Consider the following 144,179-nt stretch of genomic DNA (forward strand, 5'->3'; position numbering starts at 1 on the left):
TTTGACTTTGACATTGATTTATTTTAGTATCAACACATGACTACAGCCTGACGTGTGCCCTGATGCATGCAGCAGCAAACATTCCATGTGTCCACTCTGATGTAATATGCTAGTGTTTTAGCACCCTTTTACTAATTTAAGAGTTTCCAGCCATTTTGGTTGTGCTTGGATGTCTAGAGTATTTTCTACTGCCTTGCACTTTTATTCACTGTTCTCTCTATTGTGACCCATTGTGTCTCCAGTTGTTGCTTGTTTGCTGTCTGTCTTGTTCTGCCTAGCTACTGTACTGAAGCTGACCTAAAGCTACAGTATCACGAGTATGCCTCATCCCTAGTTTAGTCTCATCTAGTTTGCATGCAGTTGGGATGGTTTTAGTATGTTTCCAGTATAAACATGGTCTTAATAAAGGTCTTAGGGGAAGGTTAAAGGGCAACCCTTTTGAAATAAAAAAAATAACAAAATTGGTATAAAGTTGATACCTTTATTGGCTAACTAATAAGCAACTTTACCTGCAATTAGGTGGAGGTTGAAACGTTGACCTGTTATTTTTAACTGGGTTAAAGTACAATTTACCTTTTTTCAAAGGTTCCCAGTGTGCACCTATTTTTTTGTGTTTAGTGAAAGAAGTAGCCCCCGGGTTAAATGTTTCTTGGTATTGAGTGTTCTGAAACATTCTAGATATACTAAAGAATTAAGAATTTTTGAGCAATCACACAATTTAAGGCAATTCACAATATCCACTATGGCAAGGTATTTTCTGGCATTTTGTAGCCACAACAAACCCCACTATGTGTCATTCCCCTAAAACTGTAATTTTCCTTCAAACATTTTATTTTTTTCCTCTCTAAATCAGTTAATAATTTCACAAGGGAAATCGGGTTTGTTTCTTTAGCATGGCCTGGGATAAACTGCTGTTTATTTTCTTCTGTAAATCCACTGGCTAAACATTTATTAACTGAGAAGCATGGAACATACAAGTGCTATAATTGATGGGGTTATGCAGTTTGCCACACTTATTTATCTTGTATTTTCGGGTATGCAATTTAACATTGAATTTAAACAATGAATTTGCATTTCTAGTTCTAAGTGTAATAATCAACATAGCAACATAAATGCAATCTTTTGACCAAACAGTATAAAACATGAGAAAGGGTTTTTTATTAGGATAATTTGCAGGATTATTTGAATATGTTGCAATATATAGACAAAGAATCCCTATTTTGTTTAAAATTTAGTGGTAAGCACAACTTTTCCACTTTTACAAGAATTTGATAGCTTCAAAAATTTGGAAAAAAAATGTGGTCAGCACTGAAGATGTTAAAGGGCCAGTGTGAATGTCGTGGATAGTGTGAAGACATTCAACAAGAATGTAAATCTTACTATTTGTAAACTGTTTCCATTGCACTGTGTATTAATTTAAGTAAACATTCATAAGCACAAATGCTGCCCAAGCAGCCTAAGTGTTCCCAGCTGCATGCTGATTCCTCTTCTCCCACAGTAATTAGATTTGTTGGTAATCAGCTCTACATCTACAGAATGCAAGAACCATGAAAAAGTTTCCATACTCAGTCAATTGCCATTAACTTCACAATATGACGTAGCTATGTGGATAAGAAGCACCTTTTTAGCCTTGCACAAAGACAATGTTGCATTCAGTGACCTGAAATTTCCCCAAATACAGGTCAACGCTATTCAATACTTTAACTAGAAAACTGGAAATGTATTATAAAGTTTAAAAAGTTTAACTAAGCACCCAGAGGGCCTGGTGCAAAGTTTGTAACCAGGCCCCTGACCACAAACCACAACCAAGGAGATATCCCTTATAACACGCTGCCACTGCTGGGCCCTATGGGAGGGGGCGCCCTGTGCAGTCGTACCCCCTACCCTCCTAGTAGTTATGTCACCAAAAGAAACCAAAGTAATTTACAACTGCTGTTTAACCATATACTGCCCTATAATAACCCACTGAGAAAAACAAGCATACAAAATGCTGATATGGTGAAGAAATATTTAAAATGCAAGCATGGTCAGTAGAGTCCTGCCAACACCAGCTATGTTGGATTTGGATATTAAGGGACATGCCACTATCATAGGGGGTGTTGTGAATCATAAACTCCCCAGTCTCAAGTGGTTTTGCTGTGTAACTTTAGTAGTTACATTATGGATTATTGATGGAATGCTCAGGTTCTAAGAATTAATTGTTAGAGATTCCAGTATGTAGAGACATACAGTATCAAATTAATTCCTTTATTTAATGGCATTTTTATTGGTTTATATAAGGAAGGTTTACTATCACAGCATGAGATAAAGAAAAAAACACGGAAAAACTGGATAAAATCTAGTGAAAACTTGAATCACTTCAAGGCATTCTCCCCAAATACTCTGACAATTTGGCTTTTTCCCAAATCGCTCTCATTTTTTGTCCAAAACCCCCCAAAAAGCCCACTGACATTCGTCCCCTCCCCTTATTTGTGCAAATTTTCATCATCTGGACTGGAGCAATGGGGATTGTCGCACGGGAAATTTAAAAAATGATTGTATCTTCAGCGCATCCCCAGTGTTTTTGAACCAATGTGGGTGTGGTTGGGCAGCATGCCGCCCCCCTAAAATCCTGCCACCCTAGGCCCGGTCCTAGGTGGCCTTTCCACAAAACCGGGCCTGATCCTTTTGCCCAGCCAAACCAAATCCAAATTTGCATGTACAAATTAGGAGCGGGCGGGCAATCTCGTGACTTTTTGTCACAAAACAAGGAAGTAAAAAATTTTTCTCCTTCCCACTCCTAATTTACATATGCAAATTAAGATTCAGATACGGCTCGGTATTCGGCCGAATCTTTCGCAAAGGATTCGGGTTCGGCCCAATCCAAAATATTGGATTTGGTGCATCACTAGTTACAATACTATGAACAAAAGCCTTTTTCATTTTAAGCAATTTTCCTATAGCTATTACAAAGCTAGTGGGAAAATAGCAACTGAAAAAATAACCAGAATCCATTTCTACTACAGGTTTACTATTAAAATAATACATTTTGTTAAGGTGAAGTATCACTAAGTTTTGACTATCCAAAGCAATTCTCAAGGGCCCATTTACTTAGTTCGAGTGAAGGAATAGAATAAAAAATACTTTGAATTTCTAATGATTTTTTTTGGCTACTTCGACCATCGAATGGGCTACTCCGACCTTTGACTACGACTTCGAATCGACTAAAAATCATTCGAATATTCGACCATACGATAATCGAAGTACTGTATCTTTAAAAAAAAACTTCGACCCCCTAGTTCGCCACCTAAAACCTATCAAAGTCAACGTTAGCCTATGGGGAAGGTCCCCATAGGCTTTGCTATCTTTTTTTGGTCGAACAAAAATCGTTTGATTGATGGATTAAAATCCTTCGAATCGAACGATTCAAAGGATTTAATTGTTCGATCGGTTTTTCCAGAGCGGATTTGATCGGAGTTAGCAGCAGAAAATGTTGAGATAAAATTGGACTTTGATAAATAACCCCCTTAGTGATGTTGTCCCATCATATGATCTACATCCATAAGCATTGTTAGCATTCTGTTCCATGGAAAATATTACTTAAATATTGATTTATCAGAAAATGTATATTGCTATATTTAACAAACAAATATTTCTTATGTAACCTTAACATAATAAATATGTGAATGAAAAGCATGAAATAGGAGTGTGATATAGACAAGCTGTTTGTTGACAGTGTCTTGAGATCTACTGATCACCAGCTAAATGTCTACTGGTAGATCCCGATCTACCTTTTGGGCACCCCTGATTTAAGGGGTATTTGCAATAAAACAGCAGATGAGAAAGAAAATGTAAATACCCAGAACAACACAACTTTACAAACTCAACACAAAGAAGAAGGTTCAAGATATTTTTTCAGGACAGTTGTGCATTATCAATGCAGAATCAACATGAGAACAGAATAGTAACTATATAATATATATTATTAATATTATACATAATAATACAGTATAGAGTAATGTATCTTCTCAATAAAAAATCAATACTACAGTATATGGAACATATTACTTTTCTAAACAACCTTTAAAATATATTGTAGCAGGTGCAAAGTTATAATAACAACTATTCTTTAAAGCCGAAACAGGTAGTCTTTTTCCATTTTAACAGTTTTTATTATCACTCCCAAGAATGGATAAAGAAAGAGAAAAAGCTTTCAAACACATATTTAATGTGCAGTTTGCTATTTGCATGACCTTTAAAGCTGGAGGAACATAGCGTGTCTCTGGCTAGATTCTCGTGCAAGGTATTCATCCATATGTATAGAATTCCATCCAGTTTCAACTGTTACAGTAGCTGAAGCCAAAATAGGCTCAAAGGCCTTTCATGAAGAGATAGATGAAACAGACAGTCATACTTTCTGGCTGGCATGCTTACTTTGTCTCAGCTACTCGTACAAAAGGTTTCTTTAAAGGGTCACCGTATAATGAGACACAGTTCAGTTGTAAATACGTTTTCAATGTTTCCCTCCCATTGCAGAACAAAGAGAAGCATCCTAATTCAGGTCAACACTTTGCACCATCATTATTAGATGAACGAAACAATTTATGTCATCAGTTGTCTCTCAACCATGTCTATTCCATGGGAAGCAGACTTGCTGATACATTTGACACTGGTGGTGATGTCAAATGCCTTTCACTTTTTCCCTTTTATCTTAATTGCCAATCACTGCGCTGTTCATTTGTTGCGTCTAAAAGGAATAAATTAGTAGAAAGGAATACTGAACTCAATATTGCTTACTATCATGGAGGAAAAGGAACACAATGTTACTTCAATGTTTTAATTAAAAGAAAAGAGTTTTTAACAGTTTGGCATCTTGCATTGCAATGGCATTTTAAAGCTGTTTTAAATTTTTAATTAAAGGAGAAATATTATTAAGCTTAGTTATTAAAATCACAAACAAATTAACCTTTGTTGTGTTAGATTTAGTTAGAACCCATAACATCAGTGACCATGATGGGGTTGTTACCAGGGGGGAAAATCATCTTAAAAGTTAAAAAAAAATCTGCCACCATATATATATATACAGTATATATATATCCAGGTAATCCAGCGGCTGTGAGGGGTATTGGGTGTGGGTCATGGCGAAAGTTAGGTCACAAACATGTTCAGGACATCGTGATGTCACTTCCCCTACATTATTTTTTATGTATTACATAGTTACATAGTTAAATCGGGTTGAAAAAAGACAAAGTCCATCAAGTTCAACCGCTTCAAATGAAAACCCATCCATTCACACACCCCTCCCTATTCTCAGATAAATTATATATACTCATATCTATACTAACTATAGAGTTTAACTCATTATAAACTCACTATAAACTATAGAGTTTAGTATCACAATAGCCTTCAGTTGGTCTTTTTTTGAATTTCAACGTTTTTTCAATTCAAAATTCGACCCTTGATAAATCTGCCCCTTAGTGTATAACTTGCATTTATATTATTTTTGCCAAAGTGCATAACCTTGCATTTATCAACCTCATTTTCCAGTTTGCTGCCCAGTTTTCCAATTTAGACAAATCACTCTGCAAAGTGGCAACATCCTGCATGGAACCTACAGTTCTGCACAATTTAGTATCATCTGCAAAAATAGAAACAGTACTTTCAATGCCCACCTCCAGGTCATTAATAAACAAGTTGAAAAGCAAGGGACCTAGTACAGAGCCCTGCGGTACTCCACTAACCACACTGGTCCAATTAGAAAATGTTCCATTAAGGGTTCAAGCACATGGGCAGATCTCTTCTGCGGGCGAGAATCTTCCCAAACTGCCTTCCCCCTGCCTGCTATAATGAAAAAAGTCAGTGCCAATGCACTTGCGGCACTTCAATTTCCAAAGTCGCCTGACGTGGCCTCACAAGGAAACTTCGGGCGACTTTGGAAATCGAAGCGCCTCGAGTCTGCCGAATCTGCCCGTGTTCTTGAACCCTTACCACCACTCCTTGTAGTCTATCTTTTAGCCAGTTTTCTATCCAGGTACAAATACTATGTTCCAGGTCAACATTCCTTAATTTAACTAGTAACAAAGTCTAAGTAAATCACATCCACTGCCATCCCAGAATCGAGGTCCCTACTTACCTTCTCATGAAAAGAAATTAAGTTAGTCTGGCAAGATCTATTACGCATAAAATCATGCTGGCACAAACTCATAGTGTTACCTCAAAGAATCCTGAAAAATTAGGTAAAGAGGTTTGGCAATCACAGAGCTAAGCTCTCTAAGTAACCTGGGATGAATACCATCTGGCCCCGGACCTTTGTTAATCTTAACATGTTCTAGTCTCTTTTGAATTTCTTCATGTGTGAACCATGCATTATTAATTGTATTACTAGAATTGGGATTTTTTTTTTGTTTTCATCAACCAGCTGACCCCCCTCTGATATTAAAGGTCCTACCCCTTTCTGCTTCATTTTTTTACTACTAATATTTTTGGATTCTTTTTACTGCTTGCTGCAATATCCTTTTTCATATCAATTTTAGATTGCCTTATAGCTTCTTTGCATGATTTATTGGCCTCCTTGTACATTAGAAATGATTCGGCTGTCCCAGCTAACTTGAAAGCCTTAAAAGTATGTATTTTCTTAGCACTTCAACACCAACTATTGAACCAAAAAGGTTTTGCTTTGCAACGACGTTCCTTGCTTACAAGGGGAATATACTGACATGTCTATTTATCAAGCAGCATTTTAAAGACTTCCCATTTCTGTTGTGTTTAACCCTGTGAAAAGCATTTCCCACTTAATATGTTGCAGAAATGCCCTTATACTGGCAAAGTTTACACTTCTGAAATTTTGTGTTTTAGTTACTCCCTTAAAGAATTGCTTCTGCAACAGAATCTCAAAGGAGACCATGTTATGATCACTATTCCCTAAATGCTCACCCACACAAATGTTAGAGATGAGTTCAGCATTATTAGTTATTACAAGGTCCATAAGAGAATCATTCCTAGTAGGTTCTTGAACGAGCTGGAATAAAAAGTTGTCATTCAGCATATTTACAAACCTACTAGCTTTTTCTGTCTTGGCAACCCCATTACCCCAGTCAATGTTTGGATAATTGAAGTCACCCATAGCAACAACTTTATAGCATTCACCAATGATAATTCTCTTTGTAACCTATTGCCCAAGTAATGACTTGCCTATGGGTCTGTTATGAAATGGAGAAATTTCGGAAAAAGTATTGATGTCAATAGGTGTTTTTTCACAGAAAAATACACACAGTCAATGGGCATTCGGCAGGTCTGAGCTGCAGTATTTTCGGTTTCAGACTTTTTCCATCCTCAGGGTATAATAAATCCCGAAACATTCAAGTTTTTTTTTCACAAAAAATTCGGATTTTATAGAGTTTTTAGCATTCAGACTTTAATAAATAACCCCCTTAGAGTTTATTTGCTGCAAGCTTTTCTGCCCAAAATACATTGCAACCAATATGTGTGGTTTTCACAACGATTGGTGAAAATTCTAAAATTGATGACATCTCATTTTTCATATATTTTTAATAAAAAGATTCAATTGTTTCTATGTTATACTCAATGGGATCCATAATTAATTCATTGAGGATTTTTATAAAATACTAGCAAGCTTATTGGCTAAAGTGAGATCTATGAAACATGAGTCCTTTGAGTCATGATGTCAACAGACCTCTATACACTCTTTGTAATTATTAAACCATTTGGGATGATCTTAACTGAATGTTCTATTTACAGTTCGATGTAACTGTGAATGTTGCCATTGTTGAAGTTCTCTCCACCCAATCCCCAACACAGTGCATTGCTACAAATCTTGCGCTTCTATGTAATGTTTGGCCTTGCATTAATTAGTTTTGGCAAACAGATTTGGTGACTCATAAGAGATTCCCTGCAGTCTATTTACTAGCAGATGTGCCATTTCCTCAACTGAAAGCCATTACAATAATGTGACATTTTTTGAAATTCAAGGAATGTTATTATTTAATACTACTGTAAGAAAACTTCAGGCTCTTGCGGATGAAAAATAAATAAGAAATTCATGTATACATCTCTGCCAGCTTCTTGGTATCTGTATTGTGATAATTATTAAATGGCATATATTAATTTATATATATATATATATATATATATATATATATACACATATTCATTTTTCTGTTGAAAAAAATCATTTAAAAATGAATTTTTCCTGAAGACTTCTGTGTGGATTCATATTATCTTTACAACCAGCATTTGACTAGGAAACACACTCTCTATGCTCTATTGTATAAATAAAGACACCCACTAGGCCAAAAAATGCAAATGTTTCTATTTGCCCAGAGATAAAAAGCCAAGGCAGTCATTGAAGTTTATGGGAATTCAGGTGTTAATAGCCAATGTAAAGGTCAATACCCTGAAACACTGAGCTATACAGTTTCACTTGATAGTTATGTATGCATGGAGTAATAGTTACATAGTTAAATCAGGTTAAAAAATAAATACCAAAGTCCATCAAGTTCAACCCCTCCACACGAAACCCAGATCCATACATACACACACTGACACTACCCCCTCCATACCCTCACATAAATTATATATACCCATATCTATACTAACTATAGAGTTTAGTATCACAAAAGCCTTTGATATTATGTCTGTCCAAGAAATCATCCAAGCAACTCTTAAAGGCATGACAGTAGTAGTATTGACATTAGTGAGATTCAGTCAACATGTTATGGAGCACCATTATATTTTAGGTTACGTTTCCAGACATTTGGATATGTAGCCAACAAAAATTGGTCTTACAATGTAATTCATGTAACATCAAATTCATTTTTGACCAATTATGTTATCTATGCTACTGACTAGACAAAAGTAAGAAGGGCTCTTCTCTCCTAGTAACAATTTTCTACATATAACATTTTTAATAATTAACTTACATTTTATTGTATGTGGCTTTTATATAGGAAACAAACTGCGCTCCTGTTAAAGCAGAAATATGAAGCATTATGTGAGGCTTCCTTTCAAAACAATTTCCATATTGTCAAGCCTGCATTATTTATTGCTAATATTACAAGATTTTTAGATATCTAGGGGTAAATTCACTAAGCGCCTAAAATACGCTAGCAACGCCTTTGCCACACTTCGCCAGGGCGCCGCTAATTCACTAAAATCCAAAGTTGCGCTCAGGGATGCGAAAGGTAGCGAAGTTGCACTAGCATTAATTCGTTAAGCAAAGCAAAGTTACGCTAGCGATGCCTAATTTGCATACGGCGCCATGTTACACTACATTACACAAGCCTGGGAAACCTTCATAAACTAAAATAGAGTTGTTATTTTGCCCTATACATATGCCCACTGTATGATTTAGGTGCCATATGTTATGAAATGTAGGGGGGAAGGAAAGTACCCCCAAATTTGTTTTCGCGCTTTAGTGAATTTTGCCCCCTAGTGTTCTGTTCCTTATGAATGATTTGCTTACACACACACACACATATTTATATATATATATATACAGTATATATATATATATATATATATATATAATATACTTTATTTACTTATGCATATAAAAATGGGACACTCACAGGACTTATTAATGAGTGGAGTAATGTATTCAATTGAATATCCACTTGAAAAAATCGATGACTTATGAATCTGTGTTTTTTCACTCATTCATAAGTCATGGATTTTATCATATTGATATTCATTTCTCTTGGATGCACCTGGGCTACTATCCCCTAAATTGGGAGTGCATTACAAGACTTGCTTAAAAAAATCCTTTTTATTGTGCAACATCAATGTTTCGGTCACATATTCAGACCTTTATCCTTTTTTTCCAGCTTGAGTGGCTGCCCCCCATGGCTACACAGCAGCTTGTTTATATAAATTATAGTAGTCTTTTTGTTTTACCAGTACAGAGCAACAGTATATTATATTTTAATTACTAAGACACACTTTTATTTTTTGGTGTTACTGTTCCTTTAAGTTTCTTTTAAAATTCTTCTGTCTATGACCTTTATGAAGTCTTAGCTGAAGACCGAAACATCAGCCTGTTTTTATAATGTACTTAATAAAATGTAGATTTTTTAATTTTCCTAAGGTTCCTGGTGTGTGCCTACTTGTTTTGGAAATGTATGTAGTCTATGTAGTTAGCACCTGGGTCATTTGTTGTTGCCTAATGGTGTGTGGAAAACTATAAATAATTCCTCTTATTCTTCCAATTTTAAATGTTCACGCTGCTTCCCACTACCAACCTTCCAACTATTTGTTATATTTGGTGAAAGCATAGAATATATTTGAACAGTCTTGTTATTACAAAAAATAATATCATTCTGCTGAGTAATTCTAATTGTGCACAGACATAGACATTATAATTAAAAAAGGAAGAGACTGAAAACATCACAAAGCCACACACAAAGAAACTAAGGATCAGTATGAGTCACTGCTGATATATTCCTAAATGTTTCTGTTAAGCAGCCCTTCAGCAAAATACATATGCAATGGCTTGCACTTATCAACATAATACACAGCTGTCCACTGACTAGAAATGTGATGAGGTGGCAATGGACTATTCATTTTGTTTGTTGGAATGATACAAGGGAAGTTTTGAAACATTTAAGTGATTGTATACTGCAGATTAGTTCCTTCCACTCGTCTAATTTGTAGGTTCATTTAACTGTCAAATCCCATTCTGTATTTTAGCTAACAATATCTTTCATTGAATGATCATAACATAAACCTGAAACATGTTACCTTAATAAATTAATAAAGGTTAAATCATTCAAAACATATGCTGTAAATCCCAAAAATCAAGTCAAGATGTGTGAGGGCAAGAATTATTAGACGATTTATGAAACGTGCCCTCAACAAATTAATTCATCGGTTTAGCCAAAGGCCTGTCAATGAATTCAAGAGGCTTTAAAAAAGAAACATCTGTTCAGCATGTTATGGTTTTGTTTGTAAGTGAATATAAAGGAATAGTCTTCGTAAGAAAGGATATACAGGTTTACATTACTAGTATGTGGTAGAGCTATGTATTACTCATTTATTCAAGTCTATGATCACTGGATAATCCACGAGATTTGTCTGCATTATTGTTGCATTCATCTAGTTCAAAAAGAAAAGAAAAATATACATTTTATGGGCAGGGAATTGTACTCAAATGAGCATTATACACTTGTGTTTATTATAATAAATCTGGCTAACATTGGAAATGTAATATACCTAGCATTATGGGGCATATTTATCAAGGGTCGAATTTTGAAGTGAAAAAACTTCGAAATTCAAAAAGTCCAACTGAAATTGAGTTGAAGTTTTTTTTTGTTTGGATAGGTCCGTTTTCGATGAAATAGTTCGAATAGTTCGAATCGAAGTAATAGCGCATCTGATCGAATTCGATTCAACGTTTTTCCCAAAAAAAAACCTTTGATTTTTCAGAGTCCACCAATGGACTCCAAATAGGTCATAGGCTAAAACAGCAATTCGGAAGGTTTTAGATGGCTAATGGTCGAAGTCTAATTTTTAAAGAGACAGTACATCATTATTTATTATTGGGCGGATTTATCAAGGGTCCAATTTTGTGTTCATGGGAGTTTGTAAAAACTCCCATGAACTCGAAATTCGGAAAAAAAACAAACAACGTTAAAAAAAAATATCAAAGTTTTAAAATTTGGGTGAATGGGATCAACCCACAAACTCAAATACCAAACTGATTCCAGGACGTCCCCATAGGCTAAAACAGCAATTGGGCAGAATTAAGGTGGCCAGTACATGATAATTTTGAAATTCAAATGTTTTTTTCAGGGTCGGACTGGAGGGCCCGGGGCCCACCGGGACTACTGTCCAGGGCCCCTTCCGACCCGCCCCCCAACCCCTACTGCAACGCGCTGAGCGCGCGCACACAAAGGCGCCGCTTGGCGCGCTAGCGTGAAGGCGCCTGGCGCATGCGCAGAAGGCGCTGCGCTGATCGGCGCTGCGGGAGGGAAACTTTTTTAAAGCTATCTGGAGAGGTGTCTGGCCCGGCGGGGGCCCATTAAGGGTCGGGGCCCACCGGGTATTTTCCCGGTGTCCCGCCGGGCCAGTCCGACACTGGTTTTTTTACAAAACTATTAACTATTCCCTAGTCTAATTAAACTCGAAAATTCAAATTTATAAATTTGAATTTTCAATTCGACCCTTGATAAATCTGCCCCTAAGACTTGCACTGCCACTGTAAACTGAGGTAATGACAACTGTATAATCAGTTACTCATGTCAGATTCTTGATGGGGACATCATGGTCTGAACTTTTCACACAGTTACTCTTCAAAGTCTATTTGGAAGTAGGAGTAAAAGGAAACCTCTGTCTGTGTCAACATATCTGTTTACAACAAATAATAAAAATAATATTCAATTGCCTTTACTTTGCATTCATTTTTGGTTTCATGTGGCAAGTGGGTGGATATTACCTCTGATATCACCTCAACTGAGATGTCAGATGAAATGGAGAAGTGGTTAATTGGATTTCACTCCAACAAGAGTTAGGTTATATAATATTCTAATCGGCTGAATTATTGCTCTTGTAAAATAATTAATATACTTGTTACTTTTGCAGTAGGGAAATTTGAGTATATCTTTCCACAATCGAGAAAAGACTGGATGTACAGTTGCTTGGTTGTTATAAGGCAGACATGTAGATATCTGGCATATGTTTTAGTTGATATACAAGTGTGCAGACAAACCAAATCACTCTCTGTTAAAAAAAGGGGTTTCCTCATTGTACTCTACTCTAAAACACAAAAAGCAAACAAATACATTAAGGGGCAGATTCATTAAGGGTCGAATTTCGAAGTTAAAAATACTTCGAAATTCGACCCTCGAATTGAAATCCTTCGACTTCGAATATCGAAGTCGAAGGATTTAGCGCTAATCCTGCGATCGATCGATCAAAGGATTTTTCGTTCGATCGAACGATTAAATCCTTCGAATCGAACGATTCGATGGATTTTAATCCAACGATCGAAGGAAAATCCTTCGATCAAAAAATCACAGGCAAGCCTATGGGGACCTTCCCCATAGGCTAACATTGACTTCGGTAGGTTTTACCTGCCGAAGTAGAGGGTCGAAGTTTTTTTTAAAGGAGAAGTACTTCGACTATCGAATGGTCGAATAGTCGAACGATTTTTCGTTCGATTCGTTCGATTTCGTTCGAATTCGAACGAATTTAACCAATTCGATGGTCGAAGTACCAAAAAAATACTTCGAAATTCGAATTTTTTTCATTCGAATCCTTCACTCGAGCTTCATGAATCGGCCCCTAAGTGCTCCTAATAAATGAAAAGTAAGATTGTGGGGCTGGTATAAACAATTAACATTTTATCCAAATCCCTGTGGGACAACAATGACATTAAATTAATAGTCCAAAATCCTTTCTGGATAAAGGGATTTCCTTGAATATTGAGCCTATGCAAAAAGTGCATACGGTCAGTGGGGGCTCTAAAGCAGGGGTTATGGAAACCATGATTCCAGATAATGAGTCCAATACCTATAACACATAGTGGCTAAAAATGCTGATCGCTGCCTAGAATATTCTTTTTATGGTAATTACAAAGCTGTTGTGCTGATCCCTGCATAATGTCATGTATTTTCACAGTCCACACCTCTCTAGTGTTTATTTTTAATGTTGTATCAGAGAGGGGTGGGAATTTGGACTGTGTGGGACACCAGCCTTCATGACTCCTACTGAGCTCAGAGAGAATGTTCCGTGCCTAGAGCGTAGGCTAATGACCTCATTCCTGGCAGAGAAGGTGATCAGGAAATGTGTAAAGTAAATATCCCCAAATTTATCATTCTTTTTTTTCAAGCTTATATAAACCTTTACTTCACCCATAAAAGGTCAATAACACTAAACATTCAAGTTGCTTAATTAAGAACATTAAAATAACCACAGATGTTTCCATATCCTAAATTGAAAAGAACACATTTTATTTTTAAGGGGTAGATTTAGCAACGTGTGAATTTAGAACTCACCACAGAAAAAGTCACTCACTTTCACGTTCGGCGCCCTAAATCCAGAACCAGTGATAGGTCCCTGGTTTCGGCTCTTCCTTCTGCCTTTAACAACTGCCTTTCACTTTAGAAGGAGCCCTCCGCTAATTGGATGCCACCAGGTCTTAATAAGAAAGGAGCCAAACAAAGGGTTCTGGATGAGCAAAGGGGCACGATCGTTTTACCAAGGAGATAGGATGGAAGGCAACACAGTTCAGAAGACAGGCCAAACGATAAAGTATGGACAGGCAGACTGGCCCAGCACAAGCAGAGTGGAAGAATAGTCAGACCGGATCGGTGCGGGCAGAGTTCAAGGAATGGTCAGACAGGTTAGGATCAGGATTGGAGAGCGTAGAATAATCAGCAGGTATGCAAGGAACAGATTGGAGAGTTCAGAATAGTCAGCAGGCAGGCAAGGGACAGATTGGAGAGTTCAGAATAGTCAGCAAGCACGCAAGGGTCAATAACAGGAAGATCAAGCAGGATTCATGAAGAATAAACACCCAGAAAACTAACAAGTATAACCTAACTACGGGCAACCTCCAGAATTCAAAAATCACCTTTAAGTACCTTTGAATTCATCACGCCGGCGCGTAAAACCCGGAATTGCGTGCCTCGCACGCCATAGGAGAACCAGCACTCAAAGGGAAAGGAAGCATGTGGCCACTGGACCCTCCAGCTTACCAAGAGACCTTTTATGGCACTGACTCTTAAGGTGGTCAGCCCTGACATCAGAAACAGAACCCGAAGAATTCTCCATAGGACCATAGCCTTTACACTTACCTCACACAAGGCGAGAGTCAGGGGATCTCTGGGCTAAACATTGGGGCTGACCCATTACCAACCCTGGAGAAGGACAAGATTGCTGGTGGACCTGTATGGCAGGTTTCAACATAAAAACATGAAACAAGTTAGAGAACTTAAACATATCAGGTAGCTTGAGACATACGGAGTTAGGGTTAACAATTTTTATGATAGAATAAGGATCAATAAACCTGGGCCCCCACATAAGAGATGCTGTAGATAACCAAACCAAGTCCCAAACTTGATATTTGGATAACTCCCTGCGGCACTTAATGGCTGTACTTTTTTGAGTGGGTATAGTTGCCGAAAGGGAACCATGTACGCCAGAACGAGTCATAGAACAATGTATAACAGAAGGGAGTTTCTCTAAGGAAGCAACTGCCACCATTAGAGTGAAAACTAGACAAGAATCTTTACACTTGGAACCCCACTGAATAACCTCCCCAGTTACCCAATCAATGTGGGGGTTGTGCACCTGTAGCCAGGGTAACCCCAGATGTAAGGGGGACGGAGAACCATCAAGAATAAGAAAAGATAATTTTTCACACTGCATATTGTTTATACACAAGGATAATGTCTTGGATTTTTGGGTTACTAGACCTGACCCAAGTGGGCTCTTATCAATTGCCGAAATCCTCATAGGAGTTTTAAGGGGGATAAGGTGAATATTATACCTTTCTGCGAAGGTAGCATCTAAGAAATTCCCCCCCAGCCCCAGAATCCACCAAGGCCGAGATTTTAACTAAACCCCCAGACCGGGATAAAACGACAGGTACCATATTTTTAGAGGCAAATTGGAGAGAGGAAATCTCTCGACCCAAATGGAGCTCCCCTTCTCCATTTAGGCTTTGAAGTTTCCTGGTCTCTTAGGACAATTTTTAAGGACATGACCCTATCCCCACAATATATACACAGACCCAGGGATCGCCTTCGGGCCCTTTTCTCAGGGGACAAACGAGTAGTGCCCAATTGCATGGTTTCCCCCTGAGGACTAGGAAACGAGGGAGTTGGTGATTCATCAGTATTACATAAAGTAAGGAAATATGTACACCCTTCAGCCTGCCTTTCTCTTTGCCTCCTATCAATTTGGATGGCTGACTTCATAAGGTCATCCAAAGTGGATGAAGGAGGATAATTAACCAGACTGTCTTTGACAGAGCTAGAAAGCCACACCCAGAATTGGTTACGAAGAGCTGTATCATTCCACCTCGTCTCAACTGACCAGTGGCGGAATTCCGTACAGTACTCCTCAATTACTCTTCTAACACTCTAATCGGCAGAGCTAGCACGACCCAGGTCATCATATAACATGGCCCAGACCAGTGGGTCACCTTGTAGTAAGGTCATAATGAACCTTACTTCATCCTCACCAGTAGGGAAGTTGTGAGGGAAAAAACTGAGGCAATTCAAAAGTTAACCTAACAAAGACATTTTCAATATAATTCCAAAAATGTACTATTTTGGCTTGCTTTTAGTATTTTTATAGCAGTAATATGGGTCCTTTCTCATATATATATATATATATATATATATATATATATATATGTATGTATATATATATATATATATATATATATATATATATATATAGTAGAAGAGTAGAGTAGAGAACCGGCACTCACGATATTAAGGTCATCGGTGCCTGGGTGCAGTCTTCGATCAGGAAAATCAAATAGACATAGTAGAGATATAAGAAATTCATGAAATAATATAAGTGGAACGAACAAAAATGGTTTGAGTAACCATTTTTGAATTTCTTATATTATTTTTGTTCGTTCCACTTGATCTCTGTTCCCATTCATTATGTTTTTTCCTTTGTTTTTCACGTATGTTGTTTTTTCAGTTATGCTGTCATTCACACGTCACTTCCTCTGCCTTCGGTCTCTCTTTTTTGGATTTTTTGGATTTTGTTCCCGCCACACTGTGTATTTATTTCCGTTTGTTTCATAAAAGGCTGTTGTGTCAGCCGAAACGTCAGCGACTACCCACAATAAAAGTTATTTATTATACCTAAGACCTGTGAGTGCGATCTCTACTACGTCTATATATATATATCAAAAATCTTTATATATATATATATATATATATATATATATATATATATATATATATATATATATATATATATATATATGACTACAGTTATTAAATTTGCCGGTTGTAATAAAGATTTGGGGTTGCTTACCTTTAAATTAACTTTTACTAAGATGTAGAGAGTGATATTCTGAGACACTTTGTTTTGAGTTATTTAGCTATTTATTCAGCAGCTTTTCAGTTTTCAATTTCAGCAACCAAGCATTGATTTGAATATGAAACTGTAATATGAATAGGAGAGGGCCAGAATAGAAAGAGGAGCAATAAGTAGCAATAACAATACATTAGTAGCCTCACAGAGCATTTGTTTTTAGATGGGGTCAGTGACCCCCATTTCAAAGCTGCAAAGAGTCGGAAGGCTGGAAATAATTCAAAAATGATTAAAAAGAAAAGATGAAGACAAATTGAAAAGTTGCTTGGAACTAGTCAATCATAACATACTAAAAGTTAACTTTAAGAAACAGTAACATCAAAAAATGAAAGTGTTTTTAAAGTAATGAAAATATCATGTACCGTTGCCCTGCACTTGTAAAACTGTTCTGTTTGCTTCCCAAACACTACTATAGTCTATATAATCAAGCTGCTGTGTAGTAATTAAGGAAAATTAAAAAAGAGTCTATATGGCACAGGTTAAATAGTGGATAACAGATAACATCATTATGTTCTACAGAGCTTATCTGCTGTGTAACCTGGGCCTTTTCTCCTTTGAATGGCTGCCCCCATTGCTACACAGCAGCTTATTTATATAAACAATAGTAGTGTTTCTGATGCAAAGACAGCAGTTGTACCAATGCAGGGCAACACTGCATTATATTTTTATTACTTAAAACAACTTTTATTTTTTGTTACTGTTGCTTTAATGGTGAAAAAAAACCTTTACAAGTCAACATGTATTGAATAGAAATCATAGTCACTTTTCTCAGCTGAAATAAACTCTTTATCTAAAATGAGTCATGCATTTTGTCTGCTCCCAACAGCTTTACTTGTTTGCAACATCTTAGTGTCTCATTTTAGTTCTCATAGGACACAGATATGCTTTTTTGGCACATCTTCATTTGACTCCCTCTATAGAAGACTCAGTATATAGCTTATTTTATAAGTTAGGAGCACTTTCAATGATTCTTCTTATCTTTGCCTTTTCAAAGTCCTTCTTTTTTTCTCTTCCTTTACTTTCTTTGAGAGGTTTGTTTCTCTACTCCTGTATTTAATTACTTATGGCAACCTTATGGCAATATTATTACCAATAATTACACTTAAACATACTGCTCCAGTAACACCAATTGGTCCACCATTTACCAAGGCTTGCCAGAGTATATACAATGTTCTGCAGATCACTATCAGGCTTAATGTTAACATATCCAGGAAAATACCAGTTGCTGACCCTGGCACTCTTGTCTAAGCAAGTAGTCTATTAGTCCATATACAAACCTCTAAAAAACACCTTCCCAATCAATTACTGATCTGAACATTTTCATATAGAGGTCCAACTGTGTGAAAAATCCAAGTTTTGGGAGACCCTAAATTATTTTGCAGAGGGGATAGTAACATCCAGTTATGCCACTGGTGTTTCAGTACAGGTCTTTTTTTCTTAACAATTGACTTCCCAGATGTTGATGAACAACAACTCACACCACTCATCAACATGTACAGTATTTATTGCTTTGAACAGGTTATTTCATGGATGCAATTCTGGCAAATACAATCCTGTTCATGTTTTGTTAGTATTCGAACTACTGATAAAACCCAAGGTCAAGTTGGAACAACTGTTCTCTATAGTAGTTACCTTGGATCTGGCAAAAAATTATATACCTTAAGTTTTTGGCTTCTATACAAGGCCAATGCTACCACAGACCTTTACCAGTAAAAACCTTCTCCCCTTTAGATGCCCCCAGTCACTTTCTTTTTGGTGATTTTTGTATAATATTTGGGCTTCTGTTAATTACATGTGTAGGGACAAATTTATACTTTATAGTACTGTATATATACAATAAATATATAGCTGTTTAGTAATTAAGTCAGATTCAAAAACATGGCAGCACCCATTTTGCACCAGAAGAAATGATCAGCCCTGTGATATAACCTTCTACATATATGTCCTATGCAACCATACACGCTTCTGTTTCAATAATTTCCGATGACTCCTAAGGATATTATCTCAACAGCCTCCTCCCAAAAACTCTGATTATGTGAAGTAGTACTGACTCTCATAAGATGAACAGGATCCAAGCAGAAGAGCTGCTGTGGACGACTTTGAAAGGGTTTTCTTATTGGCCATTGTAAATCATCTAATAAAATCCCCATAACTAACAGAATGGGGTATCTGTGTACTTGCTATTTCAGCCTACCACTTTAGTTATTTTTTACTGAAGTGCCTTAAACGAAATGGGAGTTTAGCTGACTGAAACCTTTAGTCATTTAATTCCTACAAAATATAATATGAAACAAAAATCACAAAAGGAACTGAGAAACAGTTGAATAATTTTATAGATACCATGGGAGTAACATACAGGAAACAGACGCAGTTATTTGCATACTTTAAAAACCAAGCAGCAAGTTGTTTAAATTATTCTCAGCAACACTCCAGAAGCTCATTTTGCCCCCAAAAGACTGTAACAAAATATTTTAACATTTCAAATGAATACATTTGTTTTTCTGACAAAAAAAAAAGATTTTTTTCATTCATGACATATATACATCCAGACTACTGTTATTAGGGGATCATTTATCAAAAATCCTGCAGTCACACACAAAAAACCCCCGCATAATTGTAACTTATTGAGACTGTGACTTTTCCCCTGACTTTCCATGATTTTGCACATATTTTGCAGCTGGGTTCCTTAATAATCAATAAAGTCGATAGCAAAAAATCACATAAAATAGCAAAGTACACTGTTATGAGAAAAAAGTTTCAATTTTCTCTTGGTGTAAATTCTTTTGTGAACATTCACTACTTTATTTCCCCCATACAATTCAGAGATTTTGCCATAAAGAAATGTTTTATGTGAGGTATTATCATGGAGGAGGTGACATAGATAATGAGATGCTACAGTTGCTGCTCTATTCCTATAATGGCATTGCACCAGCCTGAACCTGGAGAATTTTTTTGGCCGAAAATTAATTCTTGTGCTCTTGGTAAATTGGCAAATATTCAGTTGAGTCGTTTCACCCTTTCTCACTGAAAGTTAAATTGCCAAAACTACTCTCCTTTTAGTGCATTTTTACATTTTTTGGTGAAAATACTCCAAATTGTAACTTTTTCCCTTTAATAAATGATGTCCTTGAAAGTATGTACCAAAAAAAGCAATGGCTTCCTAATTATTCTTCTTCACTTCCCGATTCTCTTGTGGATTAAATTGTTATTTTATAGCTTTTTGTTACCCTTTGTATTACATACTATAATTAATAGTTGCTAAAATCAATTACTTATTGATGCAAATTATCAACTATTTAAAAAACAAGGCAATTAGATTTTAAATGGGGATTTCAGCATTGTTTTACCCTCCTATTAGAAACATTTTCCACTCAGTGACATATATTAAGGACACACTGTGATGGGGGCCTGGGGCAGAAACTGCTATTTGTTCTTGGGAGATTCTTTGGCACTGAATATATACAGCAATATACAGTATTTTGGGGGCATTAAGCATTAAGTATACACTGCATATTTACTTCATGATGTACTGGGACTGTTGGCACTGCACATACAGTATACTGGATCAACTAGCAGTTAGGCAGGTTATATATATAGACTGAAAAGGTTGAACTTGATGGACATGTCATTTTTAAGCCTAACTTAATATGTTACTTTTTATATTCAATTTGTAAACATGGATCACAAACAACACCAATATGACTTATATTTGTGAGTTGTTCCAAGTTAGTGGAAATATACACAAGAAAACATAATTGGCTGGATGTTTGAGTTTTGTAGTTGTTAGAGTGGTCAAAAATTGTCAAAAATGGACGAAAAACATTTTCACCTCCATGTCTGTCCCTGGCTTTCCTTCTGAAAATTTGGTACATTTACTGAATGTGTTCATCTGAACTCATCTGAATCCATGCGGGTGCCTGTATGCATGCCGGATTCTGTGGGTGCCTGTGTGTTGATGGTGCTGTGTGTGTGCCTAAGTATGCTTGTATACCTGCCAAAGAATGTGTTTAACTTAGTATTGGTCAGTCTGTATTTGTGTGCCTGCCTATGTCTTTATTGTGTACGGGCTTGCTTTACGATCAGAATTTCTTTCTTATTCCAAAAGATTTATGTTAAAGAATGGCCAGTTCTTAGAAACTCTTTGTTGGTCTTTACTTTTTATAGTGTTTCAATTATTTGCTTTCCCCTTCTGACTCTTTCCAGATTTTAAATAGGGATGCACCGAATCCACTATTTTGGTTACAGCTGAACCACCGAATCCTTTACGAAAGATTTGGTCAAATACTGAACTGAATTGTAATTTGCATATGCAAAGTAGGGGTGGGAAGGGGGAAAACATTTTTTACTTCCTTGTTTTGTGACAAAAATTCATACAATGTCCCTCCCCGCCCCTAATTTGCATATGCAAATTAGGATTCGGTTTAACCGGGCAGAAGGATTCAGCCGAATCCTGCGAAAAAGGCAGAATCCTGGCCGAATCCCGAACCGAATCCTGGATTCGCTCCATTCTTACTTTAAAATGAAGGATACAGGACCCAGCAAACGATGTTAATTGTATTACTTATCTTTCTATTTAGGCCCTCCCCTATTCATATTCATCTCATTCAAACCACTGCCTGTCTGCTAGATTACATTGGATACTAGCAACCAGATTAGGGTTGCCACCTTTTCTGGAAAAAAATACTGGCCTTCCTATATATTTATCTTTTTTCCCTATTAAAAACATTGGGATCAACCATCATTTTTACCAGCCAGGTGGCAACCCTAAACCAGATAGATGAAGAAATTCCAAACTGGAGAGCTGCTAAATAAAAGGGTAAATAAGTAAAAACTGACGACCAAGTGCAAATTGTCTGAGTTAACAAACCCTTTAATATGATTTTGCTGTAAGACCCAATGTCTTGTAGCTACATCAATGTGCAAGAATTTTGCATTACACTGTATTTATTGTTCAGTGTGTTCAGGTGGCCTTATACATGGCCAACACTCTGCATTTGTATTTTAACTTTGGCACTACATTTATACAGCAGCATCAGGGTGACACTGCGTATTTCCACAAAACAGTCACGGTGAAGGCTTATTGGCTCGCCGGCGGGGAAGCAGTAACATGACAAAATTTCCAAATCGAGCGCCACAGTAAAGAAAGCATAGGCCGGTCTTCCACTGCCGGCGCGGGCGCGATGACGTCACTCGACCGGCGCGGCTGTGACGTCTCAGTAGCGTCCGGTTTAGGAGCTTTACAATCCAGATGTCGCACTTGCGTTTCAAGACCCGGAACTCCTGACCTATTCAGATGATAGATATTAGCAAAAGCAATGCAGACCCGTGTCACTACATTTTTCCATGTTGTTGTTTTCGTGGCTGCATATTGATTATGTTTAAAACTAGTTCCCTGTGTGTAAGTGTCCAGGCTGTTGACGAAATGCCCAAAAGAAATGTAAATTCTACTATTATTTGTGCTTCAGCTGGCTAATCGAAGGTAATTGTCCTTTGTAAAATATATAAATATCCCACTTCTCTCCCCAAGCAAAATTATTTTGTAAATGTCTTTATTAATGTCTGTCTTTGCTTTATAGGTTTGTAATATTATACAGCAACTTGTTTGAAATGGATTGTAGTAGAGGTGACCAAGGCAAGTATCAATCTGTATCTGTTTTGTGTTGATTGTCACGTCCCTTTATTTTTTCTGTTACAGACTTAGAGTTGTTGTAAATGTGCTATACTATTTCTATAAGTCGGTATGGTATGACATCTGTCAGGGGCGATCCTGCCCAATTTGCTGCCCAAGGCAATTGCGCTCTCTGCACTAGAAGAGCCAAATTTCCGTGTTGAAAACCGGAAATTCGGCTCTTAGTTACCAGGAGCGGCATTTTTGCCGCCCCTGGCAACCAGGGGGGCGCTGCCGTCTGAGGCGTGTGCCTCAACTTGCCTCATTGGCAGAGCACCCCTGACATCTGTACACATTTTCATTTACGGCAGTCCTTTGCAGCTAAAGTTGTGCCACACATTACCTTTGGCTTATGCCAAAACTGCCATTCCTTACAGCGTCTGCCCATGCTTAGGACCACTGACGGTGGACAGAACCAAATACAGAAATGTGAGTGGTGGAGAAATCAGGGAAAACTTTAATTGCATAGGATTGCTCTGCATGGAAAAGTGTACAGCATTCTTAAGGCAATTCCACTATTTTATACTGAGGTTTAGGCACTGTTTGTTTTTGAAGCGATAAGAATACTAGTGCAAATGTTTTTCATGTTAACATCATAGTCTAATATTAATATCGTTTTCCTTTCTAAATAGACTTGCAGAAACAAAGGTATATAAATGGCATAATGAAGTTATAGAATTTATATAATTGCTTACAAACATTTTCAAACCAGTGACACTTGTCTAAATGTATTTTGTACCTATTTAGTAGCTCATACCCTCATTCACTGTAGCAGTTAATGGAAACCATACAGGTAATTCCATTTGCATGGAGAGGAATAATTTCAGTCGATGTTTCATTATTGTTGTAAATTCACAGTTGTATTAACTTAAGGGTGTGGCTTTTTTTTTTTCTTACTTCAAACCGAGTATCAGTTTCAGGGGAGTAGCGAGGTGTCTCTGTTCTACACATATTAACATCTTTCCTTAATTTCATATAATAGATGTGTGGCATAACGAAGAAAAGTGCCTGGCTCCTTACTCTGAAAATAGTGAGCTCTGTGAAGCTGTGGTAAAGTCCATCAGTTGTGGAGCGAATGGCTTATCTTATGCTGTGATCTCATTTTTGGATTCTACGCAAAAGAAATTGCCACTTTCAGAGCTTTGTAAACCACCAGCCTATAATAGCTCGTGGAACACATCCATGTTTGATGATGAAGACTTGGAGAAACCTTTTTTCCCAGACAGGAGACCCCATGGACCTTCGGAAAATTTTCCATTGTCAGATACTGGAGTTTCTGTTCCTTATACGATTAATAGATACTTACGTGATTACCAGAGGGATGGGGTGCATTTCTTGTATAAACATTTCTCTCAGTCTGTGGGATGTATTCTTGGTGATGACATGGGACTTGGAAAGACAATACAGGTATAAACCTTCATTTAACTACATTATTGATCAAAAATATTATTAAAGTGGTGCCTGTGTAATGTCCTCATTAGTTCTTGATTTATCATATTTTATAGACTGGAATTAGATTGATTTCCCTGACCTTTTTTATTTAGCAGGCTTGAAAAAGACAGGGCTGTGGAGTTGGTACATAAATTCTTTGGCTTGACTCCGACTCTGTTTTTAAAGGAACAGGAACACCAAAAACTGAAAGTGTAACAAAGTCATCAAAATAAAATGTACTGTTGTTCTGCACTGGTAAAAGCTGTGTGTTTGTTTCAGAATGAATACTATAGTTTATATAAACAAGCTGCTGTGTAGCCATGGGGGCAGCCATTCAAGCTGTAAAAAAGGAGAAAAGTCACAGATTACATAGCAGGCAACAGATAAAACTCCATTGTATTGGACAGGGCTTATCTGTTATGTGCTATGTAACCTGTGCCTTTTTTTCCAGCTTGAATGGCTGCTCCCATGGATACACAGCAGCAGCAAACACACAGATTTTACCAGTGCATGCTAACAGTATATTATATGTTAATTAAATGCTTTAATTTTTTGGTGTTACTGATCCTTTGATATACTAATGTATTTTCCACGTTGATTGAAAGAATATCTTTTGGTAATTGTAAACCAAAATCAAAATTAAACTACAAAAACAATTGTAAAACCTAAAACGTATATATTAATTGAACCTGGCATATAGCTGTAGAATATAATCTAAATACAATCCAAAATTAACTAAAGTATTGTTGTTAGAAACAGAATTGCTTCTGCCATAGTCTTCTTCATAGAAGCTCTTAAATTTCATTATTTTCACTGTTTGTATTTAAAGTTATTAGGAGTTGGAGTTGGTACATTTTTGGTCACTCCGACTCCAGATACCCAAAAACTCCACAGTTCTGGAAAAAGACAATATCATTCCTTTCTAAATAATAAATTTTTCTTTGCTATTTGTTTGTAATAAAAAAGTAGTCTTTGTAGACTGTTACAACAGGGTTAACACATTTTTTGCAGGTATGATGGGGTACTTATACACTGGAGCTACTTTGGGCATGATATTTCTAAATTATTGATTGAGATATGAATATCTGTCTATAGAAGTGTAGGCTCTTTTTTTTGTTCATGATGCTTGGGACCTTGAATTTTTGGAAGAGTGGGCTTTCCTCCTCAAGAAACTACCCTGGTCCAGTGTGATTTATTTAAACTCACCAGTGGGTGTCGAACAAATTGGCACCCCCTAGGGACATCATTTTATTTTTGCAATCATTATGGATCTATGTAAGCTTAGTTAAAATCATGTCCATGGTACTTTGGCAGTTAATTGATATCTAATAACTTATCTTCAGTATTAAACATGATATAAACGTTGGGAATGGGTTACTCTGGCATTTATTCTTTTTATGGGTAAGACTTTGCTGGGTGCTTGTACTTGAAGGTTTGAAGGAAGCAGCTATTTGAAAAGTATCTGTTGTACTGTCGGTTTCAGATATGCACATATAAGGTAGACTAGACATTTCAAAGGGACACAGGTGTAAATGTTATGCAGCTTCTGTGCATGTAATTGATTACTGCAACATCCCTTCACTCAACTAAATTGAAAGTTGTTCAGACAGTCAGCAACATTTTAAATTAACCACGTGTAATTAGGCTTGACAGATTGCCAATGATATAAAATATATGCTAATTTAAATGTAAATGCCTTTCTATATGTGTGAACTAAAATGAATTGTGGTAGCTGTATGAAATGCATATTTACAAAATATGGATGGATGTGTCTATACCATGTTCAAAGGTAATAATACAAAGGGGATAGAACAAAAGGATTATGTAACTTTACTAATGACATTTAAAAAGTGATGTCCATATTGGTATAAAACAACGATTATAGAATATGAAGTGTGTAAGTAACTTTTTAATATAAAATGTTGGAAATGTTTCTCTAGCCAGTCGTAATTTGCTATCTGAAGCTAGGAATCAAACGTTTTGGTGTAAAGAAAATAAAGCAGTTTCAGGGTACAAGAAAATCCTGTAAGACCAGATACGCCTTTTGTTTTTGCTTGTGTTTTTCAGCAGACCGAGTTTCAGCCCCATAGGGTAATGGCACACCAAGAAATTAATCAACAGCGATAAATCTCTGCTTCTGTGGACGGCTAATCGCACTGGCAATAAGGTGAATGCTGGTGGTAAAACCCATGTCGCTTCAGCCTTCAAAAATCGCTCAAAGTTTCCACTTGAGGCAACATCAAGCATTTTTGTGAGACTGCAGCGACATGTGTCTTACCACCAACGATTCCTATTGTTGGTGGTAAACGTTTTTACAGGAGATTAGTTGACAAATCTCCTGAACATGTCACTCCATTGGAAATAATTGAAATTGCTGGCAGTAAAACAACGCATTGCTCCATTCCTCTGAAGGAGGAAACTTCAGTTGACTTTGCATAATTTTGGTTTTACCGCTATCGATTTCAGTTATTTCCAATGGAGACGCATTTTTGGGAGATCTCCACCTCCAAATTCCAAAGGTTTCTGTTGGCCTTTAGATAATGGCAACCCAGTACCAATGTATTAAATTGGTGAATATAAGAGTGTGGTACGGATTCAGTGTGTGATAGAAGAGGTGAATGAGTCTGCTCAGGGCTCTTGCAGTGTAGTAAATTTGTCCATTTGCACCATGTCATTTTTGCTTACACAGTACTTACTGGTATGAGATTTATTATTTGAAATATATGGGACTTGGAAAATGTGTTTTTACATAATTTGGATCACACAATGCCCATAAAGGGGACCCATCACCCAAAAAAATTATTCCAAATCCTATTTTATCATGTTAGTCAAGCAAAATGAACTTTTATTACACTGTATAAATTATTTAAATCTTGTTTCCATCAGTCTGGGAATTCATAATTATAGCAACCAGGAAGGAGGCATTTTGTGGACACTGTTATTAAGGCAAGCCTGGTATCATCTGAAAATCTTGTTTGTGCACCAAAATGGGGGACCTGATGTCCATCCCTCTGCACTGGTTACAAAATTAAATGGTTAAGAGAACTGGAGGAATGTAGCGAGAGCAGTGACATCTAGTAAGTGCTGAATGGAAAGTGAAAGTAATTGCTTGCCCCGCCTCTGTGCCTAAGGAGGAGGCAGCCAATATTTGATTGACAGCTGATATTTTTAAATGAGTTTACAACAGCTATGAATGCTTTAATAAAAAAAAAGAAATTGCATTTTATATCTAATTTGAAAAGGACTTTTATTGTACAGATTTTTATGTCTGGGTGACAGGTCCACTTTAAGGTGTAGTATACATAGTTTTGTCGCATGAGCTCTGGTATGTAGGGCATATGCTGCACATACATTTTGTTTATTCCTTTTATTAAGAAATATCAGTTTTTTGTATTTCTTGCTCTAAACAACCAGTTTTACTTTACTAGTTTCTGTACCTTCCTGCCTTGACGAGCTGATAAAATAAGCTCTTTTTCTTAAGGAGAAATATTACCAGTTCACAGTTTGCCTTTAAAAATACTTGTTACAAGTGGCCAAAATATCTAAGATCACATGCAACGTCAAGGCCCCTTACTCAACTTGATCCCTACACTGCCTATCAGTATTCTAAGTATGTAGTGCAATTAAAATCAAGTCCCCCAGCACACATTGTGACTGACCATGTTGCACTTACCCTTAACTGAGGAGCTCTAGTGAGCAAGCAGGTAGCAAAGCCCCTTAAAAAGCTGAAGCTTAGGGTAAGGAGGGTTTTGTTTTGTCAGAGCTCCTTGTATGTCTTTGAACAAATTACCCTGTTTATACAGAGACAGAGAGAAGCAGTATATTCAGTGGAGTTAAAATCTGTTCTGTGTTTTATCATGGTAAAAAATGGCAAATTATGTATTTTTTGTTAAATTGAAGACCAAATAAATTTTGAACAAACGTTCTATGTATTGTGCTCATTTTCAGAAAAGGTGTTTTAGATAAATACTACTCCTTTAAAACATTTAAACATCAAATAACCAATATAATTATTTTACCACCAATATGGATTTGTGTTATCGTAGTTACCCTGAAAATTGTTAAATAAGTGTTGGCTTAAAATGAACCCATATTGGAAATGATTCGGAGCTGCTGTTGGAATAGGAAGGGAAAAGTGAGGGATTGTTACCAGTTTACAATTTTTGGATATAAGAGAGAGAGCAGTTTAACAAAATACTGGCTCTATGCCCAAACCCCCATGACTTTGGAAGTTTCCCCTAAACCATTTTGTTGTAATGAAGCGAAAAGTTCCCCTTTTAAAAATAAATCCATTTTAGTGTTAGGAAGTAATTAATAGAACACCTCTTTATTTTTACAAATCATAAATATTAATGACACACCTATGGGTATATTTACAATCATTTGGTTTTTCTTTTTGTGTAACTCTGCCAAAGTTTCTGTTGAAGTGTCATGTGTATTTTCTCAGCTATTCACTTAACATCATAATTATGCCATTGCGAAAGTAATTTGCCAAAATTTTTACTATAGGTAAATACACCAGCATGTTTTCAAAGTGAAAATACACTGGCAAATTAACACAAAAAAGAAAAGGCTATGTGGCATAGATAATGAGATGCTAATGTAGCTGCTATATGTTTATAATGGTAAGTTGCTAGCCTGGACATGGGGAAAAAATATAGTAGTAAGCTTGATAAATCACAAATGTGGGTCAATGGGAACCTGCTATGCTAAAAATTGTGAATTTTTGGGGGGAAATGTTCTAAATACCCTATTTCAGCCCAGTGGAAAGAAATACTGGATACCCCACTGTGCTATTTGTCATTGACATGTTTGGTGTATATTTTGAGCTAATAAATCAAATTGTTTTCTCTCCTACAACTCCCTGTGCTGCTGAAATTACTTTTGATTGACATGAATGAACACTGGCTGTCATGTCTGCTTTCCAGCAAAAAATCTGCAAATGTCACAAGTTCTGACAGGTGTTATGTGAATGACAGGTGTCAAAGGGGAGGTATTGAGTGTTACATGTCATACGACTTTATTTTTATTCAGGATATAATTGTCCTGACCAAAAAAAGTGAATATTAAGTCTTTTAAAGATTATTTCAGATTGTAAGGATTATATAAATTGACTAGAGCACACTTGAAATTTTTGATTTTCGTGTTTACTATGTAAAGTTGTGATTGAGTGGGCAATTTGCTCTGTCAGAACTTGTAGATTTTATAGGACATTTATCACCCTACCAGTTTGACTATAGTAATATATATATATTTTTTTCTCCTTCAAATTATGGAGGAGACCTTTTTGATTTGAATGGTGAAATTATTTTGTTTAGCAATCCCCAGTGCAGTCTTTAACTGATTATTTGAGCTTCTTTCTTCTCAAAAATTAATTGGTCTGAAAAAGTTTGTTTATGCACATCATTAAGATAATTTTGCATAGTCATCCCTATTTGCTATGTGCTTGATTCATACCATCTAATAACACATTGTCTGCCACTGTTGTGTTAGTGCGTATGTGCAGTTCTCCTATACAGACCCTTATGACTGTTCTCTGCAGTTCCAACCTTCCAGTTCCATTGAACAATGATTTGTGGCCATTACCACGTCACTTAAAGGGGCTGTTTAAAATTTGGTGGAAAACCTCACCAGTGATGTTGCCCATAGCTAACAAACAGCAATTCAATTTCAACAGTTACCTACAAGTTAGTAAACAAAAGCAAAGATCTGATTGGTTGCTATGGGCAATATCAACAGTGAGGTTTTCTCCAATTTTTACAAAGTATTTTAAAGTAGGTCCCTAAATTGTATAACCCTTGTACTGCCTTGGTTTTCATTATTTATTTTGTAAGGTTTTCTTTAATTATAATTAATATAAAAATAAAATAATATAATCCCAATCTGCGTAACTGCAAGTGAAAATGCTATGTTATTGAGGGTTTCTGATTCCAGTAAACAAGTTGACTGTGAAGTTTAAATGTAATTGTTTTCGTGTTTTTATTTATTTTTTATTCATCTCCTCTTCTATAGCTCTTTAATTCTGACATCCATGCTGCTGCCTTGTTGCTAGGGTAATTAAAACCCGACAACAAGGCAGCATTTGAAATTCCAAGCCTGAGAGTTTTATTATTTTAAAAACAATGGAATAAAGCTGTCTTAGTTCATACTAAAAGTTACATTTAAAGTGTAATACCCTTTAAATGGACACTTGAAATAGTCTGAGCGTGCCTGAAACCTGTTTAGACTTATTGCTAATATTAAGAATTTGCACATGGGCAGTAAGCTACAACAACCCATCAGTGATTTAGCCTTATTCAACCATTTGCTAGTAGAATAATGAAAAAATCAGATTTATTTTTAATAGGCTTCTGCACTAGTAAAAACTTGCTGAATGTAAATGAGCTTTGTTGTATTACTTTGCACTGCAATAAATAATACTTAAGCTGTATGAATTGGTCTTGGCTTCCTCTTGTTTTTTTTTTTTGTTTTTTTTAGCAAAAACTGAATTTGATGAAATACAGTGTTTAAAACCTTTAAAAGTACATGCACCCTGAAATCTTAATTTCTGTACTAGGTTATATCATTTCTGGCTGCCGTTCTCAACAAGAAGGGAACACGGGAAGATATTGAAAACAATATGCCGGAATTTTTATTGCGAACTATAAAGAAAGCCAGCAGTACTTTGTCTCCTAAAAAGGTAGGAAAATAAATTTTAACAAATCATGCTCAGTGTGCTCTGTGCATTGTGTCTCCTCTATACCATCTCAATCTTAAATTTCATATTACGGGAGATATTGTAGAGATATTAACATTTCTCTAAAGAATTTAGGCACACCTCACTTTGTTTACATTGCTTAATTTTAAGGTTATTTTGCTGTTTGTGCCAATATTTAACAAACTTTTGAATATTTACTGCTTGCATCAACCTGTGGCAATACCAATCCAAAGAACATTCGCAGTGCTCTATCAAAATCTACCATATAGGCACATTCATATGATTTGAAATATTCTGTGCAAAACCAGTATTTGTAGGTTTGTAACATAAAAATAAACTTAACAGATTAAACCTAGTTCCAGAGTTGCTGGAAAGGATTTACAATATTATATTAAGATTGTACTTGACCCTGAACAACTAGCTAAAATCTACCTTGTCTGCATCCTTGTAGAACTGAAACTGTAGACCTAAGCTTTGAGATTTTGGGATGTGGTGCCAGAATGTTATTAAACCTAGATTTCAAGGACGCTACAGCACATTTCAGCGCTCATGGAGATTTTCACAATACATTTACATAAAACCTTTGCGCAAGCATCATTCAGCTAGTAAAAGAATAGTCCATTGTAATTGATAGGTTTGGTCCCAGCCACAAGATCAAAAGAAAGCTTAGCAGCTGCATTTGCTGGAAGAGACAAATAATAAATAATATAGGAATCGCCTATTAATTGGGAAAGTGTAACACATAGGGACATTAGTATCAGAGGGGAACTCCTTAGCACTCATTACACTTGGATAGGATTTGGAGGATTATATTTATTAAAGAGCGGGTGAAAGTATTTCTGTAAAAAATGAATGATTATTAAAGGAGAAGGAAAGGTGTTTTTGCTTGAGGAGTGCCAAAAGTTAGGCACCCCCAAGTGATTGTATCTACTTACACGACACCCGGCCAGTGATCCTATCAGGAGAAAACTGCACTGGCCCTGGGTTATTCCAGCAAGCACCATGGAGCGATCCCCTTCCTACTTCTTCTTTCTTCAAATTTCCTGGGGCAGACGCATGAGCAGTAGAATGAAATAGCTGGCTTTTTTGTTAAAGTTTGGCTTTTCGCTCTACTGCGCATGTGCACCCGCGAGAAGAAAGGAGAAGCCAGAAAATGATCATTCCGTGGTGCTCGCTGGAATAACCTGGGCCAGTGCAGTTTTCGGCTGATATGAGCACCGGCCCACAGAGTCAGGTTAGTAAAAAGAATCATTCGGGGTGCCTAACTTTTGGCATCCCCAAGTAGAAAATGCCTTTCCTTCTCCTTTAATCGAAATAGAGGACTGTGAAATGTACTTCTTATGAACAGTGCCAAGCTCTTTTCACTGTGATAAATATGCTCCTTGGTCTGCTATTATAATGTTAACTTACTGCCAGAGTTTTACTCCGCTTTTCTAAAGTCACTACCTCCCTTTAAAGGAACAGTAATGCCAAAAAAATCAAAGTGTTTTAAAATAATTACAATATAATGTACTGTTGCCCTGCACTGGTAAAATTGGTATGTTTGCTTCAGAAAAACTATAATAGTTTATATAAACAAGCTGTTGTGCAGCTATGGGGGCAGCCATTTAAGCACAGAATACACAATTTTTCGCACTTAAGTTCTGAAGTATCCCATTGTGTACTACAGAGTTTATCTATTATCTGTTGAGTTTCCTATGCCTTTTTTTATCTTTGAATGGCTGCCCCCATGGTTAAACCGCAGCTTGTTTATTTAAATTATTGTAGAGTTTTACAGCAAACAGACCAGTTTATGAGTGTAGCACAATCTGTACATTAGATTTCCATTAAGTTAAAGCACTTTTCGTGTTACTGTTCCTTTAATAAACTACTTGTGCATGTAATTATTTAGTGGTTCGTCGCCTTGACTAACTATACTGTATACCTCCCTTACACACCCTTTTCTGCTGTAGATACAAATACTATGAAATAAAATCTGACCATTAAAAAAATAAAAAAAAAGTTAACAAACGTAAGTGTCTATTATTCAACTTAGACAAATATACAAATTGCCAGGAAAATGATTACTTTGGATGAACCAATCGGTAGTACATATTTTTCACTGTTCTTTCTTTCTTATTTTCCACCTAATGATTGACACTTGTGGCTTTGTAACTCTTGACAATGGAAATCTCTTTGGTGAATATGATCTGTAGATATGCCTCAGAGTATTTTCTTTGCCAGTCACTCTGAACTGTTTTTTCTGGACAACTAATGTGTCTATGTGCTCTTTTTGATATGAAGCCAGTACTTTTTTCAGTTCACTGCACATTGAGTCATTGTTACAACGTTTAGTGCATGCCATAACTGTTGGCATATATCTTTGCAGCAGAGAATACAGTTAAACATGAATCAAATATTTGCCTAGAATATGTCATCTTATCATTCATAGATGTTTAAAGTTATGCAAGGGTGGTTGTCGGAGCACTCTAAGGCTAATTAAAGTAGTGGAAGTGCTACAGATATGGTAAATATTGCTACAAACAAAAGTAATATGATTGATTAAGCTGCATTGCCTGTCCCCATATTTTACTAGTTAGTCATTCCTTACAGCTTTATGTATTTTCAAAAGCACAAGGATTATAGTTCAAAGTTTATGATCGAACTACCATGTGGCGCGGCAAAGCACTTACCCAGCCTTCTCTACTGAATAATGTGCTCACTGACTCGAGAACAGTGAAGCAACCACCAACCTGAAAGTGTTTGCCATAACTTGCTTGCAATCCACAAAACATGGGTGCCAATTGGTGCTTGCACTGGCAAAATGCTGAATATGTTATTGTAGTGTGTTTCTCTCTAGGGACAAATCCTTGTTCCGGATGGATTAGAGGGGTTAGGGTAGTTCACCTTGGTAAAAGTAATCTCCATTATTTGGAATATATGTATAATGTACGCCCATTAGCAAAAATGCAGTGAGGCAAAGACTGTTGATAAGTCCAGGCTCTTAACACTTGACTAGAATTAGGACCTACTCGCTCATAGGGGCAGATTTACTAAAGGGCAAAGTATCTAACGTTAGCAAAAATTCGTTAGTGAAGGAGATAGACTCCAGCGGTGATTCGCTCCCTTACGCCTGGCGTAACTATGCAAATTCACTAAGATGCGGATTTTACAGTACGTTACCGCTTGCGCCAGACTTGCCTTTGCCACCACAGACCAGCCGAAGTGCAATAGAGTAGATAGGTAGATAGGACTTTTTTTTCCCAAAAAACGCTGGCGACTTTTCATTTTTCAGGGTGATAGGCTGCAAAAGATCTTAAATTTTTTCTTGGGTACCCGGCTTCCCCCCTACATTTCCTAACATATGGCACATAAACTATACACTGGGCACATGTGTAGGGCAATATAACAACTCTATTTTATTTTATTAGTTTCCCAGGCTTGTGCAATGTAATGTATTGGCTGCAACATATACGTCCATTCGACTTTAACTTCCCGTCGTATGCAAATTAGGCAACACTAGCGCAACTTTGTTTTTCTTGCCGCAGTAACGCTAGTGCAACTTCGCCATGTTGGATGCCTTGGACGCAACTTTGGATTTTAGTGATTTAGCATTGTCCTGGCCAATCTACCCTGGCGAAAGTGTTGTGATGTGAGCGAAGCCGTCGCTGGCGAATTTTCGGAGGTTAGTGAATTTCCCACGTAGAGGGGCTCCTCATCCCCCTTAACTTCTGGCTGACTACACCTATGGTCCCTGCATGGTCCGTCTCAATAAGCAGAATCACTTCAAGAACTTCTGCACATTCATTGGCTAGCGTGGCATCGCTTAACGGCAGCTTTCTGGTCGGTTTGCTTCTACAAGTCAGGTTAAGAAGGTGGACAATGATGCAACTATGCAGACGTGACCCACTATGCTGATCAAACCAAGCTCTGTCACACCTTTCTACATAGGCATTATCAATGAGCTACAAAATGAAGTTCTCTTGGATGTAGTTGGTTAACTGTTGCTAAATGATCACACAGACTCAGCTGGCTATACTTTTTGAAAATATAAGGACAAATTCACTAAAGGGCAAAATTATGCCAGTGACTGCTTCGCCACACTCCGCACAGATACGTTACCACTATGCTAATTCACTAAAATGCCAAGTTGCGCCTCAGCAAACGAAAGCTGGCGAATTTTCATAGCAAATTTCATAGCAAGCTTTCGCTAGCGTTCATTTCTGCCTAGCAAAACTTCGCTAGCACTCTTGCGCTTAGGTTAATTTCAATAGAGCGGGTACCTAAGTAATATGGACTTCTTCATTAGTTGGTGCAAATGCTTGAAGTGGCAAGTACATGTCCAATGAGCCATAATAAAGACCCTCGAAAGATCCTCTAATGCCCTAGACATGAGCCCACCCTTTAACAAATCTGCCATGCCCCTCAAATTAGTTTAAAAAAATAGTTTGCACATAAATCTTTAATAGTCGGACTTTTGAAGGCAATCCCACTTTAAAAAAAGAAAAGTCGCCAATATTTTTTTACAACTTTAATGCATTTCCGGCATACAGGATATGATGTCACTGACATAAGATCGAGGAAGATGTAGCTTCATTGTATCAGTTCGCCTGGACTGAGGTGGCAAAGTAAACTCTATAGCGAAAGAGGTAACGTTCAGTAAAATTCACACTTTATTGAATTTGCTGGAAGGTATGCTCAAAGTATGTTTCTGTAACGAAACTACCTGTTCGGCGGGGTCGCCCGCCGCGCCATCGGCGGGGACACCCGTCGCGTGGTTCTTAGTCACCGGAGCCAGCGCCATCTTTGATCCTTAGGGCGCGTGATTGCGCCAGCGCGCATTGGCGCACGCTTTGGCACGAAATTTGAATGTATTTAAGGCCCATTCATACTCCCAGCCAGTGCCCGTGATAGAATCTTGATTCTGTGGTTCCTGAATCCTTGTGCTGTCTGTTCCTGTGAAACTTGTCTGTTATTCAGGTTTTGATCCCTGCCTGTTCCTGACAATTCTGATATCCGAATCCTGACTTTTGCCTGCATCTCGACTACTCTTTCTGCCTGACCCCATCTGTTTGATTACCCGGTTTTGACCCTTGCCTGCCTGACAATTCTTGATATCTGCCTGCCTCGACCCAGCCTGTTTTGACGATTCTCTTGCCTGCTCCATTTGTACTGTGACCTTCGGCCCAAAAGACTCTGCTAACAGCCGTGCCCCTTTGCCAGCCAGAACATCTCGCCTTGTTCCCCTCGTTAAGTCCAGGTGGCACCCAAGTAAGCTGAGGGCTCCTCCCGAAGCCCAACGGTGGTCACACTACTGGTGAAGCCGAGACCAGGGTACTTGGCATCTGTTCTGGTATTGGGTGCCGGTCGTGACAGTTTCATAAGACAGAGTAATGGCCATTCGCCAGAGCGAAAAGTCGTCGGGCAATAGGGTGCGAACGAACGCTAGCAATGGTCTCGTTCGCTAGCGAATTGGCCTCTACGCCTGTTAGTGAATTGGCGATGTCGCTGCGGATGGGATTTCTTGCGAATTTTCGATATCGACGGGCACTTCGCCTTTTAGTGAATCTGCTCCACCAGTTGAACATATCCCATTGAGTAAAATTTTGTGTCTACATTCAATAATGAGATTGGCTGGTAACTTTTTACATCTAACAGATGTGTCCCTGCTTGTGGATCAGGGTTGTATGGATCATTGTTGCTTTAAAGGAAAATTCAACACTAGCAAAAAAAAAACCCTACCCACCCCCACGTAGACCCTCCTCCCCCCAGCCTAACTGCCCCCCCCTAGGGGGGAAATGGCTCTAACTTATCCCTCAGCACAGATTCAGGCATTGGAGTTCACCGCAGCCATCTTCTGGGTCTTTGTGTCTTCTTCCGGCTCTTTGGCAGTTTCCGTCCATTTCGGCGCATGCACAGTTGTCATAAACCGGTAAATTGCTCCAACTGCTCATGCACTCCTTTGCCGGTCTCCACCTCAGCTTACTGAAGACCCAAAGATGGCTGTGGTGAACTCCGATGCCTGAATCTGCGCAGAGTAAAAAGTTAGTGGCATTTCCCCGGGGGGTCAGTTAGCCTGGAGGGAGGGGGGTCTATGTGGGGTGGGGGGTAGGGTTTTTCTTTGCTAAAGGGTTGAATTCTACAGTACCCATATATTGGATGGCTCGTAGGCTATTGGGAAAAGTGTGGGAGAAGAATTCATGCGTATAAGGCTAATGAAGCCATCTGGGCCTGGGGCTTTTCTGGTTGGTGTTGATTTCAAGTCTGCTGCAGTCTCTTTCATCTTCCAAGTGATTATGACATTTTTAGATATTTCTGGGTCTGGGTATTTGGGATCTATTTTATTATTACAGAGAAAAAGGAAGCCTTGATTCGGAACTTTTTGGATAACGAGTTTCCTGATATCGGATCCCATACCTGTATAATTGGCAAAGCTTTTTACAAAAGTGTGCTTTTAAAAAAAAAAAAGTTATTAGGTTTTAGTGTAATGCATCTTATTTGGGAAAACACTATATCTAACCATTTCTTAGGTAGCTATATAAAAAAGATTTTGCTGTATGTCTTGTTTTTTGCTACCATTATTCATTGCTGACATCTTGAGCTCTAAAACAGGATTCAGTTTGCTTGTTAAAGCCTTTCATTGTTGGAAGAAAATCTCAGTATAAAAACCGTTATGTGTTGTGCCTTAATATTGTGCTTAAAAGCTGTAGTAGCGCATATGAGCTGCATGAAATGGAGTTGAATGCTTTACCAACCCTCTATTCTTAATGCATGGAAGCTTAAAGGCCTCAAGTACAAGTACTTTCCATACGTGAGGGGTTGGGGGGCCTTGCTTCTTTGTGCTTGTTCTGTGGAGTGTGAATAAAAGACTTGTAAAATGGCATGGTTCTCTTTTCTTTTTGCTGAATAAAATCTAGAATGCAGACTATCCTGCCCAATGTGCTCATGTTATTTTTACTCTTGGTCTTTATCGTTTCAATGCTTTTAATGATCAGTCACATTGTTATCCATAAATCAGTTTGCATTTTTAAAGTATAATTAAAGAGAAACTTTAAAACATGGACCCTTCTTTTCAAATGCTTTTCGTCTTTTTCAGTATTAAATTTGGTAAGCCTCAATAGCTGGCTGCAGCAGTTGGAGCTAAAATGAAGTAAAGTTCAAAGCAGCAAAGCATGTTTTAAGTCTTACCCTTCGCAATACCCTTTTGCTACTGAAACCTATGCTTGATTCAGTTATTTAATATTCACCTTCTACTGGCTTATGAAACATACTTTGAGCATACCTTCCAGCATTTTAATATGACAAAAGTACAACCCTAAATCCATTAAGCCACACCCATGTTGAGGTCTGCAGTTCTGATGCTGTCCCCCAGAAATGGGGAACATTGAGAGGCATGAAATAGTCATATAGTAGTCATTAGCTTGTTGATTCTGTGTTAATTTTTCTAAACCTCATTGTTTTAATTTTGTTTTCCACGTGCTCCCCTAAGCCGCGTGGCTTTTCTTAGCTGAACTTTAGGTTACTCCTTTGATATTTTGTTGCTTTTGTTGCTTATAACCTATAAAATACACAGTATGGAGAATATGACAAACCATTTAGGTACTGTTGAATATGATGACCTATAGCCCATTATCTACAGTTCCTGCTACAGGTCAAATATAAATTTTAAAAATGATTTTCCCATTTGCTCTTCTTAGACTTTGCAATTCTTTTTAAAGGGGAACTATCACGAAAATGAAAATTTAAGCTTCATTATACTGAAATAAGAAGCTTTCTAAATACAATTAATTAAAAAATATGTATTGTTTATGAAACAATCAATTTTATTGTCACTATTCTTCTCTCAGCATCTGTTTCTCTTCATTCTCTCTTCTCTCTTCATGCAGATGTTGGGTGTCAGAAAATCACTGACCGTTCGATCCAATATATATTCTAGTGGGGCTCCTTTTGCCTAGACTAGAGCTCACTCTTAAAATCTCCAGAAATCCTGTCTCTCTGCATGCAGAATTTGTGCAAAAGGCAGTTATTTTGTTAGATTAGGTTTGTACTTGAATCCGTTATGAGTGAGATCTAATTCATCTGCTAGCAAAGGAAGCCTGCCCCATAAGAAATATTGGATCTTACTGTCAATGACTATCTGACACCCAACTGCTGCAAGAAGACAGAATGAAGAGAAACAGATTATGAGAGAGGGATAGTGAACATAAACTTGATTATTTCAGAAACGATGCAAAATATTTAATTGAATATATTTACAAAGTTTCTTATTTCAGTATGAAACCTTATTATTATTTCAGTAAGATGAAGTTTATAGTATATTTTATTTTGTGCGACAGTTACCCTTTAATCCTGTTCGCCCTCCTCCACCGAGCATACTTTTTTGCATCACTATATTTTTCTTGGCTATCTGAAATTTTTTTGTACCCTGACTAATTTTAATGTCATGGTTCTGTTATATCAAGAGAGAAGGACCCTTGGCCCCTAACATTATGGGGAAAACTTACCTCATTTATTCTGTTTCGTCTAGCTAACACCACCAACTTTCAACCAGTGGGACTATACATTTTGTGTATGCAGGCCAATCTGTCAGTGCACAAAATACCAAGTCCTGCAATACATCATTAACTCTTTTTGTCACATGGCTTAGCAGGATAGGTACTAAAGTATCTCCGTGTGAAACCATTATTCACATTAAAAACGTTACTTGTTATAGTTTAAACACATTAACTGCTCAAATCATTTACAACACAAAGCATTCAGAACACATTAGTTAGAACTTCCATTTAGTTGGAAAGATTCCCATCTTCCACACAAGGTAATGTTTTGAATTATATGAGGATGGGCAGCATGCAGGTCTTACTGATACAAGGGGAATGGTTTAATGCTGTAAATCTTTCTGACAGTTTTGAGTTCAGTCAGTTCTAGCGTACATAAAGTGCAATTGTTTATTCAAAACAGAAACTATAATTTCAGCTGTTTACTTTGTGTGCCATATTTAAATACAGCAGCAGATTAGATGAAGCTTGTGTCAGATAAGGACACCTAGCTCCCCTAAGAGTTGTTGAAAAAAAACCTTAACAAAGAAAAGATAAATCTAGTCAGAAACCAACTAGATTACTCTCTCTCTGCTACTATACCTTAGTCTATCAGAAAATAATCCAGGTTTCTGTACCCAGTTGTAATAATACATAGATAAACAAGCAAAATGAAAATGGTAGGTAATGACCTTACCCCAATGTGTTGTTGTGTTGTTGACTATTACCTATACATTCTGTATATTCTTCTTATACAATCTCATACATTAATACATAGGGACATATTGTCTGGCTAACCATCACCATATAACCATGTCAGTAAGCAACAGGAACAGCACTCTACACCCTACTGACAAAGAGATTTATCTGCAGGTATTTATTTTATTTTGTGAAGGGGACTGTCAGAGACATTACATTTACTTAGCAGGATACTAGCACTGGTCAGAATATGGTCACATTGGTCGAGGCTATGCAGAATTGGTACTTATAGGCTCATAACTCAAGCCTATGATTAAGTGTCCCAGTGACACGAAACGCGTCAGTCGAGAGATGATTATATAAAGTATTCATTTTTTTATTCACAAACTTTGGTCTGATCAATATGTGAGTAACCAGTGTGCCCTGCATCAACATTTACGATTTGTAAACAGATTGTCCGCTCCCCCTTAGCTGAGGGCCTAGGGCTGGAGCACCTGGGCCACGTCTCTATTTTGGTGAGTGATTTCACGAATTTGAATTTGCTTTATGCTTAAAATGAGTCATAAAATCAACATAGTAAGCCTGGCAGTCTATGTAGGGCCACCATTAGCAGAAAATACATATTATAAACGATGACTATATGTCACATGGGAAGTTTGGATGGCCACTGCCAGTACCCTGAAAGCAATGGTTGTCAAAATGTTTCTCTTTGTTACCACGTCTCCTAGTGTTCTGTGTATTGCTGCTGCGTTAAGAATATATACTCTCCATTCACATTCTTTCATCTGGTGTCTGTCATCTGATAAAAAGAGCATAAATGCCCCAGTCAACTGATATATCTCTAAAAATGTGCTCTACAAAAACATTTGTGGATTATTATTTGACATACATCTTGTTTCCAAGTAATATCCATTTAAGGACGAGGACATGTGTGTATATAGGGGAAAATGTACCACCTACTGCAGATTTTTGGTCATGAGGCTGAAGGCTGAGTGCTTGTTTACAGGGCACATAATATAAATTGGGGTATATTATCCATTCAAATATGCAGCTCTCTATATTTATGTGTTTGTCTTCAGGGAGCGCCTCCCTTTTCTCCAGCTTCTCAACATTGTCCCATTCACAGGCTTTTTTGGTCCCCCTGCCATTCAATCTGGTGTGAGAAATGGCAGAGGTCGTTGGGTACAAACTTTACAAAGTGGTCCAGCGTCTGGTATATATGCAGAAATATGGGCACATTTCCTTAATAGATAAAATCATGTTTTAGCATCAGGATGCACTGCTTATAAGAATATAATTTATAATTTGGTCAATAAAAAAAAGACCAAACTGTAGATTATATGGTGAATATAAAAATATAAGTTGCCTAGGAGTTCCATAAAGATAAAGGTACAAGACTGAAGATAATTTGCAGAATTTTTCTGCGCTTGCATATTATATTTGTATATCGTATGAAGACCTCTAATACAGACTTTTCTCTTTACATTTTCTTTGTCATGAAGGAGAAGTCTTCAAACTAAATAAATAGCCTTGAAGCAGATCTCCAATAATTATTCCTCAGTTGAAGGGAAATAAAAGATAATGTGTCCTTAATCTGACAGGGTGATTGGATTGGTTTGGTTTAAACTGATATCAGAATTTCCGATGTTTTGAAATTAATAATATGTGGGATTTATGAGGTGATGAAAATATAACTGTACTTTGCCTTCTAAATTTTGAAAACCATCAACGTCTGCTACAAAACCATAAGAGAGACATGATTAAAATGTCTGAAGTACTATATGTGTTATTTGCCAAAATAAGCAATAAATGTTTTTAAATGTCATTACCATTATCATGTACTGATTTGTGAGACTTTTATATATCATTTGTGGTACAGAACCAGCTTTGCTATATTGTGGACCCATCTCTCTCTCACTTTAGACTTTTTTTATTTAATATTTGCATTGTGTGTGTTTGAGTTATTTTTCTGTTGTATTTTTAATTTTATCATTATGTGTAGCAAAGAAAGATGGGACATTTTTTTGTGCATAAAATGCAAGCATGCTAATGCTGGACTGAATTTTTAATGCTGTCACAGAAATTGAATTTTTGATGATGTTGTTCCAAAGTCCTCCATGAGAAGACTTTATTGCATTTTTCTGTGCTATGCCAGGAAGTGTATATTATTATACTGGATGGCACAATCCATTCCCACATTGGCTGTCTGGCTAAATCCATTTAGCTCTTACTGGTACAATTTATATATGCAGTTAGGAGTTGCAGTCAAAAATTATAAAGGTAAGGCTGGATTGGTACCCACCTCCTAAGAGTCATCACCTGCATTTAAAAGGATCCTGAAAATCGGAAAACATGTTTTTTTTCAAAATGCATCAGTTAATAGTGCTACTCCAGCAGAATTCTGCACTGAAATCCATTTCTCAAAAGAGCAAACAGATTTTTTTTATATTCAATTTTGAAATCTGACATGGGGCTAAATGTTTTGTCAATTTCCCAGCTGCCCCTGGTCATGTGACTTGTGCCTGCACTTTAGGAGAGAAATGCTTTCTGGCAGGCTGCTGTTTTTCCTTCTCAATGTAACTGAATGTGTCTCCATGGGACATGGGTTTTTACTATTGAGTGCTGTTCTTAGCTCTACCAGGCAGCTCTTATCTTGTGTTAGGGAGCTGTTATCTGGTTACCTTCCCATTGTTCTTTTGTTTGGCTGCTGGGGGGGGGGAGGGAGGGGGTGATATCACTGTAACTTGCAGTACAGCAGTAAAGAGTGATTGAAGTTTATCAGAGCACAAGTCACATCACTTGGGGCAGCTGGGAAATTGAGAATATGTCTAGCCCCATGTCAGATTTCAAAATTGAATAAAAAAAAAAATCTGTTTGCTCTTTTGAGAAATGGATTTCAGTGCAGAATTCTACTGGAGCAGCACTATCAACGGATTCATTTTGAAAAAAATGTTTTTTCCCATGACAGTATCCCTTTAACTGGGGCCCTAAACCTCTAGGACCCCACAACCCACATAGGCTGACTTCTACTTCTACTGGAACAAGCCAGGGCACCTATTCGTAAATAAAAGGTTAAGCAGGACCTCTGCTGCTTCTGTATAATGATTTGATAATGATGACCGACTCTGTAGAACCAAATGTTTGTAAATCTTATTTTTTTTTTTTTTTGATATTTTGCATAGAAATAAAAACCTATTAAAAAAGTTGAATTGTTCATCTAATCTTTCCAAGGAACAGCTCAGTAATGGAAATGGCAGATTCCTTAAACTGTTAGATTTAATTTGATTCATTTACAGGATATATTTATTTAAAGTGTGCAAATACAGCTAACAAGAGTCCCACTGAGTGATATTCTGCTACTGGACATGTTTATTAAACAATGAAAGTGAGATTTTGCCCTTTTCACAGTTCGCTAAATATGCCATTAAGTTTAATCTTCAGCTGTATTCTACCTGAGTTCTTGTGTATTATTTCTGTAAGAAGATATAAGCCTCTGCATACCTAAAATAAAATATAAAGACATATATTAAAAACATATTTGATGTGTGCAAATAAAACTGAACTGAAAATCCCCATCTCTATAAAGCATGCATAGTATTGTGGACACTGCTGACTTCTGTAGAGCAGAAACTAGCAGTACACGAACAATGCAGCGTTCTAGAAATCAGCATACTTTAATTTGCAAGTAAATTTCCACTAGCAGTAGGTTTACCCCATTTTTTTGAAATGTACACATGACAAAATGGGCAAATGTGTGTTTTTACCATAACCTTCTAAACTGCAATTTTTGCTAAAGTAAAGCTCCCCATAGACGCGATGATTCTTCTTGCAGAACGACCGATTTTAGGGAAGTCCGACCAATCCTTCGAAATTATTGTGCGTTTAGTGGGATTCGAACGATCGTACATCTTACGATTTTTCGGCCAACATCTGTCAGGAAATTGATCGGCCAGATCAAAATATAGTAATACTCCATTCTTCCCCCCCTACCCAGCCCATAACATATGCATCACTTAGATGCACAAGTTAGGGAGAACTAGCAGGCTCGGGGTTCAAAGGGCCCTGTTCATAAGGCTTGTGCTCACCACTATACTCTGCATCTGGCGCAGATTAAAAATGTGGCTGCAGAGTACTGGAACTGTGCAGGTGCCAGGGCGGGGTTAATGAACAGTAAGGTGAGCAATTTTGCTTCCCTAAGAGCTCTAAGACTTTCATCTTGGGCATTGTTAAATGATCCCTGATTCTCTCATTGTTGAAATACAATGAAAACAGTTTTGATATAATCATCTATTTTTACTTTACACTTCACTGTAAATACCATGAAGTATATTTTTTAGAAATAATAAATATTTCTAGATAAATAATAAACAAGTCATAATAAATAAATCCAACACAATAGCCCTTATATAGCTATACATTTTAAAGGGATGGTTCACCTTTAAGTTAACTTTTAATATGTTAGATAGCTGATTCAAAGCAACTTTTCAATTGGTCTTCATTATTTACTTTTTGTAGTTTGTGAATTATTTTCCTTCATATTCTGACTCTTTCAAGTTTTCATATGGGGGTCATTAACTCCATCTAAAAAACAAATGCTCTGTAAAGCTACTTTATTACTCCTCTATTTATTCAGACCTCTCCTATTCATATTCACAAACAGGACAAAAGTGGCTATGGATGTGGTTATTTACACAGTACTCATTATCTCAGTTTAAACTGTCTGGGAGAAGGAGGTAGTAAGTATAGGGAAATGATCCATTAAGTGGAATTATTTACACAGTGATCATTATCTCTGTTTAAACTAACAGCTGATTACCAGAAGGGGCAGTAGTAAGTAGCAAGTGCAAGTAAATTTGCCATTAGTCCTTTTAATAAAAATAAATAATTTTTTTTTATTTAAAAAATACGCAGAATTCATATGTTACATTTAATTTCTTATGTTGAAAAGGGTGTATGCTGGTTTATACAGGCCCTTGACACAAACACCTAGTTTTGTCTTTTCAAAGCTCAGATACATTTTTCACCTCTGTTATTGAGACTGTGTCTATACCATCTTTGTTCAGCCAAACCAAATGTACATGTGCAGCTGCAGAAGTCTGCGTGATCTTGCGTCGGAACAAAGATATACATTTTATCTACTGTATTTTGTATGTGAATTCAGTTAAACTGTTTATATTGCATTGCATTTCTGATGTAACGTTCTAGTGGTTTTATATACAATCCATTTTTAAAAGAAATACACTCCCCTGTTTCTTATGACTGTGGAATGCTTTGCACAGCAAAGTTTGATTTAAAAAAAACTGGCACTTGTAATGATTTGTACTTATATGATACATCTCATGGCGTTTAACCACATAGTTTTTGCCATTTTGTATATACAGTTCCAGAAGCTTTAGACCACCCTTCAATTTTGTATGCTTCTAGTTCATGAGATTTAAGTTTTCACTATGCATAGAATAATAAATATAATCCCTATCCTGCTGAGTCTATTCAACGCCCTATGTTTCCAACGCCTCTTGCCATTTTAATGTGTGCCTCCTGGTGATGCTTATCCTTGTAGTTTTGTCTGCCTCAAATGCAGTGTATCCTTTGGCTTAGTCTGTTAAATTTCACTCCAGTTTTTTTCCCCTAATAAAATGCACAAGACCGTTGTTCTCTCCTGGTCTTCAGAAAGCATCATTTTCTACCCTGGATACAAATTGCATATGATTCACACTATGGGATATTTACATAAGTGTGAAGGGATCTGGACCTCTGTTCAGTTCTTCAGCACTTTGGGTCTTTTTACAGTGCCGCCAGCAGAACTTTTTATCAACGTATGTTGTGCCTGTGTAAACCTGCATTCTGCATTGCATGAACTTTACAGCATTCATGTCCTGTTTGCAGATGTCAATATTACTGTCTGTGTCAGAGGAAAAATGGCCGCCGGGTTAAAGCTAGGAAATTTAGCCTTTACGTGTCCTTTAAGGCAGATGTCTGTACTTCTAACAACGCTGTGGGAACTGTTTTGTGTGATTTGTGACTTAAGGTGGCCATACACGGGCCGATAAAAGCTGCCGACAGACCGAGTCGGCAGCTTATTGGCCCGTGTATGGGGGCCCCCGACGGGCTTCCCCGATCGAGATCTGGCCGAAAGTCGGCCAGATCTCGATCGGGTGGGGTTAAAAATCCCGTTGGATTGCGGCCGCATCTGCTCGTTGATGCGGTCCCGCGATCCGACCGCCCATTTGCGAACGTGAAGGATCCGATCGTTGGGCCCTAGGGCCCACGATCGGATCAGCCCGATATTGCCCACCTCAAGGTGGGCATATCGGAGGGAGATCCGCTCGTTTGGCGACATCACCAAATGAGCGGATCTATCCGTGTATGGCCACCTTTAGGCTTTACTTTGCCCCAATTAGGGGCAAGGGTTGTGTCATGTGATATTATGTGTCCTCATAAGATCTACTATTAGTTATTTTGTCATTTATATCAAATTAAATATTGCCATTCTCAAATGAGTTTATATTTTTAGGTTTTTTTGATCGTTTCACCACTATCTGTACTATACAACTGGAAGGATGAGTTGGAGACCTGGGGATATTTCAGGTTAACATTAATACATGGAAACAAAAAGGATTCTGAAATTTCTCGGCTCAAACAGGGAAAATTTGAAGTTGCTTTGACTACTTATGAGACTCTTCGATTGTGTTTAGATGAGATTAACAGGTAAGCTAAAAAATTTTATTATGCTCTTTTTTTTAATTATCATTTATATAGCAATTCCACAGCACTCTATAGAGATTATACATCATTTCCATACATCAGTCCATGCCCCAGTGGGGACAGACGTTCTAAGGTCCCTATCACATTCACACATTATTTGACTTGTTTTTTGTGTGGGAGTAAACCGGAGTTCCCAGATGAAACCCAAGGAAGCAAGTGGAACATACAATCTACTTGCACACCGTGCCCTGAGTAATTAAACACATTACCTTAGTGCTATATTTAAAATACTAATGTCCTGTGCTATTAGGGAACTTCTTGCAATATATGTGCTGTCTTCCAGGGCCTCACATGTCCTAATCAAAAACCATGTACTACACTGATGGGCATTAATAATAAGTTGAAAACAAAGTCCTCATACATTGACTGACTTTAAACCCTATTCAGTAAGATTTATTTTATAGGGTTTTCCATGGAATTTTTGTGGTAGTAGAGCTTTTTCAAATGACAATTTAACTAATTTTCAAAATTCATTCAAAAATGAATGTTAGCATACTATTTCTCTTTGTACTTTGTCATAGATTTTATTGAGGTTGTTTTCGATCAGCTCTGCTGTATTGGTCCATCTTTTATCTTCTGTCTAAACAAAGTACCACCTGGTATATTGTGGAGCTTTAGAGCCATACCAAGAAATACTACAAGTATCTTGAAGTGAAAATACCATGCATTTTAGCAATTGTGTTGAATGTATGAAACTGGGGGCTATGCGAATGCTTTTAGGGCATTTTCATTTCCTGGTGTTACTTGTCTTTTAATGTAGGCTTTAGTACATGCCAAACAGATTTCTTTGAGAAGCTGTCTGATTACTGTTAATGTCTTGGTGCCAAACCTCTGCTTTTTGTGGTTAGTCAGAAACAGAGTCTGATTACACCAGAAGGTACAATGTTAAGAGCAGGGTCTTCATACAAACGCTATTTGTTATATTATTTGTAATATTATAGTAGATACTGAGGCTGCACAGCCTACTTAAAAAAATGAGTGTTCATTTAATATAAGTCATTTACAGAGAATGACTTATTTCCCATATAGTAATAATATAGCCTAATACCTGTATATAACCTAATAATATAATATATCGTTTTATGATTCCTGAGGTTTTTCTGTTGGGGGTAATAGATCAATTATTACTTGTATAAAAAGCCTTTATTTCTTAATGGACATGACAAGGACCAGATAGTTAAGTGAAAAGTGAGAAACTTTTCTCAACCATTTTATCCACTTACACTGATAATGTGAACCCTAATGATAATGCTTGTTTTAAAAGTTATATTGCCATACTCGCGGCCCTCCAGATCATTTTAAAAGACCATTATATGTTGATGTTGGATGACAGTCTGCTACCCAAGTTCAGTGCAAATTGGCCAACCATGGCTGACCAAAGGCAAATGAGCTAGTCATTTGGCCAAACAGACTTGCCTGAGGTCAGGTTCTACTCCTAGATTGGTAATGATGTTGGCCGTGGGAGGTGTCATCACATTATCAGGCCACGTTTGGCCTATAGTAAGCCAGTTTGTTAATGTTGCCTAAGCACGTTTTCTGTAGTTAGTTATTGCTAAAGAACATTTGATTTTACTTACCAACTTACTAACTTTTTTTTAACATGACATTTTCAGCATTGACTGGTCAGCTGTGGTTGTCGACGAAGTGCATCGAATTAAGAATCCAAAGGCCAGAGTGACACAGGTCATGAAAGAAATAAGGTGTAAAGTTCGTATTGGTCTTACAGGAACTATTTTACAGAACAATATGGGAGAGCTATGGTGTGTTATGGACTGGTGAGTCAATTTTCAATTTTAATTAGAATTCTTTTAGGTATAGGTGTGAATACATTAATTTATTTCTGTTAAATAAATGATGGAGCGTATAATAAAAGACACTTGAATTTACATTCAGTACATAATGTGAGGTGCGACTGAAGCAGGCACATTTACAGTCAGTCGCGCCTTTCTTAGGCAAAACAGCTGATGGGGTAACTTTGTGTTTCATAACCATTCCTTTGTGGCACTGCATTGAATTAAAAAAAGACTGGATCCTGCTTTTATTGCTAATTCTTGCTTCTCTCTGCAACACAGCAGCAGTTTTTAACCCATACAGAATAGTATTTTAAATAATTTAGAATTAAAGTACATTTTAAGTCAGATATTTTAGTATTGTTCAGAGTAGAAATATATATATCATATATAAAAACCCACCATTTTATAATTGTTATACGTTTCTCATTTTTTAGGGCTGTTCCTGGATATTTGGGTAGTAGCAGCCAATTCAAAGAAAAGTTTTCAAACCCTGTAGAGTATGGACAAAGGCATAATGCTACTAAGCGAGAACTAGCTACTGGAAGGAAAGCCATTCTAACACTGGCAAGCAAATTGTCACCATTTTTCCTGAGACGTACTAAAACGCTTATAAGCCAACAGTTGCCTAAAAAAGAAGATCGGGTATGTATGATCTGCTCAAAATAATTTTCTATAATCAAGGTAAAATTTTAGTAAAATCTGTTTGTTAAATAGTCCACTTGTAAATGTAGACATTTTAACATTTGATTACATTTTTTTTACCATTAGAGTATTGCAAAATCTAATGTCGATGTTGTAAAGAACCCCTTTTTTCAAAATGTATGGACAACACAGGCACCCTACTTTTTATTTTTTGGGATTGTCCTAAAATTTGCCCCCTTCTGAGATAGAACACTACATAGTTTCTGAAGAAATATTGGGGACCACTATCTCAAACAGCCCAACTTATATTCTGCTGTTCCACCTAAATAAGCCTCTCCCAATTTTTTTTTATACACCTGGGCCATTCCTCTTAAACGCGTGGGAAAGTCACAATGCACTCCTACTACATAGGACCCATTATCCAGAAACCTGTTATCCAAAAAGCTCCGAATTACGGAAAGGCCTTCTCCCATAGACTCCATTTTATCCAAATAATCCACATTTTTAAAAATGATTTTCATTTTTCTTTGTAATAATAAAACAGTACTTTGTACTTGATCCCAAGTACATGTTTACATGATTTTCTAGAAGGCTTAGGGTACTGTATGAAGATCCAAATTATGGAAAGATCCATTAAACGGAATACCCCCGGTCCTGAGCATTCTGTGTAACTGGTCCCATACCTGTAATAGAGACTGGTTGCTAAAAATACAAGAATTGTTTCAATTTTAAGAGCTCACTAACTTCACAACTGTGCAAGTCAAATTTTCTAGCAGATGGATTTACTGGATCCTCTTTAAGAAATCAGATACTTATTGATCCGAGATGGAATCACCAGTAGGGTAATTATCATGTAAAAAATTAATTTTGTCATTTTATAGAGAGCAAGAACAACATTCATGTATTAAAACTCTAAAGTGTTACAGAATTGGTTTTAGATCTTTCATTTCTAAATCTGGACTGGGGTATGTTCTCTCTCAGGGAGACAGGCACAAGAACAAGTTGATGATACAGGATCATGTGACTGTAGACACAAATTTCTGCCAGGGTTCTGTTGTGAGAGCTGCTCTGTCTGGTAACAAAAAAATTGTCTGAACAGAGTAGTAGAGCTGGTGAAAGGAAGGTGGATGTAGTTTTCTGTACCGCGAAGACACACCCTACTTCATGCTTTATAAATTTCCATTTTTATCAATATACTGTATACTTCTTTATGTAGAATGGTGAAGAAACCGCGCTTTATCCCTAGCAGTAATCAAGCAGCACCTGTAGTATGTGGATCCACTGGTCCACGTGTATGATAAGAAATTCAAATAGAGAAGGTGCGCTAAAACAACAGTGTAGCCGCCTCAAAATCTGAAAAGAAAAAAGCAATCCCTGATAGTGCAGCAAGCCTATAAAATAGACGGTGTTTTGCAAAATGGAACTACTCACAAACGTCTTGTAGTGTTCGTGCCTGTAAGTGTTTGCGGCTGGATCCGGATTTTAGCGTCTATTAAGGTAGTGCCAGTTAGTTTAACATATCAATTAAACTAACTACTCATGTTCGTTCAATCGCTTGTTCTAATCTAATTATGTTAATTGATAGAACCACCCACGGATTAAATAAAAGTCACCCAAAGGGAATGTGGGAATTAACCTTTGCCCCTGTGGAAGTATTACCAATACGAAACGCGTTGGGCTGTAATTGAAATTGTCCTAAATAAAGTCATTATTTATACACTAAAATTGGCAAAGTGTGATCCTCTCCCATATCGGTAAAAGGACATAGTGCATGTAAAACTTGCAAATCACTATCGCTCCACGTGAAGAACCACCTCTTCAGGCGGAAGCGCATCGCACACTGAGACGCATAACAACTGAATACCGGTATCTACCTTTCCGCGCTCAGAAAATCCACTCCAATCAGGGATTGCTTTTTTCTTTTCAGATTTCGAGACGGCTACACTGTTGTTTTAGCGCACCTTCTCTATTTGAATTTCTTACTGTATACTTCTTATGTACTTTTAGCACCTCTTTTCCTTTATGGACAGTTTTTAATGCAGATTTGTTGACCAAATAATTGTTTACTTTGATGTTTTACCATCTACATTTTATATTATTATATTATATTAATTTATATTATTATTTAATCACATGCGTCAAGTATAAGCTGTACAGTAATGATTCCTAAACCCCACTGCAAGCGTTAAAACCAAAGAAGAAGTTTTGCCTTTGGTTTTATGTATCACATGCAACATTTGTAAGCTTGCTGGTGTCAGTTTTGACTATTTCCCAATATAATATTAGATAGAGATACAGACTTGATTACAATGTATGTGTTCATTCAGGTTAAATATACAGGGTCTACTGAGTCCATCCCAACAAATCCTTTCAGATTTAGTTGCAGAACCCCTGATTTTGTCAGTTAATTTTATAAGTGGTATAGCTTTATAAGTCAATTGATATGGGGGAGGGGGCTAAGCCACTGTAGGATTTTAGTCTTTTTCATAGAATAAGTTTTCTATATTACCGTTTACTTTTGTTCCACCATGTTGCAAGTAACCCCAGGTAAATAAAACTCTGGTAAATCACATACGCATTGAACAACTTCCCCAAAATCTCTCTATTTTGGGGACAGGGCTGTATAACATTAATGAAGTCTGCTTGTGAATATTGGCATATATTGTCCTGGTATATTCTGCTGATCAACCAGTGTCTTGCCTCAAAATTATAGGCCAGTTAGTCTGACGTCAGTAGTAGGAAAGCTTTTTGAAGGGTTAGATACTGGACTTTTTAGCAAATCATAATACTATGAGTGTATGCCAGCATGGTTTTATGCGTAATAGATCTTGCCAGACTAACTTAATTTCTTTTTATGAGAAGGTAAGCAGGGACATCGATTCTGGGATGGCAGTGGATATGATTTACTTAGACTTTGCTAAAGCATTTGATACCGTGCCACACAAAAGGTTACTGGTTAAATTAAGGAATGTTGGCCTGGAACATAGTATTTGTACCTGGATGCACTTTGGCAAAAATAATAGAATTGCAAGTTATACACTAAATGGCAGTGTGTTGGGAGTTTCCTTAAATGAGAAGGATCTAGGGGTTTTTGTAGATAACAAGTTATCAAGCATAAAAACTCGAGGGATGAAAACATAATTATGCCTCTTTATAGGTCCCTGGTGAGGCCTCATCTGGAGTATGCAGTGCAGTTTTGGACTCCAGTTCTTAAGAGGGATATAAATGAGCTGAAGAGAGTGCAGAGACGTGCAACTAAACTGGTTAGAGGTGTGGAAGACTTAAATTATGAGGGTAGACTGTCAAGGTTGGGGTTGTTTTCTCTGGAAAAAAGGCCCTTGCAAGGGGACATGATTACACTTTACAAGTACATTAGAGGACATTATAGACAAATAGCAGGTGACCTTTTTACCCATAAAGTGGATCACCGTACCAGATGCCACCCCTTTAGACTAGAAGAAAAGAACTTTCATTTGAAGCAACGAAGGGGGTTCTTCACAGTCAGGACAGTGAGGTTGTGGAATGCACTGCCGGGTGATGTTGTGATGGCTGATTCAGTTAATGCCTTTAAGAATGGCTTGGATGATTTTTTGGACAGACAGAATATCAAAGGCTATTGTGATACTAAACTCTATAGTTAGTATAGGTATGGGTATATAGAATTTGTGTGAAAGTAGGGAGGGGTGTGTGTATGGATACTGGGTTTTCATTTGGAGGGATTGGACTTGATGGACTTAGTCTTTTTTCAACTTGATTTAACTTACTATGTAACTATATGCAGAATCTTCAGCTTCTTCCTTTACCTCCTCATTAAACCATAGTCATTAAGACTCGCTTGCCAATTCCATTAAGCCTTTACAAAAGAGGGGAGGGTGCAAGTAGGGACTTGATATAGTTATAGATAAAAATCAATTTTGGTGGGTATTGGGTCAGTAAGTATTGCTTTAATTTGTTGCATGGCATAATATACTAAAGGTCCTATTTGAGCTTTTAAGGCATGTTTCAACTGCAGGTATTTAAACAGTGATTAGCACTTTTTGTACCTGTTGCTGTGGAAGAAGCCACCAATTAGAATGTCTAATTTTTTTCTGTTTATTAGGTGGGAAAATGGGGCCAACAATGGAATATTTGTAAATCATAGATTCGTGGATAATGTAGACAACAGAAATGCCTAATAGGCATCATACAGGGCTTAGGGCTTTGTTTCTCTGAATTTCTAAAAGGCTTTTTTGCATTATTTTGTTTTAAGCTTTTTGGTATAAAAACTATACATTTTACGTTTCCACAAAAATGTCTGAATTAATAAACACAGTATTTACAATTTGGTACTGCATTTCATTTATTTTTTTATTTTGCAGATTATTTTCTGTTCTCTATCAGAGTTCCAGAAAGCTGTTTACCAAACAGTATTAGAAACCCAAGATGTTAACTTGGTTCTACAAGGAGGGGAGCTGTGCAGTTGTAAAAGTGGTCGTAAAAGAAGAAAATGTTGTTACAAAGTAAACCATTTTTATTATTACTTGCAGTTGTGACCGAAGAAGAGCATGTTTAACATATATTACACATTTATTAAAGGTGCAATTTCAAATTCATGTGAATTTTTAAACTCTATTAAATTCAAATATACTCTAAATTTGACTGGGGGGGTAATTTATAAAAAAAATTTGAATATCTAAAACTTGAACGAATTTTACAGATTTGAAAACTCGAATCGAATTCTAATCGAAATCGACTAAAGTTGATTTGAGGTTTTTTTTCTCTGATGAACCTCAAATGTCAGGAAGGTGACTTAAGATTGGTCCCTGGACCTCTCCCATTGACTTATACATGAAATTGGCAGGTTTTTGGTGGCGAATAGTCAAATTCGAGTTATTAAATTGTCAAAGTATGATAAATTTCAAATTTGAGTTAAAACTCGAATTGAGTTTGGATAATTCACAAATCGAATTTAGAGTATTGACCATAAAAATTCAATTTAAAATTTTGAATTTTCAATTTGACCCTTAATAATAAATCTGCCTCATAGTGTTTCATTTAGTTTTATTTTGGTTCTAATTTTTTATTTACTTTTTTGTTTTGTGTGTTTTTTGTACATATTCTAATGTTTCTTCCGTATTTATGCCACGTTCAAAATTAGGGTATAACAGGTTTCTCAGCGGTTTTTACATACAGTATACTGTATGGCCATCAGCTAGACCTGTTTTATATAAACCCTACATGGAAAGAGATGCAGTATTCTGCCTTAAATACACCACCCTTATAAAAAGGATTTAATAATAAATTAAAATATCATGTAATGATATGGTTGCCTGTAAACTGCATCTTTATTGATAAGAACATATTAAAGTAAAACCTCAATTTTACATTCCCTTATTTTAAGTTTTCCCTAATTTTACATCAATTTTGGCCCTACCTACAATTTTCTAGATTTTGCACCATTTTTTTCTGGTCCCCTGAAAAATGTAATGGGGGGGACGCAGTTCTTCTGTAATCTACTTTACAGTCGTTCCGTGGTTATGAGTAATCCTAAAACCTTCCCTACCTTCTGCACCACCTAACTGTTGCATTGTTAGTTACCTGTTCAGTTTCTTAGAGCTGTAGTAACCATAGCAGAGGACCTCTGCTTTACCATGTAAAGTCTTAGTACATAAAGTGTACTCTTATCGTGTTCTAAAAACATTAATAAATTGTCATTAATGCACAAAATTCAGAGAATATTGGCTTACTACTTGTTTGCTTGCTGTACAAAGAAGGAAAAAATTGTAGCATAATGTTACCCCTCCTGAAAACATTATAAATCAAAGACTTTTACAAGCTGTCTATGCCTATGATTTGTCCACTGCCTTAATGCTTCTACTGATATATGGGCTGTATTTTTTTTGGCAAGTTAGAATATTAAACTCACTCAGGCTTAACTAAGGAAACATGCAATTATCTGATGTAATTTTTAGCATTTGAAGGCAGTCAAGAAGTGTTTCAGTTTGATTAAATCACTGCAACTCTATGAAATTTTGCATTAGATGTAACAGTAACATGCAAGTGCAAAATGTGAACACTAGGTTTTTCATTCTGTAGTATTTTATTGACAAAAATAGCATTGTAAGAACAATCTTAAAGGAGAAGGAAAGGCATCCTGCACTTGGGGGTGCCAAATGTTAGGCACCCCCAAGTGATTGTATTGACTTACCTGAAACCCCAGGCCGTTGCTCCTATCAGCAGAAAACTGCTTGTTATACCAGTGAGCGCCACAGAGCGATCCTCTTCTGGCTTCTTCTTGCTTCAAATTTCCCGGGGCAAACACATACACAGTTGAATAAAATAGCTGACTTTTTAGTTAAAAGTTCGGCTTTTCTACTGCGCAGGAAGAGAAGTGCTCCGTGGTGCTCACTGGTATAACCCCAGGCTGGTGCAGCTTTTTGCTGATAGGAGCACTGGCTCGGGGTTTCAGGTAAGTCAATACAATCACTTGGGGGTGCCTAACATTTGGCACCCCCAAGTGCAGGATGCCTTTCCTTCTCCTTTAATATTCTTGCATTGAGGAATTAAACTTTGACTATTGTCAAGAAAATCCATAACACCATTCGAATGCAAGCTGGCATATATTATTGTATTGGGCCTGCTAATGCTAGCTACATACATGCATAGCTCTTGTCTTAATAATAAACCACCTTCTTATTAGATGCTTGAATACCCATGTTCAAGGCAATCACCTTTAGAGCTTCCGGATTGTAATCCCCACCAAACATATATTCGCCGTTAAAGTAGCTCACCATATGTATCTGGTGTTAGGTGTGTACCCACAGATTTTTTTAGGCAATCAAACTGTATCAGTTTAACTACAAACTCTCCCCATTCCAGTACATAAAAACATTTTCTGTAGGGATAATGGCCACATAAAAAAGATCAATCATAGTGTAAACTACTACAAGACTGAACTACAGTGCATCAGTCCTTGTGGCATGGCACAGCCTGAACTGGTGCCCTTGACCTTTCATACAAAGACTACCAAATCTGTGTTCTTGGCAGCAACCTCTTTAGACTAAAGAGTGATTAACTCTGGTCATTAAAGGAAAAGGGTTAATTATTGTAGTGAGGTTGCTTACCTCAGACCCCAGGGTGGTGCACCACTTGATTGAAACATGCATTGGCCTGGGGTAGTATAGCCTCCATCTTCTTTTCTGAACCTGGATTTTTGCTGCAGCCCTGTGTTGTGTGCATGCACAGTAGAGCAAAAATGAATTACTGAGTTTTACTTTTAAGTTCTGATTTCATTCTACTGCACATGCATGCAACTCAGTGTACCTACCTTATATGGAAGTAACTACTTTGCTAAGTCGAAGTACAAACTTTGCTAAGTCACACTTATTTTATCTGCTTCTCAGTCTTAGCGGTTTAATACATTTTACTGTTTTGTAAAGAACCATTGTAGTGGTTCTCATTTCCTACATTTTGTTTTTAATATTGTATGTCTCAATTTATATAAAGCCACATATACTTTTTTTTTTGTATATGAACAACATGGTTTTACATGAATATACAAATTTACCACATTCTCAGTTCAGTTTATAAGGCAATACAGAAATCTTTATTCAAAGTGTGGGGTGTGTGTGTACATAAGAATCTTTCTTAAAAGACAAGGAAAACCAAATTTTAATCAAGCTCTATTATTTTTCATTAGAGGCAGAGTCAAAAGCATGGATCATTGCCCTCCCAAGCCCCCTCCCTAACTGAATACATTTTTTATATATTTCCTCCATTATTATATCCAGTTCCATCATTCTAGTCATGTCACTTCCAAAAATCATTATGCTAAGCTGCCAGCTGATCTCTGCATTATCTGCCTTTGATACAGCCACTAAGTAACTTTTTTGATCAAGGAAAAATAATGTGGTCCAGGAGGGGACTGGCAGGGCAATATACTCTTCAGGTAGATTTGCCTTGTTGTTTAAAATGGCTTGATTTGTCTTTTATACCATAACAATTTTTAATTTTATTGCAGGAAAATGTTTATGGCGAAAGTGTCAGGACTCTTTATTTCAGCTACTTGGCTATTCTACGTAAAGTTGCAAATCATGCTGCTCTTTTACAGACAGACACTACCACCAGCAAAAAACAGGTTTGTTAAAAATTCTTTATATAATAAAAAGGCAGTCAGATTAGTTTGCATGCATTACCATAAAATAATAATAATAAAATAATAGTAGTGTTCCAATAGTAAGCTTAGAACAATATTTAGTCACAGCTCTAATTTTATATTAAGAATAAGCATTTTTTGTTCTATGTTTCATATAACTACTGTCATTCAGTCTTCCAAGTAGTGGATCTTCTATATACGGTACACTCAACATACTTATCTTTATCCTGGACCAATTTTGTTTAAAAAGTAGGAATAAGCACACGTGATTCGTGTGACATTGTAAAGTTATCATGCAAACATATATGTACTGTGCAAACCAATTTTACAAAATAGAGTAGGATGTATGACATCATCACACACAATATGATCTTGATAGCTTGATCTTATAATTTTTTTTTACTTGGAATGCTGCAGACTTGACCGCATGACAAAAATAAGGCAAACAAGAGGTGGATAAAGATATCTTCCGCAAAGACTATCATATTTGTTGGGTTCAGTGTACTGTCTTGCCATTCTGTGATGACATAAAGGGAAAAATATTGTATCATATGCTTTTTGATGTAGCTAACAACCCTTATTACTTTTTAAATCTAAAAAAACATCTATTATTCTGCTCACTAAATCTTTGTTCATTTTAGGAAGCTCATATTAAAAGAGTTTGCAATGAAGTGTTTTCCAAGTTTCCGGAGTTTGCACTGCAAAGCAAGGATGCTGCATTTGAAACTCTGTCTGACCCCAGATATAGTGGAAAAATGAAGGTATTCCTTTAAATCTTTTAACATGTTCTGCATACTAATTTCATGGCATTGCCCTTTTAGCTGAAGAGAAATATACAAGGAAGTTGAATTGATAGATTATAATGTGAAATATAATTAATTAAAACCTCTATAGGTTAGCAACACTTCATTTTCTTCACACTATCTGTGGCCTGCATTCTTTGAAACCACAGAGGCTCCATACTGAGTGATGGTTTTAAGATACAGTTTATACTTTTGACCCCAGGAAAAATCTATTCCATAAAATTGGCCTCTGTGGCATTTTTATGGCCTTCAGGCTGCTGAAGTCCTCCACAAACATCCTTATGACATCTGTATGACATATTGTTAATACAAAATATTTTTTGTACGTAAAGTAAATGTCCCACTATATGTATAAAATTGGAAGGCACCATTATTATTATATAGCTTCAGGAAGGTTTACATCTTTTCTGCATTATGGGGAAGCTAAGGATGAATTATTTCAGCTGAGGGCTGAACATGGTAGTTGTATTACTTTTTTCAACTTCACCGCTCTGTAAAAAGTTACATGGCACTGCTACAAAGGGAGAAGTCAACGTTGGAGAAATCCTCTTTACATCTTTAATTATAACATCTTGGGTACATTTAGAGGCAGATTTATTAAGGTTCAAATGGTAAATTCGAATTTGAATTCAAATTTAAAATAAAAAATGTTGTCAAAATTCACAAATTCAAATTTAAAAGCAATTAGAATGTAAATTCGAACGTGAGATGTATCTCGACCATGGAAACAGTTCTAATTTGAATATTCGCCACCTAAAAATTGACGAGTTAATTTACAAGTAAATGGCAGAGGTCAGGTGAACCATTTGAATATGTTAATTGCCTTCCTGACATTCGAGTTTTTTTAACTCGATTCGAATTTTCGGGTGTGGACTATTTGATAGAGTTTTAGATTTTCAATTTTTTAACCTCCCGAGTTGTGAGTACATTCAAATTTATTAGTGTAAAAATTTTTTACATAAATTCTAAATCCGACCTTAATCCCCTTATTGCAGGAAATTTGCAGATGGCCTCATATAGATGAACTCAGGTTTAATGAAAGTTTATGGAGTTATTTATGTGTGTAAATGTATATACAGTATATGTGTGTATATACAGTATGTGTGTCTACCTAGAAACAATCTACCCTTAAATACATTTTAAACCTTAAACATACAACTATAAAATCAGAGATTGTCAGTTTATCAACTTGCAACATATGTTGACCAACTGTATCAAATCCAAGCCCTATACATATTCACATATAAACATTTTTTTCAAAATGAATCCGTTAATAGTGATGCTCCAGCAGACTTCTGCACTGAAATCCATTTCTCAAAAGAGCAAACAGATTTTTTTATATTCAATTTTGAAATCTGACATGGGGCTAGACATATTGTCAATTTCCCAGCTGCCCCAAGTCAAGTGACTTCTGCTCTGATAAACTTCAATCACTCTTTACTGCTGTACTGCAAGTTGGAGTGATATTACCCCCCCAGCAGCCAAACAAAAGAACAATGGGAAGGTAATCAGATAGCAGCTCCCTAACACAAGATAACAGCTGCCTGGTAGATCTAAGAACAACACTCAATAGTAAAAACCCATGTCCCACTGAGACACATTCAGTTACATTGAGAAGGAAAAACAGCAGCCTGCCAGAAAGCATTTCTCTCCTAAAGTGCAGGCACAAGTCACATGACCAGGGACAGCTGGGAAATTGACAATATGTTTAGCCCCATGTCAGATTTCAAAATTGAATATAAAAAAATCTGTTTGCTCTTTTGAGAAATGGATTTCAGTGCAGAATTCTGCTGGAGTAGCACTATTAACTGATGTGTTTGAAAAAAACATGTTTTCCGATGACAGGATCCCTTTAAGTTATGTAAAGTTCCTATAATGTTAAACAAATAATGCTATTGCTTGAAAAGGGTTTTAAATAAGTTGCAGGTAATGCTAAGTGCCTTTGTAAAAGCATAACAAAAATTGTATAGTAATTCTGAATGTTGGTTGCTCTTAAGAGTAAGGGGCAAATTTTCTTAAGCGCGAATCGGCTAACGCTAGCACAAATTCGCCAGCGTGACGTCATTTTGTTACTTCGCCAATTTACTAACGGGTGCTGGCGTAAATTCGCTAGCGAAGTGGACCTACTCTAGCGCTACTTTGCACCCTTACGCCAAGTGAAGTTGCGCTATGACGAAGGGACGTAACTACACTAATTCACTAATTTACACATTTTACTGAATGTTACCTCTTGTGCCACTTGCGAAGTTCAATACAATAGATAGGAGTTTGTCCAAAAATATTTGAAATTTTTTCTAAGTCCCAAAAAACGCTGGCGTCTTTTACTTTTTTAAGGGTGATAATATGAAAAATAAATTTTTTTGGGGGTACCCTCCTTCCCCCCTACATTTCCTAACATATGGCAACTCAACAATACAGTGGGCACATGTGTAGGGCAATAGAATACCTTTATTTTATTTTTTAAAGGTTTACTGGGCTTGTGTAGTGTAATATAGTTGCTGCAGCATATACATCCATTATATTTTAACTGTTGTGTTGAGCAAAATGTTACATTCTGCAAGCATTACACATGTGCAAAGGAAATGTTAGTAAACACTGTCTACATATTACTGGAGGGAACATTGTATACCATAGTTGCAGAAACAAAGATGGTTAAAAACAGTAATGTTGAATTGTGAACCTTAAAGCGAATGTGGGCCCAAAACATCTTTCATTATGCAAAACCTGTGTCTGGGTGAGCATCCAATTCAATTGCATGGTTGTCAAATACTACTGCAATATCAGTCTCCCTTTTTCAATGCTTTTTTCAAGAAGGTTTGCAAAACCATTTTGTATTTAATAATTTTTACTGTGCAGATAGCAGTCCTGTTGGTCAGAGGTTACAAAACTGCAGTATATAGTAGAGGTACCGAAATGTGATTTGTATATAACAAAAATTTCCTAGCTCAAATTGTGTGTTGTTCATTATTTAACTCGAGGTCACCAAAGCTCATTTTTTGTTCCTGCTAATTCAAATTAGTTTGCTGTTGTTTCTAACTGTTTCACTTAACGTAGAATAATAAATGTAATGCTGAAGCTAATTAATTTGTCAGCATTTGCCCTAGGCAAGTTTACTTTGTACTGCTTGACACATGAATTGGATTTATGAATGAATTGGGATCTGTGTTTTATTCAGGATGCTGATTCACACCTGGTTTTATGTGATATAAATGGTATATTTTAAATAGCAGATTGTAATTTAGTCTTTTAAGCAACTGTGTTGATTAATGATGTAAATATTTATAACTGAGTAAATAAAATAGTTCAAATATTTATTGCCCTTTGGGAGCAACCAACAGAGCTGGTGCAGAAGATTCCTTATTTCCCTTTGGTACATTGCGTCAGCGGAGTAACTTGGAACTTATATTGCCAGATGTGGACATGCTTTCCTTAACATTAACAGTATCCATATTACACACATGTCTCCACATTACATAGTCCTCTAGCAGAAGAACATCTTGTGAGGGCGGGTAGCTGGCATCTTGAAGTCGGATGAGCATGAGAAGTTAGCATTTTGTATAAACATAGGAAGGAGAGGGATTGGAGGCAAATATCCCATGGATTATTTTAGTAAGTCTTGTTCCAAGAAGCCTTCACTTTAGCAGAACAACATTGCAAACTGTCAATATGCAAGCCTAGGAACTAAATCTGTAAGGAATATGCTTGTTTCCTTAGTACATGCATTAAAAGAGGAATACAACTTAACCAAGAAGTAGGCAAGAAATGCTATCCATCCCCTTAGAAGTGAGGATCTGAGCCTATGAGTAGCTGGCATTAGATCGCCAACTTCTTTCATGCTGATTTACAGAGAAAGTTCTGAAATGGAATCCGGTAATGGCACTATGACGCAAATAACCAGAGTTTAAATATAATTTTAATCCCAAAAATGACGTCACTTTATGTATATGGTCCCGATGTAGTCCACCAGTCAAAATAATCAATATGGTTGATTTTGTAATGAGTAACAGATTATTCACAAGGAGCTTTGAGCTCTCGAAATAACCTAAGGCAAGAAATAGGGGCACTAACCTCTCATTCATTCGATGTACTATAAATAGTATTATAATGTGTACTAGGCTCACATCCTTTTAGTTTGAAAGTTTTGCATAATTACTGATGCAACAATGAAATATTTTCCATTTTTGGCAGCACCAGTTGGAAAGATTGGTTCACTGGTGTCCTTTGGTTCATTTCCAGGTCCTTCAGAAGCTTCTAAATCATTGCAGAAAAAACAAGGATAAAGTTCTTCTTTTCTCCTTTTCCACAAAGGTAAGCTTTAGTAGGATGTCTACCATGCTTGGCTGAGCTGCAACTACTGAATGATAAAGCAAAAGGTTCTGCTTAAAAAAGCTGCCAACCACACTTTCTTCCTCAATTTTATTATTTGAATTGGTGGGAAGAGAAACTATAAGCATAGTTAAAGTAGGATGACATTTCAGTCAAATGTGGCATATCTTCGAATGTGTGCATCCGAATTCTGTACCCGTATAGCAAGTGACTTGAATCACATTTAAATCAACCATGTTGTTGGCTTATTTTAGGCGTGCTTTAAATTCACGATGATAATGTAGTTCAGCACTGCCACTGAATTATAACCCATTATAGGAAAACTTTGAACTTTTTTTGCACATTTGTCAAAACAGGAAATGCTTTAACATCCCTTCCCTCAGAAATCCACTATAATTTTTATAAATCTGCCCCAAAATGTTTTTCTTTGTTATTTTGGCAGTTATACTGGTGTTTGCATATGTCTTTGCATTCCATTTACTTTGTTGCTCTTTCTTTTATAGTTGCTTGATGTTTTGGAAAGATACTGTATGGCCTCCGGGTTGGACTATAGAAGACTTGATGGAAATACAAAGGCAGAAGAAAGAATGAAAATTGTGAAGGAATTCAACACTATGCAAGATGTAAACATTTGCCTAGTTTCTACTATGTACGTGAGAATATCTAATTGAAGTTTTTCCATCCTAAAATACTGAAATATTGGACTATCATTAAAATTGATTTTAGAATTCATAAGCTACTTTCTTGTTTTATTTAAGGGCGGGAGGTCTAGGACTCAATTTCATTGGAGCTAATGTTGTGGTTGTTTTTGATCCCACTTGGAACCCAGCCAATGATCTACAGGCTATTGACAGGTAATATATTTTTGCTTTGTTTCTAGGTTTGTTATTAGCTAGTAAATGTGTTTGTACCTTGCCCCATTAACATGCTGTTGTGCTTTTTAGGAATATCTGTCCATTGGCCAGTTTAAGATTAAAAGACTCCCAACAATCTATTTGGTTTTATATATTTTATAGGAAATGTACTGCCATATAGCTGCCAGGAAAATAAACAGTACTGTCAGGTTAGTTTGTAGAAGGGCAGGTGGTTTAAACAAGGTGGCAGAGACAATATAATTTGTACTGAAAATCATATACGAGCTATTCACACGTGGAGGCTTGAAAAGTTATTTTAGTTGGGATTCGGTGCCATAAAATGTATTGTTAATTGTTTTATTTATTTACAGGGCCTATAGAATTGGACAATGTAGAGATGTGAAAGTTTTTAGGTTTGTATCTCTGGGGACAGTGGAAGAAATGATATATCTAAGACAAGTTTACAAACAGGTAACATTTGTTTGACTATTATAAACTATTGTTCTACATATTATTTTTTTTCTCTGTTTATGCAATGGGAAAGTGTGGTTGAGTATGTACACCTAATTATTAAGGTAACCATACATTGATACATAAATATAAGTAAAGTACAATGAAAGTGCATTTGAGCTGGCGAATTTTAGTACAAACATACAACAGGGGGGTTGTTCAATGCACATTCCATGGGTTCATATCTGCTGCTAACTCTGCACTCTTGACTAGAGATTGACAGAATTCAACACTTTACTTTTTCGGATTCAGATCTGGCAAAGTGTTCAAGCAAGTGGAATTTTAAAGTCTTTGATTTTAAAGTTCTGAACTGAATTCAACAGTTTTTCTTCACAAGCCATGCAATTTTATGAATTTTCTTAAATGTTAATGTGCAATTCGGACATATCTTCTGAGTTGGATTCGATATTCACATAATCCAAAAAACATGTATTCTGTGCATCCCTTCTCATGACCAAGCTTGGAAGGTGAATAAGTGCCCAAATTATGCCCTTTCTCATTAATATATGATTGAGGCTCATTCAGATTAGGCAGGTTGGAAAATCTTGCTGTGTATACTAGTAATCTTCTGGTATGCTAGTTTGCATCACATGTTTGGAGAAAATCAGGCAGAATGGATTTGATTGGTCCTTTTTTTTATACCATTAAGAAAGCTTCTATATAAACATTTGGGTTTATAGATACAAGAAAACTTCCATCTGCCTACCAGTGCAAAACGTATATTCTCCCTAGCAGGAACAAAACAAACTGTACTGGCTTTTATACTAAGGGGCCGATTCACTTACTTCGAGTGAAGGATTCGAAGTTAAAAAAACTTCGAATTTCGAAGTTTTTTTTTGGGCTACTTCGACCATCGAATGGGCTACTTCGACCTTCGACTACGACTATCGAAGGATTCGAAGTAAAAATCGTTCGACTATTCGACCATTGGATAGTCGAAGTACTGTCTCTTTAAAAAAAACTTTGACCCCCTAGTTCGCCATCTAAAAGCTACCGAAGTCAATGTTAGCCTATGGGGAAGGTCCCCATAGGCTTGCCTAACTTTTTTTGATCGAAGGATATTCCTTCGATCGTTGGATTTAAATCCTTTGAATCGTTCGATTCGAAGGATTTTATCGTTCGATCGAAGGAATAATCCTTTGATCGTTCGATCGTACTATCTGCGCTAAATCCTTCGACTTCGATATTCGAAGTCGAAGGATTTTAGTTCCTAGTCGAATATCGAGGGTTAATTAACCCTCGATATTCGACTCTTAGTGAATCGGCCCCTAAGTGTCACATAAAGTGAGTATGATTCTATACAGCAAAGTGGCACTGGGGCTTTTCCTTAGTTGCTTTCTTACGGTATTAGTCACTTTTGTATACAGTAAGTATGCTTAGACCTATTAAAAGAGGAATGTCTGCATAATTTTAAGGTTAACTAGGAGTGTCCAATGGCTGATGAACTGAAAGATTTTTGTGTCCATTCTAAGATTAATAGTTACATAGTTAAATCTGGTTGAAAAATGAGAAAGTCCATCAAGTTCAACCACTCCAAATAAAAACCCAGCATCCATACACACCCCTTCATACCTTCACATAAATTATATACATATATATATCCATATCTATACTAACTATCAGACAGCCCAGAAAAAACATGCTTTAAAAAAAATTTGTCGCCCTTCACAATACACCTTGCTCTTTGCCTTCGAATTGCAGGGGAACATTTGAGTTTGAACCTCAAAACCTGGCAAGCATAGATTTGGAACACATTTTTTCTTAATTGGGCTAAAGAAAATATTTTTCAGTAAAATCTGACTGCCTTTCTCATACATTGCTTGCATTTGTTTTGTTGGGAAATGTCTAACAAAAATAATAAATTGTATTTTCTACAAAATTTTACCTACAACACAGCAACTTCAGTGTGCAGTGGTTGGAAGTGAGAATGCAAAGCGCTATTTTGAGGCTGTACAAGGTTCAAAGGAACATAAAGGAGAGCTGTTTGGCATCAATAATTTGTTCAAACTAAGACCACAAGGAAGCTGCCTGACAAGAGATATATTGGAGGTGAGAGACTTGCTTGTCTTTTTCTTCCACTGTATTTTAACAACATTGTTTAGTTGTATACTGCATTGCATTGCTTTTATAAATTCTAAATCACGTAGCATGTTCTAGTTAATCAACATTTGTGGACATATTGCTTTATTTTTCAACTAAAACACTGATTTTATGAATTAATCTGTAAGAATGGCTCATATATGGCGTTTGCAAATCATTTAGCAATTTTCTTGCTGCTGTTCTTCCTGCAGCTGACTGAAATAAGAAAAAACTTATAGGTTGCCAAGGTGCAAATTTGCGTGATGTTGGTAAATTTGCCCCACTTTATTTTACATGTCTGAGTGCCACCACGGCCACATACAATGTATACTGAATTGCACCACCTATAGAAACCGATCACCAGATTTTCAAAAGTTTGAAGCTTTGGTGTTTTGGTGTTTACTGTTTGCTTCAACCCTGATTTTTATGCCTTGTATATTTTTGCACAGATCATAACCATGTTATATAGTGAATAAAGTACCCCCTCTTATAAAATATAAGGATATTATAAGTTACCGAGGAGTTTCATGACCATATAAAAACACGAGGCCGAAGGCCGAGTGTTTTTATACAGGTCATGGAACTCCGAGTTAACTTCTAATATCCTCATATTTTACAACTGGGGGTACTTTATTTATTATAATACACAAATTTCAGTGAGTCAAGTGACAGAAATTACATCAGAACTCACCATTTATAACTGATGACATCAGAACTCACCGTTTATAGTCTGCCCTTTATATAATTGCACCTTTACTTAGACTAAAGAAATTTAGCTGACCATATTTAGGATTGATATGTTACACTTTTCAGAGCTTTCACTACTCCCCAAATGCTCTAACCTGTGAGTCAGTCGGTTTGCATTCGAAAGTGAGTGGGGGTTTGCCAGCTCAACTATATAATTATATAATATAAAAATATAAATATTGATTTTTATGATGTAGCTTTTATTTCTAAATGACCCTGTTTACACTGCAAATAATTCACTCTACTATGTAAAATTTCATTCCTGAATCAGCAAGTGTATTTCTTTTAGTTGTAATATTGGTGTGTAGGCAGCCATCTCAGGTCATTTTTACTGGTCATGTGCTTTCAGAAAGAGCCAGTACTTTAGGCTGGAACTGCTTTCTGGCAGGCTGTTGTTTCTCCTACTCAATGTGACTGAATGTGTAGCAGTGTGACCTTAATTTTACCATTGAGTGCTGTTGTTAGATTTACCAGGCAGCTGTTATCTTGTGTCAGGGAGCTGCTATCTGGTTACCTACCCATTGTTCTGCAGCTGGGAAGGGGGTGATATCACTCCAACTTACAGTTCAGCAGTAAAGAGTGACTGAAATTTATCAGAGCACAAGTCACATGATTGGGGGCAGCTGGGAAACTGACAATACGTCTAGCCCCATGTCAGATTTCAAAATTAAATATAAAAAAATCTGCTCCTTTGAGAAACGGATTTCACTGCAGAATTCTACTGGAGCAGCACTATTAACTGATGCATTTTGAAAACAAAATGCATTTTTTCCTATTAAAGTATCCCTTTAATATAACTCCCTCCACCACCACCACTTCATGCACTGCAAATAAGTCCACATAACCAAGTAAAGATACAATTGCCATCTGGTTGCCTCAAAGTAAGTAAAGAATAACTTGGAATCCATGTACAACCTTCAACTGTTGCTTTCTCTCCCTCAAAGTCCTGCATACAGTATAATACAGCTCCAACTCCAAATGTGTATTGGAAACTTCAGAATTTTATTTGCTGTCAAATGGACTTTTTAAAGATTCTTTGGAGGGAGTACCCCCTTTTAATAATTTCAATCTTGGATGGTGTTATCAGGAAAACAAGCTATATTATTGTTCTCACAAACCTGACCCCATGTTAAGGTGCATATACTATAGATTGAGGCCAGTCTACACTACCCAAAAATCTTGAGTCATTTACTTCTTCTGGCAGTAGTCTGACTAAAACCAGCCAGAAGAGGGACACCAAACCTGAGGTTTATGGTAAGAATCAATTCTTGAAAGGAAAATAAATATAACCAAAAAAGACATCACAAACTTGTTCAAATTCAACAGGGCCTGCAAGAATAAACCTTTAATAGATGTTTTGTCTTTCATAGCGTGAAAAACAGGTGGAAGCTGGAGTAACAAGTGCTACCATGTATGTAAGTCAGACACCTAATACAGAAATGGTAAGATTTTTGCTTTCAATTTTTTTTATTATACATAGGATTTCAGATTTAATACAATACCGAGGGACTATATTACACTTTCCACTATAAACAGGAATACCATTTGCTTCTAAAAATTATATATTATATATTATATATTATCTACATTTAAAGGACCAAACATGGAGTAGCTTCAATTTCCCTGTATAGCTCAAGAAAACAAAGCCCATATATTATTCATGATTAAAAGAATAGGCAAAAAGTATCTTTGGCAAAAGCGTTCATTCATTGCGCTCAAGTTGTACAAGAGAACATTCTTTAATACAAAGCATAGTGATAAAAAATAAATTGTATATTTTAATGTAAAACATAATGTATTATGTGAAAAGCTGTCGAATTTTTCTTCTTTAGCGTTGTCTGAAAACTGCTAGTCTATATGCAGACCAAGTAACACTGCAGCGTGGCTGGCAGCAGTAGCTTGGTAGCCTATGATTTAGTGTCTTTGACACGAAACGCGTCAGGCATGAGTAGTTTATACCAATAAAGATTTCTATTTTTTACTCTACATTCGTCTGATCCATGCGTGACCTTTTGAGTGCCCTGCTCCAAGATTTTGCTTCTTTGTATACGGTTTGTCCACTCCCTTGAGCTGACGGCCTGGGGCAGGAGCACCTGGGCCACCTACTCCATTTGGTGAGTTATTATACAGGCGAAGTCTATGCTTAAATACATATACAGGTATGGGACCTGTTATCCAGAATGCTCGGGACCTGGGGTTTTCCGGATAACGGATCTTTCTGTAATTTGGGTCTTCGTGCCTTAAGTCTACTAGAAATTCATTTAAAAATTAAATAAACCCAATAGGCTGGTTTTGCTTCTAATAAGGATTAATTATATCTTAGTTGGGATCAAGTTCAAGCTACTGTTTTATTATTACAGAGAAAAAGGAAATCATTTTTAAAAAATTGGATTATTTGGATAAAATGGAGTCTATGGGAGACAGCCATTCTGTAATTCGGAGCTTTCTGGATATCGGGTTTCCGGATAAGGGATCCTATACCTGTATTTGTTTTGCATTTATGCCAGCAGTAGCTTGCCACCATTATTAGAGGCTGCCTGTTATAGCTGTAATGTAACACTGGGAAGGAAAGCATAATGTCAAGTTTGAGAATTAAATTGTAATGACCACAACAAGTATTATAACTGTACACAGGCATATTAAAGATATGTTTGTAAGATGTGATACTGTCATGAAGGGTGACTAGAAAAGAAAACTGCAGATTCTTGATGTGCACTATGCTTTAGCAAATAATTGGTGTTGTTGTTAGTTTTGCCTAGAAAACCGAATTCAATGCTTGCAGAGGTCTATACATTCCATATAGTTTAGGTAATCATATTTATTAAAGTTTTCAGAAGACGTGTGGCAGTCATATATTGTCATTCTGTCATGACAAGAGATAAGATACTGCAAACTGACAAAGTTGAGTGTGAGTGTAATATTCGCCAATATTGGAAAGATTAGTTTTGTTTTGTTTTATGTTTAATCACATTTTTATCCATTTTGCAATCTTAAAAATCTGTATATCACACAATATGGTTTTGTGGCCTTAACTTACTGTTAGGAGGATTGCTGACACAAACTCAGGCATTGTGTTTTTCCTTTGTGTTTCTTGTCCTGAGTGTCAACATTAAATAAAATTGTAGGCCATACTCATAGTTTGGTTTGTTAGATTCCACATAGTTTGGATAATTCTATGAATATGTATTCACTACCTATATTTATTTTCCTACTGGAAACAACTTAATCAATTTGTTTGTTGTTAGTGCATTGCTAATTGTTGGAATATGTGAAACATTGTCATGAAAGTTTTGTTTGCCATGTGAAAAAATGTTAGGTTGAGAAAATGACAAAATAAATATATAAACTGTAAGAAAAAATACTGTGGGCTGATTTAGGAGGCATTGTTATAGGTATAGGAAGCATCTATAGTGATATCTGTGAATTTATGAATGTCTTTTACGTGCTACTTCGAATGGAAACAATGCTTCTTTAGTTGAGCTTCTTTTTATTTGGGTGTAAAAGTTCTGCACCGCCTCTCAACTATAACACCCCCATTATATTTCATTGCCAGAATGATCCTGACCATCATAAGTGTTAATAACTCTGATAATATTTGAACTGCTGGGTCATAAATGTCCAGTTTGATAGAGAATTTTAAAACATTCACTACAATTTAATGGATGTTTGGCAGTCATATGCAAAAGTTTGGGAACTCCTCTTAAAGCAAAAAACCTTGTACCCCCCACCCCAGGTAGACCCCCCTCCCTCCTCCCCCAGGCTAGCTACCCCCCCGGGGAAATGCACCATACTCCATACTTACCCCTCGGCGCAAATTCTTCTAGCGGGGTTTCATGCATTCATCTTCCGCGTCCTCGGTAAGCTGACTGGGAGATCGGTATTTCCGTGCATGCGCAGTTGGAGCAGTTTGACGGATTGCAACAACTGCGCATGAGCGGAATTACATGGAAGTTGCCAATCTCCCAGTCAGTTTACTGAGGTCGCGGAAGATGGATGCATGGAACCCCGCTGGACGAATCTGCACCAAGAGGTAAGTATGGGGTGTTTGCCCAGGGGTGTAGTTAGCCTGGGGGGAGGAGGGAGGGGGTCTACCTGGGGTGGGGGCTACGGGGGTTTTTTGCAAAAGGGTTTCCTTCTCCTTTAATTTGTTGTGGTTTTGTTTATCATTGGCTGAGCTTTCAAAGTAGCATCTTCCTTTTAAAATATAATATGCCTTATGAAAACAGTAGTATTTCAGCAGTGACATAAAGTTTATTGGATTAACAGAAAATATGCAATATGCTTCATAACAAAATTAGATATGTGCATAAATTTGGGCACCCCAACAGAGATATTACATCAATAGAGAAACAAACAGGCGGCACTCTGGATAAAATAAATAAGGAATTTATTCCAACATGAGATGGATCCACATCGCCTTACACATTTCGGGAAGAAGTTCCCTTAATCATATTATTATTGATTAAGGGAACTTCTTCCCAAAACGCGTAAGGCAATGTGGATCCATGGAAAATGCAGGCCAGTAAACTTGATAAAAATGTATAGATATTTTTATAAAAAATTATGTGCAGGACAAAAACAACTTAATTGAAAACATATAAAATTGACATTTACTCTATTTGATACGTCTGCTTTATATTTTAAATTAGAGTTATTGATGTTCACACTGCATTGCATTGCTCTGGTAAATAGTTACTTCTTGGTATTTGCACTAAATATGTGTATTGTAAATTCAGCTTCTTTATGTAAGCTTGATGTGCCTAAAAAGGATGCATTTAAAAACTTGAAAGCTTAGAAGGTGATGCCTCAAAAAAGCTGCCATTTTTAAAATAGAGCACCATTATTTTAAAAGATATATATGGTTTTATTTCCAGCTGATTATTACGATGTGTCTCCACCACAGTCTAAATATACATTTTAATGTAGCTTCCTAGTAATGTAAATAGATGAGAAAATGTTATGCTGTAGCTGTTTCCAATATCATTTTATGCCAGGTTTGCAGCTGTTTTAGACCGACTGTCTCATTTGGGTATCCTGTAGTGGTATTACCACCTCACCCTTGTGAGTCACTTGCATAACATAATTTGGCTATGCATATCTTAGCTATGTCACTGGTATACGGGTCTTCTTCGACAGAATGATATAATAAAACTAGAGAGGTACATTTCCTGAAGAAAATGTGAGTGGTGCTTGCCGTGGCAAAACTCAGGCCCAAATCTGATTGGCTGTTGTTGCCCCGCCCCTTTTTTTCCTAATTGTGAACCACAGTCACTCAGTGACTAACATACCAAAGTTTGGGAATGCTGTCATTTAATGTGTAAAAATGGCAGCATTTCTATTTTTTTCTATTGAAAATCAATGAATGAAATTTGATTGGTTGTTGGTGGCTCCGCCCACTTTTTCTAAACTTGAAGTGGAAACCCCCAGCGACCACATTTGTGATATTCAAGGTCCCTGACATCAATACTGAGAGAATGGCAGCCTTCTTAATTTTTCCCATTAAAACCAATCAAAGAAATCTGATTGGTTGGTTTTGGCTCCACCCACTTTTCTTAATTTTAATCCCAGTCCCCCAGTGACCAACTGTGCCAACTTTGAGGAGGCTGCCATTAACCGTCTAAGAGCGGCAGCAGTTTAAAATTTTCCTATTTAATTGAATGGCTGAAATTTAATTGGCTGTTGTAGACTCCGCCCACTTTTTGTAAATTTTGGCTGCAGTCACCCAGTGACCCACGGTGCCAAGTTTGGGAGCTCTGGCTTTATTACTGTGAGAATTACAGCTGTTTACATTTTCTCATTGAAGTCAATAGGGAAAATCTGATTGGTTGTTTGCGGCTCCGCTCACTTTTTTGGGTCCCCAAAATAGGACAGAAAAGTCACAACACCCCATTCCCGAATAAGCTGAACGGTTTGACACCTCATTCATGGGTCTGCGACAAACTAATTATTCGATAAATTCCCCATTATAAGTCAATGGGGCAAATTTGGGGACCTCTCCTGCCCCGGGGGTAAAACTTATACCCTCGTGTGGGGTATCATCTGACACAGGTCGCAAACCTCTTCAAATGTGGTAAATTTAACGTTTCTACAAGATTCCCTCTCTGCGCTAGAATCCGTCAAAAGTTGGCCTCAATGTTAATCTATGGGACTTTTCGGGGTGGTTAATTGCCCCCGCAAGGGGCAATTAACCACCCACCCCTTAGAAAAGTCATACCACCCCATTCCCGATTAAGCCGCACGATTTGACACCTCATTCATGGGTCTAGGACAAACGGTGCGGGACTAGTTACGCGCCAAACTTTCATACGGAAGAAGAATAAAAATAAGTTTGCAAGATAACAGTAGTGATGCTTTGCTTCGCAAGCACCACTAATAAATATCTAGCTTATATGTAGAAATTTCAAAAATATTAAACTTTTTTATCGTATACAGCCACCATTGTTTATCCACTGTATATTTTTTAGATGTATATATGTGTGGGGAATTCCATACAGGGGCCCATGTAGATCAGTTCAGGGGTCAGCAAACTTCCAGAGAAATTGTTTTTAAAAATGTGCATGTATGAAACGTTGATCTTAAGTAAATTCCAATGTAGGAGAAGTTATTCAGTGGGACAATAGAGTAGATATAGATAGCTATTAAAATATTATCTGCTTTGCCAGGGATTATTGGAATATTAGCGGTTGACCATAATAAAATAGATTAAGAAAAAAACTCTTCCATGTGTCAATGTTTTGTAGACAATTATGGTTTTCAGATATTATTATTGGTTACTGTTGTTATCCTTTTAAGAACTTCTTGAAGCAAATCTAATGGAGTGTACTGTACAAATGGGAAACTTTAATCTGTCAATTTCTGTACCTCTTGCTTAATATTTTTTTACCCTACAACAAATATTTTTCCAACAGGTCAAAATTTTTACGTCAAAGCTAAAAAAAAAGTGTTATCGCAACATGATTTTCAGCCTATTTACTAAATGAAGGAACAATTAAGCCCTTCCACTGTGCAATTTTACCTTTCATTTCAAAATGTTTTGCCAGATCTTAGATGAAAAAAATCACCAAGCAATATTGTTGCTAGTTTTTGTTAAAAAAATCTTGTGAAGAAAAAAATCTTTTGACTTGATAAGTGCTCATAATGGACATGAAGATGCTTAGCAAGAAAATGCTTCAGGTTATTGCAAGAGAAACTATAAATTTGATCACCATAAATATGATAATGTTTGACTGCCAATACATGCATCTGTAGGGCATCTTTAAATAGTATTCACTTTTGCTATGTTAACTGTCACCAGTCCTTATGTAACACTTTTCCAGCCCAAATGTAAATTTTTCTCTTGTGACATTCATTAAATCATGAAATGCCCTTTCATCAAATACATTCAGCTGGCAATAACAATTCCATCAACATTAGCTCATTAGTTTACCCCTTTTAGTGGTGCTGTAAAATCCACAGTGGCAGCAAAAATGTACCAGAGGCCCAAAACCAATTTTGTGAGGTTTTATTTTTTGGTACATGATGGCTGCCTTCATCATACTCGACTTAAACCATTTATTCTTCTTATACACCCCTCTAGAAAGTAGATGTCCAGCAGCACGAGTGTCTTTAGTTGGTTTATATAAAGGCAGTGCCATGTTGAAAATATAGTTCAACTGGTATGATACAATGGTTTTAGTACTTATATAGGGGTCAAAAGTTATATATGACACTTTTCTCATATAAAATAGTGCTAATGGTTGCTTCCCAAAACTGTATTGTTTGGGGGTGCTGTAAAACAGATTACATCTTTAAAGGTAAATAAAACATTTTACTTACTTGCGGTACCAGTCCATTATCATCTGTGGTTACATGTTTTCTTCTAAAAATTGTAAAAAATAACTTAAAGTTATACTGTGTGATAAAGAAAACTAGGGAACTCGGTTAATTTTCATTTATGAAAAAGACTAGTTACACTAGATTTAAGAACAATATTTTTATAACTATGTGTGCTGCATGCCAAAGAAAAAGTCTTAAAAAGTTTAAGCTGCAAATACTTTATTGCTTTTTGTAAACCATTCAGAATTTATCTTCCAGCTATTACTAATATGACTGCCTGCAGCCTCTCTCAATTAAAATCTAGTAATTTAATTATACCCAATGATAACCGTATACTTGCAATATTTCATATATAACTATTTCATGCACTGTTTATATAAGTTAATAAGTACCTAACCTTTGGTTTCTCATTACAGGGTTCAGATCTTGATAGTGATGACCCTAAAGTGGGAGCTAAGCATTGTCGAAGGGTTTTCAAAGAATCTACCTTTGACTTTAGCAGTGATAGTGATGAAGAAGCTAATGGAACATCAGTAATGAGATCCAATAAAACACCTTCAAATACCGATAATCGGAAGCAGATTACATTACAGCAATGTGGATTTTCCAAAATGCTGGAAAAAGAAATAACTGATAAGAAAATATCCCTTCCTGAAGAAAGTAATATGTCTATATTAAATGTGAATATTAAAAGTCAGTTGAGTTCCAGATCCGTACAGAAAAATAAGTATACTACAGACCAGAATGTTGTGCCAGTTTCTGAACAGCATCACAGTTGTGGAAAATCTACATTTTTGGGAAAAGGAAATGTCTGTGAAACAGAGTACAGCTCTGATGAGAGTGCTGAGGATGTTGTTTTGTCCTCCCAAGTATGCAAGAAGGATCCAATGAAAAAATCATCCCTTTTCAAATGCATTTCAGAATCGGATTATTCAGACTTTGATTTAGACACGTCTGTTAAAACGAATAGTCAATATATAAAGAGTAGCTGTGATGAAATAAGCGATGAATCTGATGACATTGAAATACCAAAGAAAAATGCATTAAAAGATTCTTTTCTTACCAAATATGGTGCAGCTAAAGATTCTCAGACAATAGAAGTGTTTACATCCTCCGATGATGACAATTTTCAAAATGAAAAAACAAGTCCTATTTATGAAGGTGCCAGGCGCAAATCGGCAAAATTTAGAATGAATCTGAAATCAAAAAAAAGGAAAAATGAATCCGTATTTCAAACAAACAAAGCCATAACACATCAAGAAGGTGTAAAACATCATTGTAATTCTTTGGATAATGTTCTAGGTAACTCATTTTTTAAAATAATTTTTGTGTTGCTAAATAGCAAAATCTACTTAATTTCGAATAATTATTTTGTTTTGATTTATAACAACATTTTAAATTCCATAAATGTTCTGCTCAATTCTATAATTGTAAGTAAAATATAATTATACAAGTAGTACAATTTAACATTTTTGTGTACTACTGTTAGTGCATTAGGCTCACTTAAATATTGCATTGTTACTTTGGTAATCTCACACTAGGTTGTAACATAGCAGTGTGAAATGTTAGCTAGCCCCAGTGACTTCATTTTGCTAAAATTCTGATAAACTCCATTGTGATTAGCTGTGAATGTTGATAAGGATATATATATATATATATATATATATATATATATATATATATATATATATATATATATATATAAATGAATATCTTGTAAATGATATCCTTATAAACGGTGAGTTCTCATGTCATCAGTTATAAACAGTGAGTTCTCACGTAATGTGAGTTCTGATGTCACATGAGTCATTGAAACTTGTGTATTATAATAAAGTACCCACAGTTGGAAAATATGAGGATATTAGAAGTTACCTCAGAGTTCGTGTTTCTATATTGTCATGAAACTCCTTGGTAACTTTATTCACTATATAATACACAAAAGCCATAAATATTTTGTAAATGATATCCTTATAAACGGTGAGTTCTGATGTCATCAGTTATAAACGGTGAGTTCTGATGTCAATTCTGTCACATGACTCACTGAAACTTGTGTATTATAATAAATAAAGTACCCTCAGTTGCAAAATATGAGGATATTAGAAGTTACCTCGGAGTTCCATGACATGTATAAAAACAGGTCATGGAACTTCGGCCTCATGTTTTAATATGGTCATTCACTATATATATATATATATATATATATATATATATATATATATGTATATATATATTATATATATGTATATGTGTATATATATATATATAATTTTTTTTTTTTTTTTTTAGAAGGGACCAGAACTCCAGTTTTTTTATTCAAAGGGATTTATTTTATAATTTGCTGTGTGTGTGTATATATATATATATATATATACACTTTCTCCAATGAGTATCCGCACTCCAAGGCTGCTGTTGATGGCGGGGTGCACGGTGATTATATGTATATATCAATTAGCAATGGACCAGCACTCCCTTTTCTTAAAACGTAATATTCTTTATTGTTGTCTTGGTATCAAACCGACGTTTCGGTCCACCTTAGGACTTCAAAAGTGAAGCAGTTTGCATGGCTTTAGAAAGTCCTCGATTTCAGTTATTCTTTCCAAAGTGTGCACTACTAAATAAAAAACAAAATCTAGCATGTAAGCGTTATTTTTTTTGAATGGATACGTTCTGAAGGTGATAACAAGGTTCTGTAATCTTATTAATGAAACAAGGAATTGTGAAAACTTTTTGCTGTAGATCAGTTCATTTAAGAGTTAGCGCAAAGGTATTTTTGGCCATGACTGTAAGTGAGCCTAGAAACTAGAAATTAATTGAGTAATAAAAGGGACTACATTTGCCCAGGACCATTAATTCATAGCAACCAACCAGCAGGTAGGATTTACTTGTCATGTGTAGTGATGGGCGACTCTCACCCATTTTGCTTAGCCGAAAATTCACTGAAATGCACTGAAGTCTATGTGCAACATTTTTTCACCCATTAGAGTCTATGGGTGTCGTTTTCATGGCAAAAAAGTTTCCCTCATCACTAGTCATCTGTTTAAAAGGAGACATCTTATTGGTTGTTATGGGTTACTGCTCCTGGGTAAACCTAGTGAATTTTATTACAGTTGGGGGTACATATGGAAAAATATGTGCTCAGAATTACTGTGAAAATGTTTTTATTTGTCAGTGTTTAGAGAATAAAATTTGAAAGGTTTTTTTTTTAAGCTCTAAATGTTATCTACTCTACTTTCAGATGGAGTTGAAGGTGTAGCATATATCCACTCAAATCAGCATGTTGTTGGTTCAAGCAAAGCAGAAAATCAGCTGAGTAGGTGGGCTGTACGAGATGTTTTTGAATTAAAACAATTCTCCCAGCTTCCAGCTAATATTACACCCCTTAAAATGAAGGTAAGCTATATTATTCCCTTATTAGAAGGCTTGCAGAAATATGTTTGCTTCATCTGTTTGTATTGTCTCTTGCTTTAGATTGAGATGTGATATTGAGCATATTTACATGTCAGCATGGCTAGCTTACTATGTGATTAACAATTCAAAAATGGTTAAACCTAAAATCAATTTATGTCATTTTGGTGCACATGCAGCATACAAACAGTATGGCACAAGATTTTGTTAATATCCAATAAATATGATAATTTATTCTTTTAAATAAATTTTATTGGAGACAAAAGAGCTTCACCTAACTCCATCCACATACATGACCAGATCAGTTTTCTTTTTGTTTTTTTTTAATAATGCCATTTATAACACAAGCCACCTAATATTTCATACTTATTACAGTACTCAGTCATAATATCATGGCAAACATTAAGTGGGTTATTTATCAAAGGTCGAGTTTGAGTTTTATTCTACCTCCAATCAACTCACAACTCGAATGTTTGCTTATTTATGAAAAAACTCTAATGTAAAAGATTCAAATTTTTTTTAACCCAAAAATTTTAGGTTTTCTTTTTTTTAATCCGAAATTACTGAAACTACCGTCGATAAACTTGAATATTTCAGGAAAACACAACTCCACCTTTGATAAATCTGCCCCTAAGTATAGGGCTCATTTGTGCTATGAGTACTCGGCTCTATACATATTCTAACACCTGGTGCAAGGCACAGAGCATGCTTTAAAGTGCTCCTATAGTTTCTTAAATGAGCCCGAAAGTGTTAATTTCATTCAGAATATTAAATTACTTTGATATTGTGGCTGAGTTATCAAAGTAGATGCTAAATTGCAACAGTTTTTTTCCCCTAGGGTAGCTTTCAGACCCTTACTTTTAATTACTAACATATTTTAAATAAATGTAAAAAAAAAAAAAAAAAATATATATATATATATATATATATATATATATATATATATATATATATATATATATATATATACGTATATATATATATTTGATTGATTGCTGCTGACTGAAACAGTTTAGCACTCTGTCTAGAGTTACACCAAGTGCTGCTTTTATAAATAAAGGGAGGAGAGCTATTACAGTTCCCATTCCCAATGCAAGCACAACATGCCAGAGATGCACAATAGACTTGTATAGAGTGATCCCTGTTAGAGAGTTAGAACTTAGAGGGGAACCACAGGTTGCTCTGTGACGGGTGAAAGTGATATAATAGGGATGAGAATTATTTCACATCCGCACATGCACAGTGCGTCATTTTCGTACTGAGTTGATGGAGCACACGGAGGTCCTAGAGTGACACCAAACAAAAATCTTCCACTCGTCAAGCTGTGTTGGCAAAAACACAATGTGACTAAACTGAGTGTTTTTAGAAAGTTTTAGGGGAAAATAAAATACCAAAGCATTTAATATCATATAGTTATAGGATCCAATATCCGGAAACGCATTATCCAGAAAGCTCCAAATTACAGGAAGGTTGTCTCCCATAGACTCTATTTTAAAGGGGAACTCCTGCTTCCAAACTGAAATTTGATAAAGAGGCCCACATAACATAAACCCCTAATATACCCATCACAGTTACCTGTTTCTTCAAAAAGTATGAATAAATGCCATTTTCTATGCTGAAATCCAGCTGTTTAACAGTTCTTCTCTTTCTGCATCATTTGAAATCCTGGCAGGGAAGGAGGGACTAAACACTGATGTTACACATTGTAACAACTACTCCACATCTTACAGACAGCATGCAGGAACTACATAATCCACAATGCATCGCACTATGATCTTCCATTCCTTATTGAAATCACGTGTGCAGGGAATTGTAGATTGAGGACAGATGGCTGTTGATACAAAGTAACAGTAGTTCAGCAAAGTAGTCAGAAAGATCAGCAGAAGAGCAGGGGGCTGGGCTTAGGTAACTGTCAGAAACCATTACAAATCATGAAAAGTCTGCATATTTTATAATTGCAAAGTTGCTTGAAATTATGTTTACTTTTCAAAAAAGGTATGTTTTTGTGTTCGCCTTTAATCAAATAATTTAAAACGTTTTAAATGATTTCCTTTTTTCTCTGTAATAATAAAACAGTGCCTTGTACTCAATTTTAAATGAGATATAATGAATCCTTATTGGTTGAAAAACAATCCTATTTGGTTTATTTCATGTCTAAATGGTTTTTAGCAGACTACAGTTATAAAGTTCCATATTGCAGAAAGACCCCTTATCCGGAAGACCCACGCATTCTGGATAACTGGTTCAATACTTGTATATCAAGGTTTGGTAGAGTCACACTGAAACCTTCAGACTGTCGGTTACTTTTTCAGGAAGGAAAATGTCTCTCCTCTTGTTAAATATAAAGTTCAGGAATGTTATTACTAGTTCTGAGAGTTTTTGTGTTTTCTAACACAGAAGAGGTCAAGAAGAAGGGCAGAGAAAATTTCTCCCAAATTAATTAGTGGCAAGTTCAAGGATTTTGTGAAAAGCTGATATTATCCGAAGTTACCCTTTCGCTATTGGAAAATCTGCTGGTCACATCCTCCGCACACTACCCTCCACTTATACTGCATGCAGCTTTTTTCAATCAGTTGCATGATTTTAGGTTAAGTTTACATAAAGTTTTGCTGAAAAGAAATTTACAAAGGCAGCTATTCAGTCCAGGATTACTCACTATAGCAACTGAAACGTGCTGACTGAGAAGGGGGAGGCTGCTTTCCTCTTAGCTTCCTACCAGCTGTCACATACAACCCCGGCAGCATGAGCCCATGAAAGTACAGACCAGTATCAGCACTAGGAAACCATATCTATATTCTTAATAAATCGGTACAAGCATCGGCCTATGACAGAAGAACATAATCCTTCAAAGTGGATGACAGACACTTGGCTCTATGTCTGGTGTTTGACAGAGGCATAACAGGATGCTTTGTAGTAAAACCTGGATTAATGGTAAACCCCTCTTTATGTTATTGCAGTGTGGTGTAAATGAGAGCACTAAGCTCTCTGTCAGCATTGTAAATGCTGCAAAACACGGAGTACTTATTTTAAGTTATTAAGTGGATTTTTATATAACATTTTTTTTTTTTTTATTTTTTTTTTTTATTGCCTAAATCATTTTTACGTGAAGAGTAAATGTGTGTTTATGCGAATGTGAAATCCATTCTGAATTTGAGGTCATTCTCAGTATAGTAAATTAGTCTAATGCATATAAATAAATATTATGGTCCCAGCTATATGTCAAATATTAAAAAGAAGCGTGTTCTCTTAGAACTGTTATTTTTACATTGCTGGTATAATGTGCAGTGTTGTCTTTCACTTTTCTAATATTTTTTTTTTTTTCACATCATATCAAAAATACTTTATTAAAAAGTTTAACTAGCACATGTAGTAGGGTTATATTTATGTGTCCAGTTTTCATTTTCTGACACCACCTGTTTTTTTATTGATTGGGTTTATTCTCTTGTAATTTGACATCACTGTCCAGTTCTTATACCCAAATTCATGTAATGAAATTCCTTAGAAAGAACTTTAAGTAGGACAGGCACGTGTCCCGAACAATGCCAGTGGGCTTTCCTATTAGATAATCCACATAAGATACTGTGTGCACCTCCACTGGTTTAAATGAGCAGCAGATCTAATTTTAGGGGGTATCAAAGGTCGAGTTTGTGAGGTTTTTTCTACCTCGAATAAACTCACAATTTGAATGTTTGCTCATTTATGAAAAAATCCGCATGAATGCAATCAAGTTATCTACGGGAAAAAAACTTGAATAGCTCGAATTGAGGTTTCAAGTGCATTCGAGGGCCATAATAACTTTTAAATTTAAATTTTAAAAATTTACGTTTTTTTTTTTATCCTAAAAATGTCAAGTTTTTACTGAAACCAGCCTAGAAAAATTAGAATTTTTTGGGAAAAACGCAACTCGACCTGTGATAATTGACCCCCTGTCGTGAATCCCTAAACTCTTTACCCAGTTATGAAGTTATGCCATCATCCCTATGTGCAGTTTATATCACTTTTAACCATGGCTTTCTTCTGTCATAACTGAAGTTTTATTACTGTAGGTCAGAGTGGGAATGTAGACTGGCCAATCGTGAGTTTTTTTTATAAAAAGAAGTGCAGCACAGAAAACAGGATCAAATATTAAGAAAAGAGTTAATATGCCATCAGAATTCTTAACAATTAGTTAGTTGTGGAGCTGTACCTAAGGACTGTGACACAGCATTTAACACACTACTTGTAGTTGGAGATTAGTGTTATAGACCCAAGGACATGCCTTTTATAAGAGCACATAATCTGCTGCTATCTGATACATGTAAATGATTTCAACTACCTTTGGATTCCACATTGCAATACATACAGTTTAATCGCATGATTTTAGACACCATTGCTACTTGTCATACTGTATGTGACAAGTAGATGGGTCAGTTGTATAGACTGTGCTGTCTTAAGAGCAGACTGATCAAAATGTAAAATTTCTGATTTTTCTCCCCAAATTTCACTTTAGAAATGGTCTAAAAGCATTTATACCTTATATATTCTGAAGTATGAAAACTTCTAAAACATTTTTTGCTCAAGCTTCTGAACAACTTATGAGATTTCTCTAGTAAGTGAAGTGATAGGAAGATTGTTGTTCAAACACATATTGGTTTAAATGGGTCTCAGCAGGTTTGACCTCCCAAGTGTTTTCGTTAAAAAATGTTAGCAAAAAGACACAAGAAAAATGGCTAAATCTTTCAAAATCTGCTATAGCAATATCATTTTTTTTTTTTTAAATTGACATAGAACTCAAATTTCATTGTGACCTTAGGGGATTTGTATGTGTGCTAAAACATTTTATGGTTTCTACATGCTACTTAGTTGGGTGATTATATACATAAATATGTTAATTATTCTGAAAACGATGACAGATAAGATGGTTAAAAAAAACAAAGCAATTCATAAGAAGATTTTAGATATCATAGGTTTGAACAGAAAGACATATTTACCTGTTTTTTAGAGTCTGTATTTCCCATAGATACGTGGTTTAGTGGGTTTAAAGGAGACCTGTCACCCAGATATAGAAAATCTGTATTATCAAAGTCAGTTTCAAATTAAACATGAAACTCAAATTATTTTGAATGAACAAATTTTGTATTACCACCCAATAGGTACTCAGTGAAATTTTATTGTAAAGTACAGCTTTTGAACCGAATGCTGAAAAATTGTCTCCTGGTACAACTTTCACACAATACACCTCTCAGCTGAAAGGTACCCATAGACATGTGTTTGGTGCATTACCAGAGGAATAGGCAAAACATGTGATGGACAGTGTGGTACAAGTGTGGTACAAACGGTTGTGGCATGAAATGAATGCTTTAGCAGGCCTCTCCATTTTTTGAATTTGGCATGCACATTTGCCAGAAGGGCCATGGACTAGAGTCCTGCCCGGAACCAATTTGTTAAACGCGACCTGCATACTTACTCTATTGGACCCGCTACCCGACCCGTAAGTACCTTATCCACAACCCGATTTGCGACACGATGACCATCAAGGAACAGGAAGTGCTGTCATTGTAAACCGGAAGTGACACCTTTAGAAGTAGACGTGATCAGAAAAAAAAGTAGTAGAACAGGAAGTGCTCCGAAAAAAAGGAGTAAAACTAGCTTTTGAGAAGACCCGCAACCCGACCCATGACCCGCAAACCCGAAGAACCGCTGACCTGGGTCTATTTCCGCTCCCGAAACTTCTACCTGCAACCCGCAGGGTATCGCGGGTTTTTGCGGGTAACCCATGGGTACCCGGCCCACTCCAGGACTCTATCAATAGCGGTGTGATGGTCATGTCCACTGTATAAAAGATATATAGTATGCCAGTATTAGTGGAGACTTCCATATAGGTCTGTAAATAGAATAACATGTTTAAAGGGAGTGTTCACCATTAAATGAACTTGGGAGTATGATGTACAGAGTGATTTTCTAAAACAATTTGCAATCCGTTTTAATTTATTATTATTTGTGGTTTTTAAGTTATTTAGCTTTTTATTCCGCAGCTCTCAGGTTTGCAATTACAACAGTCTGGTTGCTAATTTCCAAGTTATCCTAGCAACCATGCATTGATTTAAATAAGAGATTGTAATTTGTAATATGAATAGGGCATGAATCGAAAATGAGTAACAAATACAATCATTTTCTTTTTTAGATGGGGTCAGTGAACCCATATTTGAAAGTTGGAAAGTGTCAGAAGAGGAGGCGAATAATTTAAAAGCTATAAAAAAAGAATAAATAAAGGCCTATAACATAATATAAGTTATCTTAAAGTTGAACCGCTCCTTTAAACATTTGATGCCACCACTTCTTCCTGGGCACAATCCCTTATTTTGAATTAGGATTTTTTATTACTGTGCATTTTTATTGCAGTGGGTGATTTTTTTGCTTTCTACTTTTACATATAGTATAACTACAGCACCCTGCTACCACTCTGCATCCTGGTGGTAAACCAGGAAATGGTTTTCTAAAAAATGTTTTCTTGTTTTACATTTGATAGATAAATAATACTATTTTATTATATCTGTATCAGCAGTGATTTTTGCATAGGCCATTAATAAACTGTATCAGCTTTTTACTGGGCGATCAATTCAAATTACTCAGCGCTTCTCTTTACTTTGTTTTATGATTGTGTCCTTTAGAAGATTAATATATTCAGTATTGTTTTACAATGATTAACAAAGCCAAGTAAGAAGATCCAAATAATTATGTGTAGTAATCCAAACCCGTAAATGAATTTATATCCACTGCCATCACAAAGGTGGCGATGTTTATGTTACTATGTGGTAATTGTATTAGCAACAGTTCTGCTTTGTTTTTATGGCTAGGAACAAGAATATCGCCAAAATATATTAAGATCTCTTAATCATATGGCAGATTGTTAAACAGAATGTAATAGGAAAATAAAGATATTGGAAACATCTCTTGTCTCATTAAACAAGTTAGACAGTTTAAGGAACTCGTTTTCAATGGGAGTTTGTGGTAGGTCTTGTAACAGGTTGGCATGAATCCCAGAATGCTGATTTAAGACAATTCAAGGATAATTCATCTTTGCCTACGGCATACACTAGAACTGAATCTACACAAAGTGTGTTTACTGTAACACTGTGTCCCTCTAAGCTAAATCCTTGACCATTTTCTTTAAAAAGAACAGGAGTTCCTTAACATGTTTTTACAAATTAAATTAAACTTTGTTTTATTCTTTCCATTTTTCTAATGGCATCTGTGTTGGTTTATACAGTCATTTCTTTTGCCTTGCAGAGACAAGTAACTGGATGTCATTTTAAGTTTATGGGATTTGGAATGTTATCCGAAAATATGTTTTCATCTTTTGTGTTTGAACAGATGTGTAAACAAAAGTATTGGTGCTGTGTGCACTGCTGTGTACCACCCCCAAACAAAAAAATTGGCACGCGTTTATTGGCATAGTGACAGATCATCATGGCATAATGTTTTTACGCTGGGTTCATAAAGCTATAAAAAAAATCTGCAGCAGTTTTGTTCCGTTAATCACAATGACGTCCTGTGTACTTATGCACAGATCACATATTTGCAGCCTGCTGTCTTTCTTGGACTTTAAAGGGATTCTGTCATTTATTTTTTATTTCTAAATTACACTGTTTACACTGCAAATAATTAACTCTACAATATAAAATGTCATTCCTGAACCAGCAAGTGTATTTTTTAGTTGTAATATTGGTGTGTAGGTGCATCTCAGGTCATTTTGCCTGATCATGTGCTTTCAGAAAGACTGGCAGGCACTTTAGGATGGAACTGCTTTCTGACAGGTTGTTGTTTCTCCTACTCAATGTAACTCATTGTGTCGCAGTGGGACCTGGATTTTACTATTGAGTGCTGTTCTTAGATCTACCAGGCAGCCTGTATGCAATGCCTAGCAAAGATTGCAGCTTTTTTCTCTCTGTCATAATAATTTATTCACTTTTAAAAAGTTATATTTTATACATAAAGATTTACTCCTCAGCCCTTCTCAAAGTGCCCCATACAATTTAAACCATGTCTTTTAAACACTCGCTGGCGGGAAAACCACCAGCTGTAACGATATCACATGCTTAGAGTTATAGTTAAACATCAATTAAATATTTGGCTATGATTACATCCGTTCAATTTGTATACAAAATATCAGTACATACACATCAGATTTATTACATAGACAAGATTAAAAACAAATAACAAAAAGCAATAATGTTGTTAAAACTATCCTGGTGCTTCACAGAACTGTTCTACATTTTTTCTATTCACATTAAACTTGCACTCAGGGAAACGATTAGTTAAATTGCTCCTGTGAAAATACTTGAGACAAACACAACGGGCTCCTCTACTTTAGTTGGACTATAAAACTTTACTTATATTGGTATATTAACTCTTGGTTCTATAATTAATCCCATTAGGCTATATCTATGAATGCAAACTAACCCCAGGTGACCTCAAGTTCTGGTTTCCCTAGGTTATATAAGTATACGACCTACCAAACATCCAACTGTTATGCTGTGGTGTATGTTATAATCACTGACTTAGCAGGATATGGGAGACCGCTGTTGCTATGGATTCTCTTACCCCACAACCTCTCTTTTCCACCACTGACAAATAACCCCAAAAAAGTGTAACCCTTTAGAATTAGGAGTAAAGCTAAAATGCCACCAACATACATAACCACTATTATGGGCCCTCTCGTGTATTCAGAACCCGTACTAAAATAGTACTCATTATAGTACTCATTATCGGTGTAGTTACAAAGTCACCATATGTATAATCGGTAACCAGCGATTAATGTGTTTTTAATCTTGTCTGTGTAATAAATCTGATGTGAATGTTCTGATGTTTTGTATACAAATTGACCGGATGTAATCATAGCCGAATATTTAATTGATGTTTTAACTATAACTCTAAGCATGTGATATCGTTCCAGCTGGTGGTTTTCCCGCCAGCGAGTGTTTAAAAGACATGGTTTAAATTGTATTTGGCACTTTGAGAAAGGCTGAGGAATCAGCCGAAACATCAGTCTGTAGCTAAATAAATTATGTTTATTTTTTAAGGCCTGTGAAGTGCTGATCTTCTTTGCAAGTGTTTTGAGAGGTTTTTGATCGTGCACCCAGGCAAATTTATACACTTTATCATGAGTGCCGGCTCCCAGTGGGGGGAGATATATATATATATATTGTATGTATAGCGATATGCCCATGTATCTGGTTTTTTTTCCTTAGAAATCTGAATATGTCTCTGATGAGAAGAAACCACTGAAATCTGAGAAAGACTTGGCAACAAAAAGCTACACTGTGTTGCAGTATCCTATAACACACCAACAAAAGAAAGTACATCGAGTAAGCAAAATGACTTTCCTGGTGGGCGAGACTCCCAAGGCAATGCAGAGGTAACTAGATATACTGATTCTAAAAAGCCAGGCCTCTCTGAGGAAGACAATGTAACATGATTTAAAAGGATATGACAAATCAGGATATAGCTGGGGCACCTTATTCTGTGAGGGGAGTCATCACCTGCAAAAGTCATAAATAGCAACAAAACCATTAAAGGAAAACTTTACCCCCCAAATGAACACTTAAGCAACAGATAGTTTATATCCTATCAAGCGGCCTATTAAATAATCTTACCCAACTGGAATATATATATCAGTAAATGTTGCAATTTTACATCTCTTACCTTGAGCTACCGTATTTTGATGGTCTGTGTGCTGCCTCAGAGATCACCTGACCAGAAATGCTCTAGCTGTAACAGGAAGAAGTGTGGGAGTAAAAGACAGAACTGTATCCGTTAAGTGACTCGTGACCTAACATGCAAGGTTTGTTTGCACTGAGAATCGTAGGATCCCAGGGGATTTATGATTAGCCAAAGACACATGCTACTAAAAGGTACATTATTATGAAAATGGTTTATTTACAGGATGCAGGGTTTTATATGTGAGCTGTAGAGACCTACATTGTCCGGGGGAATCGTTTTCCTTTAAATAGTTACTTAGATGCAATCGCAAATGTTGACATTATTCATCAGCAAATATATATGTCTCCAAGAGAAAATATATTTGTCTCCATATACAATATGAAAGCATATACATCCTAGGTATAACAGTAAGCAGCAATATATCAAGCTACTGTCCAAAACACAACTTTTCTCAATAATGCATGTAGGGATACGAAGACTAAAGATTTGTATATGTCTTTGTTTGTTTCTAAAGCTGTATAAAAAGATTTTTTTTAAAAAAAAAAAATCTTCCACTTGTAATAGATAAGCACATTTTAGCATATTTATTGCAAAACATATTTGCATCGTCACGGTCTATAGGTCTGAATGCAAACTTCACTACATGTTCCATTACCTTAAGAATTGTTTGGGAAATGTTGCCTTTATTTGTAAGATTATATGGAATGTAAAATAAACTATTTTATTCATATTTTAGTTAAAGAAGTAATACTGTCAGTTACTGAAGTCCTTTCTTAGAAAATGTAATATTCTCTTAGCAATAAATAAATGCTTGTCTGTCACATGGGTATATTAAACTTGAAATTATATTTGTAATATTTTAGGGGGTTATTTACTAAACTCCGAATTTATCTGGTCTGGCTTTTTGGGACAAAACTCCCCAAACGATCTGTTGCTTAAGTATTTATTCTTGGGGTATAGTTTTCCTTTAAAGACATTCATTTGCTGTAATGGAGAAAATGGTCTATTTAGCTGACAGCCATAGTACTTTATACAGCTTGTTAAGTTGATGCTACTTTTAAAATTTCTATGATTTTGCAGGAAACAATTTCAGGAAATGGCAGCTTACTTTAACATGAATTCAGCAGAACAATTTGCTCGTCACATTGCCAGTGTAAAATCTGATGTCCGCCAGAACATGCTCCGTGAATATTACATCAGCAAATATTCTGAAGCTGGAGATCTATATCCTATACAAGAGCAATTAGCTTTACAAGATGATAAAGAGCACAGAAAAAAGGAACCGGGTAAACTGGCTACAAAAAGAAGACTAAAGGGAATTAATACATTTCCAGATGAAACTGCTGAAAAAAGGATAAAATCACATAGAAAAACTAGTGAACGCATTGCAACAGACAGCCATGGCTATGAACATTTGGATTCTAGTAGCCTGAATGTGCCCTTTTTGATATCCCATACAGAAAACCCTCAAATAAACCACACACGTGACTCCTCAGCCACTACCCTGAAAATCACTAATTCACATGGAAAGCTTTCTTCTAGTGCTGTAAATCCTACTTGCAGTAACAATGAGAATAAACCATGTGAGACAAGCTCCATCTCGGAGCTGCTTGGAGACACATCCATTCTTGATGATTTGTTTATCAACAAGACTAATCGCCAGACAGAGTTACCGGTGAAAGCAAACTATGATCCAGCAGCAACAAAAGCAAAGCGCCGTCCCAAAGATTTTTGGGATTTATTAAATGAACAAAATGATGAAAGCCTTAATAAGCTCTCTGATCTCAGTGTGATAGAAAAGGTCTGTCAGAGTCCAACCTTACCTTCGGCAGCCAAGAAAGATCATTGGAATGATTCCCTGTGGGTAAACAATGAAAAGTTTTTATGGCGAAAACCCGATTCAATGCATAATTCAAGTACATCGTCAGATGCATAGCATGTGTGTACAGCAGAGGGTAATGATGCTTTTTAAATACTGTTTGGTGATCATTTACAGTTGACATTCGCTAATGTTATAGGTCTTATTTTTGAAGAAGTAGTCTTGCAAATTAAAGAGAATTGCCTATACCCATGGCACTTTATGCCCTTGCACTGCTCCCATAAACAGATTGTAGAGCTGGCTCAGAAGTTCGAGGCAATCCTGCTCCTGCCTGTTATATGGCATGTTTATGAATGCCTTACGGCTTCCCACACATTTTTCTATACATGCAGAGAAGCATTTGAACCTCTTTGTGACCCATTCAATGCCCAGAGCAACTCTTTGAGCCTGATAGCGGTGAGGCAGAAAAAACACTATTTGAACCTTGCCATCTTAAGAGTTCTGCTTTGAGATCCACCTTGTCACCACTCCATATGTGTGCAATACAGAGATTTTTAATTCTATTAGGAGCAGTACAAGCTGCCAGACTTTTGTTTTCTGACAAATGGAAAGAGTGGGCAATTTTCCCTTTGTGTCATAGCCCTAATGCTAAAGCTGCTACATGATCAACTTATCGGAGCTTTTAGCCACAATCTGAAAAACAAATAGTCAATTTGTAGATTCTATAAATATAGATATATATGCACACGCACATATGTATATCTTTTGATACATTGTTTATGCAGCATGTATATCATATTATTGTAATCAGTGTTACACAGCCTTGTTTCATGCAAGCCTTGATTCAGTGCTTTTTTAACCATACACATTCAGTGAAACCTCAATTTTTTATGGCCTGATTTTAAGTTTCCCCTGATTTTTTTGTTTTTAGATCCCACCAATATATAATGCATAAAACATTTCCCTGATTTTACATTTTCCTGGGTTTTAAACCATATAATAGAAAGGGGTCTCATTTTCCTACCAAATACATAAAGCTATTAAAAAATCAGGTCACAGGTCTTGAATGTGCCATTTTACAGCATCCAACAAGCATGGTTTGTAGAAGCTGGCCAGTCCAAATGTTTCTCATTTCTTTTAACCTTTTAATGTAAATAATTTTACCTGTTCATAATAAGGTTATACATACATATATACGGTATATATATATATATATATATATATATATATATATATATATATATATATATATATATATATATATATATTATTTTATTTTTATTTATTTTTTTTACAGAAAATGCTGTTGCACTCTAGGGACTTAAGCACGGTTTCTGCTTACTAATGGTTGTGCATTCCATTCTGTTTGATTATATATATATTATATATATATATAATTTTGCACTGTTGCATATTCTAAACTTTTCAGTTTTTCTTCTTGTATCCATTTGCTCCTAATAAAATTTTAATGTATTGATACAATGATACTGTTTGCCATAATTGACTGTCTGTACTTACATAGGAGAGGCCAACTAATGTGAACAAGAGTAAGAAAATCTTTTGGCAGCAGTATTATCATGCAACAAGTAAAAACATATACTGTATTTTAACAAATGCATTACAGTTGGAATTAACTCAAATGGCAAAAGTGATAATACTCTCAAAGTATGAAACGGCAATAGAAGCACATTTAATTACATGATGTTTATAAAGTAAGCATAGACTGACGCTCCCCGTGGAGGCAGTGTGCTTACATAGTAAAGTTGGGTTAAAAAAAGCGCAAATAAACTATATACCAATATCTATATTATTTGTAGATTGTAATATCACAATATTATATTATGCTTGTCCATGAAATCATCCAAGCCACTCTTAAAGGCATTAACAGAATCAGCCATCACAACTTCATCTGTCAGGTCACTCCACAACCTCACTGTGAAGAACCACATACGTTGCTTCAAATGAAAGTTCTGTTCCTCTAATCTAAAAGTGTGCTTTTCTGTCAGTCTTAACTAAGTGAAAAGATAGAGTATTTTTCATGGGGGAAGAAACACCATACCTGCTATTCTTTATTTGGCAGGACCTCTTCCAACAAAACCATTCTGCTTTTTGAGCTTATAAACACCTTGTTAGATGCAGGACTGTCCTTAAACGGGGAGGGTTGGGAGAACTAACATTAAAATAGAGAGGAGCCACCTCCCTATATTAATTAAATATACCAAACAAGAATGATGCTTGTCCCACGATTCAGTTAAAACCAGTTGCATACTGTGTAGAAATCATGTAACTAAACTATTTTTTCCTAATGGAGTACTATGTGCACCCAACTGGCTTTAACTGAGTTATGGGAACTATAAACTATATATATATATATTTGTCTGTTATGATGGCACTCAATTTTCACAAAAGAAAAGACTTGTAGTTAAGGAAAAAGGTTTATTAATACAATTGGAATTGGTTAATGTTTATGCTGGCACATGCTGTGTATAGGATAATGTCAGAGTCACTTTAAATATTAAGTCTAATTAAGAATGTTTAGTTTCATATAAATCCAGATTTCTTGCTTTACATAAAGACACATGCAAAATACCCTTTGGATATGAACCATATATAAACATTTCACTTTTGCAATATACAGTAGCCGTTTAATAATGTGCAATTATAATATCATTATCTGTAATGATTTGAGATTGGTTTCAGCATGCCAGTTCGTAGAAGCAATTTGCATAATTTACCACCCTTGCAGTTCTTATCTTACCCACAAGCCTTTTAGAGGAGCTGACATGCCTGAACAGCAAAAAAAAGTGCTAGGTTTTGTGGTCTGGATAAATGCCCAGAAGAAAATAATCTGAACCTGTGTGTATATAATATGTATATTTTGAAATTGACATTAGATGGAGTTTGCACATTGTTCAATTTTACTGTTGGAGAAATGAAATAAATGAAAGCCATATAGGATACATACCTGCCTTAAACAAACCTGCTCCTATGCTTTATCCTAGAGTTTGTTTCACATTCCACAGTTTATAATTTTTTTTTATTTTTTTTTTAACATTTACGTGAATTTAAGGCTTTTCCAAACTTACATAGGGAAAGACAAAGGCATTGACAGTTTTTTTTTTTTTTTTTGAAATCTTGACATCTAGCAAGGGAAAATCTTGTTTATTTGCTAATGCTATACTAGGAAACGGCCCAAAACCAGGCTTTTCCATTTTTTAGTTGCACCACAATATTAAATTCAGACAGCAAATTCCTACCTGTTTTGTATATTTTTATATTTAATTGGCTTTCTGAGTTTAATACAGTAAGAGGGAGCCAAGCTCTAAATAGCTTGCTAAATGAGAATAAGAATTTGTCTACTGATGCAAAATCTGGAAAGGGCCTCACATGCAAAATAGACCAAATGTGCAAGAAAACTTTAACACCTCAAACTGCTATAATCACTTTAAAATGTACATCTAAATATAATAAGGACTTAGATGGTTAGAGCCACTGGGGCAGGGACATATGTATTATCTTCCCCCTTTCAATTGGCCATGGGGATTAACAATTTGGATTTCCAGTAGTTTAGTTTCTAGACAAATGTAAACATTTTCTATATAAGAAGCCACACTGAGGATACCCTCATATACTGCAGACACAAGGGCATGAATTCCAATTAGTAGAAAGGAGGTTCTGTCTGAATGTTTGGAAGGGATTTTTTACAGTGAGAGTATGTATGTATGTATGTAAAACTTTATTTGTAAAGCGCTGTTAAGGAGCCACTGCGCTGTACAGTGCATACAATATATATAAAAGTATACATGGGGGAGACAAATCACATAATAAATATATACAGAATCATAGGACAAAGAGTTTAAGTCCTATGTGGTAAGAGATGTAGTGGGAAGGGGGTCCATGCCCTGTAGAGCTTACAGTCTAATTGGATGGGAGGCTAACATACAGGTACAAATTTGAGATGAAAAAGTGCACAAGGTAAGGCATAGTCAGTAGGCACAGGACTGGGCTAATGTTCTAGTGCTCCAAAAGGTAGGCTCTTAGTTTTTTTGGGAGATGTGGAATTTTCACCTTGAATCAGTTGTACTGGCCGATACATTAGATAGCTTTAAGAAGGGGTTGGATGGCTTTTTAGCAAGTGAGGGAATACAGGGTTTTTAGCAAGTGAGGGAATACAGGGTTATGGGAGAGCTCATAGTACAAGTTGATCCAGAGACTAGTCCGATTGCCATTTTGGAGTCAGGAAGGAATTTTTTCCCCCTCTGAGGCAAATTTGAGAGGCTTCAAATGTTTTTTTTTGTTTGTTTGTTTTTTTTGCCTTCCTCTGGATCAACTAGCAGGCATATAGATAGATAGATAGATAGATAGATAGATAGATAGATAGATAGATGGATAGATAGATAGATAGATATGAACTTGATGGATGTGTGTCTTTTTTTCAACCTGTTACCATGTATTAACATTACATACATAGCTGCATAGTAATTAAGGTTGAACACTGATAAACATCTATCTAATTTAAACGCTCGACAAGCTGATACACAAGAAGGTAAATAAGGTAACTGAAAATTCCCTTTAGAAGGAATGAAAAATCCTTCCCGTCTTTTTAAAGCAAATTTTGTAACCGTCCCTTGCCAACTCTGTACTAAGTATTAATACCAGTAACCTTTTATTTTCTCACTCATTCAGGCCTTTCTTAAAACTCTCTAATATATCTACTAGTTCAACATCTTCCCAGAGAAAATTGTGCTATAACAATGATCCTTCATTCACCAGCCATAAGGCTTCATTTACAACTACAGCCCCAGTTGTGGTCATACAGAAATGGACACCGTTGTGCAAATTGAGGCCTTTTATTAAAGGTACTTTAATGCTACATTATGGGGCAGATTTATCAAAATGTGAGTTTAGAGTTTAATGAATAAAAACTCACCCACCTTCTATTCATTCCAGTGGGATTTTTAGAATTGTATTCATCAATTTGGAACTCACAATTTGATAAATACAGTTTTAAAAATCTCATAGGAATAAATAGAACGTGGGTGAGTTTTTATTTATTAAGCTCTTAACTCACATTTTGATAAATCTGCCCCTATGTGTCTGCCCCACCTCTTGTTCTGAATAGAGTGCAAGTGTGTTTTTTGATGCAGAACACTAGGGGGCAGATTTATCAAGGGTCGAAGTGAATTCGAGGGAATTTCCGAAGTAAAAAACTCTGAATTTCATAGTAATTTTTTGGATACTTCGACCATCGAATAGGCTACTATGAATTTGACTTCAATTCAAACGAAAATACTTTGAATATTCAACCATTCGATAATCAAAGTACTGTCTCTTTTAAAAAAAACTTGACTTCAATACTTCGCCAAATTATACCGGCCGAAGTGCTATGTTAGCCTATGGGGACCTTCTAGAGCAGTTTTCTAAGTTTCTGGAAGTCGAAGAAAAATTGTTCGATTGATCGCTGAAATCCTTTGAATCGTTCGATACGAAGGATTTAATAGTTCGATTGAACGATTTTACTTTGACCGCAAATTGCCAAATTCGATGAAAAAAAAACTTAGACTTCGATATTCAAAGTCGAAGTAATTCAATTCGATGGTCGAATTTCGAAGTATTTTCAACTTCGAAATTCGACCCTTAATAAATCTGCCCCTAGAAGTGACATAATCCCAACTACTTAGATTTTCAGTATAATTGCATCTGATTCATCAAAATCAATTGCACATATTTTGTCACAACAGCCACTCCCCCTCTCTCAGCCACATATATGCTAGAATTGTTAAAAACATGCCGACTTGCATCCAAAATTGTATTTGTGGTTATAAACAACCCTTGTTATCTCTACTGCTATGCTTGTACTAATGCACAACTTTCACTTTCCTTTGGGTTACTGAGGGAAAGGTAAAAAAAAATCAGATTTTGTTTCTTTAAAAAAAAAAAGAGAAGCTGTACAGTTCTCCTGTGTTGTATGATTTATTTGCCGTTAATGATAACATCTTGTAAGTTAATGCCCCAACCCATTATTTTCTGAATTCTCTCTGTTATGAATGCATTCATATATAAGGCTAAGGATATGAATAGCTATCTCTGCATGTGTTGCTTACAGAAATAGTTTTATTTTTATCACCAGTGTGGGATTACTTTGATACGTACAGTAAAGGATAATAATGATGAATATAATATTTCAGATGTCCGTTAACAAAACCCCCTTTTAATTCACAGCATGGTAAAAAATATAAATCAGTGCTTTGCTGCCTTGAATATTCATGGACATGTGCTGTTTTATCAGAATGTCTTGGTTTAATGCAGAGCAAATATATATTTTCCTTGGGTGAGTGGAGAAGTAAAATGACAGTATTCATTCTCAGCCAGCAGCCTTGGGAGTAAAACCATACTTTTAACCACCACGGACAGATCCAAACCACAGAAAGCCTGGAATTTTTGGGGCTTAGTGGTGGATGGGAAACAGGGTCACAGTTAATTGTGTCAGGAGTTATATCATTACATTATGAGCAAAGTATACAAATCACAAGTATATTATCATAACAAATTAAACTGCAGATAGAAGCCGTAACCCACATCCATTTATTATCTAAGTTTCAGCCTTCTCTTCAGTTGACAGTTTTAAGCGTAAAGAAGGTAAATCGTTACTCATTCCTATGAATTTTTCCCCCAACACTTTATATATCATCTGTATTGTGTTTTGTTCTCGCTGAGTGCCAGTAATGGGTTGTGCACTTTGGGAATAAAAGATCGGAAATGACCAATTACATGTGAGTGACCGAAGTACAGTGCTAACTTCCTTATACAGTACTTCATCCTAATGTGTGGTTATTTTATACAATGGTCATCAGTAATTACGTCTTATTATACAACAGTAGGTTCAGTCTCAAATGTATCACTATCAAGTATTTATCATATATATTTAGTAGGCAGAAGCCAGTGAAACAAAGCCGTTTCCGAAACTGTGCTGTAATACAGCTAATTCAATTTTTCATGTAAGCGTTAGTAAACCTTTAATGCGGTTGTTCATCTTTAAATTACCTTTAGGTAAATTTTGTCCTAATGAATGGCATTATGAGCAACAATCAGCATGGCTTTATGAAGGATAGGTCATGTCAGACGAATTTGATTGCTTTTTATGATGTGGTAAGTAAGATTCTGGACAGTGGGGGGGCAGTAGATGTGATCTATTTGGATTTTGCCAAAGCGTTTGATACTGTGCCCCACAAACGACTGCTTTCTAAACTAAGGTCTGTTGGGCTTAATGAAGTCTTTGCACATGGATAGAAAACTGGCTACAGGATTGGGTACAGAGGGTGGTTGTTAATGGGACATTCTCTACTTGGAGTAAGGTTCTTAGTGGGGTCCCCCAGGGCTCGGTATTGGGTCCACTTTTATTTAACTTGTTCACTAATGACTTAGGGGAGGGTGTTGTAAGTAATGTATCAGTGTTTGCAGATGACACAAAATGATCCAGCCCAATTAATTCCATCCAGGATGTGGCATCCTTGCAACATGATCTTGACAAACTGGCAATCTGGGCAGCTAAGTGGCAAATGAGATTCAATGTTGATAAATGTAAATGCACCTAGGATGTAAAAATATCCAAGCCACTTATACCCTTAATGGGACTGCACTAGGCAAATCCATTATGGAAAAGGACCTTGGAGTCCTTGTAGATGATAAACTGGGCTGTAGCAAGCAATGCCAGTCAGCAGCATCAAGGGCAAATAAGGTCTTGAGCTGTATTAAAAGAGGCATAGAGTCAAGGGAGGAGGGGGTCATTCTTCCACTGTATAGAGCACTTGTAAGGCCCCATCTAGAATATGCCATACAGTTTTGGTCTCCATCACTCAAACAGGACATTATTGTATTAGAGAGGGTACAGAGAAGGGCAACTAAGCTGGTAAAAGGTATTGAAAATCTTACCTATGAGGAAAAACTGGCCAAATTGGGGATGTTCACGCTGGAGAAGAGGCGCTTAAGGGGTGATATGATGACTATGTATAAATATATAAGGGGATCATATAATAATTTCTCTAATGCTTTATTTACCAGTAGGTCTTTCCAGCTGACACGAGGTCACCCATTCCGATTAAAAGAAAAGAGGTTCCGCCTAAATATTCGGAAGGAGTTAGTCGATTGCCATTTTGGAGTCAGGAAAGAATTTTTCCCCCTCTGAGGCAAATTGGAGAGGCTTCAGATGGGTTTTTTGCCTTCCTCTGGATCAACTGGCAGATAGGTAGTTAATAAAAAAAAAAAAAGTTGAACTCGATTGACATGTGTCTCTTTTCAACCTTACTTACTATGTTACTATGTAAGGCTACACATTTATTGTTGCTACTTTGTATTACTCATCTTTCTATTCAGGCCTCTCCTATTCATATTCCAGTCTCTTATTCAAATCAGTGCATAGTTGCTAGGGTAATTTGGACCCTAGCAACCAAATGGTTGAAACTGCAAACTGGAGAGCTGCTGAATAAAAAGCTAAATAACTCAAAAGCCACAAATAATAAAAAATGAAAACCAATTCCCAATTGTCTCAGAATACAACTCTACATCATACTTAGGGGCACATTTACTTAGGGTCGAATATCGAGGGTAGCCAAAAAAATAATTTGAAAGTATTTTTTATTCTATTCCTTCACTGGAGCTAAGTAAATGTGCCCCTAAACGTTAACACAATGGTGAACAGCCCCTTTAAACGATTTATATTTTATATATGAAATATTCTAGTAAATAGTTACCTCACAATTCTTTTTACAGAAGATAAATCTGTGACTTCCATATTCAGGGGTCAGTGAAGAACTTGACATTACTGAGCCCACAAAAATATATTTTTAGAGCTCCTTCAAACCATTGGGAAGACGATGTGTTTTGCACTATTTATGATTATTATTATTGCTATATACAGGGATGGGATCTGTGTTATCAGGAATTCTGGTATCCAGAAAGATTCAAATTACGGGAAGACCATCTCCCATAAACTTCATTTTAATCAAATAATTAATTTTATTTAATTTTTTTATCCCTTTTCTCTGTTATAATAAAACAGTGCATTGTACTTTATCCCAACCAAGATATAATTAATCCTTACTGAAGGAAAAGCAAACCTAATGGTTTTTTTTAGTAATGCTTAAATGATTTTTCAACATAATTTATGGAGATCCAAATTACAATAAACCTGCAGTCAGGGCTTTACATGTCATTGTGTCTTCATTTTACTGTTCCAACCCTGGTCAGTGACAACATTTATCATATGTGAATCCAGAATGCTTGGGACCTGGGATTTTCCGGACAATAGATCTTCCATAATTTGGATCTTCATACCTTAAGTCTACTAGAAAATTTTGTAAACCATAAATAAACCCAATAAGCTGGTTTTGCTCCAAATAAGGATGTATTATATCTTAGTTTGGATCAAGTTCAAGATACTGTTTAATATTATGGAGAAAAGGGAAATAATAAAAAATTGGATTATTTGATTATAATGGAGTCTATGGGGCCAATTCACTAACCGGCAAAAATTTGGCAGGCATAAATCCGCCTGGACAACGCTAATTCACGAAGATCCGAAGTTGCGCACAGGGTACCGAACGCTGGCGAAATTACGCCAGTGAAATTGCGGTCAGCAGTTTGAAGTTACACTAGTGTTGGCTAATTAGCATACGGCATGCAGTTAAAGTACACAAGGCCAGGGAACCTTAATAAAATTATATAAAGTTGTTATATTGCCCTACTCATGTTCCCACAATATAGTTTAGATGCCATATGTTAGCAAATGTAGGGGGGAAGGAGGGTACCCCAAAAAAAAATTTACGATCTTTTTCAGTCTATCACCCTTTAAATAGGAAAAAAACGCCAGCGTTTGAGGAACTCCTATCTACTCTATTGCACTTCGCCTGGTCTGAGGTGGCGAAGGCAAGTCTGGCAATAGAGGTAACATCAAAAACTTAGTGAATTTGCGTAGAGTGCGAATTTGCGCCAGAGTCTATCTCATTGGCGAAACTACGCCACTTCGCCCTTTAGTAAAATTCCCCCTATGAGAGATGGCCTTTCCGTAATCTGGAGCTTTCTGTATAACAGGTTTCCGGAAAACTAATCCTTTACCTGTACTTTCATATAGTTTTAGTACCTTTTTATACAGATAGGATAATAAACAAATGGAATATTGTTGTTATAGTTATACTTTCATGTTAAATTATTTTAGTGGCAGTGCAGATTACATTTAATTCACAAAAATGTGTGCATCCACTTGGCAGATGTTAGAAGGATCCTGTCAATCATGGTAAACAATTCTCTGGTTGTTTTAGGAAGGAATGCATTAGTGACATCTTGTTTATAGTATGGATACAAAAAGAAAGTAACACCCGCTAATTCTCTTCTAATTGGAGACACAGAAATCTATCTCTGCCGGGAAGAAAAATAACCAATCTGTCAGGTACATAACCAGTTCTGGCATGTTCAGCCCATTTTCTTTAAACAAAAATATTGATTTTATTTCTTTCAGTAAGTCCTTTATTTCCAATGTAGCCATAAAAATATTCTTTTAGGAATCTGTGGTATACACATATATTTACTTTCATATGAGTTACACACACATATACACATGCTTAAAGACAATCAAGGCCATTTACGGACTTGCGCTTCTGCCCAGGGCCTTAGTAAATAAATAACCCTAATATATTGCATTTATTAAAGCATGTATTTTTGTATTGCCAAACTGCATACATTGGGCTTGTTGTTTGTAAATACAGGTATGGCATCCGTTATATGGAAACCTGTTATCCAGAAAGTTCTGGATTACAGGAAAGCAATCTTCCATAGTCTCTATAATCCAAATTTTTTAAAATAATTATTAAATAATTTCCCTGTTCTCTGTAATAATAAAACAGTACGTTGTTCCAAACTAAGATATAATTAATCCTTACTGGAAGCAAAACCAGCCTATTGTGTTTATTTAATATTTAAATGATTTTCTAGTAGACTTAAGACATGAAGATCCATTATACCCTGGAAAAACCCAGGTCCCGAGCATTCTGGATAACAGGTCCTGTCGTTGAAAAGGCTTGTTTGAAATTACCTATAAACATTCTAATTACTTAGATCATGGGGTGATTCCGCCATTGTGTGTTGGGTAAAAGGCATTGAGGATATTCACACAAAGCACACTGCCATGTAAATGATCCACAAGAGCAGAACCAAGTGATACATAGGAAAGTGAAGTTTTCCCAGACTGGTGTAGGCAATGCCACACATGAAATATAAAAGTCAGTAGAGGGCTGGAGGAAGAAAGAGAGAAGACTGCCTGATGAGTGGGTTTGGCATCAACACATCCTTAGTGGTTCATAGGTGGGTTTGGCCTGATCTCTGAGCTCCCAGTTATTATAATCACTTACCTGACACCCTGGGCTGGTGCTCTTGATCCATGAAAACTGCACCAGCTTCAACCTTCTTGTGCTTCTTCTTTTTCTCTTCTGGGCTGTTGCCGGAGATTTCACCCTTCCATCAACTTTAATTAATTGTATGTGTCTTACTATATCCTCATAAGAAAATAATACTGCAAGATCACTTTGCACATGAAGAACTGCTCCAGAGTACTGAATTGGGGAAATGCAATTAAACAACAAGGTTTTGCAAATGGTCCAATCACATAGCAATCAACATGTTTAAAGTGTAATAGTGATTGGGAAAGGCAAAACAAATATGCGACACAAACAAGCACTGAATTACGCAATAACCAAATACGCAATTTTACCACTTTGGACAAAATTAACGTTTTTGGTTTTTTTTGCTGCAGTATATAAATAACTCATTCCTGTGTGATTTATTGACAGATCTATGAAGGATCAATGGATAAAAATGGAGTGTTCTCGTCAGAAAGGATCAAGCATGCGTTTATGGGAAAATATCGCGCTAGACACTTGGTTAACTGAAAACAAAAGCTGGTGTGAGCAAGCAAAAAAAGAGAACAACTAAAGTAGACACTCTTACAACACCCCAATGGTACAAAAGGTTTTTTTTGTTTTGTTCTTTTAAATAGTTCACATAAAATTCTTGATTTAGTCCTCTGTATCCTCTTAGTAATTGTAATTACGGGTCCTACTGAAACCTCCAAAACTGCTGTTAGAGGCTCTAGCTTAAATGTCCCTGAAGATGAGGTCATTAAGTACTGTCCTCGTGAAAACATATATCTCCTTTTGTTTAATTTAGTTTTAAGAACTTAATGGAAGTCATAACATTGAAGGCTACTGAGAATTATACAGCAGTGAATTGCAAACTGAAGAGCTGCTGAAAAAAAAGCCACAATAATAAAAAATGAAAATCAATTGCAAATTGTCTTAGAATATCACTCTCTACATCATACTAAAAGTTCATTTAAAGTTGAACAACCCCTGTGACTGCCAATAAATGTTTTATTATTGTAGTGCTTGCTTTGGGTATTCACTTCCCTTTTCTGTAACAGGGACCCAAGACTGAAATTAGTAAATGAAATTAGTAAATGCATTAAGACTTTATTTTCAGGAATGAAATGGCAGGGAATAAGTATTGAACACGTCAACGGGTTTCAAGTGTCCAAATTATCTTAGCAACTATGTATTGATATTAACAAAAGACTGGAATATGAATAGGCGAGACCTTGAATAGAAAGATGAGTAATCAAAAGCAGCAATAACTATAAGGGGCCGATTCACTAACTTCCGAGTGAAGGATTCGAAGTAAAAAAACTTCGAATTTTTGTGCTCCTCGACTATCGAATTGGCGTAAATTCGCCTGAGTAGAATGATTCGAATAGATCGAGCGCAAAAACGCTGTGACTATTCGCCATTCGACAGTCGAAGTACTGGATTGAGCGCAAAAATGCTGCGACTATTCGCCCATTCGATAGTCGAAGTACTGTCTCTTTTAAAAATACTTCGACTGCCTACTTCGCCACCTAAAACCTACCGAATTGCTTTAAAAGCCTATGGGAAAGTCCCATAGGCTTGTTTTCCAAGTTTTTGATTGAATAAAAAGGCATTCGATCGAATGAAAATCCTTCGATCGAATCTTTGATCGATCGCCTATTTGCCTGGCGAATATTCGACTATTCGACAGCGCGTAAATTCTCCCGAATTGCCTATTCGATTCTATTCCCCAGTCGAATTTCGAGGGATTTAACCCCTCGAAATTCGACCCTTGATGAATTTGCCCCTAAATGTCTAACCTTACGGAGTATTTGTTTTTAGATGGGGTTAGTGACCCCTATTTGAAAGCTGGAAACCATCTGGCAAATATTTCAAAAACTATAAAAAAAAGGCCAATTTAGAAGTTGCTTAGAACTGACTGTTCTATAATATACTAAAAGTTAACTTAGGTGAACCACCCCTTTAAAGGAATTGTTCAGTGTAAAAATAAAAACTGGGTAAATAGATAGGCTGTGCAAAATAAAAAATGTTTCTAATATAGTTAGTTAGCCAAAAATGTAATGTATAAAGGCTGGAGTGATTTGACTTATAACATGTCAGCCAGAACACTACTTCCTGCTTTTCAGCTCTCTTGGTTTACACTGACTGGTTACCCTGGTTACCAGACAGTAACCAATCAGAGACTTGAGGGGGGGCCACGTGGGTCATATCTGTTGCTTTTGAATCTGAGCTGAACGCTGAGGATCAATTACAAACTCACTGAACAAAAATGTACCATGTGGCCCCCCTTCAAGTCGCTGACTAACTCAGAGTTATAGAGCTGAAAAGCAGGAAGTTGGATTCTGGCTGTTTTATTAGACATCCAGTCACTCCAGCCTTTATATATTACATTTTTGGCTAACTAACTATATAAGAACATTTTTTAATTTGCACAGTCTATCTATTTACACAGTTTTTAGTTTCACACTGAACTATTCCTTTAACAACCCAGTCTTTCTTTGGCTCCTAGAGTGATTACACATAGGATATAGCTTACAATTTCTAGTCCTCATTCATTATCTAAGGTTTTTCTATTCACTGGGGCCTTCCCTACCCAAGTTTCTGGGCACCTTCATCCCCTCAACAAGAAATAGAAAAAATAAAAAATGACTAACATGTCATGCCCATAAAAGTTGAATATAACAGAACAGGAAGTTGGATAGAATAAATGACAAATGTGAAAACACCACTGAGAAGCTTCACACCCAGGGAAGAAGAGACTATCTGGAAAAAATATTTCCAATTTGGTTGATAGGAATCAAAACAGATTTGATGGGACTTAATAATAACAACATGTAATCACTGAAACATGGAAAAGCAGTTTGTGTATCTATGTTTGAGTCCCTACAATAATAATGGAGATTAACAATGTGGACTGCTGAGTTGTTTGTCATTGCTTGTTGGGATCAGGCTTTGGTTTTGTTGTCAGATTTTGCTCTTTTTTAGAGCAAAAAGTTACAAACACTATAGATATTTTCTAATTCCAGTAATAGGCAAAAAGTATGTTCAGCACAAGCCCTATTTATTGCACCAATGTTAAAAAAGGGGTATACTGCCCCTTTAGTCCATTAAAAAATGGACAATAATTGTTCTAAGAGAAACTAATATCGACTTTAACAGAGAAAGAAAATAGTCAATTAAATCATTAAGCTGTGCCTGAATATTACCTACCACGACATCCCTAGGCTAGTGCAATATCCTTTGCTCTTCTGAAAAAATTGACCTTTTGAATCATGGTGAAAAGGCCGATGCAACAGAATGTTACCTAAGCTTCTGAATTCTCCTTCGCTGCCTGCGAATGAAAGCTTGAAGGTTTTAATGATGTCTGTCATTGTGATCATTTTTGGGGAGGAATTGCTTTATAGGAGAAAAGGGAGCGTGAACTAGATTTTCAGTAGTGAAATTGCACTGTGTGTGGTCTGAGGTCTGAGAATTACATTTGCCTTCTTCCTGGATACTGCTATACTGTATAGTCTCATATCTCAGATAGCTCCTTATCCATTGTCTGTAGTGCTTAAAAAAATCCAAATAGTTCTTGCAATTACACTGTTATATCAGAAAAGCCTGTTGATGTGACATAGCAATTCTAAAATATTAGAAAACAGTTATTTACTGAAAATAGTTATGGTTAACAAGGTAACGAAATGATTACTTTTGAATAAAGATATCGACATTATATGTTAGGTTCATGGTCTCTGTGTTTAAGTTTGTAAGTATCTTTTCAAATCAGCAACAGCAGGGCTCCTCAACCTTTTTTACACATGAACCACGTGTTGGGGAGCAAAACGCATGAAAACAGTTCCTGGGGGTGAAATAAGGTCATGATTGGCTATTATGTAGCCCCTATTTGAACAGGCAGTCTAAAGGAAACTCTTGAAGTACACCTGGTTTTATGCAACCAAAACTTGCCTCCAAGCCTGGAATTCAAAAATAAGCACCTGCTTTGAGGTCACTGGGAGCAACATCCAAGGGTTTGGCGCCATTGGTTGAGGATCACTGCTCTACAGCAATAGTGGGCAGGTTGTAGTCCAACCTTATTTGAAGAGCCAATGATTAATTTGCTTATTCTAAACTTTAATTAAGGGTAATGCAATAAAAGACACAATTAACAGCATTGTACCCAAAAATCACAGCGTTTACACAGAAACTTTGCAACAGAGTAACAGTTGACATTCTTAAAATATATTATCCCTTTGGTGTAGGGTTGACTCTCTTGTTTCCTATTTGTAGTTTACTTCATGGGCATAATAAAGCTTCAATTAATGTTATCAAGAGTTTAAAATTGAACAACTAAGATTGGGCACTGCTGGACTGACAATCATGTTATGTTTAACTACTGTGCCAACGGGTCCTTCCATGTGTGAATTGTGGGACTATGTGAAGACTATAGCTATTGTTTGTTTTAGCATACATTCATAACAGGAAGTATGCATTATGGCTGCTTCGGAGGCAGGGCCGGATTTGCCCTGAGGGCACCCAGAGGCCGACATCCTCCGTCGCCCCCTCCCTCTCTAAAGATAGCACGCATGCGCATCTGCTCAGAGGCCGGCGTTCTCCTTCATCCCTTCCCTACTCTTAGCTTGGTTTTGGAGCACTAGCCACTCGGCGCTATCTGATATCACTTAGAATAAATTTGTCAAATTATCAAATCTTAGAATATCAGAAAAATTCTAATCACTATTAAGCGTGAACTGATGGGACTCCTGGATTCCTACATTCAGATTCAAATCAGCCCCTTGGCATTAGGAAACTTTTAACAGGAAAATAGACACGAGTAGACACACTTTGTTTCAAAAAATGTAATGGTGATATTGCCAAGAAAAGCTACTTGGTTTTACAGAGCAGCAGCTTTCCTGAAACATGGCACTACTAAACAAAAAAACCAAACAAACACAATTATTGCCTTCTATCTGATATTCTGATAGATAAAAAACCCACACAAATTATAGTCTAAAGTATATACAATTGAATTGAAATGCACATGGGTGTAGATTTGTGTTGTTTAAATAGGGCAAAGCAACACTGAATAGATTTTTGCATCTATTGCTTCACGGAATGCAACAATGGAAACTAAAGTAATTTTAAGCTATACATGTGTATACTATAAGGCCTCTCCTATTAATTTTTCTTTTTAAAAATCTCTTTTAAATTGTTTAGTTTCTCACAAAAGGAACTGATTCCCTGTAATAAAGTGGCAACAGTTGAAAAATGGGTTGTTTATACATGAATACACAGATGCCTCCAAGCTCCCCCTAGTCATAAGTTTTTGGTGCTTTGCTGGCCTCTGGAGGTGATTTTTAGAAAAAGCATTACAGAAATGTTGGTTCTTACAACTATATGACTTTATTCAACTACATGACTTTATTCAACTACATGACTTTATTCAACTACATGACTTTATTTAAAGGGGCTTTGTCCTGTCATGGTCTCTAAGCTTTGGTATGTCCTGAGTGCGTCCATGGGATATTCATATTAATAAAAGCTGGTTCCATACTTCAAATGTTTACAGGAAGCAGAAACAGGATAACCAATGCTCCAATTGATGTAGCCTATATCATAATTATTGTAGTAATTCTGTGTGCTGGTCAGACTGTGAGGACCACCACTGACTTGTGTCTTTTTATTCTTGGTAACCCTTAAACAGAAGACTTACCAGTTCCCACAATAAATTACTGAGAACACACCAGTTATTTATTTAATATGTGGAGGATAGTCACAACCTTATTAACGGAGTGGTTAGCTTTTAGTATGTTATAGAAGGGCAAAATCTCTCTTTTTTTTTTAAATTTGCAGGTTTATTGTGCATTAAAATTGTTCAAAATACAGACATGTCTTTAAATTACATGTTCAAAGCACATACAATCCTGGAAGATGTTTATATATCCGTTTAACCAAAAAAAAAGAGAAAAGAGAAACAGGAAGTCAAAAACATAGTGGAATAAAAGTAAGGTTAAGGTTGTACATGATGAATATAGCAATTTGGACTTTGCATTTTAGCTCGTCCGGTATCAGTATCCTCATTGCTACTAGGGTTCAAAGTGGTTTAGGATATGTTATTTATGTTTCTTGAGGAGGGTACAATGGGTCCCATATTTGGGCACATATGGTTTTTGCCTCTAGTGTCCCTGCTGCCATTCTTTCCATGTTCCCTCTGGATTCTAGTTGCTGGATTAGACTTTGTATACTATGAGTCTCTGTTTGTTTCTAGGATTTTGCTATCAAGATAGCCGCTGAGTTGAATACGTGAAATAACAACTTTTTTAGAAGGGCTAATTCTAAGCAACTTTCGGGCCCTCTCCTATTTATATTCTAGTACTGGTATGGGTTCTGTATCCAGAAAGCTCCAAATTATGGGATGGTCTTTTCCCATAGACTCCATTTTATCCCATTTTTTTAAAAAGATTTCATTTTTCTCTGTAATAACTAAATTTACTGTTTTATTATTGTACTTGATCCCAACCAATTTATAATTAATCACTTGAACCCAAACCAGCCGTATTATTGAATGTTCACATTTAATTTAATTTATTTGATCATTTATTCGGAAAACCCAAGGTCCCAGACATTCTGGAGTTCGGGATAACGGAATCATTTTTCTCTGATTATTTGGATAAAATGGAGTCTATGGGAGATGGCCTTTCCATAATTCATAGCTTCTGGATAACGGATCCCAACCTTTACATTTACAACCCTTTTCATAAAGTCATAGATGAAAAAAATCTATTACTTGTTGATCTGGGAACTCAGAATGAGAAACATGTTTGTTAAAACCCATATATATATATATATATATATATATATATATATATATATATATATATATAGATAGATAGATAGATAGATAGATAGATAGATTTTTTTTAATTTATTTATTGACGGATTATCTAAAATTATTTGTGCTAATAAAAAATATGCCACACTAATCCCTGTTTATGCCGGGAGTCATAGAGTCATATATCTAATATAATTCAGTATGTATGCACAGCGAGCCAATCAAAAGTTTCAATGTTGTAAGCTTTAAATATCATGAGAGAGGACAAACACAGAGTGCCTGTTCAGATCTGCACAATGTTGTACAATGGAGGACTTTATTTCAGGTTTCTTCTCAGCCTGCACACAGGTTTATGACTGGTTGAACTTGTATGCATGTTTAACTTAAGTAAGTTAAGGTTGCAGGGAGGAGAAGCAGAACTTATTTTTAGCAGTGAAACAATGAGGGTATAAAAACACATCAAACCACAGTCTTTAAACGTTCTTTCATGAGTGCAGAACAAGGCTGGTATATTAATGTTTCTCTTTACCAGTTCCACGTCATTTCATGTTTCTCAAGGTAAGATGCAAATGATTAATAGTTTTTCCCTCCTAAGGGTACAGAAGACCAGCTGCTAAAATGGCATGGAAATCTAACAGCATGGCATTTTATTTCACACTGAGACTGAGGACTTCTCAGCTCAACTTTCTTAACACGAGAGCTTATGTGGACAAGAAAATATTTAGTTATTCAGACAAAAAATGGAGGTTTAAATTACACTTAGAGGAGCTAAGAACAATAATGTTCATATAATCATGAGATCATTCTTTCAGATGATGGAATGGAAATAAAAGGCAGAACCCACAGTATTAGACAGTATGATGGTGTTGATATAGCTACAGAAAGGTAGGGATATCACCCATGCCCTGAATATTATCATGCAGGAGGTGTGAGACCAGCAATAGATGGATATCTCTGTATATAAAATGTACTCACAAAGGGTATGCAGCAAACCTTGTTGTATAATTTCTAACAAGCACAGCATTTGTATTTTAAAATACTGTTGTTTTTTTAGGCAAGCCTTTTGCCTTAACAACTTCTACCCATGCTCACAGCAGCACCATATAATACTGTATCACCTACTTTACAATGCTCTCTGCAGAAGCATGTGTAGCAGCATTCCTTGATCTATTTAGCATATTTTATGTCCCTGGATTTTATGACATTTTGACTCCGTCCCCAAGGAATCGTAAAATCAAGGTTCTACTGTATTCCAAAGCATCTACCCATGCTCCCTGCATCACACTGATATTTATTTGATAGTCTTTCTAATTTTTCTTTTGGCCATATGTGAAAAAAAGCTCTTCATGAGAAAAAGTTAAACAAATTCTCTGTGCGCACTGCAATTTGTTGGACAGGCTAACCTCAAAATGTATGTGCAAGTGTGGAAGTGTGTACATTAGAGGGACAATTTCCTACCTGTTGCAAATAAACTTTTTGGGGTATTTTTGTAAATTTGTTCAATTTTGTGGGGTCCATTATTACATAAAAGTGATGCTTTCATAACTATTATATATGTTTAATCCTGTGATAATATAAAGGACATTGTACCCGCTTAGGAGTGTAATACTCAAATGGGGTGATTTATCAACATTCCGATTAGATTTTTTGGTTTGCTCTATAACACCTGAATTCAAATGATACCGTCAAGAACTTGAATGTATGGTGTTTATTAGGAGCAAAAAAAGTTTTAATGTAAACATGCTGCATCTAAAAGCTACAGAGTTCATGGGAAAGTCAATGGGTTCTGTCTATCGCAACTTGAAAGTGTTAAAGTGTTTTCGAATTTGAGTTATTTTGGTTATATTTTATATCATATTTCATATCAAATAAAAATCGAATCTTCTTATTCTGCATACTGTTTGTTATCATATTGATTTTTATGGTTTATTGTGAAAACCAAATAAACCTATGACTAAGGGATCTACTCCCGAAACGTGTTAGGTTTCTACAGCAGCAACTCCAATAAACCTAATTCCAAAAGTGCCAGCTGTTTGTCGAGTTTTGCAAAGTTCATTTAAGCAAATAGCCAGTGAATAAACTATACAAGATGCACTTTGATTAAGTTTTTAGCTGCCCCCATTGTACCTGAGGCTAACAAGGAAAATCAGCATCAAATGTATCCACTGGCATCCAGGAGACCAACTCACACATCCTATTTTGCATTTGGAATTTAGGCAATTTGTTCCCCCTGGACTTTTACCTTTTCTGCTAAAGATTTTGCATCATATAGCTTTGGAGGGATTACAGGACCAATGTCATACTCGGTCATCAAGTCATGCTAGGAAATGTGGATTTGCTTTGTATTGCCACTGACTTCCAGACAAGCTTTTCTAGGCTTGTAAATGTATAAGCTTGGTGGTTTCATAGAAAAAGTTTATTCATTGGCATTTATCTGACTATTTCCTATTTGTTTAATTGGTGCTGGGAGGATGCACAGTGGAATATCTGCTAAAAGAGTTGCATTTTAGCATTACCATTGCCATTATCTTGGTGCAGTAGTAGTGTTACGGCACCTTTGCAACGTAAAGAAAAAAAGTGTTCCATTCTGGTAATTAATACAATGTATATATACATATATATATATATATCTGCGTTTTTTTTGTTATTATTATGGAGTCTTGAGAATAAGCAGGCCAGTGGCTCCCAAATCCATAAAACTGTAAAATGTGAAAGTATATTTTTCTATATTTGGACATGTTTTTGGTGCAGAATGGTATGAATCTCAATATCTTTGAAAAATCTCAGTACAGCTGCTACTTGTCCTTCACATCTGGTTATGTTCAAGCATGGTATGAATTTAAAGTCGTTATCTGAAAAATATTTTATTATAATGGCAGAAATTGGGGATAGTTTTTTTCTAAATGGATAGAGATATTATCTGGGCACAGTTACTACTGTTGTCCTTACAGTAATGCATGCAACTTTCTACTTATGAAGTTTGTGTTTTGTTTGAATAGTGTGGTTTGCACGTGAGGGAATATCATCTGACAGAGTGATCAGAGCCTGCAATGTGACACTCCATACCAGATGTACACGCTCTCACTTGGTGAATTCTCTTAGTAACACAGGGCTGAACACTTTCACTTTTTAATGTTTTTGAAATATATACGTAGTTTGAAATATATGTATAGTGGCCCGTATTTTTAGTAGAAGATAATTTACCTTTTTTTTTGTATAGAAATAACATCCGTGGCAAATTCAAAATGCATTAAATTTGCTTACCAGACTGTACCCTTTGTACTCTTGGGCCCACCTCAGCCAATGGCTCTGCTGTCTCTATGGATATGTCTCTACATGAATGGTTTCCTGGCTTTTCAGTTGAAGCCACCCTTTTGTCAAGCCCCCCACTGATTATAACATGGGTACAAATATCAGAAAACCCTTCTGTATAAAACATTCAACCATGGGTCCAAGAATATTGAGGGAATATTGAGGAACGCCAGTAAATATGCTCATTCTAACTGTCACCCTAAATAAACTTCAACTTGGTCTTCTAGGAGGCTCAGACCTATAAAGATGCCATAGAAGCCATAAAATTGTAAGATAATTATCAAGTGGATAATTTTAATTGCTCATTTAGCTTAAAAATACATGGAAAACTGATGCACAACAATGACCATGATTTTTTTTTTTGCAACTTAATGTGACCAAGATTAATCTATTTTGATTTATTATAAATGTGTGTTAATCATAGAATTTCTTTTTTGGAATGCATTTTTTCAAAAGCATGCCCCCAACTCTTTTCATTTATACCTTAAATAGTAAACCTTAAGGTTAACTAGAACAGTGCTGTCCAAGTTCTGGCCTACATAGTGGAGGGCTGATAAAGGAAGCCAGTGTTGACCACTCCCTGTTTTTGAAGCACACCCACTTTAAACCACACCATGTTACCACAAGATCATGTCCACAATCATTGAAATAGACAAATACAAGAGTCCTCTGGACTCAACCCATTATCAATATATTTAAGACATTGAGACATTTTGTGCATACTGCTACTAAAAAATGCCTTTCCCTTTAAACAAAACAGGGATTGTTTGTCCATATATTGCAATATATTTGAGATGGCCAACTACGTCAAAGTCATCCCATATCTGGCCAGTCCTATGCTTAATTTTCATCTGATTCATTAAGAATTCTATTGCTTCATTATACATTTTACAAAGGGACTAAGTTTTACCTGCAACTTACTTGCTGCTTTAAAAGTAAAACTCCCAAACTTGGCTGCCCTTTTATTAGACACCAGTGGGATCACCTGACTATAGCTGGGAAGGGTGGGAGCTACAACAAGGAGCTGGCCACTGGTGGCTAATAAAAGGGCAGCCAAGTTTGGGAGTTTTACTTTTGAAAGCAGCTAGTAAGTTGCAGGTAAAACTTAGTCCCTTTGTAAAATGTAAAATGAAGCAATAGAATTCTTAATGAATCAGATGAAAATTGTTTTTTTAAAGGGTAAGGCATTTTTAGTAGCTGTATGCACAAAATGTCTCAATGTCTTAAATATATTAATAATTATTGAGTGCAGAGGACTCTTGTATTTGTCTATATGTATTTTGTGGTCACAGCCTCATTGCATCCCCGCCTAATGGTTTTAAAATTAGTGGTGAGCACAAAGTTCCCTTGTTTGTCACGTTAATTGTAATAGCACACCAAAAAACCAAATCGTTGGTGCTCAATGCAGGGATACCACTTATGACTCATGTGAAAAAAGTTGTGATATTAAGACATACCCTTAAATCCATATGCCTACTCTTCTCCTTGGATAACACAGCACCCCCAGCACATGATTAAACAATAATTTATTTTCCAATACTAACAAACCCCCCAGAACAAATACCAGGTTTATGTTCCACAGGCAGAGCAGGGCACATACAGGCAGAGTATGACAAAAACAGGCAGAACAGGGCACAAACAGGCAGAGCAGGGCACACACAGGCAGAGTAGGGCACACACAGGGAGCATAGAAAATGCAGCGTATCTCACATACAAGGAGAGCAGGGCACACACAGTCAGAGCAGGGCACATACATGGAGCATAGGGCAGGCAGAGCATGGCATACACAGGGAGCATGGAGCCTATGGAAGGCAGAACAGAGCAGGAGACAAGTAAAGCTATCATTCTAATATGTACTAAATACAGTGACACAGTGCGGTGTCCCATTAGCATTTTGAATAAAGTGTCAACAGGTGTACGATGTGGGCAGTTTCAGTCTGGGTCTCAGGTGTGAACAGTACAGGGCTTTAGGGGAGTGAACAATAGAGGTGTCACAAGTGTGAACAATGCAGGAGGATCACAGGTGTGAACAATACAGGGGGTTAGTCTGAATTTGAAGTTTAAACAATGCAGGGGCCAGTTAATCTCTGATACCATTTAAAATTTACACACGGTAAACAAACACAACAGGTAGGTGGGGGCCACACAAGAGGGGGGCGCAGACGGCCAGTTGGATAGCTATGATCTAGAAAATATAGTACAGACTCTAGAGTGAACAGCTGCTGAAAAAATAAATATTGTCTTCCATGGCAGTTGAAACATACTTTTAGAATATATGTGATTAGAATGAAAAAAAATAAAATTGACCTGCTGAATGTCTTTCAGCAGACAATAAATATTCAAAGTCCTAATAATTTATTTATTTGATTTCAGGGTGTTGTGTATTGCGCAGATTTATATATAATAATGATTATATACTATATAAGAAAAAGGTCAGTCTGTCAAGAAGATTTTATCCAGACCAGTGAGAAGTAGTAGATACGTCTTCTAATAAATATAGTAACATATGGAACTAAAATGGTTTTATTACTAAGTTAAAACATCATAAAATAAAGCTGTTTAAATATTCATGTATTAATTAATGATGGGCGAATTTGCAAAACAGCATCTTTTTTTTGGTGAAAATGCGCCTGCGTCCAAGAAACGGACAGATGTAGCACTGACTATTAATACTAGTGATGGGAGAATTTATTCACCAGGCGTGAATTCGCGCCTGGTGAATAAATTCGCCAATCATTAGTATTAATAGTCAGTGCTACATCTGTAAGATATTTCACAAAAAACCCACAGTCTAAAAATGTTTTAATTTATTTCATTTAGTGTATATTCTTGCCTTTGTAAATAACAAATTATTTAATGCAAAATAATAAAGATAATGTTAATAATTAAATCTTATGAAACAAAATGTTTTTTGTTTGCAGCAGTGGTGCATCTTTACATTTATAAATTTGCCAAAAGTACATTTGCAGAAAGGCCTTTTCTGTCTTTTCATTGAGTGATTCCACTAGTGGAAATTCTGGCTAAAAATGAACTCAGATTTGAAATTCATTAGACAGAAAGACCTCCCTCATTTTCCTACATAGATGTGTTGATTGTATGGCTAAGAATATTGCCAGGTTACAATGTGCCTTCAGTCTTCTTTGAGACACTTTTCATGAAACTATGCTGTTTTCTTTGTTGGGACAGGGATATTCATTAAATCTGGACTGCAGGGTTCTGTTGTACTGAGAACAATCAAGATCTTGTTAACAGTGCAGAGGGAACAGGCCCTTTCTGAGTTATTAGTACTTGAGACAGGTCACTTGATGAATTTTGTTTTTAGGAGCTGTGTAGTGGAGGGGGGCTACATTCTTGGAAAACTACATGGGTAGGATTCTTTTTTGTATGATAACATCCTCTATAAAGTTTTTTATTTAATTCTTGCACAAAGTTTTTTTTAAACGTACAAAGGTGTAAGAGAGGTGCGTAATGATTATAACAAGAAACGGATGTAGTGGTGTCTGGGTAGACTTCCCTTTAGTATCCATATCAATAACTTTTTTTGTGGAAAACTTTCACATTATGCTAGAACATATAGAATAGGACTATGTTTCTGGTTCCTGATTCCACACTGATTGTTATTGACCCTGACCTGCACCACGATGATGCTTACTCTATCTCTGTTCTTCCTGTCACAAATTTTGGTTCCCTTGTCTGTCCAGAACTCTCACCTTAGTTCTCTCACTTTAAGACGTGGTGGCATCCGAGTAGCGGAGAACTCGTCCCGAAACGAAGGGCAGCCATTATGGGCAGAAGCGTGAACCATGACAGGAACCTTGGCATTTGATCTGAGTTTTGTGATACAAAACATGACATTATGTTAGGCCAAGCATGGACACCTGCTGGAACAACTTCTTCTCCTGCTACAACAGAAGCAATCCTTCAGTTTCTTAGGGGAACAATATGCTAAGAAAGACCAAATCTTCCAATGTCTCCAGAGGTTGTCTGCAAGGTTGGACATTATCCAGCAACAACTGGTTGCTCCCACTGTAACTCCTGCCCGGGAAACAGACCGTACCAATACCCCTGGGTATCACTGTGGTAGAACCCAAGATACCATTCCCGACAAGTTCAGTGGGGACCATAGTAAAATGTTTTAAGAGGCTTGTAAACTGCATTTTGGGTTCTTACCCCAATCCTACCCCACTGAGGAGTCCTGGGTAAATTTTATCACCCTATTCCAGTTGGATCCTCGGCTATGGGCTTTTAGCCTACCCCCTTCTAACCCAGCCCGTCTCTCCCTCCTTCAAGTCCATGGCTACTATCTATGATAACCCAGACTGTTCTGCCTTTGTTAACTCTGCAATCAGTATCCTTAATCAGGGTAAACAGCAGGAGTATTATACTGAATTCTGCTGATGGGCAGTAGAGACGGGCTGGAATGAAACTGCCTTAAGCAGTCAGTTCAGGTGGGGCTTTCTTATGCTGTCAAGGATAGCCTAGTTCATTTTCCTGCTCTGGCCTCCCTTGATTCCTTAATGTGTCTCTCTACTCAAATCGATAAGAGGCATAGGGAGAGAAGTCTGGAGAGAGCCTCAATTGCTGCCGCTCATAATATTTATAGTCAGCATCCAAACCCGAAATCTCAGCTCCTAGACATATAGATCCTTCAATGGGTGGTAGGCTGTGCGGAATCTTGTCTAAAATCTTCCCAGATTCTTGCTGCAATGTCTGTAGAAGGGTTATCTTCCTGTTACTCTTTATTTGCAGACATCTTCTCTAAAAAAGCTGCTGAGACCCTTCCTCTGCATATACCATATGATGGTGCTATTGATTTCATTCAGGCTCCTCTCCCCCTATGGGCAGGACATGGAAGAGTATATTAAGGAAAACCTGTAAAGAGGATTCATAAGACCTTCCCCTTCTCCTGCGGGTGCCGGCTTCTTTTTTTTTAGAGGAGAAAGATGGTGGCCCTATGCCATGCATAGTTTACAGGGGTCTGAATAAAATCACTGTCAAAAAACGTTATCCTCTTCCTTCCATTTCAGAGCTTGATACAGTTAAGGGCGCCACAGTTCTTTCTAAACTCAATCTGAGAGGTGCATATACAGTAATTTAATTCAAATCAAGTGTATGGAAGACGGCCTTTAACTCTTGCGATGGGCATTATGAATACTTAGTAATGCTCTTCGGGTTATATAATGCCCCAGCTGTCTTCCAAGAATTTTTTAAGGACATTTTTCGTAATCTTCTGTGTCACTATGTAGTGGTATACCTAGATTTTTTTTTTCAAATATAACTGATTCCCTCTATTCACTTTCTGGTGTATATCATTATCCTGGTGGCCCGATTACTGCCCTTACCAAAAAAGGGACAGATCCTAGTATTTGGCCTGTAGAGGCTGTAAAAGCATTTGAACAGTTGAAAAAATCTTTAATTTCTGCTCAAGCATCCAGATTCTACCCTTCCTTTCCTAGTAGAAGTGGATGCCTTTCAGATTGGAGCATGAGCAGTTTTATCACAGCGATGGCCTGTTACCAGTAAAATCCATCCTTGTGCATTCTTTTCCTACTGAGATTAATTATTATGCTGGTAACTGGGAATTGCCAGCCATTAATTGGGCATTTAAATAGTGGAGACATCTTTTGGAGGGTGCTAAACATGTGGTTACTGTGTTCACCAATCATAAAAATCTGTTGTATATCAAATCTGCTAAGTGCTTAAATCCCAGACAGGCCAAGTGGGCATTATTATTTACCAGCTTTAACTTTATCATGACATACAGACCTGTAGGAAAAAAAAGCTAAAGTAGATTCTCTTTCCAGAAACTTTGACTCCAGTCCTAGAGAGAAATCTGAACCTGATTCTATTGTCCCTAAGGAAGTGATTGTAGCAGCACAGATCCCAGATCTGTATTTTGTATTGTCTGAAGCCCAGGTTAATCTATCTCCTAATGTATAAGCAAACTCTTTGTTCCGGAAAACCTTAGTGCGGCGGTTTTGGTGGAGATTCACAATTCTGAGGTAGCCGGGTACCTGGGTATCCGGGTGCAGTAAAACTTGTTCTCTTCTGTCCTGAACCCTCTGGTGGCCAACATTAAGACATGATGTTGGTAATTATACTCCTGGGTGTGATTCATGTCTGATTATCTGTTCCTTGCCTGTTTTTGACCTCTCTACTGGATCCCAACTCTGTACTGTGTTACCGGTTTTAATCCCGGCCTGTTTATCCTGACTACGTTCCTGGTTCATGATACCCTACTGCACTTTCTGATTGGTACTTACCCAGCATACACTCTCTGCTCTCTGTCCTTCCTGTTTACGTTACAGGTTCCTTGCTTGCCCAGAATTCCCTTCTTAGTCCTCTCACTTGAAAACCTGGCAGACAAAACCTGAATAGATGAATACTAATCAATCATTAAAGTTTATACTTAATTGGATGACACATGGAGGCCTATTTATCAAAGGTCGGGTTTAGAGGATTTTGAAACCATGACTAAACTCACAAACTCTAAAACTATGAATGCCATGGAATTTATTAAAAGATCCAAATAAAAAAAGTGCTTAGAAAATAATGCCCTAAAAATACAAATACCTCGAAAACCTCTAAAAAATGGAGTTATTCAGACAATTACTAGCGGAAAAAAAAATCCGAAAGCCTCTAAAAGTCAGAATTGATTTGAAACCAATAGGATCAGTGGAGTTCCCATTGACTTCTATAGGACCTCAACAACTTTCACCTGCCAAAGTTTTGTATTATTGGTTTTCTTGGTTGTTACACTTGATAAATCTCAAATTTTTAGAACTTCTAAAAAAAAAACATGAATTTTTAGAGATTCTTGGGAATAAAATCTAAATTCGATTGTTAGTAAAGAGGCCCCTGAGATACTCATGATACATTTCTGAAATGTTTGCAACTATTTACAATTATTCAGATATCTTTTTAGAGTAAACCAAGGCTGTGTGAGTGGGGGGGGGGGGGGATAGAATAGCTCAGCACTGCCTCCCAAGGCAGGGTGTTTTCTGATAAGGTGTTCTGGGGAGGTTTCGCCCCTTGGGGTATATGTAGCAAATTGTTGGGTAAATGCAGGGTTTCTCCAGGGAGCTCAGGTGACAGTTGCCTGGAGATGTGTCAGCTGCTATGGAAAGCAATAACTAGAATCTATTCAAGCAAATAAACAAATCAGACATGTTTTTTTACATAATATTCTTAAATATGAAAACAATGAAAACAAAAAGTAATAGTTAAATAGAAAACCAGAGTCACTGTATCACAGGAATTCATTTCAGCAAAAGTTATTTAAGTGCTAGATATAATAAGGAATTTCTGTAACTAAACTGATATTTTCTTGGAAGTTATTTGCATAAGCAAATATTTATTTTTCCAGACCAGCAAAAAAATGATTACCTAGAGCAAAGGCCTTAACCAAGAACATTTATTGTAAAAGTACATGAAATTTAAAATATCCAATTTATCCAACGGCCTCTCCTCCACAGAGCAGAACATGACAGCACCACACAAGTTGTAGCCCACCATAAATACTCATCATGAAAATTGTGTGGGAGTATTTCCACAGCAGTCCTGCCCACAGGGAAATTCTAGTAGAAAAAGTCTAAGGAATACTCAAATGTCCCTTATTTAAGCAGACACCATTACCACAAGGCTGTCTGAAAACGAACCTTTTGCTGTTTTTTGCCTTTTTCCCAAAATCTTCAAGCATATGTTTCTAATGTATTTCAAGTGTATGTGCAAAATTCAGTTGTACTTGTCCCAATTTAATTCAAACTCTAAAATTAAAATTTTAGTATATTATAGAATGGCTAATTTTAAGCAACTTTTCAATTGGCCCTTATTCTTTTTTATAGTTTCTAAATTATTTGCCTTCTTCTTCTGACTCTTTCCAGCTTTCAAATGGGGGTCACTGACTGAAAAACAAACGCTCTGGCTACAAATGTATTGCTATTGTTACTTTCTATTCAGGTCCCCTCCTATTCATATTCCAGTTCCTTATTCAAATCACAAAATCTAAGCATAGTCCAATACCATGTGTCATTTACCCTCAAAGTAGTATTTCTCGGTTTAGGGGTATATATTCTGTGGATTCTGGCACTTTTAGATAAAACTCTGCCTCTGTGTTGAGCTATCGCACTCCCATCTTATGCTGCCTAGTTTCCTGGATAATACTAGAAATCATAGAAGTGTGTGTTTCTGTCACGGGGGCCTATCGGCTCCCAGTGGGAGTAGTACAAACCGAGGAGGAAGCCCAAGTGGTTAAAGTCTGAGTTTGTGGTACAGTTTGGGATCAGGAAGAATCATAGTCAAAAGTCCAGGCAATGTTCAAAAGGCAAGCAGATAAACAGCAAGGTAGATAGTCAGGCAGGTTCAAAGTCCAGAAATCAGTTCAGCAAGAATAATAGCACACCCAGGAATGTTCAGAACAAATGCTATAATCGGGCATTGAACCCGTGCCCCGGAGGGGTTTTTAACTTTAATTGCGTGCCATGTGCATGATGTCACTGCACCGGCGTCGTCCCCACGTGTAGATAATGGGCGCCACCATCGAACGGAGTGACCGCCGAGCGGTCCTGACAGTTTCCACAATATCTGTAACGTTAATGTAATTTATTTAATTAATTGTAAGATGGGGTAAACATCCACCCATTTGAAAAAGAGTTGTGGGGGATGGTGTACAAATGATCAGTTAAAGATAAAGGTATATATGTTAGGTATAGATATATTGCTAGAGGTGAAGAGCCAGAAGAGCTGTAGCTACTATGTGAACCTGGAATATTTGCAAAAATTCCACCTTTCAGCACCTTCAGACAGAACAACAGTTCAACAAGCACAATCTGTTCAGTATGGAGGGTGTTTGTTCAGAATCCGGAGGAGAGATTAAGAATGGAGACAGCTGAGCCCAACCTTACACTAATGTCTGCATGCACACTTTACTTGTAATATCTAGTAATCATGGAGACATAAATGATATTGACAGTGGCAGAATGGAAGTCAAACAGGGCCTACTGGGTTTTGTCCTGGAGGACCAGTCCAACTCTGGCTTGAGCTGTCCCATCTCCTTCCACGATTTGCCACAAACATCCTGGAATGTATTGTGTTCTCCTGAAGCACTAACCCCTAATCTATGGCCCTTTGCATTGTTGATTTTGACCTGCACACCCTACTGAGACTGCCTCATGACTCTCAAATCCCTTTATTTCCTTGCATTGAACTGCATCTTTTCTCTTGCAGCTCTATTTTCCTAGGATTTGTGTCAGACTGTCAGTAAATTACCTGCCCATTTCAACTGTAAGCCCTACAGGGCAGGTTCCTCTAGTCTTATTAACAATAAATACTAAATATTAAATATATTAACAGTATTTATCAACAGTATTTTGTATTGCTTACAGTGGAGTAACTACCAGGGGAGCAGAGGAGTTGCAGAGTCACTGCAGTGTGATACAGTCTTTTACAACAGAGCCACAATAGCCTCTAACATTTTCATTATTTAAAGTCTTTTTCCCCTTGTCATCATATAGGATTATCTATGATGGCAAATTAGCACCATAAATCTAAATGGGAATGTCTCAAACAAAAAGTATGCATCTCTTTCCCCATTTTGCCATCAGACTGACCCCGCTTTAACGGCAGTGTCATCCCAGCAGCACCAGGGCCACAGCTTTGAGATCAGTATTTTAAAGGTTTTTACATCTGCAAAATACTGGAACTACACCTAAAAAGTTGAAAAAGATAAAACAATTTTTTTAAAAATTTCTTCTAATAATTTGTATCCATTTTAACACACCTGAAACACATAATTCTTCGCTGTCAGAAAAAATGTCAATGCAAAATAATTTTCCAGCTGCTAAATATTATTGATGCCAGTTATTGTATTGAGCATACAATTCTCAGCTAGCAATGTGCAAGCCAATTTTGTTTTTACCATTCTCTAACTTTCTGACATGATTTAGAGAACCTTATTTTATTCATTTTATCTTTCACAGTAATGGTTTTCTAACCACAAATGTAATTCCAGTTTGCTCGACAACGCCTATCAGGAAAAACATGTGTGGTTAAATGCAAATAAAATCTAATATCTATCTAATAATAGAGAAACTAGGTTTCTGTAAGTGACCTCACACTGTCACCAGTATATAGAAGGACAGTTTGAAAACAAGCAGGTCACAGACTTTTGTCACTGTATGCACTTACTGATACCTTTAGTATCTCTGATGGTCGCTGTATTCTATGCATCTATTTTGCAGTGTGAGATCTCCCATTCCTCCCTCGAATCTGCCCTTTAGCAGCACCATGAGCATACTCCTTCACTTTTTTCCTGATCCAGCAATGAGTGTCAGGAGATATATAGAAGCAGGTTTTCACTGGCCTGATACATCCTATCTAGTTCACTATAATGAAGCCTATGCTTTGTGAAAATAATGTGCATGAAGCTTTCATTTTTCTTTAAAGAATAGCAGAGCTGAGTCCAGCAAGAAATACTTGAAAACAGGAACATAACCAGCAGGGAAGACCTGCCTGTCACTGTTTTTAAAAGTTTCCATAAATCAAAGTATATTTTTATTTGCTATATAAGCCAAAACATATTTAGTATTTACTTTTATATTCATGTTTCCAAACCTTAGTAATGCAAAATACATCAGCAATAGCCATTATTATTATTAATAATAATAACAACAATAATGAGATAACATATTTTGCATATAAGTAAAGTCATTCCAGGAAGGACTTGCATTAACCAGTTGCAGATGATTTTATTGTAAAGATTATGACAGGTAGTCATGAGTGAAACTGCTGTATTTTACCCATAGAATGGTGAAATTGTGCTGAAATGCATTGAATGTATTGGATGCATCAATGGGAAGGTGAGATAACATTGCAAATAAGGCCCTTTTAGCTCTTTAATCACATAAACATTAAGGGTTGCCATCTGTCCGGTTTTGACCTGGACAGCCCGGTAATTTGAAGGGCTGCCCGGGTCAAAACTACCTGCCTGGTTTTCCAAATTAGTAAAACCGGGCAGGATTTCCTATGATTGACATAGGCTTCATAGCCTGCCCCCAACATCATGACACGCCCCCTCGGTGGCCCCACCCCCTCTGCATCACAGCTGTCCCCTCCTCTACAAAGCCCCTGCCCGGTCTCCACCACGCCCCCTCTGAATCACAGCCCGCCCCCTCCTCGTCATATCCCCGCCCCCTGCCAGGTCTCCACCATGCTAAAAGTTGGCAACCCTATATACATTACCCTAACATGTTGAGAAGCTCCTTTCTACTATGCTACAACTGTTCTTCATAGCAATAAAGGCTCCCACGTTGCCAATTTCATCCAAACAGGGTGTCCGGACAGTTCCTTAAATAAACAGGGGGATGGCTAGTCTTTTCTGACAAAACAGAAGACATGGTGAATTTCTAGTGTGGATTTTCAAAAATGTTTGTCAAATAAACTGTGCCTTGTTCACTCACCCTAGTGGCAGCTTTTTTTAAACATTAATTAAACCCAATAAGATTATTTGGCCTCCAATTTAATTATATCTTAGTTAGGGTCAAGATCACGGTAGTATTTTATTATTACAGAGAATAAGGAAATAATTTTAAAATATTTTAATTATTTGAGATGGCCTTTTCATAATTTGGAGCATTCTGGACACCAGGGGGCAAATTCACTAAAGGGCGAATTTTTACCAGCAACCTCTTCGCCAAACTCCACGCCACTTTGCTAAGCACAAATGTGTTACCATTATGCTTATTCACTAAAATGCCAAGTTACATCTCAGCAGCCAAAGGCTGGTGAATTATCACTAGCTTTCATTTCTGTCTAGCGAAACTTCGCTAGCACTCTTGCGCTTAGTTTAATTTGAATAGAGTGGGTACCTAAAAGTCATATGGATGTCTTTGATAGTATTGTTGGTGCAAATGTTTGAAGTGGCCACTTTTTCAAACACATGTCCAATGAGACATAATAAAGACAGAAGAGATCCTCTAATGCCCTAACATGAGCCCACCCTTAAACAAATGTGCCAGGCAGCTCAAATTAGTATTAAAAAATTGTTCACACATACGTAAACCTTTAATAGTTTGGACTTTTGAAGGCAATCTCGCGTTAAAAAGTCGCCAGCGTTTTTTACAACTTTAATGCATTTCCAGCATACAGGATATAATGTCACTGACATAAGATTGAGGAAGATGTACAGTAGCTTCGTTTTATCAGTTCATCTGGTCTGAGGTAGCAAAGTAAACTCTGGCAAAAGGGGTAACGTTCAGTAATGACTGTTCGCCAGAGCGAAAAGTCGCCTGGTGATAGGGTGTGAACGAATGCTAGTGATGGTCAAGTTCGCTAGCAAATTGTCCTCTACCCCTGTTGGAGGCGATGTCCCTGTGGAGGAGATTTCTCTGGTGAATTGTCACTAGCGACGACCACTTCACCCTTTAGTGAATTTGCCCCCAGGTTTCCAAATAACCGATCCCATGTCAGTTTTGGCTTGTGTATGGCTACATTTAAATTGCTACTTGGTTCAATTAATAACCTATTATTTAACAAATAATTGCATATATATATATATATATATATATATATATATATATATATATATATATATATATATCATGTATATTTATACTATTTCTTGCTATAAAAGTGTCCAGTGAGTCCCCCTACAAATAATCAACATCTATCTTAAAAGGGATTTGTACAAATTGTTTTGTACAGTTATTTGTTATGCTAAAAATTAAACCAGCTTTCTATCTTTTTTTTTTTTAAATTTATTTATCTATATAAACCACTCTAAGGAAAAAACATTCATTAAAGAAGTGTTCATATTGACCTGGTTAATTTGCATAATTCCATGTAATCTGTCTCAGTTTGTTTGTGCAGCCAAGACAATTTGTATAAATACAGCAATCTGAAGAAAAATTAGGCTTAAAGTCATCCTTCAAAGGGCAGAAATGCTAATTACCCATGCTGATTATTCTTTTTTTTACAGTTATGAACACATATTTATAATGCATACAAATATTCCACAGTTCTGTACTACAGAAGGATATACACAGTACATCAAATATAGAGGTTATATACAAGTACTGTGTCACATTAATTATGTGACAGAGATAAACTAACCCCGACTGGCTTGTCATTCTTTTACCAAAGCCCTGAGTGGACCTCTACATCTATGGCCACCTTTACTGTGGGGGAACATGGACCCAACCAGATATCAATAAACATCAGTAATAACTATATAGATTAACTATCTGGAATTGAAATTACACAAAGAAAACCATATGAATCATTAACCCAGTCAATGGGGTATATTTATCAAAGAGTGAAGTTAAAGATCGCCACAGTCCTTTAGAGTGAAATTCCACCACTCTCCATTTCTAAAAGGCGTATTTATCAAAGGATGAACTTTCACGTTCACTCATTGATAAATACTCTTTAAAAAATCCCATAGAAATGATTCGAAGGATTTTAATCCATTGATCGAATGATTTTATTTTGATCAGAAATTACTTAGAAAGCCTATGGGGACCTTCCCCATAGGCTAACATTGGTGCTTGGTAGGTTTTAGGTGGTGAAGTAGGTGGTCGAAGTTTTTTTTAAAGAGACAGTACTTTGACTATCGAATGGTCGAATGGTCGATTAGTCAAACGATTTTTAGTTTGAATCGTTCGATTCGAAGTCGTAGTCGAAGGTCGAAGTAGCCAATTTGATGGTCGAAGTAGCCAAAAAAATACTTCGAAATTCAAAGTATTTTTCCTTCTAATCCTTCACTCGAGCTAAGTAAATGTGACCCTAAAAGTTGAATATATACTTTCCAAAATAAAATATATTTATATGACCAAGGTACAGTATACGAGTGCTCTATTAAAGGAACAGTAACAATATAAAATGAAAGTGTTTTAAAGTAATGAAAATATCATGCAGTGTTGCCCTGCACTGGTAAAACTGATGTGTTTGCTTCAGAAACACTACTATAGTTCATATAAACAAGCTGCTGTGTAGCAATGGCAGAAATTAAAAAAAGTCTATATGGCACAGGTTAAATAACGGACAACAGATAACACCATTATGTTCTACAGAGCTTATCTGCTGTGTAACCTGAGCCTTTTCTCCTTTGAATGGCTGCCCCCATTGCTACACAGCAGCTTATTTATATAAACAATAATAGTGTTTCTGAAGCAAACACACCAGGTTTCCCAGTGCAGGGCAACACTGCATTATATATTTATTACTTTAAAACAATTTCATTTTTTGATATTACTGTTCCTTTAAACCCATTTTTACCCTTCATTCAGGACCTTCCCCACAATCTTTACCAGCCTCTCTTTTTCTAGTGCCTGCCTGTCTAGCATTCTGCATATTCCCCAAATTTCCATTCCATTCCATGTGTGCTCTTTGCTCTTGCACTTTGATCTTTTCTCCTCCCGCTCTCCATTGTTTAAGTTTTTTCTGCTTAATTCTATATTTCAAAGATAAATATCCTTAATGACAGCAAAAATACCATTATCTATATCTTCATAGCCTCAATAACTATCAATTATACTTCAAGCTGTAGATTTTAGTAAAAATAGATAGTTTTTTTGGGGAAACATTATTTCATATTTGTAAATATTTTATAAAAAAAGTATACGAATATATTTTTATAAAAATGTTGGATAGATCTTTTCTTTTCAATGTATTGGTGGCGATCAATATAGAAATCACTTTTTCAGTAGTATCACGCGACACCCTAAAATAATGTGTAGATGTATGGGTAGATTAAAACAGTATCCTGACAAAAATCTCTAAAAGAAAACTCATCATGCCAAATGCAAAGCGATAAAACTAAGATCTTCGTATTTTCAAATGAAGGAAAAACCTTCTCATAAATATGTAAGTAAGTTATTCACTAGCTTTATTGTTTGTATATTTCTGTACATCTTTTGCTGAATGTATATATTCAATGTACCAGGGTCTCTACTCGTGATGTCGGCATATGTTCTGGAGGAAGTGTGTGTGTAAACAAAGCCAGGGATAAATGACATATACACCAAAAAAGTTGCATCAGCGGAATTAAACAGTATTTATTGTTTTAACTTTAGACTTTAGGTCTTTTAGGGAATGTAATCAATGATTCATTGAACTCATTTTTTAAACAATGCTTAAATAGGAAAAGATGTGAACACTGATTCAATTTCATAAGGAATTGATCAAGAACATTGCTATAGTTTGGAAGAAGACAGAATTAATTATATAACCTTAAAGAGAAAAGCATTACCCAATGTGATCTGGTACACTAAAAAAAGGTTTCTTGTTTATTTTATTTGGTATTTATTCACTATTTTTTTGATGAATATATTTTATAAAACAGCAACATATTTCACAGTGCTGTATTAAAGACTATGTAACATAATATATAAAGGTGTTGATACAGAAATATAAAGGAGAGGTGATAGTACCACAGAATTAGAAACAAACAATGAAGCCTGAATTAATTCTTTCAGTTGTTTAGTTTCTTGCTATTGTATGTAGACCATACATTGTGTACGGATGACGTTTGTAGGTGATAGAATGCTGGGTTAATGGTATTGTATAAGTGGCTTTTGCAAACAGAGACTTTATTCAAAAGGTTAGCAAAGTAAAGTTAAATGAACAAGGAAGTGACTCTATGGTATAAAAAATACACATATAGAAGGCAATGTTTCCTAAACTGCACAGTGTGGGACATTCATAAAACAAGTTTAACTGATATACCGAGTCTCTCCTGACTTTACACTGTGAACCATTAGCTGGTGAATATTGTCTTCTTCCATGACTGATGTAGAATGGGAATAGCACTAACAGGACTGGGTGGCTAAGGAATGCAGTTAGTAGAAACAAGCATGTATAAACATGCATAAATGGGAAACTGAGAAAAAATATGGAGAAGGAAACACTTTAATAATAAAGAGGGTATAAGGGAGAGAAAGACAAAAAGGCAAAGGTGTGAGTACAAGAAGAAGAGGTTAAAGAATAAAAAACAAAATTGGGAGGAAAACAGGAGAAACAGAAGAAAGGAAATAGATAAACATTAATGGGAAAGAAACAGATAAGAGGGAAAAGGAGTGAATGCAGCAAAAAGCAGAGTAGAGGAAGACAACAAAGGCATGGCAAGAATAGAAGATAAAATAACTGATACAAAGCAACATGAAAAATATGAGGGAAGAGAGAAAGAAATGACAAGAGAAGACAGACAAGTGAGGGGAGAAATACTGTAGGAAACTATTAGGGGAGCACAAGTCACAAATTTCCGATGGGATCTTAGCACCCAAAAAAAAATAAAAAATCAGGGTTGTACATTAAACGAGTTAAAAAGAAGAGAACACATTATACAGGCTAAGCACTAAATTCATTCTTTGTGTATTGTTACTCACATCTTGCTTGCAAATTCCTACAAGCATTTCATTAAACCCATATGTGCACAACAATTCATTTATGTAAATGTTTTTTTCTATGGAAACTTAACAGAAATGAAGAAACTACCCATACACTTAACCTTTACTTAGACCTGAGACACCAAAAGGAGAATGGTTCGTTAGAGTGATGCATCTTCTGTCATTATCAAAATGTTATGTGCTACACTATGACATTTTGGCTACATTTTTATGGACAACTCTCTGTAGCACATGGAGGTTCTCAAATATTTAAATGCGTCCTGTTGCGCAAAGAATGTGCCTATTGTATATCGGTCTGACTTTTTTTTATGAAAGGTCGAGTTGATTACCTGAAAAAAATTCTTGTTTTAGAATATATTTTTCAGTCAGACCTCACATTTTCAGGTTTCAATTGTTTTTAAAAAAACATTTTTTTTCGAGATTTATTATATCACGAAGCTGGAAATAATTAGAGGCAGACTAATTTACTAAAGGGTGATTTGTCACCAGTGACTGCTTCGCAGACATCGCACCACTTCGACAGGCGCAAATTTGCTACCACTATGCTAATTCACTAATATATGCCTTTTTGTACCTTGGGCACTGAACACTGGCGACTTTTCGCTAGCGTTACGTCGGCAGTGCGAGGATTTTATAGCAAAGATTCCGTAGCAATCAATGTGCCTAGAGAAAATTTGCTAGTGATCTTTTTTTTATTTAGGTCAATTTGCATACGGCGGGTAATTTAAAGTTGTCTAGATGTCTTTATTATAATTGTTGGTGCAAATGCTTGAAGTCCAGGGAACCTTAATAAATACAAGGAAGTTAATATAATGCCCTACTCATGAGCCCACTGTAAAATGAATGTTCCATATGTTTGACTTTTGAAGGATTCAGAAAAGGAGAAGTCTCCAGCATTTATGGAACTTTAATGCATTTTCGGCTCACAGGATATGATGTAAGTGACAGAAGATTGAGGAAGATTTTGCTGCTTTATAGCACTTCCCCTGGTCTGAAGGCAACTCCGCATTTTAGTGAATTTGTGGAGTAACGTCCGTTCGCCAGAGTGAAAAGTTACCTGACGATAGAGTGCACATAACTGCTAGCAATGGTCCAGTTCACTAGCGAATTGGCGTCTGCGCCTGTGAGTAAATTTACGATGTCCCTGTGGGTGGCAACGTTGGCACAAAGTCGCTAGTGTTAGCCACTTTGCTCTTGAGTAGATCTGCCCCTTAGAATCCGAAAATACACCAAATAAACCTGTTGAGGTCATGTAGAAGTCAATGGCAGGGGTCCCTTGAACCATTTCAAGATGTTTGCAGCCTTCATGATGTTCGGGTTTTTTTCGGTAGGTTACGCTCCATTAATTCTGGCAATTTGAGTTTTTTTTTGATCAATTCAAGTATTCAAGTTTTTCACCCCGACTACACTGATTTGAGTTTTTTCATTCAAGTTTATTCATAAATTAGAAAATACATAAGTTCAGAGTTCATTCAAGGTATAAAAACTCGACCTTTGATAAATAACCCCTTAGGCTACATAATGACACATCACAGAATGATAGTAAGTTGAGACTTTTACATCTATCTGGCTTTTGTTCACAACATAGGAACGGCTCTAACTCAACTCACTGGTGACATGAAAGAGCAATATCAATGTAAGAGGAAAATTAGGACAGGGCAGTGTCATGAATGGCAACAGAAAAGAAGGACTGGAGCAGGAGAGCATCAACACTGTCAAAAGCTGCTGGGAGATTTAGCAGTTATGAGAAGGGTTGTCTACATTATATTGTGAGCCATGACGTGTCTGATCTAGTGGCTTTAGTGTGAGTTGTTTTAAAAAAAAAAAAATGCCACCATTAAGCCATCAAAATTCCAAACCTGTGCAGGAGCTTGGTTTGTTCATTAACCATGACTTCTAGCACCATCCTCCTGCCTATATAGTTTTAAACCATGTATTTGGTTAGTCAAGGAAATGTGTTAAGCCTTCTATGCTGCTACTACATTGCAGGGCTTCATTCATTAAATCATTTATTGTTTAATTATATATTTCAATATAATAATCCAGCGCATTTCTCTTCTCAAAATATTCACAATCTCACCCCCCCCCCCATCAGTTAAGGCTCTCATGTTTAAGTTAACTTTTAATTTTGGAATGTAATTAAAGTCGCAAAGAGAAAAACAATTCGCACCAATAAGACTAAAAATCCACATCTCGCAATGTCATATTGTGCCTTAAACTGTTATTGCATTGCGAATTGTAATTGCGCACTCTTAAGAAGTGCTTGAAGGTGTCATAATCTTTTGGAGCAAACATAATGACTTTTTCAGTAAGAAATTTTATTACATTGACTGCGCATTGGCGCAAACTATAAAATTCGCAAACGGTCTTCCACTGGCGGAGGTGGTTGCTAAACTATTTCTGGGTTTGCAAAAGCTATAACAAATTTGCACAAAGCAAAATTTGTTAACGCAAAGCCATAACTTTTCTCATTGCGAATAGTTTTTCTGTTACTGACTTTTATTACATTGCCCCGTTATACTTTATACTGTAGATGGGCTAACTTTTCACTGACTCTCTGCAAGGCAATACATGTATTGTTATTGCTACTTTATCAAATAGCAGAATCAGAATCTCCTGAATAGAAAAATTAGTCATCTTTCTATTCAGGTTCTCTTCTATTTCTATTCCAGTCTCTTATTCTAATCAATGCATGGTTGCTAGGGTAATTTCGATCCTTTGCTGAAATTGCAAACTGGAGATCTGTTGAATAACTAAAAAAACACAAATAATAAAATATAAAAAAACAATTGCAAATTGACTAAGAACATCACTCTCTGCATCATTCTGAAATTTCATTTAAAGGTGAACAACCCATTTAATATACTTAAACGGTTATGCTTCTTTGTACTGACATATAATTATAAATGAAGTAGGTATGAAAATCATTGTGGCACAGTGGACCAGGTCAGGTTTGTGTTGGGGGAAGGATGGGTTAATGTGAAAGACCTACACATTAATAATATCCAGGTGTGGGATCTATTATGTGGAATGTTTGGGACCTATTTATTTTTTCTGCAATTGATAGCTTTAAGGCCTCAAATTAAGGCCTTTAAGACTACTTTTTAGGCTTCTCTACTGACCTGCTCCTCAACTCCTTACTCGTTGTTATGATTATTAATAATAATAAAAATAATCATAAAAAACCCCATAAAGCATCAAGGATTGTTTTGCCCCAACATGGATATATGTTTGCTTAGTTACCATTAAGTAGAATAGACTGCTTAATTATTACCTAATATTACAGAAAAAGGGAAATCATTTAGAATAAGGTAATTGTTGGACTTGATGGAAAATTGCTTTCCCACTTCAGAGCTTTCTATATAATGGGTGTGTGAATAATCAATCCCATACCTGTACATATTTTTCCCAGGTTTCTCCATGGTCAGTGATCAGAATACATTTAGTTGCTTACAATATTATGGCGAAATACCGCAAGTGCTGCAAATAATACCTTTGTCTATGTAAGAGTCAGTCATAAGAAAAACAGGTCTCACAAAGTTGAGATGGTAGAATTATAAGATGTGACATTCATATAAACATAAGACAGATCTCAAGCAGTAAAGAAGGTGAAAGTGACTACATCTCTTTCCTTAATCGTGTCATACTTTATGTAACTATTATATACAGCGTTAAGTAAACTAAACTTTTGACTCTGGTTTCTCTTGGTGTAATTTTACCTTAAATGTCTTTCATTGCTACAGAAAATCGTGTCTGGCTAACAGTGTCCTGTCAGACTCTCGAGGAGATATAGATTTATATTCAACTTTAGATATGAGAACCAAATACAGGAAATCTGACTAGTATTAGTTGGCCCTTAGCCTACTGTGTTCATACGAATATGGACATTTTCTCATTCCTCTAAAATTGCTGATGAGGGATCAGCCACAAAACTCTTTGGGGCAAATGTACTATCCGAAGAAAATTCGCCAGCCATCAAAACAATTCGCCAGGTGAAAATTTGCTCAGACAACGCTAATTTACTAAAATGCGAAGTTTCATTCTGGGCATCGGACGCTGGCAAATTTTTGCTACCGTTACTTCAGCAATGCGAGCAAAGCGAAGAGGCACGAGCGTTCAATTCTGCCTAGTGCAACTTTGCTAGAGGGTCTTGCGATCAGGCTAATTTGCATACAGCGGGAAATTTAAAGTTGAATGGACGTCTTTATGTTACATGCTGCATCCAGTACATTACATTACACCGATAACCAAGGGAATATAAAGTAAATTGAGTTGTTATTATAAAACAATTAGTTACCTTGGATCAAAGGCATAGTGAAGACATAGGGGGAATGTTTGACTTTTTATAATATGGAATAAACTTATATTTTTTATCTACAAGCTTGCTTTGGGACTATTTTTCTAAAGTTATGAGTTGTTATTATGCCTTACACAAAAGCCCCGTGTAAAATAATGTTCCCATATGTTATAAAATGCATGGGGGAAACCGGTTACACACACAAAAAAAATTTTAAACACTTTTGTAGCTTATCACCCTGAAAAAAGGAAAAGACGCCAGCTTTTTTTTGGACTTTTTTTCCACTCCAAAAATATGATGCAAGTAACTGGAGATTGAGGAAGCCCAATACACTCCATTGCACTTCATCCTGGTCTGAGCTGGCGAAGGCAAGTCTGTCGAAAGAGGTAACGTTCAGTAAAATGCGCATTTTACTGAAAAGTCGCCTGCCGTCAGAGTGCGAATCACCGTTAATGTCTATCTCCTTCGCTAGCGAAGTGACGCCTACACCCATTAGTAAATCTGCAAAATGCCTGAATGCGGTACCGCTGGCGAATCATACTTTAGTAAATCTGCCCCTTTATATTTTGTATCCATCAGTACACCTTGCTAGGTTGCTCTATTCTTAGCAACTTTTAAATTGGTTTTCATTATTTATTTTCTATTTGTCTGTCTCTTCTGACTCTTTTCAGCTTTCAAATGAGAATTACTGACCCCAGCAGCCAGTCTCTCATTCAAACCACTGCCTGGTTTCTAGGCTAAATAGGACCCCAGATAGCTACTAAAATACGAGAGCTGCAGAACAAAAAATCTAAATAACTGAAAACCATAAAAAAACAAGACCATTGTCTTAGAATATGAATGTCTACATCACATTAAGGGGGTTATCTACTAAACCATGATTTTTTCTGGTCAGGTCTTTTTGGCCAAAAACTTGAATTCTTTGTCGGAAAAAATTCGAACTTTTAGAGATTTATACCCAAAGCTGCAAAAAGTCTGAATCCGAAAATCCGCCATCTCAAACCTGTCAAGTTCATGTATAAGTCAATGGGAGACATCCCTTTTACAATATGAATATAATGTGATCTGTGCGATTTGGGTGTCAAATCTGAAAAATTTGTACAAGTTTTTACTCAATTTTATAAATTTTTTCCCGAGCCAACTTTTTTGAGTTATTTTATTAATAAATCAGACAAAATTGTGGAAGGGGGTTTGGTCAAGCTTGGTTTAAAAAAAATATGAGATAAATTAGAGTTTCAGTGAATAACCCCCTAAAGTTATTTTAAAGATGAACAACGCATACTGTACCTTTAGAGACAGGGTCACAATAGTTACTTAAAGGGGCGGCTCACATTTAGTATGGTAGGAATGGATAAGCAACTTTTCAATTGGTCTTCATTTTTATTTTTTAATTTTTTGCCTTTTTCTTCTGACTCTTTGCAACTTTCAAATGGGGGTCACTGACCTCATACAAAAAAAAACAAATGCTCTGTAAGCAAATGTGGACTTCAAGGGAAATATTTATCAAGAGTCGAATTTCGAGGTGATGGTAGTTTTTTTAAACTTCCATTAACTCGAAATTCGAATAAAAAAAGACCAACCAAAATTTATAAAAAAAAAATCAACTTCGAGTGAATAGGCTGTATTCGATCATTCAAATCAAATTCGGATCGTATACGATCAAATTAGATTTGAAGTATTTTAAAAAATAAACTTTGATTTTTCAAAGTCCACCAAGTGACTCTTAATAGGTTCTAAGAGGTCCCCCATAGGCTAAAACAGCAGGTTTTAGATGGAGAATAGTCGAATATGAAGTTGAATTTTTAAAGAGACAATACATGATAAATTTCAATATTCGAATTTTCGTATTTTTTTTCTAAATTCAAATCGAATTTGGACTAATCCCTAGTCCAAGTACACTAAGGGGCAGATTTACATATGGTCGAATATCGAGGGTTAATTAACCCCCGATATTCGACTGCCGAATGTAAATCCTTTGAATATCGAAGTCAAAGGATTTACCGCAATTAGTTCGATCGAACGAAAAATTGTTCGATCAAACGATTAAATCCTTCGAATCGAACGATCGAACGTATTTTCTGCGACCTTCCCCAAAGGCTAACATTGCACCTCGGTAGGTTTTAGGGGGCGAAGTAGGGGGTCAAAGTTTTTTTTAAAGAGACAGTACTTCGACTATCGAATGGTCGAATATTCGAACGATTTTTAATTTGAATCGTTCGATTCGAAGTCGTAGTCGAAGGTCGAAGTAGCCAATTTGATGGTCAAAGTAGCCAAAAAAAACATTTGAAATTCGTTTTTTTTTCTATTCCTTCACTCGAGCAAAGTAAATGTGCGCCTAAAATTAGTTCGAAATTCGAATTTAAAAATTCAATTTTTCAATTCAACCCTTGATAAATCTGCCCCTTAGTCTACAAATGCTACTTTTTATTGCTTACTGTGTCTTTCTTTTCAGGCCCTCTCCTATTCATATTCTAGTCTCTTATTCTTTACACACCTGGACTACCTCAGAGACACTCTGATATCTGTACTAGCTGGAGCCACGCCGTCTCGTCTCACTGTGTATTCGTATACTGCTGAGATGACAATAAAGTTTACTTTGACTTATTTAAATCAATGCATGGTTGCTAGGTTAATTTGGATTGGACCCTAGCAACCAGATGCTGAAATTGCAAATTGAAAAAGCTGCAGGAAAAAAAAGCTAAATCACTCAAAAATCACAAATAATAAAAAATCTAAACCAATTGCAAAATGTCCTAGAATATCACTTTCCCGATCATCTCAAATGTTACCCCTTTATCTTATCACTTCTTTGTCTGTGTTCTGTTCTTTAAACAGCATGAAATATAACAGGAAGGCTGCAAACAACTGAAAATTGATCCCTGGACCTCTCCCAGCAATTCGACAGGTTTTAGGTGGTGAATAGTCAAACTCAAGGGCCAGAGTATGATAAATCTCATAAAATCTATTTCAAATTTTTTAAAAAACTTGAATCGAATTCCCTAGTCGAATTTGCAGTTTTGACCATAAAAACATTTGAATTTTTAATTCAACCCTTGATAAAGCTGCCCCTTAATGTTCACCAACAATTATCCCAATAGATTTTCTGTTAAAAACCATACAAGCATAATTACATGGCAAAAAGGTACCATGCACAGACAAACTTGCAGAAATACTAAAATCTTATAGGTAAGTACAATTGCCTATGGATTTTAAACATCGCTATATTTACTGTCACTCATAGAGTATATCTGCTTTTACATTATATTGCATATCTATAGGTGAGATGTATTTCCTCTGGAACTGTTTGCAACTTGCATACTCTTTCTTTGCCAGAACTGAAATAAAAGGAAGACTTGGTGAATTCATAGATAGCCTGGAGACATAGACCACTTTGTTTACTGAAATAACAAACATTTCACTTTTCCTGTTCAGAATAACAGAGTACTGTTATTGAATGGGATGATACTATTCCTTGTTTTGACAGCGGCCCACCCACAGAGAATGAGTTTCCTCATAGTGACATACTTTCTTGGGAATGACAGTGTTCACATATTGCCAGGGCATTACTACAGGCATGTTAAAGAGCCCACACACTTGGGAACAGTAATCTGTGTAAATATTTGTCAGTGGTATTTCTTAGTTCTATTTTAACATATTCTATAGCACATGGCAATGGGAAAAATATGAAACCAACTGGAGTATGAAGGAAAATGTCCCATGTTGGCAAATGTCTCAAAAATACATGGCTCTGCTTATTTTGACAGCAAGCACATAATTGGCAGATCCAAAAACCTAGTATTATTTAATATGCAGAGCATACATTTTCAGGGTAAATGAAAATGCCAAAAGAAATACATGCAGTGCCAGGAATGTTATATTTTGATAGGTCTTATGATGGTCCAAATGCCAAGACTTGCCTTCGAAGAGTGAAAAATTAGCCTTTAGTTTCAGATTATAATGCACATGTTCATGATACTTAATATAGGCTTTTGGAACTTTGCTGACTGTTAAAGAGAAATAATACCGGCAAAAAAAAAATCTAGAGATTTACCCTACTCACTCAATAGAAAAAATGCAAAAAATTATGGATGCAAATAGATTACTAGCCCTGGATATCCATTATGAGGATTGACCCAAAACCACTGCGACCTGCAGCTTGGCTACCTGTTGGACGTGTTTGGGTTGCAATTTGGCCAATGACTGTTGGTGCAGATCAGACTGCGGAAGTATATTCCGCCACTGCACCCGAAGATTCCTTATATTGGAACCAGGGGCATGCACAGAAATAGTAAACAGAGCAAGAAGACACTGTTATGGGATAGATGGGGGTCCTACAATTGCAACAATTTGTGGGTTAAGTTCGGGTGTGGGTAATATTTTGCGGGTTAGGGTCCGGTGTCGGTTGCATTTTTCCTGCACATCACTAATGCCAATGTTTAGAGAAGCGGTTGTTATGACATGAAAAAAAAGCTTAGAGACTATGAAAACAGGCATTATAATGCTTTTATATTTCCAACAAATAAATGTGACACCCCCCCCCATTTCACCCTAACTGAGCCAAAGGTTGGGTTTTAATGGTTACTGATTAATGTCCAATTCTACTTACTATACCTGCTTACATTTGGAATTGAAAGGTAGTTGTTGAATGTTGAGTAGACCTACAGTACTGAGTATAATGTAGATGTTAAACCTAGTAACAATTTACTTTGCTTAGTTTGATTAGCTTCAAATAGTGATGAGCAGAATTTTTCATGAAAACCACAGACTCCAATGGGCAAAAATATGGTTGTGTGTCACAATAATGTTGTCGCCTATACACTTCAATGCATTTTGGCAAACGTTCACTGTTTAGTACGTTTTTGGCGAAGCAAAACGGGTCAGATTCGTCCATCACTAGTTTCAAAATATTGTACAACATGTATCATTGTAGTGATGACAGGGAAGCAGTTGGTTTAGTTTTTTAAGGATCAACATTGGATAATTATATTAAGTAATTAGAATTTCACAGTCAACAAATAATATATTAGAAACTTTCGTAAAGGGATGTATTGTTTGTTTTATTTTCCTTTTAATTTTTTGTAATGGAAATATTGAGATTTACTGAGAGGTACAGTTACGGACCTCAGCTGCTTTTGTTTATATATAAGTTGGCTGACCACTGCCTGATAGGTTACTTTGCTATGGGTCAAGCAAACTTTGCAGCTTTTATTACATTATGCCCATCCTCTTAAAATTCTGAATGCTGTGAACACTGTAGCCTCACCCATGTGGAAGATAAAGTGGATACAAAGCATCCAAAGTATAACTGACAAAGTATAAATCAGATAACTATTTTGAGCTTTAGCTGTTGCTCGTGTGGAATTGGGGACAAGGCTAATATGTGTAAAATGTGTAACTAAATGTTTCATTTGTTACCACTAGAAAATATAAATGTAGTAAGTGTAATTTCACTCTAGGCGACATACTGTTTATCAAAGATAGAAGTTAAATCATAGCCTATGCTGGTAATTCAGAAGTGGTAGCTGCAGTTATTTTAATATTTGAATTTCAGGGAGCAAACAGGAGCAGGAGATCCACACTGGGGGTGAGTCAGCATCACTGAATCTAGCAGGCATGATGCTGCCAAATCATCTTTTTCTCCCCACTCTACATTAATAACTTGCACTCATATAATTGGTGATTGAGTCCTTCGGACTCACATGGAGCTCAGCCATTATATAACTGAAAAATTATATTTTTGTTAAATGCCCACTGCATTTTTTTTCAACCTGCTTCAGATCAAGGTGCCAATGTATTGGCTTTTTTTTATACAGAACATGTAATCAGTATGAAAGAACAGGTTGGATTGGTCTAGACAAACATCAGGAAACCCCCCGTGGGTCATGGATCAAGGTTAAGTGTGCCATTTTGGTTTCCTTTTGCAAAAGGTTTTGACCATGAGATAGAAAAAAAGTGCACCATAGCAATGTCCTCTAATAGAAACCCTTCAGGATAAGGATAGGAAGGTGGTTAGCAATCATTGATATGGGTTATGCTATCTCAAAATAGTCTGAATCACACATACTGTAAGGCTCCAAAGGCAATTTATAGGTGGGCCTTTATTTAATTTCCTGTGACTAGATTGTAGAACCAAATGTTTTTACATTAAAATCTCAGAAACATGCTCATTATGCAGCGTTTTGAGACTTTACATCCATAGCAAAATAGAAATTTCAGAAGTGCCCAACAGAATGCCTAAGGCTAGTCACTTTGCCAACACTTGTTCTGTGCAGGTTTTACTTCTTCAGTTTAGTGCTCAAATTACTGCTGCGCTTGAGCATTGATTGCATCTTCAGACACTCAAACCTTATCCTGCTTTCACATGAAACAATTGTCCCAGTTTTCCACCATCTGTGGCTTTCTCTTCTTTCCATCAACTGTTATTAACAAGTCAGAATTCTATGATTTCCTTCCAGCCTTCTGGCCACCCATAGTGTGCTTCAATTCTTCATTGTGTTGGACAAAATAAAATGAACAAAATGTAGAATTAACAAATAAACATACCACCCAGAAAAAAGGGCTAAGATGATCATGTAACACACAAGAAGTATTTATCAGATTTTTTTTAAAGTGTAAGAGGAAATAAATATAAATTAATAGCTTCCTGACATGTCCTGCTCAACTGAAACCAACAAAAACAGTTTTCTGTCAAGATACAAGACAGGACTTGGAATCAAGGCTACACAGTCGTTGCTTCATCTAGTTCCTCTTACTTTATATTCCGTACGTTTTTTGAGACAAAGGTTGTCATTATATATGAACTGAAGTCAATGTGTTTACCTCTTCTTCGTTGCTTTCTACACTGCCAAATATGCATTTCTCGAGGGAATATTAACAGCAATGCGTGTCTTCAATACAGAAGGCATTATAGTGTTATTCAGTTCTAGCAAATAAATGGTTTAGAGGTTAATTTTAATTGACAAATTCAGATGCATGAACATGACCATGGGCATGCACAGAGGGGGGGGGGGGGAAGCATCAAGCAAAAACAATCTGTTTTTCCAAGACTATGCCTGTATACCATAACTAACTAAACCATAAAGTTACTCACAACTTCCATAATTGCAACAGAAAATGCATAATCTGCATATTAACCCAAGGCGTGCCAGTATAATTTGTACAGTAAATGGATAATCAACATATTAACCCAAGACATGCCAGTATAATGTTGACAAAAAATGGCTAATCAGCATATTAACCCGAGATTTGCCAGTATAATAACTACAGACATTCCAGTAAGAAGTATGCAACAAAAAAACTGAAAGAATTAACTCACCTACACTTGCATAGGCAGAATGCCAACACCAAAGTTATTCTTCCCTGCTGCTCCCGCACTGCTTATCTCTCTCTCTCTGCCTCTCTCAGCCTGGCTCCTGTAATAAAAACATGATGGCCATGCATTCCACAGTGGAACACACATCCATCTTGGATTTCTTGAGAAGCAGGGAGCTGAGAAGAACTGAGGACAAGCAGGGCAACGTGAGACATTTAAACAGCGATCTGGGACAGTGGGCTGTGACGTGTGCAAAATTCAAGTGCCCACTCTTTGCAGATACCCATAGACATGATATATTAAAGGAAATTCAATCCTAAGGAATGTTAAGCAAATTATGTGTATTTGGAATTTGGGTAGGGTTATGTGTGGGTGTAGAAGCAACAGATATTCAATCCTAAAAAAGGATTCTGAACAGCAGCAATTTAAATTCTTCATATGTGCAATTGTAAACTCTCTCTTTATGGAGCTTCACAATAAGTTGATGATGTAGCAACAATTTTAAAGGAAATGTAACTATAAATCTCTCTTTGGAAAACATTATGAGATTATAATAATAAGATATAATCGATCCTTATTTAAGTCGATACAATACTGTTGAGTTTATTTCATTTTTTAAATGTTTTTTTAGTTGACGTAAAGTATGGTGATCCAACTTATGGAAAGATCCATTATTGGGATAACTCCAGCTCCTAGATATTCTATACAACAGGTCCCATAACTGTACCACAATGAGAGTATAAATAAAGGTAAAAAACATTTATGGCTTAATTAACAAATATAGCAATTAGTGTATATGTAAGGGCCCCTTGAAGATTTAAAGGCACAATACACAAAAACTTGTCAATAAAAAAACTTTTATTTAATCACATAGCAGGTCAGGGTTACTCACGTCACTGTTGCTTAATATACAAATCCAGTAAATACACTTTTAAAACATTACAATTTTCAACAGTCAAAACTCATATACACACATAACAGGCATTTTCACATTTATACCACCATACACTGCACTTTCACATGACATCACTTTTTATCCACCTTACATATATGCTTGACAGGATATACATGTATAGCAGTTTATTTGTGATACCAATAGCTGTTCGTAAAAAAAAACCTTTTTGTTTAAATTTAAAAAAAAGAAAAATGCATAATTAAAACCAAGTTGGTCTTCAAGCAGCAACAGTCTAAGGGGTAATTTACTAAATGGCGAAAAATTCATCAGCGATGGCTTCGCAGCCATCACAGCACTTTACCAGGTGAAAATTCAGACAACGCTAATTTGCTAAAATGCAAAGTTGTATCCAGGGCGCTTTTTCTCTAGTGTTACTTCGGGAATGTGAGCAAATCAAAGCGAATGCTATAGGAACCCTTCAGTGATTATAATCAGTAATCCTGTTTCCTGAAAACTACACATGGCAGGGTTACTTCTGTAGGAGTTGCACACTCAGTAATGCCTTACATCCTTTTTCCTCCATTGAAATTAATGTTATGCCATGTGCATTGTGTGCACAATATATCAATAAGGTCAACTCCATTTGTATTTTGAATTACGTTACTGTTAGTGATGAGTGAGACCCATCATTCATGCAGTTGATTCTTAAAATCCTTAGCTTTTAAGGAGTTAAGTGCAAACCAAAGAGATGGCAGGATATTTTCAGCAGGTCATAGACATAGAATAGCATAAAGAAACTGGTGTCCACCATTAAAGGCACAAGCTGGTGCCCTGTATCGCAACAGTGTTGTTTTATAACTGCAGCTCATCAGGCTGCACAACCACTCTGAGAATGATGGGATACAAATTTGGTTGAGTTGTCTATCGGTAAGTAGTTTCGATACTAAAATTTAAATTCCATGAAAAATACAAACAGATGTAAAAAAAATGTCTAAACTGTCTTTCTGTGTAAGCTCTTAAAAATTAAATATGTTATATAGACATCTTTGGGAAACAGGCTGTAATAAGATAAAAGAAAGCCTGTTAGCCGAGAGGCTTAATCTATAAGGAAACTGCTTAACTATTTATTCACAAAGAACTTTTGCTTGTTAAAATTCCTTTTTTGAAATATCAGAGTTTGTGGGGTGGTTTTTTTTTTAACTCGGTCTGCAGATTTCAAGTAATAGAGTTCTCCAGTCAATGGATCCTCTCTAAGCTGGTCCAAGAAACCTTGGATTGAATAAGTTGTATTTTCCAAATACTGAGCACAGGAATATCAGTGCCATTTCTATGAGTTTATTATATGCTCAAAGTGCTCTGTTGTGGGTCTTTGTCATTTAATTTAGTCTTTCCACTTCCTGTTTGTAATGTGTGCTATGTTTTTGAACGTCATCTAAAATGATTGGTTCATTCATGTGTGGTGCATTCTATACACAGAATTGAAAGAAATTAACTAGGGCACCAACCAGTAAAAATGCGTATGTACAGATATAAACTAGTGCTCTCAGCAATATAAATGTTAAACTATAGAAGATGCAAATACCATCTTTGATATAGATTAAGTAATGATGTAATAATGGTATTATTGATACTAGTAATAATATTTGTATAAGGGTATTGTAAACCATATTCCTAGTAAAATTACTTTTATTTGGGTGTAGGGTGCAGGTTGCAAGAAGGGTTAGGTGTAAATGTTTAGTGCGATTTCAATAGCACTTGGGCAAGATCAGCAAAAGTATCAGGTATGTAAAGGAGTAGTTCACCTGTAAATGTACTTTTAGTATGATGCAGACAATGATATTGTCAGACAATTTGCATTGGTATTTATTTTTTATTTGTTGGGGTTTTTGAATTATTACGTTTTTTGTTCAGCTCTTCAGTTCAGAATGTTGCCGGCTTTCTGGTTGTTAGGGTCCAATTTAACCTAGCAACCAGGCAGTGGATTGAATGAAATACTGAATTATGAATAGGCTGCAGGCGTGGAATCTGTGGGTTCTGGCAAATGCCAGAGGGACTGCTGTAAGATGCCATAGGCAGTCCCTATTTATTGGGCTGGTGGAGGGCAGTTTGGGCCTCTGTGTACCTGAAATGTGGGTTTATTTTGATTCTCAGCCCAGACCTGTCAATAGGAGAGGTTGGGAATAGAAAGATAAATATATAGTAACAATAACAGTATAATTGTAGCCTTTCAGAGCAATAGTTTTCTGGCTGCCAGGGTCAGTGACCGCCATTTCAAAGCTGGAAAAAGGCAGAAGAGGAAGCCAAATAAATTAAAAAACTATGACAAAAAATGAAGACCAATTAAAAAGGTACTGAGAATAGGGCATTCTATAAAATACTTAGGGGGCGATTCACTATGGGTCGAATATCGAGGGTTAATTAACCCTCGATATTCGACTAGGAATTAAAATCCTTCAACTTCGAATATCAAAGTCGAAGGATTTAGCGCAGATAGTTAGATCGAACGATCGAAGGAATATCCTTCGATCAAAAAAAGTTAGCCAAGCCTATGTGGACCTTCCCCATAGGCTAACATTGACTTCGGTAGCTTTTAGATGGCGAACTAGGGGGTCAAAGTTTTTTTTAAAGAGACAGTACTTCGAATATTGAATGGTCGAATGGTCGAACGATTTTTACTTCGAATCCTTCGATTCGAAGTCGTAGTCATAGTCGAAGGTCAAAGTAGCCCATTCGATGGTCGAAGTAGCCCAAAAAAAACTTTTAAATTCGAAGTTCTTTTACCTTCGAATCCTTCACTCGAAGTTAGTGAATCGGCCCCTTAAAGTTGACCTGAAGGTGAACCACCCCTTTAAGTAGTCAGTGACAAACTGAGCACAAAAAAGAATATTCAGCAATACTTCTGGGATTCAAAAGGTTAACCTATAAGTCCTACGGTAAACTCTTATTACAATATAATTAGTTAGTTTATTTCATTATTTAAATTACGCCTAGTGCCGGTTTTGGGCTCACCCTTCACTTCTGTTGGTCCGGGTGCATCAAGCCCCGGACCCCTCGTAAAATCACCGGATAAGACTTCAAAAGTGTTCAAAGATATGTTGTCTTACCCGGACTTCGTTGTGACCCAGGTGCAGCCGCCCTGAGTCCATCGCTAAGGGGAACGAGATTCTGCACACAAATTTCTGGACAGCGCACTCTTCGGTTCACGTCAAGGAATCGCTTGGTCATCAAATCGTTGGTAAAAAACTTGAATTTTATTAAATATTAAACATCTTTAACAAACTGTTAAACCCTGCGCCATGATGTCTGATGCGTTTCGTGTCACTGCACTTCATCAGAGACCTCACTTCCTATTGACAAATCCCTATTTTAACCCCAGTTAACCCCTCCCATTCATTTTCATAGTTAACCCTTTAGTAGCATAATGTTGAAAATACAATTTGGATATATCCTTAAAAAACAAACAGTTCATTAATTATGTATAAATTCATTAAATATATTTTCTCTATATATGTAAATTCATCTCTTTCATTCAAATAATCCAGATTTCAATGTTTTAGGATACTTTTCATAATTTCATTTAAATCACTTGTGTTAAAGTACTACCGTTTCAAATTGATACAATTCTAGTTACATTCCATCCTGAACAAGTTACAATACTAGATGTCAAAGTAGATACAAAGTAGATACAATTTTGTGTTAATTGTTAAAAAGGAGTCAATTCATTTCCAAAGAAATGAAACCAACCGCAGATTTCGAATAAGGAATTACATTAATTGTAATACAAGAGCGGTTGTATACCTAATTACATGTAAGAAATGTCAAATCCAGTATGTGGGATGCACTATAAGGAATTTGAAAAGTCGAATTAGGGAACACCTTAACACCATAAAATTGGGTAGTAATACCACCCCAGTCTCTAGACACTTTAATAGTTGTAATAATGGGGATCTGCGGTTGGTTTCAGTTCAGGGTATAGAGAGAGTAATTTTGGGCCCAAGGGGTGGAGATCTACAGGCTAGATTGCTTAAAGCAGAGGCCAAATGGATTTTTAAACTGTGTACGAGACAACCTAGGGGCCTGAACTCCGTCTTTGACATTAATTGCTTCTTCTAAATAGATAATGTGAGCAGGAGACGTACTGTATGGAATCGCTACATATTTAAAGATTTGAAATATGAGGAAATGAATTGACTCCTTTTTACCAATTAACAAAGAATTGTATCTACTTTGTATCTACTTTGGCATCTAGTATTGTAACTTGTTCAGGATTTATGAAAATTATAA

At 36.4% G+C, this 144,179-nt stretch overlaps 1 protein-coding gene across 1 annotated transcript; it reads left to right on the forward strand.

Annotated features, from left to right (window-relative positions):
* The first annotated feature begins 22,206 nt into the window (after window positions 1-22,206).
* On the forward strand, window positions 22,207-89,736 carry ercc6l2.L (excision repair cross-complementation group 6 like 2 L homeolog). The gene is made up of 20 exons (XM_018259169.2): window positions 22,207-22,534; window positions 22,632-22,687; window positions 23,706-24,130; window positions 30,711-30,833; window positions 46,578-46,771; window positions 48,442-48,603; window positions 49,056-49,263; window positions 53,622-53,762; window positions 57,263-57,379; window positions 58,039-58,158; window positions 62,437-62,508; window positions 63,030-63,175; window positions 63,285-63,380; window positions 63,752-63,851; window positions 65,787-65,939; window positions 68,087-68,158; window positions 74,948-75,833; window positions 77,767-77,921; window positions 87,167-87,333; window positions 88,719-89,736. The coding sequence occupies exons 2-20, from the start codon at window positions 22,663-22,665 to the stop codon at window positions 89,572-89,574; spliced, it is 4,218 nt and encodes a 1,405-aa protein (XP_018114658.1). The 5' UTR covers window positions 22,207-22,534; window positions 22,632-22,662; the 3' UTR covers window positions 89,575-89,736.
* Window positions 89,737-144,179: the final 54,443 nt, after the last annotated feature.

This window comes from Xenopus laevis, chromosome 1L, assembly GCF_017654675.1.
Source record: "Xenopus laevis strain J_2021 chromosome 1L, Xenopus_laevis_v10.1, whole genome shotgun sequence".
Taxonomy (NCBI): Eukaryota; Metazoa; Chordata; class Amphibia; order Anura; family Pipidae; genus Xenopus; species Xenopus laevis.

Excerpts from the sequence above, each read along its gene's own strand:
- ercc6l2.L (XM_018259169.2), top strand. The coding sequence starts at position 22,663 with ATGGATTGTAGTAGAGGTGACCAAG. Across the intron at positions 58,159-62,436 it reads GATATAGTGGAAAAATGAAG|GTCCTTCAGAAGCTTCTAAA; the intron begins GTATTCCTTTAA and ends GTTCATTTCCAG. Across the intron at positions 63,381-63,751 it reads GATCTACAGGCTATTGACAG|GGCCTATAGAATTGGACAAT; the intron begins GTAATATATTTT and ends ATTTATTTACAG.